Here is a 137,544-nt window from a genome sequence, read left to right as displayed (position 1 = left end):
AATTCCTTAAACTTTTTTAAAAAATCAGAATTTATTTATTTTTTGTTTAGTGCCCCCATCCGAATAAAAGAAGATTATTTTTTTGCGTATTGTCTGTTGGTCGGTCTGTCCGTCACGATTAGATTAACAAATAACACTAGAGGCTATTGTAAATCTGATTTAACCTTTACTTTTTATTTAGAAATATTGCAATAGTTTTAAGTATCTATAATACATTGTTCCTGATGTTTTTTGAAAAACAAATCAATGCCAATGAATATCCTAACTTATATTAGATTTTATTTCCATGCTTAAACGTTGCAAAAAACACATAATCTTTAATATATTGTTCCGTTTTTTTTAATGTAAATAGCATATAAATGCTAAATAAAAATATCTATATTGATTTATATTTCATTAACTATAAAGTTGTTCCGGATATTGTTTTATAAAAATAAATTATGTCAAACGATTGTTTGAAATCGCATAATTGACTAATATTACACTATATTCTTTGACACTACGTCACTATAGTTTATTTATCAATATCAATTGTTCCGAATTTTTAACTTAAAACAAATTTATGTCAAATAATTTTATTTTTTTCAAAAATATCGACAATAGGTTATTCAGGATTTTAAAATAAGAAAGTAATTTACTAGAAACGATTATTGAAAATCAATTTTTAGACTTATTTTACAGTTAATTTTCTTGCCGAAACATAATAAAAGTTGTTTAATCGGTAAAGAATGTACCGGATTTCGTTTCGAAAAAGAAATCGACCTACATTACCTTAATTTTCTTACAAATCGTCGCCAAAAATGATCCGAGTTTTATATGAGAAATCTAATAACGCGAATAAATGTTTGAAATCCCTCTTCTAATAAATAAAACAAATAATTTTCTCATTTACGAAAATTGGTTGTTCCGGATTTTTTATGAAAAATAGTTTAACTCTATTTATGTAAAATCGCACTCCTCTCTTACACTACATTTAACTTTCTAGCTAAAACGTTACAAAATCTAAAATTATCGTTAATATTATGCTCCGATTTTTATATATATATCATGGGCGTAGCCAGGGGGGGGGTTCTTGGGGCTCAAAACCCCCCCCCCCCCCGAAATGAAATCCGAAATCCCCCGCAGGGGGGACCGGAATTTAGTGACTGATTTTTAGCTTTGATTTTGTTTTTCTTAGGTGAGATTTTAATACTAAACCATCACTTGCCCCAGCACAACTAAGGCCTACCAGGGGGTTTTGAGTTTAAAACCCCCTACTGGGAGGGGTCGAGTTTTAAACCTCCTACCAGGGGGTTTGAGTTTAAAACCCCCTACAAAGGGTTTTTTACAATTAAATCCCCCTCTTCTATAAAACAAAACAAAAAAATGCAATCGACAATCCCCAAATTCCAAGAGCACAGTTAAGGAAGATTTTGATTTTAAAACCCCTCCAAAATTTACGATAAACCCCTTCTTCAATATAAAAAAAACAAATTACTCACTCAAAATTCTATGATCGTAGTCAAAAGGGTTTAGAGTTTACCCCCCCCCCCCCTTTTCAGTAGGGTTTGAAGCTAAAAATTACCTCTTCAATATAAAAAAAAGCAAATTACGCACTCAAAATGTTATGAGCGTAGTCACAGGGGTTTTAAGTTTAAACTCCCCTCCAGTGAAGATTGAAGCTAAAAAATACCTCTTCATATAAAAAAACAAGGTTACAAAAGACAGTTTGTGTGGAAACACAAACTCAAAATCGGCCCCCGAAGTAAGTTTTACATAATTCGGATAATCCTTCAGAGTTGAAGATAGTTTACTTCCTAGTCCAAACCTCCCGCAGGACGACGGGGGATGGGAGCAGGCAGGGTTTGAACCTTCGATCGTCGATAAATCCAAAGGACAGTCCAGCGCGCAAACCGCACGACCAGTGGTCCACCCAGGTAGGCTTCAATATTTTCAGAAAGAAAATCCGAATGAAATTATATCAAAGATAAGAGAGATAAGAATGGAGAAAGAAGGTTAACAGATCTTGTGTAGTGCCCCAACCGTCCCGCAGATCAAAGGTTTGTGGTCTATAGGGCAGATGATGTAAAGTTCATCTGTTTTTGTGGCCTACGGTTAACGAGGGTGTCATGTAGCCAGCACAACGACCAACCGCCTTTGCTTTTCCCCAACTAATGTCAGGTACCCATTAGAGCTGGGTAGACTCAGAAGTTGAAAATCCCAGTCTTCACCAGGATTCGAACCCGGGACCCTCGGTTCGAACTAAATAAGTTAATTGTTTTTAAAAGGCTCAATCTCATATTCGAATCCTCAAAAAAAAAAAAAAAAAAAAAAAAATTTCCGCTATATAGAAAAAATGTTCACAAAAATGATGTTTATAAGATTATTATTCGTCTTAAATTAGGTCTAACATATAATGCATACTAATTAGCTTTTTCTTATAAAAAACTGCTTGCATAATTAATTTTAAAAATTAGAATTTTCGCTTTCAGGAAAAAAAAAGTAGCCGTTGCATCAGAACTTTGAATGGTCTAAAATATTGTGAAGTCGGATTTTCAATATCTCTTCTAGTTTACGAGATCTAAACGGGACGGACGGACAGACGGACAGACATTTCGCACAAAACTAATAGCGTCTTTTCCCCTTTCGGGGGCCGCTAAAAAGCAAATTACTCATTCTAAAATCTATGAGCGTAGCGAAAGGGGTTTTGAGTTTAATCCCCCGCCAGCGGGGTTTGAAGCTAAAAAATATATCTTCAGTGTAAGAAAAAAAGCAAATTAGGCACTCAAAATGCGATGAGCGTTGCCAAAAGGGGTTTTCAGTTTAAACCCCCCTACAGAGGGGTTTGATGCTAAAAAATACCTCTTCAATATAAAAAAAGCAAATTACATACTAAAATTATTTGAGCGTAGCCAATCCAATTGGGGGTTTTGAGTTTAAACCCCTCTCCTACAGATGGCTTTCTTTTTAAATTTTAAAATCCCTCCAGATGGTTCTGAGTTTAAGATCCCCCTACAGAGCATTTTGAGGTGGAAAACCTCTATCTTCAATATTATTCTAAAGCAAACTACAGTTACTAAATTATATTATCGTAGCTAAATGGGGTTTTGAATTAAAAAAACAAACAACTCCAGAGATTTTTCAGTTTAAAACCCCCAACAGATGATTTTGACGATAAAAGTTCCCTTTTCGATATAAAATCTAAAGCAAACTACAGTCACTTAGTTCCAAGAGCGTATTCAAGAGAGGTTACACATTTCTACCAGTGGCGGGGCTCCATTGATAAAGTGCAGTGAATAGTCATCTGCCGAAATTTAAAAACACTAAATGTGGCTCAACAAAGATGGCTAAGACATATTTTAGGAGTCAGTTATAGAGATAGGGTCTCAATCAAGGAAATCTTTTGCCGAACTGGGAGTCGACCCCTTAGTAAGATTGTGAAAGAGCGTCGCATGAGGTTTGCGGGACATGTTCTCCGACAAAATGAATTAGGCATAAGAAGAGTTGCAATGACATCCTAGTACAATTTGTCGCCACACATTCATGGAGGTCCTCAGAGCAGGTGGGAAGAGGCTTCAGACAATTGTGACGAGATGTTAATTAGTTGATATTTGGGCTTGTTTGTTTAAGTCTAGGGGAAATTATATTAATTTTATCCCGCTCACATATAAGATTTTGTACAGGCACACCGCAACTAACAGTAAGAACAGACCAATATTATACGTTTATAAATAAATATAATTTAATAAATGAAAGTTTACAAAGGAAAATGATCAAATAAAATTATAATTAAGGAATGAAATGAAGGTGCTAATATCTAATATAACTGCTCATCATGGATTGCTAATTATTGAGTGAGTGGAGGAGAAGAATGTTCCTATATCTGCTACTTATTTTCTTAGCTGCTAGCCCGTGGGTCGTCTTCTGGCGGTCGTAGGACTGGCACTCAGAAGGATGAGTCATCCGGCTCTGTCTTAGGACGTCGGCTCGGGGTAGTCTCTATGCTGTAGGCAAACTGGCAAACTGGTGAGGCCGCTGCCTGTTTAGCAGTAGAGAGGGTTGGTGATGCAGACTAAGTTGTAGTGGGGTGATCTCTCAGCTGTGGTCTCTAGCTCGTAGAGAGCCGTGCTAACTCAACACCAGTTTATCTTCTGCTGCGAAGGTTGCTCTAATCTGTCGGCATTAGGCAATAGCTGTTGGGCAGTGGGCAGTTTGGGCCGGGTACTGGGCAGATGATACTGGGCAGTATAGGGCACTGTGGACACTGGGCAATATGTTAGGGCCAAGGACAGTAGGCAATGCCTTCTTGCTAACAGGTATGTAATTTGGGGGGGGGGGGTATCTGGTGTGGTCTGCTCCGGTTACAGCTTTCTATGGAGATCTGGTAGTTATAGCAGTCGGGTGTAGCAACCAGGGGTAGCAATCAGGGGTAGCAATCAGGGGTAGCAACCAGGGGTAGCAACCAGGCCGTTTGTCCCTAATGAAACCTCACAACTAAACTTCCTAACAGAGGAGACTGTATGAATCCTAGCGGGCCTAACTTAGAATGTTTTGGTCTCTCTATATATATAGTTGGGGCATTTCGCTTAACGGGTGGGGAAGAAAGCTAGCTGATTTTCTCACATGTATCGATGTACCGGAGATGTCAGGCGTCAGGTCAGATAGATGGTCAATATTCGTTGCCTACCGTGAGAGTAAAGTCTTAAGCGAATATGTATCTGTCCAGCCCGAGTGCAATGCTATTCTTAGAGCGATGTGTATCCTGCGGGGGGGGGGATATGTGTGAAAAGTTATTAGGCCGCGGAGCGACTTGTTGTGTGCTGGTCACCTTCCAGCGGTCAATAATTAAAAGTAAGCCCTGGAGAGGCTAGTTAATGTTTTACGTGGAGATTCGTCCCGTGAGAAGCGTGCGAGGGGGGGGGGGATAAGTCCTACAAGAAATTAGCTGTGGGTGGACAAGAAAATAATTGTTTTATGTTAAAAATTAAAGTTTCTCACGGTTTGCTGGGAAAAACTCAAATGAACTTTTGCATGCAAGTTTCGTATCGTCACATACCCACCCACTTAAAAAGTATTCACAGAATACTAATACTGCTTGCATACAAGTTTCATTTGAGCTTTGTTGTTGCCTAATCTAATTGTTTAAATTTACTGAGGGGTGGTACCCATTGAGGCCTGTGGGCTCAAGAACGCAGTGACGACTGAGGAAATCAGGCGCTGCATTTTCATTTCCAGGAACATGTTCAACCTGGAAGGAGTATGGTTGCAATAGCAAAGACCATCTCATAAGTCTGGCATTTAGGTGCTTGCTGGAGGATAAGTAAGATAACGGCTTGTGGTCAGTTTGCAGAGTGAAGTGCTTTCCATATAAGAATGCCTGGAATTTCTCTATCACCCACACCAGTGCCAGGCATTCTAGCTCTATTGTGGCGTAGTTGGATTCTGCCTGGTTCAGCTTACGGCTTGCATAAGCTACTGGGAAAAGTGTGTCACCGGATCCTTCGGCAGTTTGCATCAGAACTGCACCCAGGCCAGAGCCACTGGCGTCTGTCCTGAACACGAAAGTGCGGGACAGGTCAGGTAGCTTGAGCACTGGTGATGAAGTGAAACATTCCTTGAGTCGTTGGAATGCGAGCTCACATTTCTCATTCCATGTCACCTTGTCTGGTCGATCCTTTTTTGTTAGATCTGACAGTGGGGCAGCGATAGAGTTGAAGTGTGGGATGAATTTTTGATAGTAACCACACATCCCGAGGAATGATCTCACTCCAGTTTTTGTGATTGGCTTGGGAGCCTCAAGTAATTGAGCAACCTTTTCTTCGTCTGGCATGAGCTGGTTTTCTTGAATGACATGGCCCAAGAACTTGAGTCTTGTGAAACCGATGAGACATTTGGAGGGCCGAGCAGTCAGACCCGTCTCGCAGAGCCTTAGCAAGAGGGAGGAGATGAGAGCTATGTGTTCGGACCAGGTCTCCGTGGCGATCAGAATATCATCTATGAAATTTTGGATGCCTGGACTTTCGATGGGAGCTAATAGCTTTCTCATCATACGCGTGAACACGCTAGACGAGTTATTCAGACCAAAGGGGACCGTTTGAAATTCATAGTGCCCTTGTGGGGTGCTAAAAGCTAGCAAAGGTCTGCATTCTGGCTCAACTTCTATTTGATAGTACCCTCGGCTTAAGTCAAATTTGCTAAAATATCTAGCGTGACTTAAGTTGGCAAAAATTGTGGCTGGGTCTGGAAGAGGCTCCGCTTGGAATTCAGCCACTGCATTGAGGCGTCGAAAAAAATCAATGCACATGCGATGGCCTCCATCTGGCTTCCGAACTAGCACCACTGGAGCGTTGTATGGAGAGACCGAAGGCGCTATAATTCCAGCTTTTAGAAGCTCTTCCACCTCTTGTTTGATGACCTCAGATTTGGCGTGAGGTAAAGGGTAGGCCTTTACTTTTATGGGCTCATCACTTAACAGCTTCATCGAAAACCGCTCAAGCGATGTTCTGCCAGGCTTATCCGACAAGACGTCATGGAACTCCCCCAGCATAGATTTGACCTCGGCCGTTTGCTCGGCGTCTAGCTGTGGACTAATGGTGACGTTCTCGTGTGTCTCCACTGCATGGAGGGGGTACTCCACTAGGTCTTTGGGTTCTTTCACATCCTCTGCCACCGCTATAGCCATCAAGTCTCGGGGAGGGTCCGTTTGTGAAGGCCTCTCTAAGTACTGCTTGAGGAGGTTCACGTGATAAGACATCTCCTTGCGACCGACTTTAATGACGTAGTTGGTGGGCGATACCTTTTTCATCACCTCGAATGGGCCTTGCCAACAAATCTGTAACTTGTTTGTGTTCTTGGGCAGTAATAAGAGAACCTTATCTCCGACATTGAGTGACCGTTCTTTAGCCCTCCTGTTGTAGTATTTCTCTTGTCTCTTACGTGCCTTGATGAGGTTGCTTCTAGCCAGGGACCGTATGTCTTGAAGCCTTTCTTGGAGGTCCTTCACATATTTGGATACCGTTTTGACTTCATCGTTGAGTTGATCTTTGGTCCAAGTTTGTTTTAGGATTTCTAGTGGGCCACGGGGATGAGATCCAAAGATGATCTGGTATGGCGAATACCCTAGACTGGCGTGAGGTACCTCTCGGTATGCGAATAAAGCAGCAGGTAGGTAAGTGTCCCACTCTTCTGGTTTATCATCGATGAGGCGTTTAAGCATCGTTACCAAAGTGTGATTGAACCGTTCTACAAGACCATTTGCTTGGGGGTGGTATACCGAAGACCGGAGATGTTTTGCATTAAAGAGAGCATACACCTCCTTCATTAACTTCCCTGTGAACTGAGAACCATTGTCTGTTAATATCTCTTCGGGAAAGCCTATCCGAGTGAACATATTGAACAGAGCTTCAGCCACATGTTTAGAGTCTATGCTTGACAAAGGGGCGGCCTCTGGCCATCTTGATGCTTGACATATGACACAAAGAATGTAGGCGTTTCTTTTCTTCGTGCGGGGTAGAGGACCAAGTATGTCCACAGATACTCGTTTAAACGGAAATTCGATCAAAGGGGTTTTTCCCAGAGGAACGGGCGGAATGCGATTCTTTGGTGACAACTTTTGGCACTGTGGACATGAGGCGACATATCGTTTGATGTTTTCGGTCATGCCAGGCCAGAAGTAATGGAATCGGATCCTGTTGAGGGTCGAGCTCTGACCTTGATGGGCACTTAAAGAGGAGGCATGACCTGTTTGCATAACCTGCTCCCTGTATGGTTTGGGCACAACCAGCTGGTTGCAGGCATCTGGTTCTTTACCTCGTCGATATATTAGCCCTGTTTTAAAGAAGAATTGTGCCTTGCCAAGGGCGGGTTCACCTTCTTGGGCGAACCTAAGATATTTTTGAAGCGAGGGGTCTTGCTTCTGAGCTTCCCTAATCTCAGTGGGAATGGTATTGACTTTGAGGGAGTCAGATTCTTCCACTTGTACCTGTGATCTGGTGAGAACAGGTGCAGAGACGCTGGGGTATGGTGGTGTTCCTAGAAACACGTATCGGCAGCCTAATATGAGATCATAAGCTGGTGATTTCATCACAATCGCTTTGATGCGACCGCGGACATATTTTGACTCTACATTTATGAGAGCCATAGGTAGAGTCTTGGGCGGACTCTACAAATCAACTGTTTGGATTTGTGTAGTCTCCTCGATGTAGTCACTTGGGCTTACCAATGACTCCCGAACTACAGCTTCCACCAAGCAACCTGTGTCGTTGAGACAAGTCACAGCTCTCCCGTTGACCAGCGCCTTTTCGACACTTGGGGGATGAGGAGACTCACCTGACTGAGCGCTTACTGCGGCCAAGACGAGGGCTTCAGCATCATTCGGTGCAGGATTGCGTATACTATTTAAAGTATGGGTGGGCTTACCTCTGCTCCGACAGTCTTTAGTGTCGTGCGAGTTAATTTTATGGAAGTTACACCATTGTTTAGGGGGCGGGTGAGAAGATCTATAATTAGCAGGGTTCGGGGTATTGGGGCGAGGATGAACGGCCTGGTTGTTTTTGTGGTTGGGTGGGTTGTTTTTCCCTTGGTGGGAATTAGCTCTATTTGTGCTTGCTTGGGGCTTTGAATCTTCCGTCTTTGTCTTAGTGTCACGTCTGGCAGCTAAATATCGGTCTGCAGCAATTGCAATGTCAGAAGGGTCAATTACCTGTTGCTCATTGACATATATTCGAGTTTCCTGCGTTAAGCAGTCTCGAAGCTGCTCAGCCAGAATAAGGTTTCTAAGACCTTTAAATGTTTCGGGCATTTTGCTTAGGGCTAGCCATTTCCCGAGGTATTTGTCCAGCCTGTCGCAAAGATTGACATAAGTTTCTATGCGCTCAAGGCGGGACCCTCAAAACTTCTTATGGTATGAGTCAGAGGTTAGCTCAAATTGAACCAATAGTGCCTCTTTTAGGGCTTCAAAGTCCTCCCGTTGGTATGAGGGGAGCTTCGTAAGCTTTGCCTCTAAGGCATTGAGCCAGTCTAAAACACCACCTATCCTTGGGCAAGCTATAACAGCGTGCCACCTCTTCGAATCGTGTTAAATAAACTTCAACACTTTCGCTCTTCTCATCGAAGGGCTCAAAAGGGATGTTGGGTGAGCTACTTGAGGACCCTTGGCTGGAAGCTGGGCTAGCAGGCTGAGATTCAGCGACTGTGCGAGCCGTCTCATTCTCTTGAGCTATTTTAGCTCTCTCAGTTGCCTGTCTCTCCCGCTCCATGGCTAACTCGTGCTCATTTTTAAGTCTTTCATGTTCATTTTTGAGTTTCTCGTGTTCGAGTTGTAGTTTTTCTTTTTCTAATGCCAACTCGAATTCTCGTTTCTCCCTTTCAGCTTCCTTTTCCCTTACTAGCTTTTCCCATTCCTCCAGCTTTTGCCGGATGTATTCAGAACGCTCTGACCCTTGCAACTCTAGCAATGCCGCAGTCTCTGTCAAGTCCTGTATTTTTAGTTTTTTGTCTCTATATATATAGTTGGGGCATTTCGCTTAACGGGTGGGGAAGAAAGCTAGCTGATTTTCTCACATGTATCGATGTACCGGAGATGTCAGGCGTCAGGTCAGATAGATGGTCAATATTCGTTGCCTACCGTGAGAGTAAAGTCTTAAGCGAATATGTATCTGTCCAGCCCGAGTGCAATGCTATTCTTAGAGCGATGTGTATCCTGCGGGGGGGGGGATATGTGTGAAAAGTTATTAGGCCGCGGAGCGACTTGTTGTGTGCTGGTCACCTTCCAGCGGTCAATAATTAAAAGTAAGCCCTGGAGAGGCTAGTTAATGTTTTACGTGGAGATTCGTCCCGTGAGAAGCGTGCGAGGGGGGGGGGATAAGTCCTACAAGAAATTAGCTGTGGGTGGACAAGAAAATAATTGTTTTATGTTAAAAATTAAAGTTTCTCACGGTTTGCTGGGAAAAACTCAAATGAACTTTTGCATGCAAGTTTCGTATCGTCACAACAATACCAGTGAGTCAGTGACATATTTTTATGGAACCAGCTTGACGGCAAATGCACCGAACGGCGCGGGAGGGTCAGTAAGAAAAGCACATTAGGTTTTTGAAATAAACTTTTTAATAGCAGGAAAATGCACTGCAGATACGTCAGAATAAGCATTTTGTTGGCTTTCAATACCAGAAATAGTGCTTGGCGGCGGGGCCCGCCCCGCGCTAGGGGAGCTCCTGGCCCCCCCCCCCCCGACCCACATGCTAGTAATGGCAGGGAATCTACACCTTTTCCACTAACTCCAGGAAAACCTATTCTAGGGCACAGTAAACGTCTTCCGAAAGAATGAAGGGTCAGAATGTAATAAAGATTATGTACACACACACACATATAAATACATTTTAAAAAAAAATTCGCCCGGGGGGGGGGGGTCGGGAGGGGGGGAGACAAAAATCCCCCCCCCCAAAACCCTCCCCGAAAAAAATCCTGGCTACGCCCATGATATATATATATATATATATATATTGTCACGTACACTATGACCATATATGGTAACAGTTTCGGGTTGTTTGCCGACATAGCTTGACATAGCTGGGAAAAAAAAACAAGCATGTAATTAAATGAACTCCATTGGTTCCGAAAGTTAATTGTTGTACATTAGACTGCAATGATTGGTTAGTCTGGGAGGGGTAAGTTGTTGATCACGTGATTACGAGCTGAAACCCGGCGAAGATGCAAAATAGCCCCAGTCTTGTCTCGGAAGTTGTAGTATTAACATCTAACTTGTATGTAACGTGAATTTGAGAATATATATTTTATTTGTATCAAGACTCAGATATACTATTGTGTAGATTCAATTGAAGTACATTTTAACCATTGTAACTATTTGTGAATAGTGTTTTCAAGTTATTAATTAAAGTAATTGTTTTGGACGAAGAGAAGTTTCTTCATTGAATTTAGAACGTACTTAGATCATATCTGTCAAGTAGTAACTCTGTGACAAGTCAAAAACTCGCTGTCAGAGTCACTCAAAATTATCACAGCATTAATTATTATTTTTCCCTTATTTATTTATTTTATTTTAATTATTTCCCCATCCTACCCCCAAATTCTTCACCCGCACCACCTTTTCCCCTCCAGGCTAGACTTAGTTGGCCACCTTGGAGATAGCTAAGGCGCGTCCTTTCATTTATCTGCCCTTGATCGGGGAAAGGTAAACACACAATCTCTTTTGTCTTACCCGCCGGATGTCTGACATCCGCAGTTGACACCACCTTGTGTGGAATGCAAGTCACTCTCCCCCCCCCCCTTTCTCCCACGTCTCTCTTTGATCTAGGAGATCACGCGGACCAGCACGCCCATTGACCTTTCAAATGTGCGACTCCCATCTCAAGTCTAATTCACCCACGTGTAAGATAATTCTTAGCCTAGGACATTTCCTGTTTCCGTCCGCCTTTTCCAGGCCTATATAAAGTAGATCCAAATCAAATCAGACCCTCTTATATCTCTATCGCTGAGCAATCGAGTCTGGACTACTTCATACATTTTACTCCTAGAGGAATACCTGGTGGTAAGCCGAACTTAATCACAAGTTCCATCTTAATTACTCTGTGTATATTTCCATTGGATTTTATCATGTGTAGTTTATTATTTCATTTATATTTAATTAGTGCATTGTGTATTTCTCACTGTCGTAAGTAGAAAACATGAACATGGCTAATGTATATTTTATGTATTGCATTAATCTATTAATGCTACGTTGCTCAATTGATCATTGATGCAACCATGTATATATTTGTACACCTTATTTTATTTCCTTTATCTCGGTTGACAGCCTTGATAATTTTACTATCGCACTAATACTGCGCTTAGAAAGGAGATATGAGTTATCTCCCCTGTATTGAATTATCTCCCCTGTAGCCATTTCACTCTAACGAGATTTGCGCCGCTTGAACGGACACCCTCTCCATTCAAGCGCGCTCCATTGTTCTCGATTGACGGTCATATGTAAACATACCGTCAGGGTCGCTGACCACCACCCAATTCAACCCCCCCCCTTTTTCTTTCTCTATCCACCTGTGTTGTTTTTTGAGATTATTATTTCCTCTTCTATGTACATTTTGATATTATTATTTCCCCTTTTATGTACATTTCTATATTGCTACTATCAGCCATCTGTTTTCCAAATCCCATTTGTCATCATCTCCCCATTGTGCTTTAAAGCAATGTTACCAATCTGACGAATGCACCTCAGTCGAGGGCATCGATAAGACGTATGAGAGACATGTCCTAACTTGTCTTTATTTATCCGCAGCCTCCCTCAGGTGTCTGCCTATTTATTTGCTATCGAGAGTCACCTATTGCCTATTTATTTATTGGATCAACGATCTACTTACCCGCCTATTTATGTGCTTAGTGCTATTCAGCACTGCACTTGCCTACTGAGATCTACTCAACTCTACCACTTGGCGCTATCGGCATTGCCCGCCTATTCGACAGCCCACCTGTCAAGCTATTAGGTGCGACGTCCCTTTAGATTCAGATCTGTGTGAGACGTCATAGCTACGCCAACCCTCTGCAACTCACTGGACATATCCTGTCAACTACGCTGCCCACGGTAGATCAGCTCTGCCCGCAGTAACCTTGTGCCCACGGTAGCCGGCCACCCGCCCTACTGTGCCCACTACAGATATCAGAACTTGGGATTGAGACTCCACAAGAACTATATCACCGGCGTCTCTCTATCCGCTAGAGCGCCACCTCCAGCTGCAGAACCTCAAGCCAGGAACACAGCCAGCTGCGACATCAACAGGACAACCAGCTAAGTCAGAGGACAAAGTGACATACTCTCTTATTAGGTGCAAGAGTGATGATTAAATCTAGTATCATTTAGAGATAGAAGCAAACCCTCCCCCTTTTTATTCTTATATGTATATTTATGTAAATAAATATTCTTCATTTTTAACTTTTGCATCTATCTTTCATTGTTTTGTCTCGTTGCGTGTCTGCTCCCGATTCATATGCTGATAGGTTGGGGTGTGATAGCTTTAAAAATAATCATCCCCTAGACATTAAACGCGCCAAACACAAGTCACATTCCCCCACCTGTCACAAACTCCTAGACCTAGATGATCCTCTTATCAATTGGCAACATTCTGTATGATCGTATTATCAACATAGATCTGTCTACTTCTATATGATCATCTTATCGAAAGATCATTTCAAGATCCTCGGCAATCACGATCATTGATGGTACAATATAGTTCAAGTCTGATCCTGACAGTAGCACCATCTTAGATTGTGACATCAACACCATTGATGATCGTGACATATATATATATATATATATATATATATATATATATATATATATATATTGTAATAACTTAAGTGAGGCAACTCAACGAGACATAGATGTTTATTTACACGAGGACATCACAAACACATAGTAACGTCTGCCTTGAGTACAGCATCTCCATATTGGCTCTCCACTTGGGCGGAAATCGTTAGTCCTAATGTCAACATCCGACTTGTTTAGTCACAGATAGTGCGCACCTTCTTTCTGCACTATCTTGGATGACGGTGCGCATGGCAAAGTCATAACATTGCCCCCGTCTTAGCACTTTTCGTCCCGAAAAGAAACAGTGCAGCTGAGGTTTGACAGTTCAGGTGGAGGTCGATCAGTGTAAGCCACAGGCGGCAGGGAGCGTGTTCCCCACGAGGCCATCCGCATTGTTTTCTTCCAGTGCCGCTTTCTCTTTCTCCAGTTGACCAGGCTGTTGTTGCGATAATGACGTGGCCGTTTGCCACACAAAGAGATAGGGTCGAGCACTGTTTTCTTCAGCACAGCCGTTGATCGGACACGCTGTCCCAGCAGACCTTCCCTACAGACGCCTCTCAAGGGAGCTGCAGGTTCGCTTGCAGCCACGTTGCAAACAAAGTCCAATGCACCGCAGTCATCCTCAGACAACAGTTTCACGTCCAGAATACAGGTCTCTTCAGTTTCAAGTGGAAAATGTCTTCCTCTTGACGGCTCAGATTTAGAGTAGTTAGATTGACATTCATCTATGCCAATGTCGATGATGATGGTAGAAGTACATATGCCCTGTTGGTGGTTTTCTTGGCATCTAAATTCTATGTGTGATGCGCCGCACGTACAATTCATGGTAAACTTCTGGATGCAGTTGCCGAGCTTCGAATTTCCTTCGTAGGCACCGGAAGATAGGCAGAGGTCTTTAAAGTCCACAGCAACAGGCTTGAACGCAGACCCAACGTTGTCTTGATCTGTCCGGCTCATTGAGGTACTGGTAACAAGTACAACAGGAACAAACGCTTCAGGCACATAACAGACTTCAGTTTCTTCATTTGTCTCCTTCCGTTCGACTCGGTACATCCCGTTGAGATCATCACAGCAATCGCCATCACGTTTCTCGTCTTGAAAGTCACAACCACAAGACTTGCCCACAACACAGACACAGACGGCGCTCAAATCCCCAGCGTCTCCGTCACCACTGTTTGTGCAACCACAGTCTTGACCACGCAACTTCTTGACCAACGAGTCTACAGGCAACTGCTCCTTTACCAACGAGTCTACTCCTTCTTTCAGCTGAGACACCATTTTATCTATCTTTTTCCCCATACTGCTAATTTGTTCACACATTGCATCAATACCTTCATTTATCTTGCCAATAAGCTCATTAATCTAACAAATGGAACAGTGAGGAAGAGAAAGCCACCGCCCTTGTGTTATCTCTTAGAGGAAAAGCCTCTGAATTGCTTCAGTCTCTACCGAACCAGCAGGATTTCGCCGCTCTTGTCCAAGCTATGGAACTCCGATACGGGGATTAACATTTGCAAGAAGTCTATCGAGTGCAACTGAAGACCCGACAACAGCGCACCGATGAGACACTACAGGAGCTAGAGACAGACATCGAACGCCTCGCACATTTGGCCTACCCAACCGCCGCACAAGATTTCTTGGATGTCATCATCACAGCAATCGCCATCACGTTTCTCGTCTTGAAAGTCACAACCACAAGACTTGCCCACAACACAGACACAGACGGCGCTCAAATCCCCAGCGTCTCCGTCACCACTGTTTGTGCAACCACAGTCTTGACCACGCAACTTCTTGACCAACGAGTCTACAGGCAACTGCTCCTTTACCAACGAGTCTACTCCTTCTTTCAGCTGAGACACCATTTTATCTATCTTTTTCCCCATACTGCTAATTTGTTCACACATTGCATCAATACCTTCATTTATCTTGCCAATAAGCTTATAAATCTCCGGTTCAATTTCAAATAGGTAGGTCTCCGGATCTTCGTCTTCATCAATCAAGGCTTGCCGGAGACTAGCTGTAAGCACCTCCTTGGTACCACCAATTATCTCATATCGGTTATGAAGTTCCTTCCTAAGCTCTCTAACCGAGAGTTGGTCTAATTGTTTCAAAGCTGCCATTGTAAATCCTACCTCCTCTCGTTGAGTTGCCTATAATCCTACTTCTGACACCAATGTAATAACTTAAGTGAGGCAACTCAACGAGACATAGATGTTTATTTACACGAGGACATCACAAACACATAGTAACGTCTGCCTTGAGTACAGCATCTCCATATTGGCTCTCCACTTGGGCGGAAATCGTTAGTCCTAATGTCAACATCCGACTTGTTTAGTCACAGATAGTGCGCGCCTTCTTTCTGCACTATCTTGGATGACGGTGCGCATGGCAAAGTCATAACAATATATATATATATATATATATATATATATATATATATATATATATATATATATATATATATATATATATATATATTATAAGTCTAACTAGCCCATCAAATGAAATGCTAAAAGAACAAACTCGGTGCACCAGTGTCTATGATCCCTCCAGAAGCTTCTCTTATAGATGACATTTTTTAGTCTAACTAGGACGTGTGACGTAATAGAATTTTTTTCCTTTGACGTTATATGGATTTAATTCTTTAAATGAAATGCTAAAAGATCTCACCCGGTGCATCAATGTCTATGAACACTCGACAAGCTGCTCGTATAGATGACATTTTTTAGTATAACTAGGACGTGTGACGTAATGGAATTTTTTTCCTTTGACGTCATATGGAGTTAATTCTTTAAATGAAATGCTAAAAGATTTCACTCGGTGCACCAATGTCTATAAACCCTCAACAAGCTGCTCGTATAGATGATATTTTTTAGTCTAACTAGGCCCTGTGTCGCAGTGGATTTTTTTCCTTTGACGTCATATGGAATAAATTCTTTAAATGAAATGCTAAAACAACTCGGTATAGTAATGTTTATTAAACCTCGTAATGTGACTCGCATTTTAAAGACATAATAGCTAGATTTAGATCTAATCTAGATTTTTTACACCAGATCTAGATTTTTTTTTACACTAGAGCTAGATTTTTCACACTAGATCTAGATTTTTTTCTTACACTAGAGCTAGATTTTTAAAACTAGATTTAGATTTAAGTTCTAATTAAAATCATTATAGAATCTAGATCTAGAATTACTTGGTCTAGTTTAGAATGTTTGTTGTTTTACATGTTTCGGATGTTCCTTCAGAGTTGTAGTCCAAACCTCCCGTAGGACGACTGGGGATGGGAGCGGGCAGGGTTTGAACCTGGGACCATCAATGAATCCAAACGACAGTCCAGCGCGCTAAACCGCACTACCACGGGGGCCGCCTCTGAGTTTGTTTGGCAACACAAACTCTCTTTGTAATCTTGTTTAAAAAATGTTTTAGATTCATTTAGTATTACACTGTAGTCTGTAAAAGATGTTTTTAACATGACGCTCATATAACCCCTTATATATGAGACTATTATAAAACCTTTAACAATTTAATGCGTGACCTAGTGGCATTCATGAGGCCCTTTAGGTAGCCCTACCGGCCCATTTGAGTACCGGCCCACCGGGCATTTGCCCAAATAGTCAGTCCGCCCCTGGGGTCACTAACAACGCGAAAAGCAAGATTACATGACAGTGACGTAATATTCAATTCATTTAAAAACGAATTCGGACACTCATTTGGGGCCCCCCTTCAAGTGGGAGCCCGGGGGGATTTTCAAATTCTCCCCCACCCTAGCTACGCCACTGTAGAATCAATCTACAATCCCATCACTAGCTCCCTGTAGAGTATTTTGTATTTTACAAATATATACTAGACTACAACTAGCTAGATACACACCGGCTACGCCGTTGATTTGTTGTCATGCTTACATTTATATTGTTTAGTATTGCCAGATCACCACCACCATTTTTTTTTTGAATTTTAATAAATGAGCTACATTTTAATGGTCAACATATTTTTTTTTAGCCCGTGAATTAGTGTAGCCTGTTACAATGAAATTTTACAGCCCGCTCTCTTTTCTTCTCTGTATCTCTCTTTCTCTCTTTGGAACCCCTAGTTTGTTTATTTTAACGTGCGCATCAAAATTTTGCAGAATTATTTCTATACCAGACAACACAAGAATAAAAACAACAACAACAACAACAATTAAAACCATCGGTAATTAATTATTTTGGTATCTTGAATAAGGGAAAGAAATCGCACTTGACACGTGTGGTGGTATATGTTGAATTAGTTGAATATTGAGCCCTGAGTGAAATTTTCTTTATGCATTTAAAAAAAAACGATTATCAAAGAGCCCATTTCGATCTTCCCTACTCACCCTTTCACCACTGGACTAGACAATTTAAGGGATAGGACTTTACAAGGGATAGGACTAGACAAGGGATATATATAGGACTATACAATGGATAGGACTAGACAAGGGATATATATAGGACTAGACAATGGATAGGACTAGACAAGGGATATATATAGGACTAGACAAGGGATAGGACTGAGAAAGCTAAAAGCTAAACAAAAACAATTGGTAAAAATATTTCTATCGCACAGATTTATATTTCTAGGTCAATTGTACATCCATTTACATGACTGATCCGAACTAATTGAAACAATTAAAAGTATTTTGTTTTTCCTTCTTTGGTTACTTTTACTTTTTTTTTCTCTTCAGTTTCCGAAGGACCCAAACGAATGCCACATTCCCATTCCCTTTTTCACGTTTATTTTGTATTCTAAATAAAAAGAGATATCAATGTTGATTTAATTGTTTTCATTCTTTTTATTGTTTATTATGGCTGGAACACCTACTTTTTTTTTTTTTTTTGATGTTAATAAATGGTCCTCATCCTAACCTAACCATGACCTAATATACTTTTTTTTTAGACCGTGAATTTGCGTAACCGTTACAATGACATTTCACGTCCTGCTCTCTCTTTCTTTCTCTCTCTCCCTCTCTAGAACCCCCATTTTGTTTTTTACCTGGGCAAAGTAATTTCTCCCACATAAACTTTTGACTTGATTTGGAAAGACCCGCTTTATAATGCTCCCCCGACACATAAACGGTCTAATATTTTGGTTCCATTAATTTTAATAGCATCTTTACTTATACAATTCACCCACCCACCCCCGCAAACAACAAAAAGTGAGTTCTTCGTATGCATTCCCGTTCCCCTTTGTAGGTAGGCTATTTTGTTCTCTAAATAAAAATAAATATCCAGTTAGTTTTATTAATTGTACCTAATCGTTTATTTGAACCCATTTGAATGTAGCGAAATGACATAATAATAAGGCTAGCCTTCAAGTCCGAAGATTAGTGAGGAATGCAGTATTTCCCGTGGCTGCGCAGTCCCAGCTGTGACCTACATATTTTGCCACATCCAGGGCAAACATAACCATTGTCCGCAGGCTGTCGATTTAGATTTTCTTTTAGCCGTCTGCGTTTGTTCTCGGCAGCAGATTTTCTTTTGGTCTCAAATGTGTATCCCGCGGCCTTCGTGAGTGACCTCCAGCTGTCTCGTTCTGAGGCCGCATGCAACCAGGTGCTCTCTTCTATGTCAGCCAAGGAAAGTTGACGCCTGAGCTGGTCTTTGAAGCGTTTCTGTGGGCGCCTCTGTTACGTCGACCACCTTTTAGCTCACTAAAAAAGACTGCCTTTAGCATACGTTCGTCTCCCATACGGGATACGTGCCCTACCCAGCGGACGAATTTTAGTAAAGAAATCACACAATTTGTATACAAATATATTAGTTATGTTAATAATATATACTAATTAATTATATTTCAATCAATCCCAATTTCATGCTGATCCGTAGGCCTACAACGGGTTAAGAGATCTCTTGATCAATGAATGAGTGGTATTTTACAAATATATTGTAGATACGCAATTAATTTCCATTACATCCAGTCACTTCATTTTTTCGGACATCCTTGTACTCTAGAACACTGGCGGATCCAGGGGGGGGGGGCTGTAGGGGCGATAGCTTTCTTAATGCGCAATGAGTGAGGGGGGGGGGTATAAGTGGTTTCTGTGTGAATGTTACCGTGATCGCTTTTTAAAAAAAAAGTTGTTCGACTTGAATTAAATTCGAACTCGGGTCTCAAAATTAAGCCTTCTCAAGGGGACTAGAATTCAACTTATACCACCACATCTGTCAAGTACAATTTCTTTCTGTTGTTCAATAAAACAAATAATTTTCAATTGTTAATTTTTTTTAAATTTGATTCTTGTTTTGTCAGGTACAAGAAATAATTCTGCACAATTTTAACTTGATCCGAGATTGTGTGTGGGAGAAATAACGTGTACAAACTTTTCACCAGACAGACAGAGTGAGTCGATATAATAATAATGCCTATCTTCGAGTCCGAAGATTAATGAGGAATGCAGTATTTCCCGTAAAAATGCTTTTTTTTTTTTTTTTTTAAGGTGTCTACAGTACAATATTCTGTTACTTTTCTATTAAAAAATTCTTGGTCAAATATCAAATCTGCTATTCACTTCTCTATTAATGGAGACCAGTGGATGGTAGAAAATCAAATAAATGTGTGAAATGTTTTATTTAGGGTATGGTTGAACCTCAAATGACTAGTTTGCTTTACTTTTATTTTTTTCTGCAACTGGCAGAAAGAAAAAAAAAACATTGCAAACTATGCTCTTGGAATTTGGTGACTGACATATAGGCTATGTAGTTTGCTTTATTTATTTATTGAAGAGGTTTTTTAAACCTCAAAACCTCCGGGATGGGTGTTTTAAACTCAAAACCTCACTCATATGCGCTTCTGGAATCCTTTGACTTAAGTAGTTTTGTTTTTTTTTAATTGGTGAGGGTTTTGTTTTTTTTTGTTCCCCCCCCCCTCCCACTTTGCTACGCCCATGTGGTCTACGTAGCGTTTGTGGCTCAACAGAAAATTATACTTATTTTACGTTTGTTATACACCTTTAAAGGTCTACACAGACTATCTAGATCTATTTCAAGATCTTGTCAACGTCGAGCTGCATAACAAATTTTATTGACACTGTAACAACTAGAGTCTAGATCTAGAGATTTACCAGTAACAACAGATGTTTTGTTAGGTTTAAAAAAAAAAAAAAAGAGTTCTGCTAAACAAGTTTCCCTTTTCCCATAGTCCTTTGCGCTCTTGGCTGGAAACAACAATAGGGAGAAAGGGAGAAAAAAAAAGTATCACAAAAATGGCACTGGCCAGGAACAGTGTGTCTAGAAGGAGCTCTAAAAATGAATTAGAAAAGGATGACGAGGACGGCGAAAACAATGGATACATCCAAGTATTTGTGAAACCTCTAGAACAAGGCAGCTGCAGCTATTTATTTAAATGGTTGGGTGTAAACAAAGTCAATTTCAGTTCACAGCAAGTTGGAGTGTGTTACGGTGGAACTACATTAGTTGTCAGTGTGTTATTTTATCAGTTACTGCGTTGTGATGTGGGGATTTTATTTCAGCGTTTATGTTCGCTCGTTGTTCCAATGTTTTGCATTATGTGTGCTTTCTATTGGCTATCATTATATTTTCGACGTACATGGAGCAATACAAGTATTTATTTATTATTCTGTTCATGCTACATGGGCGAATTTTTTGCTCAAATCTTTTTTCGTGACTGGGGTGAAAAAATTGAGGAAAACAACAGCTCAACAACTGTATTATCAAACTATACAACACAACCTCTAGTCATTGTCTGTGTTCTATTATTTATAAGTGTAGCTAGTGTATTTTCAAGTTTAGAGACCAGTCACAGTGCTGGTGTAATATTACTGGTGAGCTTTACAAGGTTTTTAGCCTGCTCAGCTTTACAGGATATTCCCATTGGTCTAAGGCCCTTTGTAGCTTACTCATGTGGATTTGCTGGAAATATTGTTGCAAAATATATGGAGGCTCTACTAAAGCCTCAAATTCAAAACTATACAACACAGGATGGAAAAATTCCAGTTATCAAACGTAGGAGATCTAGCTCATCAAGTGCACATGCATTTGCTGCACACAGATCAGCCCGGCGAACATCTCTACCAGCATTGATTCAGAAAAGCCAGGTAAATAAAATAAAGATATACATGTTTGAAAGGCATTTTCGTTGTTGTAGTTTTGTGTGTTGAATTCCAATTAAAAGTTTTAAAAAATTTAAAAGTAATGCTAAAATAGATTATATAATATACCAGTTTATAGAATCTTGCAAAATATATCCACCCTACTTCATTTTAGATTTTATTAGTATATGAAAAGTGATTTTTACTCAGATTACAATAACATTTATATAATTATACAGGGTTATTAAAAAAGAATGCACTAAACCCGTTGCCCTATTAGATGTTAAAAAAAAGATACATTGTTGGACATAAGTGTTGAATATAATTCAAGCTTTTATTTCATGCTTTATAAGTGCTCAATGTGACGACCACCATCGGCATGGACAACATCAAGCTGAAATGAAAATTCTTCCCTAATGAGCTTGAGGATGTTGCAGTCCACTGTGTTGATTGCATCTTCTGTTATTCAATCTTTCATGTCATTGATATTTACAGGCAACAGTGGGACAAAACCTTTTTGTCTTTAACATGTAATACTCCCATTGGAAAAGTCACACACAGTGAGGTCGGAAATCTGGCGGCAAACCGCAGAGAGCAAAATAAAAAAGCCTTCTGCTGAAGAATCATCTTTTTTAGAGTAAACAAGCCATTTTTCTACTAAGACAAATGGATATTGACAACTTGAAAATGACACCCAGTTAAACAAGGATAACTCCTGTATCAAATGGCTACTGATTCAGTCCATCACACTGCTTTCAAAATTAATAAAAGAATGATGGTTTTGGTGCATTCTTTTTTAATTCATCCATAAATCAACTGATCTTTTTAGAAAGTAGAAGTCTATTAAAGAAAGTTTGTGGTCTTTTTTAAACATATCTGCTGGAAATTTCCTCTTTCTTTTCATTTATCTGTTGAAATGAATGATAAAAAATTCATTGGAATTAACACGTTTGGAACTTTTTAACATAAAAAAATATATATATAATTATAATTAATTGTGAAACCACACAAAATAACATGCTTAGAGCTTAGCAAATTCTTAATGTAAAAAAAACATTAAATATATCACAGCCAGGAACACCAATGACTTCTCAGAGTTTAAGGCACTAGCATGCATGACTAGATAACATACATGCAGAACTCTAAAATCTCATCTCTATAAAAACACACTTACAAGTAAGTTTTGTGTGTGTAGACTTCTGCATATATTGTTTTTGGATTGAACTTTGGTGAGGTACAAAAGATCCTATATTTGAATGGAAAGTTATTTGTTTAAGTTTTATTATTATTATTTTTTTTAATTTTAATAGGTAGGAAACTTTTTTGTCTTTTCCATTTTTTTTAATAATTTTTTTTTTGCAAACTTCTGCATTTATTGTGTTTAGACTCTTCTGTACACCAATAGCTTAAAAAGTAAAACGGTTTCTTGTGATTTCCACAATTTAATTTATAGATGAGTTTTTAGAATTTTGTTTTTTTTTATGTTCTAGATCAGTGGTTCCCAAACTTTTTTTTATCTCGTAGACCCCTTGCCATGTTTTCCAGTTTTCGGTAGACCCCCAGTATTTTTTCATCAATTTCATGTGCTTTTTCTCACTGATTTCTAGGCCATATATATTCATTGATGAAATAAAAGTTAAAATGGAGCAAAAACAAATTTAATATTCCTTACATGCATTGACTAAAGTAAACAAAAAATTAACGCCTATGAAACAAGTCTTTTAAATCTAGACTATGTCTGATTTCCGCTTAATTTCTTTGTTTTAAAATTGGATCTTAAGCACCCAAGAATTCAGAAAAATATTGTCAAATATAAGTATTTCGACAACTATCATACTTCAGTGTGAAGGAGCTATTGATCAAAGTTTCAAGTACCGGGCAGTTCTTTATGGATTTCTTAATTCATAACAAAACAAAAATATGAAAAATAACACTAATTATCAGGCATGGTTAACTAGTCAAGCTTTTTTTTTTCTAGAAGTATGTCGTTTGCGAGTAATAACATAAGAACCTTTCAATGTCATTTTACCATCACACATTTGAACAGTATTGTTACCTAAAGGAATTTTTATCATGATTTTTTCTAAATTGGCCTATTCTGAACTTAAAGTGTTTGAATATATTTCAAATCTCAATCTATGATGGCTTCATTGCGATATAGCTTCAAACTTTGTTGCATAAAAAACAAAAATGCGATGGCTTTTTCAACAAGGACAGAATTTAGCCAAATTTCTAATAAGCAGCACTGTCTACTGTTCTTTTTAGACTAGGCCATGTACAAATATTACCTTTCATATAGAAACAATTATGCTATTTAAAATAGTATGTTAAAATTTTAGATACAAAATATTCATTCGACTAACAGGGTTAAAGTTCAAAGGATTAATTAATGTGCAAATCATTAATGGGAAATGAAATTTAAAATCTCTGCATCTTTAAATGAGATCCACTATCATACACCCCCCAGTTTATTTTTTTCACTTTCGTAGATCCCAGGGGGTCTAAATAGACAACTTTGGGAATCACTGTTCTATATTATACTAAGCATTCTTCTTTTTACATTTATCTTATAAATAAATTACAGATTCTATGGTTCTTCAAAAGAAGATATCTATGAAGTATGCATATCTGCATGTTAATCTAGTCATGCATGCTAGTGCCTTAAACTCTGCTTAGTCATTGGTGTTCCTGGCTTATTCAGGCAACTAGTTCCATGCTCTAATGACCAGAGAGACCATATTTGTACAAATCTGTTTATATACAAAAGAGTAATATTTAAAGCAATAGCAAGTTACATGAAGTTTTGCTTTTATTCATTTGTATTACTTAATTATTTTTTTTTTTGCTTTCATTACAAATGTTCATATTCCAAGCTTGCTTATTTAGAATCTTTTTGATGCATTATATAAATTTAAATTTAAAAACCTTTTAATGGTTCTAACCATAAATTTACTCCAGTCTGGTTATTGGAAAACATTAAATAGAATTAGTAAGAAATTCTCTATGAGCTACATTGTCCCTATTATTCTGCTAACCACACTGAAAAATTAATATTTTGTTAACAACATTGAACCTTGGATTTACTGCAAAATAAGTTTCATAATTAAATTATTATTTCTAGTCTACTTTTGTTAAACATGTCTTAGTATATGATTGGGTTAAGTTTTTTTTTGTTCTTCTTTTTTTTTTTTTAATTATGGTTTATATTACTTTCTGTCTTTGATGATCCTTCTTTTTTGAGTATAGATTTCATAGATGCCATTCAGTTCAAATCTTTTTTATTGTGAAACTATGACACTGACATGCATAGGAAGGGATAATGCTGTATAAGGGTTAAAAACAAAACAATAGCTAATCCCATATTATTATTTAACAATAATTTTGGTTTGGTTAGCTTAAAAGAACAGCTACATGTGTCTGCTGGCACTAGTATTTCTGCTACATTGTACAGTTTTTACAAGCAGTGATTTTTTTTATGATCAATCTTATCATACACATTTATTGGTTTCATATAAGCTGTGTATACTACATGATTTATTACAGACCATTTATGTTACCACAATAGGTTTATCTGTTCTGATGATATAGCCCATTCACTCCATTAATACTTGCTACTCTGGCCACAAAAGAAGTTCACTTAGAGATAGTCTACCTGTCTACCTGTTACCTTGTATGCTAACAAATATTTTAAAAGTTAAACAACTCAAACAGTGTTTACTAATGGTGGGTTACAATTTGAAAGTGCAAAGGCTGAAATAAAAAAATAAAAAACCAACAAAATGTAACACAAAATATATGTTTTCAAACTTTTTATGTCCTCAACAAATTTGTTTATTTAAAAAATAAAAGAGTTTGAATGAGATAGTTTTATTTATTTATTTATTTTTTGTTGCTATTTTCTAATTAATTTTCTTCCTTTGTTTTGTTGATGAAGCATATCAGATTAGTTGATTTATAATCTATATGGCGGAAAACAGATTGAGCTCTCAACATTCTACTTTAAGGACCATTTTTTTGACCAATTTCAAAATTACTTTTATTGACATATTATATATCAAATTTATTGCCCAAGAATAGAGGAATTCAAAAAAAATAAAATCAGAAGCAACAGACAATTATTTAACTTGAAAAAATGAGGTCAAACACACTTACCCCTAATAATGAAAAATTCCTCACTCACAGAAGATATGTCCCATAATCCATGAATTTCACAAATTCACAATATTATTTATAGAAAAATATATCCCAAAGTAAAGTATATTTATAGAACATTTGAAAAAAATATAAAAACAAGTTTTTTAAGTCATTTATGCAAATTAATTGAGCCACCCCAGACCCCACCCCCTCCGTAAAAAAAATTAGGTTGCAAATTATACTTTATCATTATCCTAAATAACAAAAACATAATCAGTTTAGACATATTATGTATCAATTTTAATGCCCAAGAAGAGAGGAATCCAAAAAAAGTAAATTCATTATCATCAGACAAGTATTTAACATAAAAAAATGAGGTCAAACACACTTACCCCTAATAATGAAAAATCCATAATTCACAGAAGATATGTCCAATAATCCATGAATTTCACAAATTCACAATATTATTTGCTTAAAACTATGTCACAAAGTAAAGTATATTTATATAACATTTGAAAAAAAAACAACAACCTTAAAAAGTATTTATAATTAATAAATAAGCCCCCTCTTCGGCCCACGCTACCAATAAAAAGTCTTTTTTTTTTCTCTTATCTTCATGTTTTAACATGATACTATTTATATCAATTTTAGATAAAGGTTATAGATATGTATAATTTTAGACTAGAAAAGATCTAATATTAAATGAAATATTAACAAGATTTAGATCTATTCTAGTTCTTGATCACTTTTTAGATCTAGGTCTAGAGTCTAGAGTACTCTACTTAGAGTTAGACCTAATAAAGCTTAACTTGCATGGTGCATGATCTATATCTATTGACTATTCTGTTTACTATCTCAAATAATCTCAATCTTTGTATCTGTAGTAACTGTTGCTGAGAAAAAAATAAAAACAACTTTTATAATTTGGTTAATATGTGTTTGTTGTTATTTTTAACTATGTCACTATGTCTATTGAATCCCTTCTACTCTTGTTTATAATTGACTAGGTCACTAGATCTATCTAGATTTTTTCCACTTTAACTTTAAGTAATTTAAGATGTAGATCTAGAGATCAGATCTAATTTAACCCTACTGAGTTTATAAGATCCTATGATTTAGATTTAGATATATAAAATCTTAGATCTAATCTACATTTAGATTCCTAGATCCACACGTGTACATCGCTAATTGACTATCTACTAGTAGTACTAGTTACTAGATCTAGAAATGACTAGATAGTAGATTTAGATCTCATATTTTTTTCCATTTTAAAATCTAGTCCTAAGTCTTACTATGAATTATATTTAGACGTAGATATAAGGCTATATAAATTATATAGATCTAAGACCTAGAGTCTACATTTAGACTTAGACTAGCTCACTACGGTCTTGATTCTTGATCCACGTGTGTACATCGCTACTTGACTATCTACTAGAAATGACTATATATAATAAATATAGATCTAAATCATCTAGTTCTAGATCTAATCTATCCTGATAAGAGAATTTAGATCTAGATCAGTAAATATTTAAATAATTTCACGCTTATTAACTCTAATGACTAGATCTAGACTAATCTAATCTCAGAATCTAAGTCCAGTGACCTAGATCTAGTCCTAGACCTAGAGATCGATCTATGTCTAACTAATCTAAAAGCATTTCGCTAGATTGATTTTAAAATATGGTTAAGATCTAGTCTTTATAGATCTAGATCTGTAGAAACTATTATAGATCTAGAGATAGATTAATTTAGATCTAAAATCTAAGTTCAAAATGTGCCCCCCCCCCCCCTCGCGCTGAAACATCGCATTGCCGGGCCGATTTTATGACGCATGCAATGCACCAATATTAAAGTAAAATAATTGCCGTAGTAGTCGATATTAATTTAAAAATTATAGGTTTTTAGCTTTTACAGACTAAGATCTCAATTCAGAGGTGCACCTTCAGGTTGACTAAGTCAAAACGCGTGTTTTGTTTTTTTTTCACCGCGCGCGCCTGGCTTAAGATAGATACCCGTGTTCCCGTCCTTGAAGTTAATTATTGAAGATTACGACATCCTATTATTAAAGCAGAATAATTAACTAAGCAGTTGATATTATGAACTGAATTATCTGTAATAGATTCTGTCTATAATTACCTTTGCTAGATGCTATCGCTTCGAATTATTCTGAGCGAATGATTTTTAAAAAAAGCACATTGAAAGGGAGGTCATGAAGTTAGTTCCGGCGACCTCCATTCTCATTGGTTTAAAAAAAAACAAGATTTTATAAATATTTTTTTTTTAAATAACCAAAAATAAAAAAATAATAATAAATTATTATGATGGAAATACAAAAATAAGTGTTTTACAGCGAAAATCTGCAAAATATAAATAATATTTAAAAAAAAATGTACACATTGTTTGGCGACATCACAAATTCAAAAATTGCATCGAGGCTATTTTTTTTCAAATTTAAGACAAAAGAAGCATTTTATTTACTTTTTTTTTTCTTTATGGTGTGCAACAATCATTTTTAAATACTAAGTATGTATTTTATACATGAGTTATATTTCTAAAATATGTTTCTTACCTTTTGAAATGGGATCACATAAATCCAAAAGTAAATGTTGTCTGTCTTTTTGGCAATACTTCATGATATTCACAAACGCACAAATTCAATATAAAAACGAATTTCACAAAAATTTTGCTAATGAAGCTTCCAGAAACATAGATCTATCCATCAGTAAAAGCAAATATACCACAGATGGTCTATATTCAGAGATAATGAATATTGAACTCGAAAAATGCATTTTCAATAGAGAATCTGTTTTCCGCCATATATAATTTGAGGTTTCTTGAATGTTAAGAGCTAGTGGAATGGAGCAGGCTTGCAGAAATCATGCTTTAAGATCTATACTACTATAGCCAAACCAGTGGAGGAGCTTTGCAAATTTTGAACAGAAAAGTACTAGAATAAACATATATTTATTATCTAAAATCATACCAGGATATTAATGGTATCAAAGAAACAAAATCAGCTTTTAAAGGTAAACTCTTCATAAAACAGTAAAATATGGCAAAGTTTCTATGTCTGATGCATCAATTATAATAAACATTCTTAGTTATTACAGTCTATAATTCCAAAGATTAATACATGTAGTTCTAATCTTATCTTTGAATTATAGGCAACAAAAATTGTATGCGATAATTTTAAATAGAAATGAAAGGAAATTAATTTTTATGAAAATTTCAATATTAAAATTTACTGGACAACAACACTCACTATTTTACATTAAAAGCAACTTATTTCTTATAATAATAAGATGTGTGTGTGTAGGAAATAGTGAGTGATAAATAAAACCCAGACGTATATTTCTTGTCTTGAAAGTTATTTTTATAAAATCAATGCTCACTGTTCTTCCAATTGAAACTTTTTATCAGTGGTTTGATTCTTTCACTGTGTATGTAGACATTTATAAAGAGGAGGAGAAAAGTGTAAAGAGCTTAAAATAAAAAAAAAATGTTCTCCCAGAAATATGAAAAGCTGTTGAAAGGGAATGGAGAGCACTTCAATTTTAATTATGAAGAATGGTCCTGGTAATGAATGCAGCCTAGGTGCCAGACATGCTCTAACATTTCAATTCAGACAAAGTCTAGAAAGCAGTAATTGCAAGTAGCCCAGTCTATATTTAGTCTTAAAGTTTCTTTTATAAAGGTGCTTAGGGTTCTTTAAGCATACTTGTTTAGGATTTAGAGGGAGTATTGATTTAAAAAAAAATGATAGATAAGTTATAGAAAGTATTTATTAGCTTAATTTTAGATGTCCTTTTTAAAAAAAAAAAAATTAAATACTTTACTGAAAGGTAAATATGTTTTTCTGAACTGATAGTCTGATTTTAAAATGATCTTTTTGCTTATACTTACCATTTATAAATAAATGTTAATCTATTGATTTTTAAAAAAGAAAAATCTGATTCTGAACATTACAGACCATTATCACTAACCAGTATCACATGTAAAATACTAGAACACATAAAATGTAGCAACATCATAAATTACTTAGAAAAACATAGTTTCCTCACACCATACCAACATGGCCATAGGAAATAAAGGTTATGTGAAATTCATCTAATAGAACTAATTGATGATTTTTCAAAGGAATTAGATAATAATGAGCAAAATGCACTATTTTATGAGTCTTTTCTAGGGTATTTGACAAAGTTCACAACCATAGCTTGCTTAAAAAAATTAAAATATAAAATATGTGGGCATTGCTGGTTCATTACATCAATGGATTTGGGATTTCCTGATAGGGAGAGAAGAAACTATTATAACAAATTGCTCCAAATCAACACCAATAATAGTAAACTTAGGTGTACCTCAAGGATCAGTATTAGGCCCACTACTCTTTCTACTTTACATTAAAGACCTACCAAATAGCATTAGTTCAGGAACAAAAGTCAGATTATTTGCAGATGATTGCATAATATAGAACTCTAAAAACAACACAAGATACTGAAATATACAAAAAGAATTACAGAAATTGGAATCTAATTGAAGCATGTCTTTTCATGCAAAACAAGAAAAAAAGAATTAATATTAAGTGTAATTCTATCAACTAGTTTGGATGTGCCATGTGTAATAGATCTAGATTAGAAATATTTTTACCATTTGTTTTTGTTTAGTGCAATTTCATGCTTTTAGATTTCTCAATGTACTATGATCCTATCACTGATCTTGACTAGTGGTGGTGGGGGGGGGGGGGGGGGAAAGAAGGATGGTAATTATGTGAATGTTACCATGATTGCTTTTTAAATGCATATAAAAAAATTGTATCAATTGAATTAGAACTTGAGGGCTCAAGCTTCCTCAAGGGCACTAATTCAACTTATACCACCACATCTGTTAAGTACATTGTCTTGCCCTTGTTTGATGCAAAAAAACAAAACATTAGTTAATAATTAATTGTTTGTTTAAAAAAAAATCGATACATGTTTTGTTAGGTACAAGAAATAATTGTGAAAACATTTCAACTTGATCCAAGATTGGGTGTGGGAGAAATAATGTTTACAACAGTTTACCAATAGACAGAGAAGTTGATATAAGCTTTGTAAAAAATGTCAGTTATTAAGAGTAACCAAAAAAAAACCAACACCAAAACTATATATATATTTGTGTTAATTACACAGACTAAAAACTCACACATGTAGGTGTAATAATAAATGAAAAAATTATCATAGAATTCCCATATTGAGGATATTATTAAAAAATCAAACAAAGCATCATGGTTTTTTAGAAGAAATTTTTACAAACTTAGTTTAGCCAATATTAGAAATGCATCCTCTGTTTGGGACCCCTCAACTCAAGAAAACATGAAACTAGAAAAAATGCAAAATAGAGCAGTGAGATTTATTAGAAACAAATATTCACATTTGATTAGAGTAACACAATTAGTAAAATAACTAAATTTAGAGACAATTTAGGACAGAAGAATAAAAATAAAGTAGCAATAATACATAAAACACTGAAACATAATTTAACCTTCACCTATCCTCTAGTTTGTTAGACCGTTGGGGCTCCACACAAGATTTGTTGACCATCTTTCATCATTCCTGTCTTTTCCCTTGGATAGAACCTCTTTAAATGGCAGGCCCGTCCATTCTTTTATGTTGTCTTTCCATCACTTTCTCTGTCTGCCTCTTCTTCTTTTTCCTGGTACTATTTCCTGAAGGAAGGTCTTTATGAGCCCCGAAGACCTTGTAATATGGCCATAGAGTTTTAGTTTGTGTGTTTTTTTTTGTTTTTTTTTTACAGCAGGTCTAACACTTTCTCTAATCTCTTCGTTTGTGATGTGGTCTTTAAATATTTTACCTAGGATCCTTCTATAGCATCTCAATTCCATTTGCTAGGATTCTCCTCTCTAGTTTGCAGTTAGCGTCCAAGACTCACAAGCATAAAAGAATTTGGCCATGACCAGGGAGCTCATTAATTTGCCTTTGTCTTTCCATATTGTTTTGAGTTTTATAAGTGCTGCTGTGGACTATGCAATTCGGCCAGTTGTTTAGGTTTGGGACCCTCAACTGAGACGATAGCTCTGAGGTATTTAAAACTACTGACACATCAACTTTTCATCTCCAATGCTGATGCCCCCCCTTTTTTTTTGTTTTGGTCATAATTTGAATTTTTTCAGCATTTATTTGCATGGAACTGTAATTTACAAATAGAAAAACAAAACATAATTAGAAAAACACAAAGTTTAGGCAGATTTCTTATTACACATGCTAGGACAAATTCATACAAGTGCTCCTTCTTCCCAAAGTGCCATTAGATAATTAGAGCCTGAATTAGCCAGGAAAACCAAGCCAATGACTTAGCAGAGTTTAAGTCACAGATTAACATGCATGACTAGATTGACACATGAAATGTGCACGATGTAATTATCCTCTCTTTTGAAGTTACGTCTGTAATCTATAAGATAAGAAAATGTAGTGGATCAGAAATGCAAGGTATTTGAGTAAGCTTAGTTGATGTACTGTTAAATGCCTTCTAAGATGGGAGTCTATTTTTTTTTTGTCTAAATTTGTGAAAAATCAACAACTAAAAATCTCTCAGTTGATTTACTCACATAATCTAACTTTCCCAAAGACATTTTGGTGTGAATTTGGAAATTGTGGAATAGTTTTCTTTCTGTTTTCAACATTTCTTTACTTGGGTATTAAACTAGCATTCATTGATTTGGCTGATGATTGTTTAGTTGGTATATAATTTTCCATAGTATTTTTTGTGGGCTATTTCTGAGGTCATCTACTAGTTGGTTTAATTTGGCTTGGGATAATTTCAGTTACATAGCATTTATTCCATAGAATTATTTTTGTTTTACGTTTTTCTTTGCTTAGTACTTTTATTTGAACTATTTTCATGATTTCACTCTCACCAAACTTTGTGTTTGAACCAATCAAATGAATACAGACAATCCAGTGTCCAGGATAAATAGGAAATATTTCCAAAATATACAGCAAAACTAATTCATTAATTGATGGCAATAACATTTGTAACTTTGTGAGAAATGCTTACATTATGGGAATTAAGTCATTATGCCTTTGTTTAAAGCTTTTCAAGAAAAATCTATATAGTATGTATATGTGTTTGCAAAACATTTGTATTTGATTTTAGACTCAATTATTTTTTTTTGTTCAAAGACTGTGCATAGTGTGGTCTTTATTTTGTGAGTGTGATAAATTCTGCTTTACTCTTTGTTTCTCTGTTTCATACAGTCTTCAACAGCAGGCTATGAATCTGCTATACTTGGTGAAGCTCATGGTCTGATTACAGATATGCTTGCTGATAGTAGCCTTCCACCACACATCATCTCAGGACTAAAGGCAGTCAGTAATCTATTAAAACCTCCTGATGCACAGAGCTCTTTCCACAAGCCCAGAGTCAGTCCCCTTGTGTCACTGACAGAAAGTACTACATATGGTTCTGATAGTGAAGAAAGTCCCTACACTGGGGAGAGACCATCCACACTTCCTAAGGTATGATACATACATTTTTAAGGATTCTCAATTAATTACATTTTTCCCCCTACAAAATACAATACAATATATTTACTTTAGCCAGTTCATCTCTGTTCATTTACATGCTTGTTTCAAGCTGCTAAATAAAGCTCTTCTTTGTGATGGTAGCTGAAATAGAGTGTGCATCCTTTGTAATGTAGGACTGAATGCTTGATTTATCAGGCTAATGAAAGCTTGAATTTAAAAAAAACAACAAAAGCACAGATTTACAAACAGATTTTCCATAGTGAATTTATTAAAATTAATTAAACCTTTATAACATTAAATATTTTCATTTTCTGCCTTAATGTTCATATTAATAGGACAATAAATGGTGCAGTGTTAACATTTCACACAGTATATAAAATGGGAGTTTAGTGCAGTCACTTATCTATAAAAACTAGATTAGTTAGCAATGTTAACTTTTTGTTTTTTAAAGTCTTCTTTGTTCTATAGAGTAAATGATGTTAATTATAACTGTATCTAGGCTAATGGTTGATGGTGGAATCAAACACCTTTATCTTCTCTTGCTTAGACCACATTAACAAATAGAGCTGCATAAACTCAGGACTTGAGTCTTTGAATCACAAATAGAAAAAAAGGTACCTCCACTAGAACTGGTGACAGCTGCGCATTGAACTTGTCAACATATCCCTTTTCAACTAGTTTGTTGGGTTCATGTTGGTTTTTCTTGAATAATTAATTCGGTGGAATAATTAACAACCAATGAATTAAGAGAAAATATGTTATCCTATTAGCTTTATAACACAACTTTTAAACTAAAAAATCTTTTATCATCATCAGATCATAGGCTTCAGATAATGTAGACATAGATTTATTGACAAAACTTATTTTAGTTTAGAAAGGCAGATAGTTTGTAATTTGCCATTACTGCTAATGTTTCAACAGATGTCAACGTTAGCTCCAAATGACTTTAAATGTGCTGAATGCATAATTAGGAATTATAAGGGAAATAAGTAGGTAAAGTTTGAGCAACATATTTGTACACTTCTAAAGATAAGTTTGTAGTATTACAAATTGATCAAAATGGTTGTATTTGTCTGTTTGTTGACAGTAATTTAATTAGTATATTCTAGATATAAACAAAGTCCATACTAACCCCAAATCACTTTACTATTAAAAATAGACAAACACTAATCCAAATCCTTATCAAATGAGTTACCCTAGTAGCTTTTTTTTTGTATAGATTGATTTATCAGATAGTCAGTAACATTTTTACATTTGTACAACCCAGTTTTCTGTTCAATATATATCACTTTTGATATATTCTTTTAAAAAAAGTTAATCCAAATTAACTTTTTTGTGAAATTTTTGTTACTTAAGATACATTTTATTTTTTCAAAAGCGTCTTCGCCGTAGTCTACCACCATCATTAATCAGAAGAATGTCTACCAGCACCTGGACCACCACCACATCAGCCACTGGCATGCCAACTCTTGAACCAGAACCTTGTCGCATGCGTTCATCATCTTTTCGACACTCTAGGGAAGGAACTCCTGGTTCAAGTCCAAATGGAAGCCGGAGCAATAGTCCATCACCAGCTTCTGTTTCTAATAGCACTACAATTTTGACCATACCAAAGTCTAGGTCATTTTCACTTGCTTCTGCCCCAACAGTTCAGTCATCATATTCAAGGCGCTTTCCTAGAAAAAGTGCCACTAGTGAGTCTTCATTGCTATCATTTGGTTCAGCTCCCAGTAGGATGGAAAGCAAGCAAAGTATTAGCCCACTAGCACGTACAGGAGAATCTATAGATGAAAGGGAGGCCAACACTGTCAAAGTTTTATCCAGCGTCTCTAGCTCAGCTATCATCCAGAAAAGAATCATCACGTCTGATTATGAGAGCAGTGATTCACCAAGCAGTAGTGATCATAGTGATAATGTCTATACTTCAGAGGATTTGGGATGTCTTAACAAGAAGGTAATTTATGCACTAACATTTAGAACATTTAGGTTAGATCAAATTGTGACAACTTAGTTGTCCACTAAATGAAATAAGTAATGGTCTCCCTTGACTATGATGTAATGTTATCTATTTTATTTGACCTTGTAGTTGTGCTCATCTAGTATTTATGACAATATTCAAGTCAAAATGAGATTGCAATCCACATAACTTCATTGTTTACTAAAGTAAAAAGTGTAAAAGTTTTTTTTTTTCAAGGTGGCTTTAGGTTAGCTTAAATCTTTATGTGAAAGAAAGTAATCAATAATTTTAATTAAAATAGTCTCTACTCTTTTGTTATTCTGTACAATAAGGCTCGGCTAGCTTTCTAAACCTCTGAGATTAAAAGAAAAAAATTATTATTTAAATCAAATATAAAAAACAACAACATTTGTTTGGAGTATTTTCTTATCTATTTATTGTTTGTTGCAAAAGCTTTACATTTATATACTGCTTTATGGAATATTTATATGTATAAAAATTACATTTACGATTTAAAAAGGATTAACTTTTTAAAATTGTTTATTTTATTTTAGATTTATGAAAATACAGAAGTCAGTTTTTTCCAATTATCAGTTTAATTTTTTAAACACTTATCTATATTATAAAGTAGAATGTGAGGTGTATGTATGTTACTTATAGACATCAAAACCGCTTGACCAATCTTGATAAAACTAGGCAGGAATGTTCCTTGGGTACTAACTTAGACCGTAGTGTATGTATTGTAGCCCTAAAACAAACTTCAGACCCTCAAAAAAAATAAAGTTGTCCGACTCTATTACAGCTATAGTATTTTATGGATCTAGGCCATGGTTAACAATGTTGACATGAGAAAAGATCGAAAGGATTTAGACCTAGATCTAATTTTAAGAAATACACTTTGCGCACATAGTTTTTTACTTTGACACATGAAAATACAAAAGAAGATCCATTGATTTCATTATATAATAAAATTAACCTTCAATTTTGTGTTTCAAAAGCATTTTTTACATAAATTAGTTCCTGATATCTGTGACTACAGATTTCCTGGCGAACATTCTTTCATTAGACATTACCAAGCAAATTGGTTACACATTAACACATCTCTCTACTGAGTCTATTCCTAGGTCTAGGTCTAAAACTCTTATTGAACTCTAAGATGATAAAACTTCTTTTCGCAAAGATAGTTTTGTGCTTTAACACATAAACATACTAATTATTGTCCATTCATTTGATATTTTAATCAATTTAACATTCAAATTTGTTTTTCTAAAGCATTTTTAATACATTCGCTCGCTGTTCACTAAAGTTGCGTAGCCGTGTTGAGATAGGCCTAAATTCATTCATGAAAAAAGGTCACGCATGCGCAACACAGAATGAACTCTATAAAAGCCAAATTTTGTAAACTCTAGATTAGTGTAGATTTAGATCTATGTCTACCTCAAGATCTACTTTATACTTTAACACATGAACATACAAAATTAAGTCTATTCATCTCAAATTTTAATCAAATATATGTAGGCCTAAAAGCAAATGTTTTAATTTGAAAAAATGGATTTAAGCCTATTAGCTATTTTGATTTCATAGCTTCATTCACACTATTTTTACATTGACACATTCGCTTTACTTATTACATTATTATTTCGTTTATTTGTGACTATATCGACAGTAATGCGCAAATAAAGACCTGCGGGTCGCGGGTAACAAATGTCTAGTAATAAAATAATTGAGAGTTTTAGACTTGACAAGGTATAGCTTCATTGGTTTCTCTCATCAGTCTCTGCACAGGGTTTGGGCCTATTTTGTGGTGTTTTTTTTTATAGCTTATGAAGGCATCATGACCCAAACTTTCTTTGTTTTTACTTTGTCTGGCAGGGTCACATTTAGACATGTTTATTGTATTTTCTATACAGTCATTCACCCCTGCAGCAGTCAATCTTTGTTAATCATATCCTTATTTGAATGTTTCACAGTAGGAATCATTTCAGTGTGTGTTTTTTTTTTTAGGAACTGTTGCGACAGTTACCTGGCACAGTGGCCAAATTAAAAGAAAAAGCTCAACCATTGGATGATGGAGAAGACGATAAAGAACGTGAAGGGGATGATGAGGCAGAAGATGATGATGATAAATTGATGATGGAAGAGCAAAAGGATAAGTCGTCAATTGAAAAAACATCAGAAGAGAATATTTTATTGACATGTATCAGTAAAGAACTGAAACTTTTATTTGATCCAGAGAAAGAGATAGAAAAAAATCCATTGTTAAATATCAATCAATTGAATCAGTGGGATTTTCCTATTTTCAAAGTAGCTGACTCTGAAGGAACATATCTACTCACTAAGGTAGCGTAATAGGATTAACTTTTTTAAACATCTTCCTACTTGGCACTAAAGCCTTCAGTTAATATATTTATTGAAAAGACAAGGTGTTTTTTTTTTTTCAAACAGCTAGTAATTAATTTTTTTACTAATGGACTTCTCTGCATGACTATTTTGAAGTAATTTAGGCAGTAGATTATTGTTTTAAGAAATAGGAGTGTATTAGTGTTGTTTTTTTTTTCTAAACATGGTTTCCCTCATTCATCTGAAACTATCCCATGAAGCATGCAAGAGAGTGGTTTAGAGTTATACTTGTGTTTCCCCACTCAACTTATTTGCATCTTACATCACTTTTTTTTTTTACATACTTGATAACATCCAATAATCATTCAGCTTAAACGGATATCGGAAATTTCATGACTAAGTAGTTTGCTGCCTCTGTTTCAAATAAACACTTAAGATTTAAACCTACGTTAAGGCCATTCATGTTTATTTTAAATCAGGTATGAATAATTATAAATTAAATTGCCTGTAAAAATATTGGTAATAAGCAAATATCCGAATGAAAAGTTCATTTAGTCCCGTAGCTTGCATTTGGATCTGTCAAAAAATTGTTTAAACAATTTTTACCATGTTTGGTTTGATAATTTTGATTTATATAAAAAATATGTTTTATGCTTCAAACATTTTTAAAAAGGGATTTTTACAAATTGGTTTGGCCATAAATACATTAAAAAAAAAGAGTCAATCCACCCAATATTTCCTCAAAACGTGTGATGATAGTTAATAGGGTGAATAGTCTAGACAAGCAGTTCCATATCTTATTATTTTTTTTAGCAACTCTCTTTCAGTTTACATCATCCACCCTATAGATGACATGGTCTGAAAGGGAAACTTTACTTTTTTTTTTTAATTTTTAAACACTTTCAGTTGACATTTTTCAAATAAAAGTAGACACCTTTTTATTAAACACTATGTACTTGGTGGCTTTTTAATGGGTTCTCTCTTTCAGGATATTGACACTTTTAGCAAGCTTATATATTCACTACTAATTTTATTGAAAATAAAAATGTTTGAAATAAATATAAACATTTTTTTTTGGTCATTTTTAGATTGCTTATCGGCTGTTCACAGAAGTGGGTTTAATGGAAACATTTCGCATCCCACTGGCAGAGTTCTTAAATTATTTTCATGCATTAGAGTTAGGATACAGAGAGAAGCCATGTAAGCATATAAGTTAAAGTTTTAAACTGTTAGAAATCTAATTAATAAACATGTTTTTATTGATTTGGTTTGATTACTGGATATTTCTTGTTGAATAGAATTGGTATATTTGCTCTACTTGACATCTATTAGTATTTATTTCAGATCACAACCGTGTTCATGCAACTGATGTGCTGCATGGTGTTTACTACTTAACAACACAACCCATACCAGGATTTGCTCAGATCAACACTAGTGATTTGGTCTCACGCAATGGCTCTTCTAGTGAATCAGGTATGTTCCAGTACAAAGTTGTTATTCACAAAAGCGTCTTAATTTAAGAAAAATGATTCTCAGCATTGAAATACTATACATCAACCGAAGTAGTAATGTGTGGTTTTCTGTTGTTCAGATAATGAGAACTCAGATCGCCCCTCCATTAAACACAGGGCCAGTTTTATGGCTGAGGATTCCTATGGTATTATGGGAGGTAACCTACCAGCACTAGAACTTATGGCCCTCTACACTGCAGCAGCCATGCATGACTATGACCATCCTGGTAGAACTAATGCATTTCTTGTAGCTACCACTGCTCCTCAGGTAACTCTCTTGACTTGTATTATGTGCAATAATTTATTAAGAGAAAAAGAAATAAAGAATATTAAGTCATATAATTTTATCTCATGTAAAGATGTTTTCTTCTAAAAAAGATCAAAAGAATATTACTGGAAAAACTGCTAAACAGCAATATGTATAAAATATACATTCTTATAGTTACGTCATAGATTAATGTAATTATCAATTGGTAAATAGAGCTTAATTGAGATTTAAATATATATATATATATATATGACAAAACCAACCAACAGCCCTGTCCTGTAACTGATAGTTCCCTTAAGGTCTAACTTTATATGATGAGCCCTAAGTATATATTATCTATTTAAAATATAATTTTTGTTTTACAATAATAGATCTATTTTCACAACTAATTTCTTTTCTTGTTGAACTGTTTCAAAATTAGGCTGTGCTCTATAATGACAGATCAGTGCTAGAAAATCACCATGCTGCGGCTGCCTGGTCTCTCCTTCTCAACAACTCACAAAACTATTTTATCAGTGGTCTGGAAGCTGCAGAGTTTAAAAGATTTCGTTATCTGGTTATTGAGGCCATCCTTGCCACAGACTTGAAGAGACATTTTGAAATTTTGGCTGAATTCAATGCAAAGGTCTAAGTTCATATCTAAATAAAGCTTTTTTTTTTCCCTATGGGATTGGGGGGAATGTGTGTTTGAATTATGATGCAAATATTTTAAAATATCTATTGCTTGTTGAAATATTTTGTTGTTTAAAATTTTTTTTTTTAAATTCAACTTGCAGGTGAATGATGAAGACTCAGCTGGGCTAGATTGGACGTCAGAAACAGATAGACTCCTGGTGACGCAGATGGTCATTAAATTAGCTGATATCAATGGCCCTGCTAAACGTAAAGATCTCCACCAGCAATGGACTTTCAGGATAGCAGAAGAGTTTTATGAACAGGTAATTTTTTTAGACTATTGTCAGCATTGCATGTAAGTTAGAAAATCTTCTTATAATTAATATTAGATCATGCGCAAGTATGTAAATATTTATTTATAAGACTTTTCTTTAAGTCCAAAGATTAAGGAGGAGTGCAATATTTCTTGTGGATATGCCGTCCCAACTGTGATCTACATATTTTGCTACATCCAGCGCAGACATAACCGTTGTATGCTGGTGGTAGATAAAAGTTTTCTTTCCCATGTCTACATTTGTCCTCTGCTCATGTCCTATTGGTCTCAAATGTGTATCTTGTGGCCTTTGTAATCAATCTCCAGCTGTCTCAATCAAAAGCTGCCTTCTACTAGGTTCTCTTTTCTATGTCAGTTAAAGCACGCTGGCTCCTTAGCTGGTCTTGAAAGCAAATTTATCAGTGTTCATTGCCACCTTGAAAACCTAGAAAAGCTTTGAATTTTGATATTAAATTCAAGGCCTTGAAAAAAGTCTTGAATTTTGCCAAAAGCTCATAAAAAAACCTGTAATTTCAATAATGTACCTTGAATTTTGTTTTTAATTCCTCCATAACTGTTTTTTTTATTTTGCCTAGTTAACTTTAAGGTCAGATTTAGTGAACTTTGTTTATTATTTGGTAATTCTCTTATTCTGGCACTTTTTTTTAATTGTTAAAGAAATCGATTGAGTATAAGTCCACTTCCAGTGAGACATTCTAAGAGATATGTACAACTACTACATGCATTAAGAGTGTACTACAAGGGTGTAATCAAGATCTAAATCTAGTACTAGTATTCTACTAGATTCTAGATGTAGTCCATTATAAAATATGTAAGTCGCTACAGAAATGACTGAATACAAGATACAGCTTTTTAAAAATTGAGACATAGTTTAAAGATTTAGATTCAACTTCCAGTGAAACATTGAAAGAGATGCCTACAACTAGATCTAGATCTTCTCTAGGTCAAATTTAGATATAGACCTAGTCTAGATCTAGTACACAAATTGTTACAGCTATTGCTGTAATACACAAGTATTTTTTAAAAATATTAATAAAAATCTACATTAGATCATATTCGACTAAGTCCACTTCCTGTGAGACTTCAGAGGGATGTCTACAAGGCTGTAATAAGTGTAATATCTAGTGATTTCTAGTATCCCTGCTAGTACCCAAATGCTAATGACTCTTTGTCAACAGTATAACCTTTGTTTTATTAAGTACCAGCTACACACACTAAGTTAGTGTATGGCTAAGTAGTTAGAGAAAAGATGTGAACCTAATATGTTATTTAATTTGACAGGGAGATGAGGAAGCCAGCCTTGGTTTGCCAATATCTCCATATATGGATAGAAGAAGTCCACAGTTGGCCAAACTTCAAGAAACTTTTATAAATCATTTAGTAGCTCCTTTGTGCAATGCTATGGTTACGGGAGGTCTACTTCCTGGGACCTGGGCTGAGGAGGATCCACAGGAAGGTAATGGTCTGAAGTTTCTTTACTTTTTAAGTAGTTTAAAAAAAGACAGTAACAAACTGCTAAGTCAGATGTGTGAGAATTATGAGAGCTGGCCAAATGTGGCCTCCCAGAGCGTTTTATGTGGCCCTTGGTTACCTACTTAAATTAGGTGTGTCCATAGATTCTATCACTAATGCAAATATATTTGTCAAACTAAATTAAAATATCTCTATAACTTTTGAAACTTCTATGTACAGTTCATATCTTTATAATGGTTTTTATAATTGAATCTGATCATGAAGAGGCTAAAGAAATATTCTCTATAATTCTAAAAAGTTGTAAGTAAACACAAATTATTATAATTGGCAATATATCAAAACATTCAGCATTAGATTCGTTAGATTCAAATTGTGTTTTTGCTCAACTGGAAGTTATCTTCTCTTTGTTTATAAAGTTGTGTAAAATAGCGTAATATAAATATTTGAATATTTAAGTAATGTTGGATTGGAGATAAAAGTTTTAAAACAAAACTTTAAAAAAATGAATGGTGCTGGGCCACAAGATTGTCAACTGGAATAAGCCCTTTTAAAAGGTGAATTTATTAAAGAATGGTTGTCAGAATGAAGTAGCCAATATAATATCTCCCTAACAGAAAAAGACATTAGATAGCATTACTCTGTCAAGGAGAACTGTAATTAGGTGTGTTGAAAAGCTGAAAATTTGATGCATCAACTTCATAATACAACAAGGACTTTTTGTGGTGCTCGCTGGCATTGGATGAAAGTACTGATGTACAGGACACAATACAATTACTGATATTCATCCAGGGAGTAGATACTAAGTTTCAGCTCATGGAAAAGTTACTAAGTGTTGAATTACTCAAAGACATAACTTCAGGCCAGGAGCGCTGTGTTGAAATAGCTGGGTTGGCATGGAACAAGTTGGTAAGTGTAACAACTGATGCTTTGAAGTTGATGAGTTAAAAAATGAAAGAACAACATCCTGACCATACACTCTTACCGCTCCTCTGGGTCAATTATCAGAAAAGTTGGTGGAAAACTATTTTGAATATTAAACATTTTATTGACCTAATTGTCACAGTGATCAACCTTATCAGGGTTAGGGGCATTACCCACTAGCAGCTGAGAAAACTGCTTGAAGATTTGAAGAGTAAACATTTAGATGTTCTGTACCACAGCTGTATTTGCTGGCTTAGCAAAGGCAATGTATTGAGAAGAGTGGGATCTCAAGGAAGAAATTATGTTCCTTGAAATGAAGGACATTGACTGTGACTAATAGACAGACTTAATGTTTGCCATTGAATTTATGGGGAAATTGAATGTCAAACTTCAGGGTACTTGCTTGTTTGCACATGAAATGTATGTGCTTGTAAACCTTTTCAAGCAAAGTGTAAGGGAACTCTGGGGTTGAGTTCTTTACTACATACATATGGCTCGATAATCTAGGGTATGATTCTCACATGCAGACCTTAACATGTGTAAATATTACAAAGTATCACTCAACGAAGGAGTATAAAATTAGTCTTTATTTACAGTCAACAGCAAGTACACATATAATATTGAATGCGTAGTCATTAATAACTGAGATACTAAAATGTGCCCAACTGACATACTAAAGGGTGCTTAGGCTAGATTCATTGAACAAAAGGCTATCAATGCCATACATAATATTACCCACAAATAGTCAGTTCTCATACATAACAATGAATAGAAATATAAGTTATAACATCTCCTTACGCTAGGCATAAAACTGGTAAACAAAACACAAGCACCCAATTCAGACCAGGTCAGCTCTCCATCTGCTAGACTGACCGCTAGAAACCTAATTGTCCCCCCTTGAAAATCCCGTGATAAAAACGATTCACACACCAACCAACAAAATAAACAAACACACACACAATCTCACATCTTACACCCCCCTCTCTTGACACAAAGCTTTCCCTTTTCTCCAGGCAAGAAAAGTGAAAACAGTTTTGTCATTTTCCTTTGCTGAAAGGGGAAACCATTTCTAGTGAAATAGCTTAATAATACAAGATTCAGTTGGATTCCTTGATGGTGGCATCGGAAATGAACTTCAAACCAAGTTTCAATATCAGAGTTAACCATTTAAAACCAAACCATCATAAGAACAGGTCATTGCTAACTGACTGAAATTTGAAAGCAGTCATGAGAATAACAAACTAGTACAAGAACATTAGACACAAGTTTCAACAGTTCAATACTTCACATTAAGTACATTGATGGTTAAATAGTTTTATGTAAAAAGACAATAATAAGTTAGAAGTTATTTGAAAAATTAGTTTAAAAAATTGCACACTTTTGTTGTATTGTCTATATTTGGCATGAACAAATGAAATATGTAATACCATAAGGATGTGCACTGACTTGACTTTATGCATTGTTATAAACATTTATATTTTCTGAATTAGTGACACCCTCACACACACATATATATATATATTGCTGTAACTTCAGTGGTGGACTGATAGGGTTAATGTGTGTGTGACTGACCTACACTGACACACGAGACTAAGGCGAATCACATATGTCAACGGCTGTTGAACAAGGGACTTTACTGCTAGTACACACAAAACAGTGTGTAAGAAAGGACTGTAGAGTCCAGGACAGCAAGGCAGTAAGGACTGTGTGGTAGAATGTGAGTCCTTGAAAATGTAGCTGTAAGAGTCCAGGACTAGAGAGAGAGAGACTTGTAGTCTTTAGTTAGGCAGTTCTATTGTGTAGCAAAGCATTTGAAGTTAGTGTAGCCAATTGTGTTGTATTGGCTGTCGATGCATTTAGTCATTAAACTGCCACATTGTTATTTGAAACTCTTGCTGTTAATTTCTTGTGTTAGATGTGCTTTGGTGTGTTTAGCAGTGTTTACAGAAGGCCTGATAGAGAAGATTGTAACAATATATATATACACACGCATATTTATAATTATTATTATAAATATGTGGCCCCTCACACCAAACAAATTTTGTGGCCCTCTCTAGGAAAAGGTTGCCCACCCCTGTGATAAGCTATTGCTGGCTAGTTTATTTAGGCTCTTCACCAAAACATGGTAACCTGCTGTTTATTTTCTATTTTAGCTGCTGCCAGAGAAAGTATGGAACAGATGTGTGGCACAGATACACAAGATGAAGATAATGATACAGATAATGAATCAGGTAATACACCACACACATTGGAACATTTTTTTTAACCATTAAAAAACATCATTGATTTTCTGGTGAAAGAGAACAGCTTGTTGTGGAGAACTTTTAGCTTCACTTCAACTCTTTGTGGCCAGAAGACAGACTTGTGGGTTGGAGCTCTAAACAAATTAGCATTGTAGGCATATTACTTACATTTTTGTTTTCAAACAAAATGAACTTTCCTTTCTTGAACAGAGCTATACACCTTCCACTAGCAATGTAGAAAATTTGAAAATGCACATTAAATGACAGGATGAAAAATGATTGAAACAATAGACTTCACTTCAGAACTAGTGCTTGCATTAATTTGTCTCCCCCTTTTATTCTGTTTACCCACTTTTTATCCACGTCTGCTCCAATCTTCTTACATCAGACACTGAACACTCACCCACTGCAGTTAGTTTATTTTAGTACAAAATATAATCTGATATTGATACAAAAGTAAATTAAAAAATATTCTGAATATTTGAAACATAAAAGACTAGTTGTGAAAACAACATCTTAAAATTACTACTTTTATTTAAATCCTATGATAAATGACTGTCCCTTTTTCACACTAAAACACAAATTAATGTATAAACTAAGATTTTACAATACTAAAATCTATTACCTCCAGCTCAATAGAACACATTGCATGACTTGTTCTTAGAGAGGAAATCCTTTCACTGTCAGATGTTTAATAGCAAGCAGTTTATTGTTCTCTGTATTTAGGTGCTAATGAAGAGAGGCAAGTATTTAAACCATTGAGAAAAGTGAATTGCATGTTGACAAAAAATCTGAAAGAGAATTATGAGTTTTGGTTAGCAATGATCAAGAAAGAAGAAGAAGACCAGAAAAAATCCACTGTTGATTTAGAGACCCCAGCAGTGACTGGAGCTTCAGTTAATATGAAGGTATGTACAAATATAAGTTGAGTTCATAAGTCATTAATAACCAAGCCATAACACAAATTATAAAAGTAAACAGCCACCCTTAGCCATTTTGTATTTCCCAGTTATGTCTTTAAGAAAGTTTTGACCAAAGAGATCTATATCCCCTAAGAATTCTTTCATAACTTTATTGTAGTTATTTTGTTGAGAAAACTCTAAGCATGATCTCCCTCTAATTTCCAGGAGCCAGTCCTAGAGAAAAGTGAAATGGAGCCCATCAAAGAAGAGTCTGAGAGTCCTCCGCTGTCTGCTGTAGCGCCACCCACACCTCCTCATCAACCCAATGTAGTCAAAGCCAGTCAGAATTCAGCCTTCCAGTCCACATCTTCCTCCTCCTGAGTATCTCCACAGAATTTCAACATTTGCTTATTCTGTGACAAGTCTGCTCTAGTGATGGGTTTGTAGGGGAAGCTGCACTAGTATTGACAAGAACCTCTCTTGTGTGTGATTTTAGTTCAGTTTTAACCTTTTACTAAGTAACAATTATTAATACCATAGAAAGTAATGACATGATTGAATAGATTGTGATAGCAAGTGAAACTAACTTTAGCGATGAAACCTACTCAGTTATTTACTACTTTAATAACTGGTACATGCTCTTGTGTATCATGACAATGTACTGATCCATAGTGAGAGAGAGGTAACAGACTTGTTTCTTCTTCTACTGCTAGGACTAGCCAGTACAAAATGTAGACATCTGTATCTAGTGTTTTATATTACTGAAATACTAATGTTTTCAACTAATTGCTTCAGGACAAAATCAAAGTCACATTTATGAAAGCATGATAAAGATTTATTGCCACAAAACCAGAAAACAAACAACTATTAACTCTCAAAGAAACTTTGTGTGACCTGGGAGAAGGGGTAGTTCAGAATTTTGGTGACTTGTGTCATGGAGCACTGAACTAGGGACAAAAATCAGCATTTTTTATTAACAAACACACATTTTTTTTTGGTGCTGATAGTATTGATTCACAAATCGGACATATTTTTTTATTTACAGATTTGATGTATAATGTACAGAAACTATTCCTGAGCTTTCAAGGGCAATGCTCTTATGTTAGTGACTAGTGTTTACATGGTGTAAATATTCCTTTGATTATGAGCACTTTTTTTTTAAGATGTACCTTTCTGTAGAAGTTAGCCTATTGAAAATTTCATGGATAACAACTGGCAAACTATTTCTTTGCAAAATTAAGGACTTTTTTTTTTTAAAGCAGTAATTAAAAAAAATAAAATTGATGTAAAATCAATAAAATAAATATAATTAACACATTTACACAAATGCTGTTCTATCATTTGGAAGTAACAAAAAATAACTATCAAGAAGACCCAAATAAAAATGATTTATTGACATTTTTTAAAATCATTATTGAAAATTAAAGTAAAGTTTAAAGAGACATGGCTAGTGTCTACCTGGCTTGTTGTCAGCGAGGTTATCATTGAAATAGTTACTGTCACCAGTGTGGCTCATTGGGTGATGATGGCTGAGTGAAACTTCTCAGAGAGGACAAGTTGTATCAAGTAAACATGAAGAAGTTTTATATGTAAATCTTGGCATTTTAAGTTATTGTGTGAAAGGTTGGATTAACTCTTCATTACTTGTTGGTGTATGCAACACCTTCATTTTATAATTAGCTGTTTGTTTTGTAGAATCATAGTGCTTATCAAATTGTTTTAAACTATTTGGTAGTTAGACTTATTTCTAATGGTTCAGTTATGCATCAGGGAATAATTGTGTAATGGAAGAGAGATGTTTGCATGTGTCTGCAAATGAGAGGTGAATACATAGGTTCTTTCTCCAAAAAACAAAACAACTGCTAAAGCTACTGAGGACAAATACAGCATAATCCAGATGAGAAGATACAGGCAGCAGTTCATGCTGTTAGTCTTGAAAAGTGGAATGAACTAGTGGGTGCAAGTCTACTAGAACATTGGTCCAAATATGTTGTTTTAAATACCCACATAATATTTGCTAATACTTTTTTATATCAACATTTTATTTTTAACATGAACAAACCATTTTGCTAAATCTTTGTTTTATGTTAGTGAAGTAATTGTTTTGATTTGAAATATTTAAAAGACATAATAATTTTTAATTAATTAAGCCATTTTACTATCACTAGATTTATAAATTTTATTGAGATATTTATTTATTTATTTTTAATTGCTTTAGTTTGCTTCAGGTTAATTTTAAGTTGTAGACAACACTTGACATTAAAGATGACATCAGATAACCTGTTGAGATCTGCTTGGCATAAGTGTTATAACTATTTCATTAGGAAAAAACTTTTATGTCTTTTATAAGCTTCTTTTTAACCGTACACATCTATTTTAATTTGTCTATGACCCTTGTTTCTCAAGATTCAGTTCTTTGAGTTAGTGCTAAGCATTTAAATTTCTTGAAACATATTGTCTTTTATCTGAGTCTCTAATCACTGTTTCCATCTAGACAAGATGACCACCTATTCAACTCTGCATTTCTGCTTATCAATTGATTGAAACATATTGTCTTTTCTCTGAGTCTCTAATCACTGTTTCCATCTAGACAAGATGACCACCTATTCAACTCTGCATTTCTGCTTATCAATTGATTGAAACATATTGTCTTTTATCTGAGTCTCTAATCACCGTTTCCATCTAGACAAGATGACCACCTATTCAACTCTGCATTTCTGCTTATCAATTGATTGAAACATATTGTCTTTTCTCTGAGTCTCTAATCACTGTTTCCATCTAGACAAGATGACCACCTATTCAACTCTGCATTTCTGCTTATCAATTGATTGAAAGGCCTAAACATTTGTAAGCTATTGTAAATGTTAAAATGAAACTAATGAAAAGTAAAAGATTTGTGTGTGTGTATTTTTAAGTGAACTGACTTTGGGACCCACCTTACACTACTGGCTGATGTGTATACATTAGTTTACAGTTGAGGGAGATCAATGTACAACAAAAGGTTTTGTGAGAAGTTAGGAGTCAACCAAATCTTTTGTCTACATTTGTGTATTTCCTTCAAACATCATTGGACTGCTAAATGTGGAGGCACTTTTGAATAGAACAAATCCCATCTCATTGTGTAAATATGTAAAAAAGAATAATTTTTGTTGTTACATCTCAATATTTAAGTAATAAAACATTGAAAATCCTGTTCACACCAGAATAGGCCAGTTTGTGCCAGACCTTATTGGTTGTATACAAGATTATTTATACAATTGAATGAGCATCTTGAACTAGTTGCTAGCTGATTATGACTAGTTTGAAGGTAATGTTTCAAAACAAATCCATTTCTTTTCATCAGTTCTATTCATAGAATCTGTTAGCTAGTAGCACTGTTCTCTAAAGGTTATATCCCAATAGTAGAACATTTAGCTCATTGAGTTGATGAGAAATAGTGTGATATTTGTGTACTACTTACACACACTATTTACCCACCATCATAATAGATCAAGTTGAACAAAACAATTCTTCTTCAATTCTCATTTCCAATGTTATTCTTCATTTGTCAGTTTGTACATGTTTTAATGGGGATTTTTCAAACAAGGAGCATTGGGATGTTATGATTCTATTAACTGATAAATTTAACATGAATTCATGTGCACACACATTACAATGTAAGATTTTTTTTAACAAATATGAAACCAGTTGAATGATGTCTAATTTTTTTTATGAACAACTTTTGTCAACTACCAATCCACTTTGTTAAGTATTAGATGGACAAATAAAGCTACCATGTTTAATGAATAAATATATAATAGAAGACATAATAGACATAATATATCCTTTGTTTTAAATACTGGCATATTATCATTTGTATTTATTGACTATTGACTTTTGTTTTGGTCCAAATAGGGTACTTGTGTCCTTATTTTTATCATTTGTTTTCATTTTTTTGTGATATTTTTATTGAGTGATCTGGGATTGTGATAGCAACCATGTATGTAATATGTACATATGTCATGGATTTGTACATATTCACAAGATGTCCTAACCTCATGTCACTTGTTCATAGCCAGTTTGATTTTGTTCCTGATGTTTTGTGTTCTAGCTAGATAGCTAAGTTACACTTTGAGCTGTGTTTTTGTGTATCTGGACATTGTAAAGCTCTTGACTGTCTCTTTTATCTCTTCTTCACCATTGTAGTTGAACCTTTTGTTTGAGCAGTGTTTGATTTTCTCTGTTTTATTGATATTATTTTGTGTTGAGAAGGTGAAGGCCGTCCATAGCTGGAGTACAATCTGGGGCTGCTTTGAAACATTTTGTTTTTAAATATATATTTCATTGTTACTTTCTAGTTGAGTTTTGTTTTCAAGCTATTTGGTTGGTGATATTCTTTAGTTTACATTTTATTGTAAGCATAACATACATGTATCAGTTGTCAATTGGGCCAATTAAGGTCCTGTGAATATCTGCATAATTTGATCTAAAATGTAGTGAAAAATGTTTTTTGTTTTTAATCTTTTCAACAAACAGCTCAAGTTTCCAACTGCTAGAACTTCACCTTGATTTGAGTTTCTTGAATCACCTTAAACTGTAGTTGCTAGAACATCTTTCTAATTATCCTTATGAGAGTAGGCTGTACAAGACTATTTCTATAACTATTTCTTGTCATTTGTTAGACAGTAATAATAATAGACTATGTTTTTAGATGCTTTCAATAATTCTTTAATATTTCACTTGCATCTAATTGGCTAACAGTGTTGACTGCAGTTACATTGTATGAACTGAATATGATTCTCCAATGACCGCATACAAATTGAAACACTATAAATTAATATTAATTAATTTATTTTGTTGTGGTTCAATTAGTAAAATAGTCTCTATAAAAAGTCAAAGTTATATGATTGAAGAAATACTGTTACCTAGACAAACAAACAATAAAAAGTCAAAGTTGTACCATTTAAAAAATACTGATACATACCCAGACAAACAATAAAAAGTCAAGTTATAGGATTGAAGAAATACTGTTAGCTAGACAAACATTAAAAAGTAAAAATAATGAATACTGTTAGCTAGACAAACATTAAAAAGTAAAAATAATGAATACTGTTAGCTAGACAAACATTAAAAAGTAAAAATAATGAGCAGTTTGTAAAGATTAGCTGAACCAAACTAAAAAAAAATAATTTTTAGAATAAAATATATTGCATAGTGAATTAATAAAGACTGATTTAACTGGAAAATCTATGACAAATTTCTTTATTTATAGTGAGACTTGATTAATTTTTTTTTTTTCGAATGCCTGAAGTAAAAACAATGAATGAAGTTCAGTCCAACGCCTAGCACATTGTCAGATGTTGAATATAAACTTTGCTGTTCTCATAAATCTGTCTTGCCAACTGTTTAGTTCATAGTTGACAATCGCTTTAATGATCTGCTTGCCAAATACTTTGTAATGAGTCACTGACATCCAAAAGTTGAATTAGCTATTCTGTGCATCTTGATAGAATAATTTTACTGTTTAAAAGTTATCTCTTTATTGATTTCAGTGGTGCTACTGCAAGGTTCCTTGTAGGAACTGAAATGAATGTGCTTACAGAAAATGAACTATTTCATACTGAGATATTGGTGTTTCATGTTCATTGAATTCTATTCTGTTAGGAGGAGTTCTGATTTTGGCTTACTTTTCTATATATCTTAAGGAAACATTGAATGAAAACTTTGAGTTCTATCCATAAACTTGAGAACTAAATGCTGGCTTAAATCTGTCTAAAACCTGTGTTTTTAGATTTGTGCGCAGGTTTGAACCAATGACCATCTATGATTGAGATCTCTGCCTGATCTTTATTTGAAATTAATAGTAAGACACCATATAAAAATATTTTTTTTAGTTTCTTGAATTTTTTTTAGGCAACAAAAGATTCTGTTACAATTTAGTTGAAAAGCTTATCAAAATTAAGTTGAATTCTTAATAGACTTTTACATCATCTGCCCTATTGATCACAAGGTCTGAAGAGGGTACTTTTTACTATTACTTGATAGACAAATAAAGGAACATACTTATTATCTGCTGACATTGATTGCTCTTGGACATTGTAGAGCTCAGCTCAAACAATCATTGGTAACAAACTTGATGGTTAGGTTGATTCATATATTGCTGAAATTAAATAGAACTCATTTTCAATTGCTAAAATCTGACAGTAAGTGTCCGAAAAAAGATTTCTTCCTGATATTAGCCGATAAATACCTCGTTGTAGTGGTATGCATTACTGAAGCTTCCATGGATTTGTGCAGATTGAATATTTAGATACTCATGTTTTAGTTCCCTGACTGCTGCTTTTTAAGGCCAGTACTTGAGTGTTTGATTTCTTGTTAGATTGATACCAAGTTCATGCTCCTCAGATCTTGAAATAATTATCTGGAGTTTTGATTTTTGAGCATTGAACAAGATAGACTTTATAACTTGCGGGTGTGTTTCTGTTTCAGGATCATTGTATAAACCATTTGGTTTCATTCAGTTAGTTGGGATCACTTGTCTCATCATCTGCAACCATCATTTCCATAGAGTAGAGACTTTTGCATTAGATCCAATATTGTCTAGACTAAGAGTCTTGTGAGAATGAAGGAATTCCAGCAGAACTACAAGAAAAAAGTTTGAAGTAGGTCTAAATGTTTCTCTTGTGAGTGTTGACATTGTTTGTCTTCTTATACACTGCCATTCTCATGCCCCACTCTTCACTCTCACTTGGTGGTATAAACAACTTTGTTGTCTCCTAGACTGAAGGGTGTACATTTTGTGTGTCCATGTCAGACATTTCAATTGTTTCACATGAGCATTCTGAGCAGTGAAGCTTCATTTCTTTGGGGCAACATTTTCCTATCAGTCAAATGGTTAATGGGAGTGTCAATATACTGTAGAGTAAATAACTGTCTTTACTATCCTCAAACAAATGTTGGGGACTTATTTAATTGGGTGGGCATGGGATGTGCTAAAAATAAAAGTCCCAGGTTTCCTATAAATCTGAACACCTGAGCCCCATAATCTCCACATGGTTTCTTGTTTGCTGATGACAATCAAACTACCATTTCTAGAATTCTTTAGTTTGTTAACTTTGTATAGTTTCATTAGCCATGGCATTCCTAATATCTATACAAGAGCTAGTTATTGGAATGCTAGGCACATTTTTTAGGTCTAATTTCCAAAGGTTCTAGTTAGTTGCTCTCTATTGAAATGATTCTTTATGAAGACACAAACATTGAAGTATTTGACTGAAAGCAGACTCTTGGATTGCAGCAACATTTTGTGGTTTGTTCATTATGATTGTATTGTTTCAAATTCTATTTATTCAAAGTAGATGTGTATATGTATGTATTGTACATAGTGTATTCTAGCTAAAGAGGACATATTCTATGCTCAGTTTATTTCTTATGTGTACTCAATATTCTATTGTAAAATATAAACATTGTTTTCTGTCCTATTTGAACAAATGTTGTTTCAACTGATGAATGTTTGAAGGTAAGAGAGAGATAAAGAGAGATTACTTCTGGCTTACAGTAGTTTGGTTTTTTACAACTCCTCTTATTAGCTATATGGGTGGAACCTAAAACTTGCCTGGACAAGGATCTCAAAAATGGCTCTAATGCTTCTCCTAGAAATTTGACAGTTTATGTTCATCTTTGAAAAAAAAACAATTCCTAGCTAATTGGCCACACAGGGAAAACTCTGGCTTGACCATTATAATTTTTTCAAAATATAATCCTCTTAGAATTAAAGTTGGTCTTGAGATCTATATCTTGCACAGGTCAGTGGAGATTCCCTCTCATATTCACACAAGAGTTTGAAGAAAGAAATAGACTTCTGAAACATTTTGTGTGCTGTCTTGTGTAGAATTCAGTCTAGAGTACTGTCTTTTTATGTTTGTAATATGGATGTATAGCACCAAACTATAATATTCAATTTCACATCTCTAACTAGATCCAGTATTCTAATCTAGATTACTTTCTTTTATGTTCACCATGTCTGGATCTAGAGCACTAGACTAGAACTTTATATAGTCTGAGGATTTCTTTTGTGAAAGGGGGCGGTTAAAAAACAATTTAACATTTTTTTCAATCTCTGATTCATTAGTTTTTAAGAACAAAGTAATTGCTCTTACAAAAAGTCGTCAGCATCATAAAGGAGGAATTGTCTTTTCAAAAAACTTTTTATGTTACTTGTTTTATTAGAACTATTTTGTTTTTAATCTAAACATTAATTTGTTTATAAATTGTATGAAGCATAAAAAAAATGTACATCTAAACTATGTGTTAGTAGTTTCAAATGTTTGTCTTACATCTCCATTCCATAGTTCTTCTCATTGTATAGTTATCAATCATTTTACTATGATATTAAACACAAAGCACAAATTGAATGATTTCTTAGGCCTCAAGTTGAATGAGTTCAAACTAAAAATTTTGAAAAGTTCATTTAGCATTTTATAAATATTTTTTTTGTGTTTAAATAGCCTCAATTTAAAACTAGAGAAAGTTATTAAGTTGTTTCAAAAACATGATTATATAATTTATTTTTAAACAATCTTAATTTTAAAACTGCATTGTCCATGTGTAATGTAAAAAATGATAATGGTCCCCTCCATTTGATAAGATGCCTGAATAAAATGAGTGAAGATTAGTATAGCTTCATCAAATAGGTTTTTTGTTGTGAATGTAGGTGTTAAACCAAGTTTTCTGTACTATTGATACATGCTTCATGCTTACTTATGTACACATCTCTTGATTCTTAGTCTAACATAGCATTCTGTTGGACTTTACCCACTGTTGTTGTCTCCCCTTGTATATACTATAAGACTTTTGCTGGATTACTTGCCCATGTATCCAGTATTTCGATTTCACTTGTTCAGTGTTGTAAGTCTACTAGGAAATTATTTTTTGGTTTAATTTTAAACTTGAAAGTAGTTTCTTTTCATTTTTTTCAATATTAACACAAAAGTATTACAATTATCTACAATTGAACAACTCAAATGTTTCTATAATATTTCTTGGTAGAATATTTTTTTCATTTGTCTTGTTGTTTTCTTGGTGACCCATTTCATGCTTAAGTAATCTCTGTGCTTGATTTGACTTTTGTTTCAGTTGAATATCTAATTGTCTTTTGTGAAGGTCTCATCTCAATTGAGTGTTGTGTCCCTTGAATTGTTTTGACATTTCCCATTTTAACCAACCAACCACAATGTTTCATTCAAATCCCTAATGGTGATTAAAATTATTTTCAAATCAGACATGATTGTTGTTTTTGTTTGCTTTATTTACATTATTGTTGGTATTGAATAACAGTAGAAACATTGCAGCTATTGACTAAACAGAAATATTGTTGCTATTAATGGAAGAAATATTCCTGTTATTGTTATACTTTTTGTGTTAATGCTTAAATAGATGACTCTGGTGTCTATTCTATGTGGACTTTCCACATCTAGGAATGGAATGCCCTTTACTTTGCAGTGGAGAATAGAAATGGACAGGCAAAGGGGGATAGGAAAGTGCCATAACAAGCCCAATGAAGAAATATAGGGAAATGATAAGGCTGTTCAATATCAAGGAAAACCAAGAAAATAATATACAAAAGAATAAGACCAGCAGCAATGTATGCAAGTGAGACCTGGACACTGAAAAAGACAACCAAAAAATCTACTAAATACATGGGAACGAAAAATTCTTAGGAAAATCTATGGTGCTATACAGGGTGGAGGACAGCACTAACCATGAGATATATCAATTGTATGAAGACCCACAGATAGTGACAGAAAAAAAGTATAGTAGAGAAAATATGGAACAGGAGAAAAGTCAAATGATGAGGTGTAAGATCAATCTACAACTGATAAGGGTAATATGTCAAAATGCAATATTTTCATTTACTTACATCTCTCTATTTTTATTGACTAGACTGAGAATACTTGACCTTAATGAAATTAAATCTCAAGTTTGTATTGACTAGTTAGACTTTCTTATTATTATCAAAATAATCTAGAATGAAACAGTCCTTACATTATACAGTCATCTATTTTCATTAGATATTTGTTCAGCTAATGACACAACATATTCCTTTTACATGTTACTAACTCTTAGCTAAAGATGAAAAACAAAATTGATCCCTTTTGAATAAAACTATGTTCATACTGCTGAGGAAAATACTTAGATTACAACCCATAGAGTAACAATGCAGACACATGTAAGAAACCAGAGCTTTGTGTTACAATGGTTGGGGAAGTGAAGCTAGCAGGTGTTGTAAAATAATAGGATCTATAAAAGTGTATTTGTCGTTTTTAGTGCTGTAAAATTATAGAATCTAAAGGTTTAACTGTGGTTGTTATAACTAGATGACACTCATTGGTACGTTTTTGATCATTGTAAAAAGATAGACTTCTGCGCTGTCTAATGCAGATATAGTAAAAGGGGGTAACGTAAGGAAATCCAATAAATCCAGTAAAAGGCTCAACAATCAATGCAAGTTAGTCTATGCTGATACTGAACAAGAAGTTTATTAGCAATGAAGGGAACCGTCGAATGTTAGCTAACTCTAGACGTTCATAAAAGGCTTCCTATATCTAAGGCATCCTGGAAGTAGAGTCTGTTTACTTCGGCTGATATTTCGTCCTATCTAAAATCTATTCTTGTTTTTACCAGTCATGTCATTGTCTCCAAGTCAAAACTATTTCCGAAACAAATAATTCCTAATCGTGCCATAACTTAAAACCATATCTTTGTGAAAAACTTTGAAAGGTAAAAAAAAAAACATTAGAGAAAATGAACCAAAGTTGGGTTTTTTTATTTGCTGATCTAGCTGTGTAGACCAAAACTGTTTCATAGTACCATATAGGTATTCTAACCTAGGATATATGTATTAGTTCAGTATCTGGTATTTTGTCTTGCCATTTGACATTCAGTATTTTTCTTAGACATGTCATGTGGAAGTGATTTAGTTTCTTTGCATGTTTTCTGTACACTGTCCACGTTTCTGAGGCATAGAGCAATGTAGGGAGGATGATGGCTCGATAGATCCCTAGCTTTTTATTTGTAGCGATACCACTTCTGTTCCAGACATTTTTAGACAGTCTGCCATAGGATGCACTGGCTTTGGCGATACGCAGGTCGATTTCATTATCAATCTTTCCGTTTCTGGAGAGTGTGTGTCACAGTCCAGTTTTAGAACCTCTGTGACATGAAGTGACACTCAGTCACCTATTGTAATATTCCGTGCTGAGAACACGAGAATAAGTTAAAGGGACTCTAAAATAAGGGTCAATGTTAGTTAGTTAGTGAAGAACTCCAGCAGAGAGTGGCTGTAATATAATTTTCTCTGTCTGTAACGTGTACTATAACTAATTTGATCTAGTGTTAACTTAAGAGATTTCTTCGGACTTATATTGTGAACATTTCATTGATGTGATTACTTATTCTACATGGCATGAGCAGCCAGTATTTATTGGTTTATATTTTGTGACGGCTGAAGTCGCCAGTATCTTTTGTGAACTATATTTTATGTATAATAAAATTCTCGTCTGCTACAAGAGCGTTTATTAATATTTCGGAACGTATGTGTTTGGAGAGTTCAGTACGCCAGTGTACTCACGCACCTGCAAATCTAGTGCGTATGAGAAAGCATCTAATTAAAGAATATTACAGCAATACCTACAACACTCGGACACACTCGCGTCGTCACGCCTACAACCCAAAACCAGGCAGCGACATTTGGTGGCCAGTATGGGGAACGAACCCACGACATTCGCGTTATCAGCACGAAATATTACAATAGGTGACTGAGTGTCACTTCATGTCACAGAGGTTCTAAAACTGGACTGTGACATACGTTTTTTTTTTTTTTTTTTTAGCAGACGAGAATTTTATTATACATAAAATATAGTTCACAAAAGATACTGGCGACTTCAGCCGTCACAAAATATAAACCAATAAATACTGGCTGCTCATGCCATGTAGAATAAGTAATCACATCAATGAAATGTTCACAATATAAGTCCGAAGAAATCTGCCAAGATATGTGAATCTGTCCACTGCGTTTATATCATGCAAAGCATCCATACAATCCTGATGCAGTCCCAGCTGTGATGGGCAGGACACGTCTGCAGAATAGAAGACCACAGCATCCCTAAATGACTCTTGTATGGCCAACTAAGCGAAGGAAAACGCTCGCAAGGTGGTCAAAGAAAGCGCTTCAAGGACACCCTCAAAGCGTCTCTGAAGGCGTTCAGCATAGACCCAGCCACCTGGGAGACAAGAGGCACATGACAGAGCATCATGGTGTTGTGCTGTGAAAACTGGCGCTCAGGTTGCTGAGGAAAAGAGAACAACGCTGGCAGAAGAAAAACGTCAGAGAAGAAAAGCAAGGCCCATGACACTAGCTCCAGCTGGAATAACCTGCCCAGTGTGCTGCTGAACATTCCCGGCTTACACAGGTCTCACCAGCTACATAAGGAGGCATAGAACCCCAGTGCAAAGCCCTCAGCCCCTGGCTGACAAAGTGGTCATTATCGAACCACGATGGACAAACTATATATATATATATATATATATTAAGTGATGCATTACATCAGAGCATCTATATGACACAAACTAAAAGAAAACTCAGAACAAATTTCTCATTTCTTGATTTTTGTAATTGTAGCTCTACTGTTCACACACAAATAAAATACATTATAAAACAGTGAATACAAAAATAGAACTATCTGGATCAATATAGAATTTCATTGTGTGGATCAATATAGAATTTCATTGTGTGGATCAATATAGAATGTCATTGTGTTCATCTGGATATATCCTAGTGGAGCAATAAATTATTTCATTGTGTGACATAAAGCAACCAAACAAAAAAAAAACATTCTACAAAAGTGCATATGATGAAAGCTGTTCTCAGCCAAATAGAAAATGTCAAACAAGAGCAACATTGATATTCTGTTGATGTGTCAGTAACATTGGTAACAACAAAAGATTAATTACATTTGGAATGTACGCAAAAACACCTTGTCAGAGAATCAATTGTTTTCCCACAATTCTCTTCAGATATTTCTGGGCAGGCTATCATGTTAGACTTGCGTCTTTTCTTAAACAGCAGTTTCCTGATCCTCAGATTGCACTAACTGAAAGTGTTCCTGGTCTGAACCAAATAAAAGTATTAATTATTTTTTCTTCTATGCTAATTCTATTTAAGTTACAAATGTAACAAATATTCCATTAGGCAAAAATAAGCTTACAGTTCAATCTATGACTAAAAAAAAAAAATCTTAATTTGCTTTCTTCTAAAAAGGAAAAATTTTAATTTCTAATTTCTTTTTTCGTGGATGAAAAAGCATCAAACATTAAAATGTATCAATAATGATTTCTTTGTAAAATGCAAATGTATTCCAGACATGCCTACCCCCAAGACCCTGAATGTGGAACACTCAGGCTGAAAATGTGGAACTTTGGACCCCAATGTGGAACAAGCAAGTCATCGGAAAAAAAAGACAATTTAGTGTAATATTATAAATAGTAACTGCGAAAGCATTGTTAAATCAGTTATACTTATTTATATTGTAATTAAAACTACATACCTATAACGATTTATCAATTGGAATATCCATTAAAACATTCTTGAAACATTCAGCTTTCCATTAAGGTGCTTCTACAATATATACACTATTATATACACAGTTATTTACAATATTTACAGTGCTTTGAAATACATTAGTCCTTGCCAGAGTGAGAAGCCTGGAGTGACTTGTAGTAAGCACTCTTCAGGTCTTCCAGTTCACTGTCAGAATACACTCGGTTAATTGCATCTCCAGGCCTGGATTTACAAATAAGGAGAGCCTCGATAGTTTCGTTATTTAGACAACTTCTAAACTCCGTTCTATTTCTGCGTACAAGAGAAAATATTCTCTCACAATGTGCAGAAGAGTGAGGGATTGTCAATAGTGCTAGCATAACCTCAGCCAAATTTTTGAACAAATTTTTACCATTGTCATTCATTTTCCCAATTGCAGCCCATGTGCCATCTAATCTTTCTTTCATACAAGACTGTATATCGGTGGCTTGGTAGAGTGAAAACTCAAGCTTTAAATCAGATGCACTCACATTTTTTGGCAACAGTACTGGATATCTTTTTAAAAAATAATCCAGTGATGCAGATGAAGAAGAGGTTTGTTTAAAGACATCAACAACTTCCATATGTCTAAGCAGCTCTTCATTCAGGGGAAGCTTAACTTTGAGATATTGCACAGCAGCATTAAAAAATGCTTTGACACCATCATAGAAGAGGTTTATTTTTTCTTCTCTGAGATGTACTTCATTTTTCCTCTCAATGAAATCTGAAGCAGCTTGCCCTAAATGTAGCTCTGGATTGTCTTTAAAGTTGGACTTGTTAAGGTTGTCAACTTCAGTGACTCTCACCCCAAGCAATGCAGATGGCTTGATATATCTGATCAACAAAGATTTCACAAGTATTTGTAGCTTGCTTTGCAACAAGTGAATCTTTGGTTCCTCACTTTGAAAATAAGTGTTGAACTCATCAAACGGTTGCAGGGCATCATTCAAAAAAAGGCAAATTAACCTATTAGTGGGAGAAGAAAATATTTTTCTTAGGTTTGAAGCTCGTTCCTTTGATGCAGAGGTAGATAATTTTTCTTCATTCTTGAAGAATGCCAGAAGAGGCTCCCAATTATCCAGAACTCGTGGCAAGCATTTTTTTATGCTTAACCACCTTGTACACACATGCTTCAATATCTTGTTTTGCTTTACTTCATGCAAAAGTTGCATGTCTTTAAAAGCTCCTTGTCTTTTGCTACTTTTGTCAAGGTAGTAATAGACATCTATCAGCAGCTGGTCTATACTGAGAGGAAGACAAGAGGCAGCCTTTTCAGCAGCTATGTGTACAAGATGGCACGCACATCCTGACATAAAAATATTGGAGTGTTGCTTTGCTATATACCCAAGTACACCTTTGTCTTTGCCAACCATCACTGGTGCATTATCTGCGCCAAATGATAGACAATTTGTCCATGGAATATTATGTGCTGAAATTTCAGCATGTAATAAATTAAAAATGTTCTCACCAGTTGCAGAGCCCTCGCAAACAGGTATTGACAGCAAATCAGAATTAACTAGCTTGGTGTTTGGATCAACTGTTCGAACAACAATGGGGAATAATTTGCAGCTGCCACAATCATTGCTTCCATCAGTAGATATTGTAAATGGATACATTTTCATACGTTCAGCCAAGGAAAGTGTTGTTTTGGCTGCTATTTCTTTAACTATTGCTGTACCTTTGGAGCGTCCACATTGAAAATCCTTAGCAATATCATCTTTAAACATAAGTTTGAATGCCTTTGTGAATTTGTCTAAAGTAGCCAAAGGTAGATTCAACTCGGTCACAAGATCTACCAACATTACCTCTGCCTTTATGACATCAGTGTTTTTTTTTGCTTTGGATGTCGGAAAAAAGGTTTCAATGCTCTTTGAAACTTTGACTTGTTTAGCCAAAGAAGTATGAGTAGCACTAGCAATATGACGAGTAATGTCATATTTTCCAGCATATTTAACCGTGAATTGCGAGCAACATATTTCACAAAAAGCACTATACTCACAATGTCTTGCGGGCAAAATAAAGGGAAATTCGTCACTATATTCCTTACGAAACTTCTGAATCCTTTTTTTTGAAGGTGGAGCAGAAGCAGCACCATCGGGCATGGATCGTTTAGACATTATTAGATTTTAGATCTAATCTAGACTAGAAAATCACAAATAAAATCGTAGAAGATCAATCAAATTCACTGATTCAGATTGAACTAACTAGATCTAGGCGCGCTAATGAGCGTTATTTATACGTAAAGGTAGGAAATAGAACTGCGCATGCCCAAGCCGGAAGGAAACGGAAAACGTAGATCTAAATATATTTTTGGCGCTGTTCTCATTTCGCATTTTACAAAAAAAAGAAAATAATAATGGTCGACGGCAATTTTTTTTTGTCGGAATACGGACTTCGCGGAACAGAAGACTGTCAATGTGGAACGGCGGGACATGGGAGCTTTTTAGGTGATTTTGCGGGACGGTTCCGCATAATGCGGGACGGTAGGCATGTCTGGTATTCATATGTATTTATCCTACACATTTCTCTAAAGAAGCATGATGAGAAAAGAAATACAAACTTTCTAAATACGCTGCAAGTTCTTTGTCCTCAGCTTTCAGTGCTTGCTGTCTAGGAGAGTTACCCTGGAAATCAGTCCGGGTCAAAGATGCTCCAGCTGCCACTAGCATGTGACAAATTGTACGTCTTTGATACCAGGCTGCCTTGTGGAGAGCAGTTTGACCTCTATACCAAGAAAATAGAACAACAAATGTACATTCTGAAAGTACTTTACATAAGTTTCTTAGTAGGGCAATAGTTCAATTTCTTTTTTATTGAATACTTTTAAAATTGATTTCTTTTTTTAGTAAGCAACATTAAATTGTGAAATTAACTTACTTGGAATCTTTTGAATAGTTTACATTCAGAGGGAAAATAAACGTATTTTCAATTTTTATTTTGATGCTGGAAATATTCCTATTTAATGACTTAGAGGTGGAATCCATAGAATAAAAAAATACAACACAATTATAGATCTGATTTAAGTTATAACCAGGCATTCTTATCATTTCTAGAAGATGATCCAAAGTCCCTTCACCAAAGAAGGAAGTCATAGATTCTCCTTAAGATGAATTCCTACTATAAAGAAGAATTCTTAATCTAACAGCAAGTCTATTATGTACTTTTTCTTCAGATTTGGACACGAAGATTAAAGAAAAGTAAAAGTACACCTAGAAATTGATCTTATTGCTATCAGGCACAAACTGGGTGAAAGGTTGAATGCGGAAAACAAGGACAGCAATTGTTTTGATTTTTTTTATTACACTTACATGAACTAAAAAATATTTCCAATGAAAAAATACTTCCAAAAATTATTCTAAAGATATTAGTCTCACTTTAAGTAAAATCAAATTCTTTGTAGGTGTTGAGCTGTCACTTACTTTTCATGTTCTGCCATGTCTAATAGAACAGGTGGAGCTGTGAGGAAAAATAATATTTAATTTTTTATTGACCTCATGATAAATTGTACATTTTTCTTTAAATATTGACATCTTTGTCTTTTTTGTTATTTATTTCAAGGTAGATCTTTAAAACTATTTTCTCAAGATATTTTAAATGTACCTCCTGAATACTATCTGACTATATGGTCAACTAGAAATAAGGATGTTTTAAGGTCTGCACAATGAGCAACAAACTAATTAGCCATAAGTTTTAGATGGAAGATATTTTTTTTTTCTTCCCATACAAAAATGAGGTCTCCACCAGGGCCACTCATGTCAGTTAGCTAAATCTCTCAACTGAGCCACCAAACTCAATATTGAAATTCTAACTTTACAAACACAAGGAAAAAAAAAAGCTCCATTTTTACATCACCAGGAAATACACGCTAAGGACTCTTATGAAGGGACATAACTAGTGACAAAATGACTTAAAACTAACTATTTATATTGGACTATCACATAACTCTATTAAACTAACTATTTATATTGGACTATCACATAACTCTATTAAACTAACTATTTATATTGGACTATCACATAACTCTATTAAACTAACTATTTATATTGGACTACCACATAACTCTATTAAACTAACTATTTATATTGGACTACCACATTGCTCTATTAAACTAACTATTTATATTGGACTACCACATAACTCTATTAAACTAACTATTTATATTGGACTACCACATTGCTCTATTAAACTAACTATTTATATTGGACTACCACATTGCTCTATTAAACTAACTATTTATATTGGACTACCACATTGCTCTATTAAACTAACTATTTATATTGGACTATCACATTGCTCTATTAAACTAACTATTTATATTGGACTACCACATTGCTCTATTAAACTAACTATTTATATTGGACTACCACATAACTCTATTAAACTAACTATTTATATTGGACTATCACATTGCTCTATTAAACTAACTATTTATATTGGACTATCACATTGCTCTATTAAACTAACTATTTATATTGGACTACCACATTGCTCTATTAAACTAACTATTTATATTGGACTACCACATTGCTCTATTAAACTAACTATTTATATTGGACTATCACATTGCTCTATTAAACTAACTATTTATATTGGACTATCACATTGCTCTATTAAACTAACTATTTATATTGGACTACCACATTGCTCTATTAAACTAACTATTTATATTGGACTATCACATAACTCTATTAAACTAACTATTTATATTGGACTATCACATTGCTCTATTAAACTAACTATTTATATTGGACTATCACATAACTCTATTAAACTAACTATTTATATTGGACTATCACATTGCTCTATTAAACTAACTATTTATATTGGACTATCACATAACTCTATTAAACTAACTATTTATATTGGACTATCACATTGCTCTATTAAACTAACTATTTATATTGGACTATCACATAACTCTATTAAACTAACTATTTATATTGGACTATCACATTGCTCTATTAAACTAACTATTTATATTGGACTATCACATAACTCTATTAAACTAACTATTTATATTGGACTATCACATTGCTCTATTAAACTAACTATTTATATTGGACTATCACATAACTCTATTAAACTAACTATTTATATTGGACTATCACATTGCTCTATTAAACTAACTATTTATATTGGACTACCACATTGCTCTATTAAACTAACTATTTATATTGGACTACCACATAACTCTATTAAACTAACTATTTATATTGGACTACCACATTGCTCTATTAAACTAACTATTTATATTGGACTATCACATTGCTCTATTAAACTAACTATTTATATTGGACTATCACATAACTCTATTAAACTAACTATTTATATTGGACTATCACATTGCTCTATTAAACTAACTATTTATATTGGACTATCACATAACTCTATTAAACTAACTATTTATATTGGACTATCACATTGCTCTATTAAACTAACTATTTATATTGGACTATCACATAACTCTATTAAACTAACTATTTATATTGGACTATCACATTGCTCTATTAAACTAACTATTTATATTGGACTATCACATAACTCTATTAAACTAACTATTTATATTGGACTATCACATTGCTCTATTAAACTAACTATTTATATTGGACTATCACATAACTCTATTAAACTAACTATTTATATTGGACTATCACATTGCTCTATTAAACTAACTATTTATATTGGACTACCACATTGCTCTATTAAACTAACTATTTATATTGGACTACCACATAACTCTATTAAACTAACTATTTATATTGGACTACCACATTGCTCTATTAAACTAACTATTTATATTGGACTATCACATTGCTCTATTAAACTAACTATTTATATTGGACTATCACATTGCTCTATTAAACTAACTATTTATATTGGACTACCACATAACTCTATTAAACTAACTATTTATATTGGACTATCACATAACTCTATTAAACTAACTATTTATATTGGACTATCACATTGCTCTATTAAACTAACTATTTATATTGGACTACCACATTGCTCTATTAAACTAACTATTTATATTGGACTACCACATTGCACTATATGAAGAGCCTCAAGCAAGGGACTCTTATGAAGGGACATAACTAGTGATAAATTGGCTTATAACTGTTATTTTAGACTATCACATAACAATAATGTATAATTTTAATCCTAAGAAACACTAGTAGTACTCTTTTGGTTAATGAAAATCATACCATTATCAATTAGAAATTTAACAACTCCTTTATGTCCAAATCTAGCAGCATGATGAAGGGCTGTCATTCCATACTGATCTGTTGCTAATAAATTAGCTCCCTTGTGATAGAGTTCAGCTATCTGAAGTTAAAAATAGTTTTACTTAATTAAGTCTATTGCAACTGGAAACCATTATTGATAGAAAAAAGGCTTCTTTAAAATGTTATTAAAATAAGTGAGCCAATAAATCACCTTGTGAATATCCCCTCTTTTAGAAGCATCCATAAACTCTGTAGATGAAACAAACAAGTTGTCAAAAACAAAAATATTGACAAAAGAAAACCATGAAACCTTCATTTAACAAATACATCTTGATGATTTAATAAACAATCAGCAAGATCATGTTTCTTGATTCATATACAAAGTACTTCAGCTTCAGTGTGTTCACTTAGCATTTTAATAATAAGCTTGTAGACTAATTGCATTTAAACTCTTTAAGACTGATGTGTTTCAAAGGAACTGAGCTTATTGTAACAAGGGTATGTATGTGTGTCTTAGGCACTGAACTTATTGTAACAAGGGTATATATGTGTGTCTTAGGCAATGAACTTATTGTAACAAGGGTATGTATGTGTGTCTTAGGCACTGAACTTATTGTAACAAGGGTATGTATGTGTGTCTTAGGCACTGAACTTATTGTAACAAGAGTATGTATGTGTGTCTTAGGCACTGAACTTATTGTAACAAGGGTATATATGTGTGTCTTAGGCAATGAACTTATTGTAACAAGGGTATGTATGTGTGTCTTAGGCACTGAACTTATTGTAACAAGGGTATGTATGTGTGTCTTAGGCACTGAACTTATTGTAACAAGGGTATGTATGTGTGTCTTAGGCAATGAACTTATTGTAATCAGGAAAGTCTATAACGAGCTTTAACAATGCTGCAAATTTTGTCACTGAAGGGTCAATACTTACTGTAATATATCAATGCCCTCCATACTTACTGTAATATATCAATGCCTTCCATACTTACTGTAATATATCAATGTCCTCCATACTTACTGTAATATATCAATGCCTTCCATACTTACTGTAATATATCAATGCCCTCCATACTTACTGTAATATATCAATGCCCTCCATACTTACTGTAATATATCAATGTCCTCCATACTTACTGTAATATATCAATGTCCTCCATACTTACTGTAATATATCAATGCCCTCCATACTTACTGTAATATATCAATGCCTTCCATACTTACTGTAATATATCAATGCCCTCCATACTTACTGTAATATATCAATGCCCTCCATACTTACTGTAATATATCAATGTCCTCCATACTTACTGTAATATATCAATGCCCTCCATACTTACTGTAATATATCAATGCCTTCCATACTTACTGTAATATATCAATGCCTTCCATACTTACTGTAATATATCAATGCCTTCCATACTTACTGTAATATATCAATGCCTTCCATACTTACTGTAATATATCAATGTCTTCCATACTTACTGTAATATATCAATGTCTTCCATACTTACTGTAATATATCAATGTCCTCCATACTTACTGTAATATATCAATGCCTTCAGTAATCTGCATCACTGATGCTACATATCATGTGACTAGGAAATTGTACTTATTGTGATATGGCAATGCCATCAGTAATCTGTCACAGTAATACAAGTCTTGTGACTCAAAGGACTTCTACAATGTAACTAAAGTTATATCTGCATGATTTGAAATGGAGTCAAACCAGAATCTGGACTCTAGAGTGTTACGATCAAGGCCTACCTTGATCTAAGAATCTAGATATAGTCTATATAGATCTAGCTCTAGACATTATCGATCTAGATATAGATAATACTATATAGATCTAGAATGTAGAGAATCGTAATGTAATGTCTAGCTAGACTCTAGTAGATCTAAAGGGTTGTAGTCTAGACTCTAGATCTACAATGTGTTTTGAATCGATAGCGCTTCGATATTTTAAAAAATTAAAATGAATACGGAAATCAGGGATTCTTTTTTTCCATTTGACTTTTTTAGATCTCCAAAATAATTAATTTCTACTAATGATCTTAAAAAAATAAATAAAGAGACGCGTTGGTGTAATAGCTAGATCTAACTGAACGGTACCAACCGATACCAACCCGCCACTCCACCACACGCGTTCTTCATTTCTAGACTAAATCTAATTTCTATCAATTTTGCATAACGAATATGCATTTTGCGTAAGAGTAGGCAGGTCTATAACTCTGCAGTGACTGCTTGCTAAATTTTAATAGATAGGCAAAAACAACATACAGAAAATGTACAATGTTTGATTACAATAAATCAGGAACTGGGCTTAAATGGCTTCAAATTAATCTGTTTACTAAGAACAAAGAAGAGAAAAAAAGAAATTTTGAATTAAGGAGAAATTATATGAGATCAAATTTATGGACTGTATTGCTTTCAGTCCCTTCAACATTATCATACAAAGGGCCAGTACTCACGTTTATCTAAATGAGAAAGACTTGGTGGTTTTCTATCTGTTGTAACATTTGTGGAGCTGGTAAAATTATAACTTTTATCTTGGCTCAGAACATTTGGACTGACTGGTTCAGACACACTGATGATAAGAAAATGAAATGATAAGCTGACTGGTTCAGACATACTGATGATAAAAAAAAATGAAATGATAAGCTGACTGGTTCAGACACTGATGATAAGAAAATAAAATGATAAGCTGACTGGTTCAGACATACTGATGATAAAAAAATGAAATGATAAGCTGACTGGTTCAGACATACTGATGATAAAAAATGAAATGATAAGCTGACTGGTTCAGACACACTGATGATAAGAAAATGAAATGATAAGCTGACTTGTTCAGTCAAACTGATGATAAGAAAATGAAATAATAAGCTGACTGGTTCAGACATACTGATGATAAAAAAATGAAATGATAACCTGACAGGTTCAGATACACTGATGATAAGAATGAAAAGATAACCTGACTGGTTCAGACACACTGATGATAAAAGAATGAAAAGATAACCTGACTGGTTCAGACACACTGATGATAAAAGAATGAAAAGATAAGCTGAATGGTTCAGACACACTGATGAGGGGAAAATGATAAGCTGACTGTATGCATAGGACATAATTATCTTCTCTCTGGAAGGAATGTCTACAATTTATAAGATAAGATTATTGACGAGAAAATATTGTAATAATAAGGTACAAGATTCAACAAAAGTAGGTCAATATGTAGAGGTGATAGGTAAAATTTGTCCTTTGAATAACTAACTACATTATAAAGAGATATACATAAAGAATAATATAGAGAAGAATACATTAATACAGACAAAAACATTTTTTAGTTTCTCCTAAAAAAGCTTGATGTAAAAACGATCTAAAACATTTTTTTAAACTGTTATGAGATTAATTTTGGTAGTTTAAAAAAATTGAACTTTATATAACAGAAAATATTAGAAATAGTTGTGGACTACACAAAAAACAACATGTCAGCAAGACTAACCTCAATAGCTTTGGTGATTTTGGTGGGGAAACAGGAAATGGAAAACTTAAAGTCAGAGCTCCATCTTCTCTTCCAATGATTGAACCATTCATTTCTTTATGACCATTCGTATTAGGTATGCATAACTGGAAACTGGCTTGTAAATAAGGAGAAGAAGGCGGGGCTTCGGGATCAAGTATGTACAGATCTTCTGAAGAGATATCTGTGATGTAATGAAGTGCCTCCTGGGACTTGTCAATGCGAAAAAATCGTTCTGTCGTTGTAGCTGTGTACATTATTAATGATTTTTTTAAAGAAGTTGAAAAAAAAAGGAATTTGCACAACCAGACGTAATAAAAAAACAAATGACAATACTCAGGCAATAATATTTCAATTCTGTTTTCTCTCCTCAGTTTATATTAACCAAGCCCATAAGTTTCAATTAAAAACATTATTTACAAAAAATTTTTCCCTAACAATTTATTTAAGTCAAACATAGCCTTGGTGAACTTCAAGTCCTACCAGCTCGAATGTTTTGGAAATTAATAGCCATTGGTCATTATTGCTGGCCACATGACAGCCTTGTTGATTAATTTGATTTTTGATTTTAGGCACATCGGCACAATTTAGGCCATGTCATGCCTGCAGTCCCTTAAGGACTACTCTCTCTCTAAACAACAAGGGCCAGATTCCATACAGTCATATCATTAAAATCAAGGTCTATTCACAGTTAAAATAGTAAAGGCAGTAAAAATTTAAATATTTGGTAAAAATCTAATGTAAATAGTGCATGTTCACAAATTCATAAATCAGATCTTCGTAGACAGCCCCACTTCCCGGACAAAGCCCAGTATCCTCCCAGGGTCGACATTATCAAATAGTGTTTTTAAATTAGTGGCTCCAAAATATTTCTCCCTGACATCCCGGTATCTGGGGCAATCAACGAGGATATGTTCCACGGTGAGGCCAGAGTCACAGTTCTCACAAAGTGGGGGCTCCTCTCTCTTCAGTACAAAAGAGTGCGTGATTGTTACGTGCGCATCTTAGTGTGAATGTGAAATGGTGCGATTGCGTGTTGAAAGGAAAGAAGAACCGAAATGGAGGACTATGAACAAGAAAGTGTTTTCAGTGTTAATAAAGATTAAAGTATTTATAAACTGTGATTTTGTCGTTTACATGTCTAAAGAGTCTCATCCAATATGAAAACGTAACAAGTGGCGCCCAACGCAAAGGTAAAACCCACGTATCCCTCTATACACAGGGGATCTCCTGTCAGCAGACAGTAGAGATAGTAAAGTCTAGATCTAGAGACAGGAGAACATTCGATTCGATATTATTAGTAATCGACTATGGCGGACAAGGCTGAGATAACAGCGTTGAAGGAAGAGGGAAGGTTGTTGGAGCTGGAAGGGGCAGAACTAAGAAAATACGTACAAGAAAGGTTGATGGAGAGGGAGAGATTAGCGATGGAAAGAGACAAAGTAAAGGAGAGATAAGCGATGGAAAGAGACAAAGAAAAGGAGAGATTAGCGATGGAAAGAGACAAAGAAAAGGAGAGATTAGATAAGGAGGACAAAAGAGAAAGGGAAAAAGAAAAGGAGAGATTAGCGATGGAAAGAGACAAAGAAAAGGAGAGATTAGCGATGGAAAGAGACAAAGAAAAGGAGAGATTAGATAAGGAGGACAAAAGAGAAAGAGAAAAGGATAAGGAGATAGTAGCAATTGAAAGGGAAAAGAAAAATGAATTGGTCGCCATTGAAAGAGAAAAATTAGCATTTGAAAAAGAGACAGCAGAGAAAAAGTTAAAAACAGACCAAGGAAAAGAGAATGATAAAAGAAAGAGTGAATCTACAGGGAATAAACTGGCAAAATATAAAGGTTTGATATTCAACGAAGACAAAATGGACATAGACATTTTTTTGAAGAAGTTCGAAATAGAAATGAGAGAACTGGAGTACCCTGAAGACAAATGGACATTCTTATTGTCAAGATCATTTACAGCGGAGGTGCCTTCAAAAATATGTATGAATCAGAGTAACTACAGTATTGTGAAAGAACAACTACTTCGAACTTTCGGGAAAACAGAAGCTTTCTATCGCCAACAGTTTGTTAATTGTGAGATAGAACCAGAGGATGACCCGCAGACCTTCTTGGACAAAATGAGCAGCCATTTCGATAACTGGATAGAAACCGCTGAGGTAGAAAAAACCTTTGACAGTCTTAAGACATTTCTCATGCTGGACAAAGTGATGTACGAGTGTCAGGAGGAATTAAAAATATTTCTGTTGGAGAGGAAACCGAAATCCATAGAAGACATAGTAAGACTGATAAGGGCTTATAAAGTGGCACATCCCGAGAAGAAATTATCTAGAGGCAGTGATATAGAAGAAATAGTTGCCTTTAACAGAACATGTGAGACACAGAATAACTCTCACAGAACAAGGGAGACACAGGAGAGACAGTATAGAAGTGGTACATATGAAAGACAAAATGATAGCCGCAACGGAAGATATCAAGGAAACAGACAGGAAAGAAAGGACTGGGAGAAAGGTAGAATAGAGCAAGGCTTATCATTGTCATCTGATACTGGAACATTGGAGATTTTTCATACATTCGTAGGGAACAAGGCAGCCAAGACCATCAGGGATACTGGGAGCACTATTATTGGAGTGAATAAGAATTTAGTGGAAGACCATGAATATACAGGCGAATCTAGGAAGTGTGTTATGTTTAATGGGAATATTGTACAATTACCGATTGCTAAAGTTAGTATAGACACACCGTATGTTAAGGGGACAGTGGAAGCTTGTGTTGTAGATCAGGGTGAGATAGATTTAATTATTGGGAATATCCATGGGGTGAAAATATGTTCAGTAAGGGAGATTGAGAATTGGAAGAAATATTATGGGATAAAGTCTACGCGAGGTAGAAATGGGGATGTGGAAGAAGACATAAGATCTCATACATCAGATGACATGAGTAGCAGAGAGCACGAGAAGAAAGAATTAACAGATAAGGTAGAAAGCAATGCAATAGGAATGGGTCCAAATCAAAGTAAAGTAAGGCAATCAGTGGTACAGGGAAAGCGATTTAAACCCACATATAGACGTACAAGTTCATACATCTTATGCTTTAATTGTGGGAGAAGGGGGCATATTAGAAGACAGTGTCAACAATTAATTAGAATTAAGGATTCAAGGTACAATAGTGAAGAGGCGTATACGAGAAAAGAGAGGGATATTAGCAGCCTAGAAAACAGTACAGCTAGATCATTAGGTAGTAGGATCACAATGGGACATCATTGCAAAGGAGGGAAGCGGAAAGGATGGCATGTCAATAATGTTAGAATTATATAGATAGGATTAGAAAAGGTGGGAATGATGGACATTAATTATTGTTCTATTCTACAATGAATAAATATATGTGTAATGAATTGAATATTGTTGTTACAATATGCATGGAGCAAGATAGACTTTGTTTGTTAACTATTTGATTGCGACTGGAATGATGGTGTTTTGTACAGGCATACGATTATGAGTGGGGAGTTGTATTAATAGAAATATGATTACTTATAGATATATGTTAACAGAAGTGGTTTCAATTGCTCATAATAACAGTTATTATTGTGATGAATATAATTGTTATTCCATGTTGGAATTGTATTGGTATTAACATGACATTGTGTTTGATTTTGTGTAGTTATTACATTATGGTTTTATATGTTACCGATTTGTTTTAACTTGGAATAGTCTGATAATATATTCAGTGATTTGTATTTTGGACGTTCGATGTGCATCGAACTTGTTAAACAGGGGGGGTGTTACGTGCGCATCTTAGTGTGAATGTGAAATGGTGCGATTGCGTGTTGAAAGGAAAGAAGAACCGAAATGGAGGACTATGAACAAGAAAGTGTTTTCAGTGTTAATAAAGATTAAAGTATTTATAAACTGTGATTTTGTCGTTTACATGTCTAAAGAGTCTCATCCAATATGAAAACGTAACAGTGATGTAGGTGCATTGCATTGCAAGCTTTTTCATTCTTATATCCATGGGGAGTTCTCCAGCCTCCACATGGAGACTTGGGATAGGTGATGTACGAAACGCGCTGAGACAGAGACGCAGGGCAGCATTTTGTATTGGTTCCAGTATTTTTAGGTACGACTTCCTTGCTGCTCCATATATTATGGATCCGTAGTCTAGCTTGGATCGAATTAGACTCCGATAAAGCAGCAGCAAGGTATCTCTGTCAGCTCCCCAGTCTGTATGGCTGGGTACTCTAAGTATGTTTAATGACTTTTGGCATTTCTTCCTAAGTTCCTTAATGTGGGGGAGAAAATTAAATTTGGAATCTAAGGTGAGGCCTAAAAATTTTGTAGTTTTCACGACAGGGATCTTCTTTTTGTGTATAAATAGTTCAGGGTCTGGGTGGAGTCCCCTTAGATTACAAAAATGCATACTAACTGTTTTGGAGTCTGAAAATTTGAAACCATTATCGTTTGCCCAACCCTGAATTTTGTTTAAACATAACTGTAATTTTCTTTCTAAGGTGTTCATGTTTTTCCCATAAGTAAAAATGACAAAGTCATCAACATACAAAGAGCACTCTATGCCAGGGGACAGCGCATTTATGATGCTATTTATTTTAATGTTGAACAGGGTGACTGACAGAATGCTGCCCTGGGGTACACCCATTTCCTAGTCATGAGTGTCAGAAGCGGAGTTGCCCACTCGAACCTGAAATTTTCGATCTTTCAGGAATTCACCCACAAAATGGGGGAGGTGTCCCTTAAGCCCCATAAGCTCTAGGTCACGTAGAATGCCATGTTTCCAGGTTGTGTCATAGGCCTTTTAAATATAGAAGAATACAGCTACTAGATGTTCTCTTCTGAGTAATGCATTTCTTATATAAGCTTCCAGCCTTACCAGGTGGTCAGTTGTTGTCCACCCCTGTCGGAATCCGCACTGGTAGTTGGAGATCACTTTATTCCTCTCCAGGTACCAGACCAGCCTAATGTTAATCATTCTTTCCATGGTTTTGCAGATGTAGCTTGTTAGTGCTATTGGTTGATAGTTAGCTGGGTCAGAGCCGTCTCTTCCCGGTTTATGTATCGGTATAACTGTGGCTTTCCTCCAGCTGTTTGGGAAAGCGCCTGTTTGCCACACACAGTTATAGACCCCTAGCAGGACTGCCAATGAGGGTTCGGGAAGGTGCTTGAGGAACTGGTAATGGATTTCATCTTCTCCAGGCGCTGTGTCATGTGACTTGTCCAGCGATTCCCTCAGTTCCTCAAGCGAGAACGGTTTGTTGTAGTCTTCATTGTTCTCTGACCTGAAATCAATGGGGTGTCTTTCCTCCCTGGTTTTGACTTTTTGGAAATCTGGCGTGTAATGTGCAGTGGATGATTTTTCTGCTATTGAGGATGCAAGGCAGTCAGCTATTTCTCTGGGTGACGTGACAGTTCGTCCTTGGTTTTTCAAATGCCCTATTGCATTTGATTCTTTCCCTTTGATTCGCCTTACTGCCTTCCAAACCGCTCTAGCAGAGGTTTTGGCATCCAGACTGCCGACAAAACTTCTCCAGGCTGGCTGACCGTATGGTTTGTCTAGCCTTTGCTCTAGCTATCCTGAATAGCTTTAGGTTTTCCTGGGAAGGATTCTTTATAAATGCAGCCAGTCGTTTTTTCCTATCGCCAATAGCACTTTTGCAAGCTGTATCAAACCATGGTTTGCTAGGCCTTTTTGGATTTGCAGAGGTTAGGGGTACAACTTTCCTGGCTATGCTTAGTAGCTTGCTGGCAAAGGTATCAGCTGGGTTCTGTTCATCGAGGATATTTTCTGTGATATCCTCGGAGCATCTTTTTCGGAATTGTTCCCAATCGGCTTTATTCAGTTTCCACCGCTGAGGTCGTCCCAATGAAGGGAAATTGTTAGTAATGATGATTGGGAAGTGATCACTTCCCCGTAGATCATTGCTAACTGACCATTTAAAGTCGTCCAGAAGTCCGGGGACGCATACGGTGAGGTCAATGCATGTGAGTGATCCAGTTCCTGGGTGCAAGTAGGTCGGTGATGCATCATTAAGTATGCATAAATCATGTTGGAGGAAGATATCCTCCAGCATACGACCTCTTGTGTCGGTATTGTTGGATCCCCACATGTTGTTATGGGCATTGAAATCCCCAAGGATTAAATAAGGCCGGGGGAGTTGTTTCAATAGGTCCTTCATGTCTGTTGGGTTTAATGGAGCGCCTGGTGGTAGATACAGGCTGCAGCAAGTGATAACCTTGTGAAGGGTTATCCTAGCTGCTACGGCCTGTAATGTGGTCTGTAGTTCTACCCTCTCATGGGGGATGCTGTCCTTCACAAGGATACAGACTCCACCTGATGCTCTCTCTGCATCCTTAACATTCTTGCTGTAAGCACTGTAGCTTCGGAAACTGATGCTATCTTTCAGAAATGTTTCCTGTAAGCAGACAGCTACAGGAGTCTCAGAGTCCATCAGTAGCTGCATTTCCTCGTAATTGGTCTTGAGGCCTCTACAATTCCACTGTACAATTCTGGAATCCATGGCTTATTCTAAATGAACTACTTGGAGCTATTTGGCCTTGGGAGGCCCCCGGAGGGGTTTCCCTTTATTCCAGTGACCATGGTATTTTTATTCTTGGGTTTGGATGGAGAGGAGGACAACCCCCTTTTGGGGGAAGTCTTTCTCTCTGGAGAGGGGAGATCCCTCTGGTTAGAGCGGAGGTTATTTCCTCCTCTCTCACCTCGGGCATCCTCTCCGCTTTGATTTCTCCCCTTAGGGAGTTGGTCAACCTCTAATTCGGTAGAGGTTGGGGTGTCTGGCTGGGTTCTCTGAGGAGAACCTGTGTCAGACATGATGTCTTTGGGTTCTCCCGGAGTGTTGGTTTTGACATGCTGCTCAGTCTCCATGCTCTCATCAGCGAGCACAGAGAACCTGTTCTTTAGCATGACAACAGGGCTTTCCTTTTTCTTCGGAGGTGTGTTCTTTGGCTGTGTTTTCTTCTGAGTTGGAGGAGGAGGAGGGGGTGGTGGGGTCAATGTGTCAGTCTGTGTGGCTATGGATCTTCCTATCTTAGCAACAGCCTTGGCGTAGGTCTTTGTCAAGCCGAATTGGCCCTTGGGTAGGGCCAATACAGCCGATTTCGCCTGGCTGAAGGTACATCCATTTCTTGCCTTGTACTCCTGCACGGCAACCTCCTGTTTCCACACAGGGCAGTCCTTGGAGTAGGCTGAGTGGCCAGCGTGACAGTTTGGGCATTTGAACTGGGCTGTGCAGCCCTTGTCCTCATGACCCTCTCCAGCACATCTGGCACACACAGTGTTCCTCTTGCAGACTGCCTCGCCGTGTCCATAACCCTGGCACTTGAAGCACCTCATGGGGTTAGGTATGTAGGGCCTCACTGGAACTCGTAGGTATCCTGCCTTCACATACTCTGGCGGTGTCCTAGTTCCAATGTGAGGATAATAGTGGCAGTTTTGACCTCTTCACCATCCCTGCGCCTGTTAATGCGCCGGGCATGGGTGACTCCTTCAATGCCCTCCACTATTTCCTGCTCGGAACATTCCAGTAGGTCCCTAGAGCTGATTACACCTCTGCTGGTGTTCAGACTCTTGTGTGGCATGACCTCCACTTGGAGATCACAGACTCTCCTGCATTGTAAAAGCCCATCAGAGTGTATCTTGCTATCAACTTCTACTAGAAGTTCCAAAGTCTTGTGTTGCTTAGACACACTCTTGGGCTCTCCCACTACTGACTTAAGTCCCTTGTAGATGACAAAAGGGCTCATCTTTGTCAGACTTTTCCCCTCCTCTGTGCACTTAACCACCAGAAATGATGGCCAGGTAGCACAGCTTTTTGTGGCCTCCTCCTTTTTTGCATCAATACAGCGTCCCTTGCCCAGACACAAGTCTGGGGCAAGTAGTTTATTTGGGTTTTTTTTGTCCATATATATTCTTGTTAGTTCGGCACCTGTGCTCCCCACCTGCCACCAAGTCCAACAAGGGGATGGGCCGTTTGGAAGTCCAGAATGAGCCCGCCAGGGCTACACAGGTGCTATACTCAGTCAGCTGCTCCATCGGACATGTGTCCGATACAGCAGCTCCCTGACTGACCCTCCAGCCACCGCCCTCCAGCATAGGTCGAAGACTTTTGAGCTCCAAAAGTGCTAAGGAAAGAGGAGCGCAGTTTAACGTCATGTCTCGGGACGGTACAGCCTTGTTGACTGTAGGCCATATAAACAAATATAACCTGCCCCATGGACAGCCAAATTTGAAAAGGGAACTTTTAAACATGACGCTGATAAAACATCCTAATTAAAATAAATGAGAAAGAGAGAGAATGAATTTCTATTCTCAGGTTTAATGGTTAGTCTTAAATGGTTGGAGTGATTGTCTTGAATTGACATATCTGGGGGTTGAAGGTCATCAAACTTGTTATTTAAATAATACCATAATCATATCAATAATGCTCCAATGGAATTAAAAAAAAGATTCACACATCAAAATCTCTTATAAAACCTCAGCTCACTTACTTAGACTTACACTTAGATCCTCCAGCGCCATTTGGTGCATTGCACTGCAAGCTGTCTCCATAGAAATCTTTCTCCAGCTGATGTCCACTGACCTCCATAATGTGCAGTACCAAGTTATATTAGGACATCCCTGTTTGCATTTTATTTGTATTGGCCTCCATGGGACACATGATTCAGACTGTTAGAGGACATATCCTGCAAACCTCATGTTATGCTCAGACACAACCTTATTAAGTAGGATTTCACTGTGACTCCCTAGATCCATTTCTGCTGAGACACCTTCTCTTGATGTCTGCCAATGACTTCAAAGTCTTGCATGCACACGTCAACACTGGGATGAGGATTGTGTTAATAGTTGGATTTTTGTCTTAAGACCAATAACTGCATTTCCCAAATAGGCTACAAACATTTGGATAAATGGCCCCTGCCTTTCCTATTTGGCATGCAACATCATGATGGGCATCTCCATTGCTTGTAAGAATACTGCAAGAAAACTCTTCAAGTTCTGACTGACCTCGTTTGACCTGTTTCTTTATATCCAACTTGTGTAAGTTTTGTTTTGCTTTGGGTGAAGTGTAATCCATCAACCAGTTTACACCATGGAATATCCAAAGTTCATTGTTGATGGCTAGGTGGAAGATGTCTTGATGTTAAAGAACTCTTTTTTTTTCTCCTTCTTATGTTTAAATGTAGCTACTGGACTGGCTGTAAAGATGTTGGAAGATATGGACACATTTTTCAGGAATGCCATTTTCTCTCTAAAGTTATTCTCAATGGACACTATCAAATGCAAAAGTCTATGAAATTGATCATTACTCATTGCTGGCATTTCAGATTTTGTTCGATATTATGTTTCACAGAATAAAGCTCTGCCTCTTCAGAAACCAGCTTGATCTTCACACTATAAACTTTTTATTTGTTTTTCTTCAGTGTTCTCATCAATATTGAAAACTTCAGAGAAACAAGTCCTATGAGATGATGGTCTCCAGCGAAGGAAGCTCAACATAAAATTTTGTCTTTTTAAACTCAGTTCAAATCTTAGAACTTAGGATTGTTTTATCCAGTGTTCACACTTTAAACAAATATTTTAATCATATACTATAAAATCGACATAATCAACATTTTAAATTCTTGAGAAATCACTGGTCTAGAGAGTCATGCTGTTACTCACAGTCAAGAAAGCACCAATTAGATGATAACTTCACAAAACTGACTGTATCACTTGAATTAGTCTGAAAATTCTGATGAGAGAAGAAAACATAAGCATACATCATTAACTTTTACAAGACATACAAATTATATCAAGACTAATCTAACAGACCAGTACATATCTTATTCTAGGACTTTCAACAAATGCCTAGCCCTCAGCATTTAAAATCAGACTGGTAATATACTTGCAAATCTTGGACCTAACTGCAGACCTAGCAGCCTAGCCATAAAATCAAGATGATATAAAAGGATGCTAGGTATCACCTTTAAAGACCGCATCACAAATGAGGAACTTTGAAACAGGATCACAATGGCAATTGGTCCCATGATGACCTGCTGACTACAGTCAGAAAATGCAAACTAAAACTATATGGCCATATCATAAGGTCCTTGGGTCTCACAAAGACCTTCCTAACTAACCACTCTGCTAGTGAGGAGCTTATGAAAGTAAAAGATTGTATAGTTATCTATTGGTTGTTTCAAACTAACTTTAAAGCGTCGACCTATAAAGAAAATTAGTTCAGCTTATACCAACACTTCAGTCAAGTACAATTTCTTTCCCTTTATGGAGATACCAAAAAAAATAAATAATAATTACCAATAGTTAATTAATTGGTTAATCTTTTTTTTTTTTTTTTTTTAAAGATTCTTGTGTTTTCAGGTAAAAGAAATGATTGTGCAAAAATTTCAGCCTAATCAGCGATTTGGTGTCGGGAAAAATAATCTATGCAAATTTCTTACTAGACAGACAGAGTGAGTTGATATAAGCTTTGTAAAAAAAATGTTTAGACAAAGCCATAAGTATGTGAATGTCAGCTAGAAATCAATATTTTTCATAAATGCTTGGTGCTATAATCATAAGCTAATCTACTATTTTCTGAGCTGAATCATTGAATGTATTGAGTAGTTCAAGTAGAAGTCTTGTACCAACTTACTGCCAACATTTTGTTGATTTCTTCACGCACTTGTTCAAGGTCTGAGTTATTGTCAACTACAATAATCCCTAATGGTACAGCTGTAATGAAAGAAACAGATTGTCATTTAGGATTCCCTAGGATGATATCTAATAATATCAAAAACACACAATACAATTTTCAAAGCAATCAATGAAACTATTTGACATTACTGACTTTCTACTAACTTACAAGCTTGTCGCAGTTTATCTTTCTCAAAATGAAACATTTCATAATCAGTGACACCAATACGACTCACTTGGAGACGTAACCGTTCAGGCACAGAAGATGGGGGACTGAAAAAAGCAAAATCAGGACTATGATTTTTTTTTTAAACATCTGCCCAAAGTGAGTAAAATGTTTGTACAACATCAAACTAAATTAATTAATCTTATGATTCTAATTTGTTTTAGAACATTTTTTACAACTTTATTACCACTACTTCCATTTTGGCAGCAATTTTATAAGCAAAGAAAGAAGTAATCATTATCAAATAACAATCAGCACGAAGTTTGTTAGATTGTCTGTTACATTGTTAAATAAACTAAGTCTCTTGTTGGCACTATATTACATTGTTAGATAGTCTCTTGTTGGCACTATGTTACATAGTTAGATAGTCTCTTGTTGGCACTATGTTACATAGTTAGATAGTCTCTTGTTGGCACTATGTTACATAGTTAGATAGTCTCTTGTTGGCACTATGTTACATAGTTAGATAGTCTCTTGTTGGCACTATGTTACATAGTTAGATAGTCTCTTGTTGGCACTATATTACATAGTTAGATAGTCTCTTGTTGGCACTATGTTACATAGTTAGATAGTCTCTTGTTGGCACTATGTTACATTGTTAGCTAGACTAAGTCTCTTGTTGGCACTGTTACATTGTTAGATAGTCTCTTGTTGGCACTATGTTACATTGTTAGTTAGACTAAGTCTCTTGTTGGCACTATGTTACATTGTTAGATAGACTAAGCAGGTTTCTATGAAAACTTTATTCTACAAGTGTGTGTAGTAATCTATCTATCTAGCAAAGCCATGGTTTGTTTGTTTAAGTTTGTTCAGAAATATTTTTGTGAGTAACAGAAAAACAAAACAAAGAAGACACTTACTCATTGGCTATAGGTATGGAACCACGTCTCTTAGGTTTGGTTACCATGTAGGCCTGGTTCCTGAAAGTGATATTAATGTGAGAGGGTCGAAGTCTACAAGGCTCTCCATCTACTTGCATTGGCATAGATTTAAAGGTGGTAAGTCTAACCTCACGACACTGCATCAGGCGTTCACCATGTCCTCCAACATACAATGTAGCCTATTAGATAAATATTTTCATAATTTATAGAGTTCTACACTGATCTGAGAACATATTTAAATTAAACTATACATAATGATTATACACAAAGATAGTATTTATATTAAAACGTGTGACAGAGATAAAGAGACAGCAAGGTCCAAGTCATGATCACAACTTGCTATAACATTTCTACAAAGCACAAAGAAGAAAGTAAAAGATACATTGAGATAACATAAAGGACAGGTTTCTGAAACTCTAATGATAGCAGAGTCAAGAAAAAAACTGGCCAAAAGCACACTTAGAGCACAAAAATAGATCAGTGATTATTTCTCTCAATAATGGTAGGCTACTACGTATAATGCTTTGTTCCCCTGTATATTTTACTTGAATTTTATGTTTAAGTACAGCATGGTAGCCCCATATGAATTTTCTAAACATTGTTAGAGATATGGAGCATTCATAATATTCCACATTTGTTCATTCAGATGATTGATTATCCGGACAAATGCCATTTCCAATTTATCTGGATAATTGTTGTTCTACTGTATTAAAAGTAACAAGTACAGAAATAAAGTTCTTCCTAAAAAGTTTGCTAAAGAAAAAACAACTTGAAACAACTTGTAAACTACTAAACAACTAAAGTGTATGTTGTCAATTAAGTGTATGTTGTCAATGTGTGTTGTAAATGTGAGAGGCTAATATTGATTACAGCCACTTTCATAGAAAAGAAAAGAAGAGAATTCATTCAACTCAAAACTGTCTTGTTAAAAAAATCAATAGACTACTAAAGAAAAATAATTTCAGTACCAAGGAGGAGTAGGTGAATCCAATGACTTCCAAGTATCCATCATCATGTGTTTGTGGTTCAAAACCTACAGCATTGGGATTCCCCCATGGTAATGTACCACTAGCATATCTAAGGAAATGAGATCATAGTTAATGAGAAAACAACAAATATAACAACAAAGTCACTCTTTTCCAAACTATGTCACTAACCTATAGAAATATCAAGTTCAGATTTAGTTTTTAAGGCTCTCCGTACCTAGGAATGTTGAGTATTAAAAGACAATGTAGTTTCATATCTTGAATTTTTTGTGTTAAATCAACACCATCACACTGAGAGACAAGAGAATAAGTTTGATAAGAACAGCACAAATATTTACATTAAATGATATTCCAATGTACAAACCAAATGTATCCTAATACAAGGTTTAAATATAAACATGCTATGTAAATATTACCTCAAGTCTTATGTGTTCAGCAAAACCTTTCCAACTCCTTTTTAGAAGATCTCTTCCTCCCGCCTGGAATATATCAAATTAAGTTTTTAAAATCTGATTTTTCATATACTAATCTAATATTTATAATGTACATACAACTTAATGCAAACCATGACAACAACAACAACAAAAGTAGACAAGTGCTGAGAATTAAACTAAATAATAGCTACACATGAAAAGCTAGAAAATTTGTATCTAATAAATCATGAAATAATGGAGCAAAAAAAAAAGGTTGCCTATTGAATTTTACAGATATTTTCTCTAAAACACACACACATAAAATGATTTATTTTAAAGCATTTTCAGCATTATGCTCCTCTACACCCTAAGATATTATAAGAAGGTATGCCAGGCGTTTATTTTCACAGCTAATATTGTTAGTTGCTATTTGAAGTATCTAGCTTCATAGCAAATAAAAGTAAACAAGAAGGGATAGATATCAAGCTTATCACAAATAACAATATGTTATATAATTTTGAAATAACAATAGACCTGGTGTGAGACAGCAATGCTCAGAGTTGTTTAAATAGTAAATAGTAAATTGTTTAAATAGTAGAACAATTTCTTAAAGTATTATTTTATTATACAAACATTAGAGAAAGACTGGGGATGAGAAATATAACAAAAATAAAAACACAAGCCAACAAGTAAAGCCCAAAACAAACCAGCAACACATTTAACAACAGGACAAAATAAATAAATATAAAACAAGAGAGAACAAGACAAAAGCAAAATGCATTGAGGAAACAAAAACATCACTGAGAAAACCAGCAAAGAACTAACTAGCTATATTTCAATGTTGATTCATTTGTTTTATTGACAGTCTAGTTAAAGATTTCTCTAACTAACTAGCTTCATTTCAATATTGATACATTTGTTTTATTGTCATAGTCTAGTTAAAGATTTCTCTAACTAACTAGCTTCATTTCGATGTTGATACATTTTTTTATTGTCATAGTCTAGTTAAAGATTTCTCTAACTAGCTAGCTTCATTTCGATGTTGATACATTTTTTTATTGTCATAGTCTAGTTAAAGATTTCTCTAACTAACTAGCTTCATTTCGATGTTGATACATTTTTTTATTGTCATAGTCTAGTTAAAGATTTCTCTAACCAGCTATATTTAAATGTTGCTACATTTGTTTTATTGTCATAGTCTAGATAAAGATTTCTCTAACTAGGTATATTTAAATGTTGATACATTTGTTTTATTGTCATAGTCTAGTTAAAGATTTCTCTATCTAGCTATATTTAAATGTTGATACATTTGTTTTATTGTCATAGTCTAGATAAAGATTTCTCTAACTAGCTATATTTAAATGTTGATACATTTGTTTTATTGTCATAGTCTAGTTAAAGATTTCTCTAACTAGCTATATTTAAATGTTGATAAATTTGTTTTATTGTCATAGTCTAGTTAAAGATTTCTCTAACTAGCTATATTTAAATGTTGATAAATTTGTTTTATTGTCATAGTTTAGTTTAAGATTTCTCTAACTAGCTATATTTAAATGTTGATACATTTGTTTTATTATCATAGTCTAGTTTAAGATGTCTCTAACTAGCTATATTTGAATGTTGATACATTTGTTTTATTGTCATAGTCTAGTTTAAGATTTCTCTAACTAGCTATATTTGAATGTTGATACATTTGTTTTATTGTCAGAGTCTAGTTTAAGATTTCTCTAACTAGCTATATTTAAATGTTGATACATTTGTTTTATTATCATAGTCTAGTTTAAGATTTCTCTAACTAGCTATATTTGAATGTTGATACATTGTATATTGACAGTCTAGTTAAAGTTTTTTTTTCTTTCTAAGTTTTTGTCATTAAGCAAATACTAAGAGACTAAGACTTGAAAGCACTACAGCCACACAATAAGATGGGATAATAGCCATATCTTTGAAGCAGTAGTAGTTTACTGGCAAATAAAAAAAATAAAGAAAAAACTTAAAGTGAACAAAAATTGTTAGAAACTTACACCTGCATAGAACATTTTGTTTCGGAATCTACTGTTAAACTTTTCCGGGTTAGCCTCTGAAATAATGTAGGAAATAATTCATGCTACATCATTCATGCACATTCACTACTAGATCTAGGAGTTTATCAACATTAAAACGAAACGAAAAAACCAAATTGAATAACTATCTAGGTTCTAGCTTATACTACAGTATGACCCGATGAAATCAACGAAAATATATTGACAAGGTTGTTACCTCGAGATTCATGAAACTCTAAAGCCACATGAGCATCAGCTCCCAAGCTGAAATAATTGTTGAAGACCTCTAAAGGAAGAGTATCAGTGGTCATATCTTCAGTTATCTCCCCTTCTGTGCTCTCGTTGGTTGTTACTTCGATGTTCCACCTGAGACAAGAGTAGACAATGCATTTAGTCCCATATAATAAAAGATGTTCAACATTTGTACATAGTCAACAATTCTGTGGCAAAACACATAATTGCTATTTTCTTTACAACAAACACACAAAAAGTTGTCTCAAGTAATTAAACTAAGTTTACATCACAGAAATAACTTTACTGACCTGTCCAGCTGAACAACTTGACCATCTTCAATGTTGCATAATATTTTAGAAATTGGTTCATCTGTATAACCCTGTGGCAATAATTACAGTATTGTATAATTAAACAAATGTTGGTTTCTTTTGTAGAGATATTCATGTCATCTAAATAGTAAATTTTTTTTTAGGGGAGAAGGGAATGGAGGGTAAAATTATATTTTAATGTATAGAAACATTTTATCCTAAAGACCTATTTCAATGTATAGAAACATTTTATCCTAAAGACCTATTTCAATGTATAGAAACATTTTATCCTAAAGACCTATTTCAATGTATAGAAATATTTTATCCTAAAGACCTATTTCAATGTATAGAAAAATTTTATCCTAAAGACCTATTTCAATGTATAGAAATATTTTATCCTAAAGACCTATTTCAATATTTAGAAACATTTATCCTAAAGACCTATTTCAATGTACAGAAACATTTTATCCTAAAGACCTATTTCAATGTACAGAAACATTTTATCCTAAAGACCTATTTCAATGTATAGAAACATTTTATTCTAAAGACCTATTTCAATGTATAGAAACATTGTATCCTAAAGATCTATTTCAATGTTTAGAAACATTTATCCTAAAGACCTATTTCAATGTATAGAAACATTTTATCCTGAAGACCTATTTCAATGTTTAGAAACATTTATCCTAAAGACCTATTTCAATGTATAGAAACATTTTATCCTGAGACCTATTTCAATGTATAGAAACATTGTATCCTGAAGACCTATTAAACACAAACAATTACAGTTAACCAACTTCAAACCAAAAGTATTATATTATTTCCATTCACTTTATAATTAAGAGTCTGTGCATGAAAGAGAAATGGTCATGGCATAACAGAATGCATAGAACTACAAAGTTAGGTAACAGCTATAAATAACTTACTCCACCCCAATTGAGGGTCCTGGCCAAGTCATTGCCAGTTCCAATAGGAAGTATACCAACAGGAGGTGGGGGAGATAACCCAAGTGCATCAATGGTTGATAATATCCAGCCCACAGTGCCATCACCACCAGCAGCTAGAATTCTTAAATTAGGAACTTTTTTGTACAACTCCAACCTATAAGAAAAAGAACAAACATACTAACTGTAATCTTTAAGAAATAGAACAGCCATACAAACTTAAACTAATCAGAGACATGTACATCAGAACAGAAATGAAAAATGAGAACAAAAAAAGTTGACTTTTTTGTTTTGTTGTAATTTTGATGAAACATTTGAGATGCAAAGTAAGTGTTGACAGTTCAAGTTTTGGATTTGAGATTTCATACTCAAAAAGTAATTATTTACTAACTTATGTTATCCCAACAGTAACTTTTTAATAAATTATATTACAAATAACTCATATTTCTTTTACCAGGTGACAATTTTAAATCAAATTTTTCTTAAAGATAAACTTGTACAATTTTCCTCTTGGTAAACAATTATCATTGGGTTTTTTTTCTAAGTAAATAATCAAATATACATAGAAATACATTTAAATGTGTTTCAGATATTCAGAAAGAAACAGACAAAAATGTGCTAAGCACACTCCTGCTCTATTTTGGTGAACAAAACACATACCCCAATCTGGGGCCGCCTTGTGAGAGATCAAACACTTGTCGAGGATTGAGCATCCAGCAAAACTTGTGGTAGAGTTTTGAGCCTTGGTTGCCACCACTTTTTGGGTTGATAAAAACTAAGACAGGTTTGATGAGAGGCGATGGGATTGGTTTCAAGAGAAATGGTCGGAAGTCTTCTTTGCTCTTTCTTTTCTTCACTGACACTTTCCTTTTCTTACTGGTTCTTAAGGAAGTTTTAAATGAACCCTGCAAACAGTCATTTTCAAATACAAAATGTCAAAGAAAAGTGAGCACATTTTGAAGAAAGTTGCAACTATCATGGATATCTGCCTTTCACAAAGCAAATGTTTTTAAAAAATCAGCACAGATGTCCTTTTAATTAATAACCATAATATGGGCAGAAATAATCAATGTCATTGACTTTTAACTCCAACATGGATAAAGTGCCTTGTGGCATTGAAAAGAAATAATATTATAGAGATATTTCAACAGAAATGTAAAAGGATAATTTAATTTCATCAAGGTGTTGCAGTCTAGCAAACCTGATCATTTTTTCTGAATCTCAAACATTAAATATAATTTAACAGTGTACTGAATGTCTCAATGTCGAGTCATGGTTTGTGATAGTGATCCTAAGTTTCAAAATGTCTTCAAAAAAGTTAATTTTTTATTTCATTATATAACATTTCTATATAGCATTTAGTTTTAAATCACAACCAAGTATCTCAAATTGATTTTATTTTGTTCTTGTGTATAATTTCAACTTTTTAAAAACTCATAAATTTAACCTTAAAAATTAAATTTAAAAAGAAAAATTACAATTTACAATTAAAAAAAAAAGGAATCAAAACAAGACATTCTCTAATTGAGTAAAAATCCAAGTACTATAAACACATGCAATATAAATGTTAACATTTCATAAGTAAATGAGCACAAATAAACACACTAGTTCAGATAAGTTGCTTGTCAACAAAAAGAGTTAAGATATGAAGTTAGAAAATGAATGATTGAAGATTATCTGACAAAGCTATCTGGAAGACTCCTAAAATTGACTTATTTATTTATTATACTTATTGATCTTATTGGTTTGACATCTAGTCTCTCATTTCTAATTCTACACTATATACTTACTATACAACAAGAAGAGATTCATGTCACGCTTTTACCAGAAGTACAAAGTAATCCATATCCCAACATCCATATCTAGCTATTAATACTAAGACAAATGTTCAACCCAATGAACATGCCAACAAATAAAAATTTAACAATGTTGAAATGAACTTGAAAAGAAAAACAAAGTGACAACATACACTTGTCTTAGTGAAATTTTAGACTAGACAGTTTTAAACTAAAGTTGCTCTATGTCCTGCTATTTATTTCAATTGATTTTTTAAAGAATCTAACATATTTTAATTTATTGCTACTTAAACAAACAACACACAATGTAAAACTGACTACAAACACACAAGTTAAAATGCAAATACCAAAAATAGACCAAGGTAAATACAATAAAACAGTAATTAGAACTAGGACCTTATGAGCTACATTCTTCCATATAGTTTGTCTCACCAAGTCACTTGCTCAGATCTGTCTAGTAACAAAACACATTTATAAGGCTAATGGAACATTCAAACAACAAAACTGTCATATTCTAATGGAAGAAGAAAAGAACAAAGTTGTCAGTATTTTAAATCTATAGGAACCATCTTGTGCACACCAGAGTGGACCAGAGTTTGAGTTGAAAACTAAATTGCACTGAATAAACAAATGTGCTGGGTTGTTTCTTTTAACATTCTATTTTAAACAAAAGTATTTTTTTTAAACTTAAAATTGTTTTGGCTTTTGAGGAATACATATAAAATACATGGACTTGTGCAAGGGGTAATGCTTATCAAGAAAGCCTAGACAATATGTTTAGCTAGTAGTAGTCAGCTTTTTTGTGCTAGAACAACACATTCTTACATTATCTAAATCTAGAAAAGTATTCCCAAATTCACCTCCTTCCCCCCCATCTACTAGACAAAAAACAACAAAAACATAAGATATTAGTCTCTGGAGGTAGGTCAGATTCTTCTCTCCCTTAGGTTGTAACAGGTCAGATTCTTCTCTCCCTTAGGTTGTAACATGTCAGATTCTTCTCTCCCTTAGGTTGTAACAGGTCAGATTCTTCTCTCCCTTAGGTTGTAACAGGTCAGATTCTTCTCTCCCTTAGGTTGTAACAGATCAGATTCTTCTCTCCCTTAGGTTGTAACAGGTCAGATTCTTCTCTCCCTTAGGTTGTAACAGGTCAGATTCTTCTCTCCCTTAGGTTGTAACAAAGTTGACTGCTTGTCTCAGAACCATGAAGGAGTTCCAAAGTGTCCAAGGAGATTTGATGATTTCGTAGATTCTCAGGAGAGAATGTCTGTGTATCTTGAGGTTATCAGAGCCTTCCAACAGAACAAGACTTTTCTCTATTTCTTCCTTTCTGCAACATGGGTGTTGACATTGACAGTTTCATAAGTATCTGCTTTCTGGAGGAAACTGTATTATTTTTATCTTCACTGAAAAATTATTGTTCATCATTTGTTGTTTTGGGAAAGGGGGGGGGGGGGTAGTATGTCTTTGAATGACTCTCTCTTCTTTTTTCATAGGGCAACCACACTATCTCATAATGAGTCACATATTAAGAGTAGCTTCACTTCTGTCTACAGATCTAGGAGAACAGTTTCTTCTTTTCAGCAATATGATAGCCAAGTGGGGTGGTGGTGGGGGGGGGGGGATATTCCAATAGATGATTAACTTATGAATCTGAACACTTTTTCCTGTAGAATTTCATTTGTTGCTGTGCAAAGTAAAAATCTGAGAGTGTAAAGCAAATGGAAATCATGAGTACTCATCCACCATTGTCAATAAGTATTTGTTTTGAGAAGCTGAGGGGAGTTACTCCTTGATATCAATACTTACTCTTTGAAAGAGTTGGGTAGCCTTGAAAAGAGTACTTGTAGACTATTTAAAGTTGCTTCAGTTCATTTCATTAAAAACCTAGCAGACATCATCACATAATAACCTAATAGTGCTCCTTGGATAAACTTTTCAGGTCACAAAATGATTGTTTCTTGAAAAAGTGTTCACCACAGCATTAAGTTTCCCAAGTCTATCTACAACAACATACTAAAAATTGTTATGTTCCAGTCTCTATCTTTGTATGTTTTCATTTTCTCTTTTTTAGTCTGTAAAACATAAAGGAGACTGAACGTTGATCAGTGTGGTGAAATGATAACAAAATAACAATGCAAACTTCAACAATGGCAGTTTTTTTTTCACCTGCTGAGTATCCAAGTTCACTGTTATAGGTTGTTTTATTTTTTTAATGCAACAGGATGGACATCTTGGTTTAGGAAATTGGCAATTGCAATATCAGAAGCATCTGTTTTTATGATCTATTGCAAATTTATCAATGACACCACAGCATTTTCAAGTTCTTATATTCAGTTACTGCAAAACTTCCTTCATTTGCTTAAAGGGAAGAAAGGATTAGTTATTCACTACCAAATGGATACTATTGGAAAAGCAACATTTCACAGTTTATTATTAGATAACTTATAGACTAAGATAAAAAAATCAATTCTATTGCAGAAAAAACAAGAATCAATTTCTAATGAAATGTAACCCTTGAATCAATTGCAATGCTAACATCCAGCACAATAAATTGCAATAAGAATTAGAAGATAAAGAATAACACCAAATCAGATTGACTTCATTATAGGTTGTATTGTGCACAACATAGAGTGACACTTTTATTAAGACAACACACTACATCAATATTGTGAACACAATCTCATGACATAATACAAACATAGATAAAGTAGAACAAATTCAGCACATAATGAAATGAATTTAAATTAGAATGGCCAGTTCTCTCTCTCTCTCTCTCTCAATGAAACAGTCTGGCAAGAAAACTTTTTGTTGTTTTTTTTTGGCTATTTGTTTTTTTGTTGTTTTTCTTTAAGTTAAAAAGAATATTTACAAAAAGGAGAAATAGAAGTAATAAGTGTTGAGACTAAGTATAAAAAAACCACAACATTTTTTAATTGTGCACTAATCAGTGTAAACAGTTGTGTTAAACCATATTAGTGTAGAAACATTAAATAGTACAATAGGAACAAAATCACAAATAGGAAATTTGAGAAAAAGAGATACAAATGAATGCCTGTTATTCCACTAACCTTGCGAGGGAGCTTAATGATCCATGATGGGGGTACAATGATGCTTGCATGAATACCCAGAGTGCACTGTTCTTCTATTTGTTGCATCATAAAACATGTGGTTTTATTGTGGTAGGCAGCTTTGCACCATGAACAGCTGATTGCAATGATATCCTGAAACAAGTTGTACATTATTTTATAGGTTCATCTCTAGCAATAATAAGGTTGAGACATTTTCAGAATGAAATAATCAATCTAAGAATATTTAGAAAAAAAAATTTATTTAAAAAATAAATTCATCTATAAGTTGAAACACATTATAGTTTTTATTCTGCAACTATCAGTAGAAATGATTTATGTACTAAGATGCAGAAGACACTTTGATTGCTGGCAGAACATTAAGGGTTTCCATGGTCCAAGACAAGAGTGTCAGGCTCAGATGGTGAGTATACTCTCATGAATCAAATCAAACCTCTGAAAACAACTTACCTTATTTTGAAATGAAAATCGTTGTTGAAAAGACTGCGAAGACAGAAATATAAAATAGATATATTTTATAACATTGAGATAATACATAATAATTAACATAAAGAAAACAAAGGTAGTAATGAATTGAAAATAGTTATTACTTTAAATATTAGAAACATGTTTCCTTCATCATGTCTAAAATGCAGTAAAGTTTTTAAAACTATACTTTAGAACTGAACAGTGTTTTTTTCAAAAATGATTATCAAATAACTTTAGACAACTATCAGCAGCATTATAAACAGTGTTATATAGATCTATAAATGTTAAATCAAACTGGAGATAGGTCAAGTACTAAATCTTAAGTTCCTAATATATGTCAATATGTCAAAAACAAAAAAAAACAGTAGCATGAACATTTCAACATATGGAAGGGGATAAAAGTAAGTTTATATAAATAATATAAGAATATGTATAAATATATAAAAAGACAGAAAAAGGGTAAACAAAAATAAATACATTTTGCTTAACTCATTCAATACGTATCTTCGCACAGTGCGCCAAGGCGATTTCGCTAGACTATGTATCGCCACAGGCTGCGCCAAACATATATTGTTTCTTTTAATGAGTATTTCTACTTTTTAAAGCACTTTTATTTTTAATACTTTTCATTACTTCTATTCAGAAGAGGTTCAACTTCCTTTATGTTATTTTGGTTTGATTATAGTGCAATTTTTTTTTTGTTTTTTTTTAATAGAAGACATTTTACCACGCTGTGTTACAGTTTTTGACTCAATGGCTTCTTCCAGTGATAGCTCTAGACGTAAGGATAATAAATACAGATGTATAACGGCTGAGGAAGCCAGTAAGATGATTCTATTCTATTTGATTCTGAATCGGATGATGATAGATCTAGTGATAGTAATAGTGATATTCTAGATCTAGATCTAGAACTTGACAGTCTTCAAGACTGTGCCTCTCAGTCTAAGTCTAGCAAAAAAAGGAAGGAACCTGCTTTAGATTTAGATCAGAATCCAGGGAAAAGCATGCAACTTAGCAGAAGTATTTCTGGTAGACCTAGGCCTAGACCTATTTTTGATGAAGATTCTGGACCCACAACTTATATTTGATGACACTGACACAGTGATGAAGACATGAAGATTATGATCCACCAACCAGACCTCGCCCTCAGACTCCACTTGTGAAAAAAACTGCTTCATGTTAATCAACTAAAGGGAAAGGGAAATGTTCTAGATCTACTAGTCTTCATTCTGTTGATACCAGCACTACAACTAGGTCTAGTACATCTAGTTCTTATGTCACTTCTGACTCTGCAGATTCTGAATGGGACCATGTTACAACTGGAAGTACTAAAAATAATTTCAGATTTCACCCTCTGATAATGCCTGGAGTTTGCACTGATCTACTTTTAACTGATCAATCTTATCCGCTTGATTTTTTTCATGCAATCTGTGATGACAAAATAAAAGAAAATTTGATAAATTCTATCAATTCATTCACAAGGACAAAATGCCAACTCAACAACCCACCACGAAAGCGATCTGTGTTCGGACGATGGACTGATGTCACTGGAAGTGAGTTAGACAAGTTTATGGCGGTGCTGATAAAAATTGGAATTGAAAAAAGACTGGCTATTTCAGACTACTAGACAACTGCAGAATTTTATGCTCCTTGGATTCACCATGTGTTCAACAGAGAACGCTTTCAAGATATTTACCACACCATGCTTCACTTTGGCGATGAAGCATCAGAAGGAAAAGAAAAAATAGAGCCATTCATGAATTTATTGACAGATAAATTTAGAAAATGTTTCTATCCCTTCCAGGAGCTCAGCATTGGTGAGAAGGCTATTGGGTTTAGAGGTAGGTGGCAATACAAGATGTTTAAGGCCACTAAACCTAGCAAATATCACATCAAAACCTTTGGCCTGTGTGATTTGGCAACCGGCTATGTTGTCGATATTTTGACATATTTGGGGCAAATACCTCTTACAATCCTGATGCAGATAAGGATGGCGGACAAGCTGTACAGGTTTTTGACACCCTTCTTAAACATGTGGGAACAGGGCAAAAAATGTTTGCTGACCGTTTTTATACCACCTGGAAACTCATCAACTATTTGCTGCAAAAAAAAACAACAGTTCTACACAGTTCAACATCAACAGACTTGGTTTTCCAAAAGCAGTCAAGAGTTTGGTTTTGCAACACAGGGAAATGAAAAGGTTCCTCCACAAAGAAAAAACAATGCTCTGTGTTGCTTACAAAAACAAAAAAAGCAACAAAAAAATGTCATTATGATTTCTACAGATGCTGAAATGGGCACAGCAAAAGTGAATGACATTAGCAAGCCTTCAATGGATGACACATACAACAGAAACATGAATGGGTGTGACAAGTTAGACCAGAAAGTGACCTACTACTGTGTTTTTGAATTGTTTGAAATATGTCAAGCCAACTCCTACATTTTATTTTGCCTCATCCAGAAACCTGGTGTGAGAAAACTGTCTCTGAAAGACTACAAGCATGTTCTGATTCGACAGCTAACACAGAATGTTGTTTTAAATGAACATATCAGAGCTCCTGGTAGACAACAAGAGACAAGTTGCCTGGAAAAGTCTAGTCAGCATATAGTGGACTACAGAGACAGAGACTGTATTTTTTGTTTGACAAGCACTAAACGGGCCAGAATCCATTTTTTTTTGCTCTGGATGTGAAGCAAAGCCTCATTTACATCCTATGGGATGCTTCAAATCCTTTCATGAAGCGCAATAACTTTGTTGGCCGTTGGACAATGTTTTTTCTTTCATTTTGTGTATATAGTGTAAAAAGTTCAGTTTTCCATAGAAAATGAGTAAAAAAAAAATTCATAACTTTTTTATTTCTTGTGCTATTTCAATAAAACTTTCCTACTTTCTTACAAACATATTTTGATATACATTGTGTAAAAAGCAGCTTCTTTGGATTAATATTTATGGATTTCTATAACCGTAAGTTGAGTTTTAAAGTTTTTTTAAATATTTTTTTCAACAGTGTCATACTTAAAGTTTAATCATTCTCTTATTAATGTTTACAGTATAACATTCCTCATTCAATGACAAAAACATTGATATGCTATGTGCCATAGAAACTAAAAAAAATGATTGTATATAAGAACATACAATACTATTACTAGAAAATTTTTTTTAGCCAATTCTTTTTTTTTGCTCTATTGCATTGACAAAAACTACCATATGGAATGAGTTAATGTGAATAGTTTGAACCATGCATATCTCCAAACAGAATTGTGGTGACTCTCAAAACTATAATAAGAAAGGAACATAAAAATTAAGAAACACTTATTATTACACTGGAATGTAAAAAGAACTTACAATCTGACACAGAAAGCCAATGGTCAAGATGGAAAGAATTATTAGTGGAAGTATTATTCAATGACCACTGAAGCTGCTGACACTTTTCCACATCAAAAATATCAAGTTTTAAATACAGTGGACTGACAGACTAACAAGAGAATTACATACACAATTTTATTTGACAAGTTCATGTACTGTTTAGAATTCAACAAATATTTGCTTCAATTATTCAACTACTAAAAACTATTATTTTAAACTTAAAGTCAAGTACCTAGATCAAAACAATTACTTCATAATTTTGACTATGTCAAATCCAATATCTTATTTATGGTAATTTGGGTTCTAGAATGTTAGCTTTTTTATTTTATTATAATGAGTGATCTTAATAGAAAACAGTGATTTATTCTTTTTTTTAGCTTAATAAGAATGATAAATCTGAAAGATCACTACTAAAACAAAGCTTGATAAGATACAATTAAAATAGTCCTAAAAAAAAGAGTTATCATACATCACTTATATAATATGCATGAAGTTAAATAGTTACAAAGCTTATATCAACTCACTCTGTCTGTCAGTCTGGTAAAAAGTGTGTACACATTATTTCTTGAACCCCTTTCTTCGATCAAGCTGAAACTTCGCACAATTATATATTGACATAGACAAGACATTAATCAATAAAAAAAATTTTTTTAAAATTAGACAATTATTACTGGTAATTCATTATTTTGTTTACTAGTAACAAGGGAAACTAATACTTCAGTATTCACAGATATGGCTAAATTTGTTGGGTTTAGTCCTCTTAAATAATTTGTTAATGCTATTTCTCCCTCACAAGCATTCTGCGATCAAGTTGATGGTTTAAACAATTATTTAATGTACCTAACAAAACATGAATCAATAAACAAAAATACACAATAAGTCAATTGATTATTAGTAATTAAATATTTTGTTTGATATTAAATAAGGGAAATAGCTTGTACATTTTTGGTAGATTTTTCTTTAAGGACAGAGTTCTTTCCCTTAAGATAAGTTTTTTTTTAAAGATTTTTTTCTATTTTGCTTGTTTTAATTTCTCTAAAAAATGAGTGACAGTGACAATGATTGAGAGTACACAAACAAAAACAACAATGTCCAAAGAGTAAGAATTACTCCCACCAATAGAAACAATAGATTACAAACTCATGAACTAGAGCTGGAAATACAAACTATTAGTCAAGAAATTAGTAGGGGAACTGTGGTGACAAAATCAGTCGGGGGAACTGTGGTGAAAGAAACATAATGAATGACAGAGCACAGAATATAAGTGAACAACAATGAATCAAAACAGTTGAAATGTACATGGTGTAGAGAAGTGTATTACACAACAGGGATGACACTTCTGATCTAAAACTTACATCCATGTAAGGACAGACAAAAGAGACATCTTACCTTGTTACATTGTTTACATTTTCCTTCCTGTCGCCTCCGATGAACCCAATGATGTCTCATAAATGTTTGCTGCAAACACACAAAGTCTAATAAACATTGGACAATAAATTTATCAATAAATCTTCCCCAACTTGAAAAGAAAGCTTTGACAATATCCAGACACAAAAACATTGACATGTGTTTTCAGATGTGATAAAGAGCTTAGAATGATGCCCTGAAATAAGGAAACTATTTTTATAAGCATATGCAGGCATTATCTAAAGTACCAGCTAGCTAAGAGGATCGGGAGTGCAATGGTAGGTCACGCTGGATAATATTGACCATCTAAAGGTAAAAAAGAAAGGTAGACTCCAGATTGCATTTTCAAAGATGTATTGAAATTAATAATTAATGATTTACTCTATAAAATATAAACAGTAATGTCCTTTTTTTTGTATACTTGTAGTGTAACTGAGTTGATTTTCTGCGTGCGTCCAGCGTGTCTGAAGGTCATGGCCATTGTTGTGTTTCATGTCCAGTGTGTGTGTGTGTATAGACTGCATCAGTGGTATGCTAGACGTGCTGGTTTCATTCACTGTTTACTGTAGTCTAATTTTGTCGAATAAAGCCATGTTATTGGTATTCTAGTCGTTATCATTTCATTACAATTAATTCGACAAAATTATGTATCTGGATTAGTGTTGGATTCCTTAATCTACAATGGATAAATTACTCAGACCGAAAGAGTTGGACATTGATCCTAATGCTCCTCTGGCCTCAGAAAAATGGACTCACTGGTATGACACATTTCAGAATTTTCTTTCGTCCATCAAGGATATTAACGAAGACTTTAAACTAAAGTTGTTGAAGAATCACGTATCTGCTATGGTTTATATGCTCATCAGTGATGTATCGTCCTATTCGATGGCCATAGACACACTCAAGACTACTTATATTAAGGTAAAGAATGACATTTTTGCTAGACATTTGGTTGCTACATGTAAACAGCAGCCGGGCCAAACGGTAGAGTCCTTTATGCTAAAGTTGCGAAGCCTTGCCCGGGACTGTGACTTTAAAGAAGTAACTGCTGAACAGCACAGAGACATTTGCATTAGAGACGCCTTCATAACGGGTCTGGCATCCAACACTATTAGACAGCGGTTACTGGAAAAGACATCTCTTACTCTACAAAGCGCTTTTGACGAAGCTAGAGTGTTAGAAACAGCGACAAAGCATGCTCAGGCTTACAATTCAACGAACGAAATCTCCTGTGGGGCAATGAAAACACCAACAAGCTCCCATCTAGAAACATACATTTCTAATGAAGACCAGGAATTAAATGCCATTAAGTCGCTATGCTACTTTTGTGGTAGGAGGAGACACTCTAGAACTGAATGCCCTGCTCGAAATGCATTATGTCATCAGTGCGGTAAAAAGGGACACTTCCAAACTGTTTGTAAATCAAGTAAAACAACAGCCAACAAAGCTGACAGCAAAATATCACTGACCAGTGTGATAACTCCATGTACCTTGTCATCAACGCATTTCTCTGGGCTTACACAGTCTACGGCACAAGTGAACGTCAACGGGTTGCTGTTGCAAGCTCTCATAGACACTGGCAGCTGTGAAAGCTACATATCAGAAGCCATCGTCAAGAGAAATAAATGGCCAGTACGTCCGTCTACAAACAGAATATTCATGGCCACTACACATCTTTCTGAAAAGACATTAGGACATACATTTGCCGATGTCCAGTACAAGGGAGAACACTACAAAAAGGTCAAACTTTCTCTACTTGCTGGATTGTGCTCGGATGTCATCCTTGGTGTAGACTTTATAAGTCTTCATAAGGAATTGACCATACCGTACGGAGGAAAACGCAATCCTCTACACATCTGTGGTCTTAAAGCAGCACGAGTCGAAACACCGAGCCTATTCAGTAATCTAACTTCTGACTGCAGACCAGTGGCTACTAAGTCCCGAAAGCACTCAATAGGTGATAACAAATTTATTGAGTCTGAAGTTAGAAAACTCCTCTCGGACAAAATCATTGAACCTTCAAAGTCTCCCTGGAGAGCACAGGTGCTTGTGACAACAAACGAGAGACATAAAAGAAGGATGGTCATTGATTACAGTCAAACAATAAATCGCTTCACCTTACTGGATGCATACCCAATGCCCCGAGTCGATGAACTGGTAGAACGGATATCCAACTATTCCGTTTTTAGTACTCTAGACCTCAAAAGTGCCTACCATCAAATACCAATCAAGACTGAGGAAAGACCGTTTACTGCATTTGAGGCATGTGGCAAACTCTACCAGTTCTGTCGCATCCCTTTCGGTGTTACCAACGGAGTTGCATGCTTCCAGAGAACAATAAATCAAATTATTGAGAATGAAAAGTTGCAGGACACCTTTGCATACGTGGACAATGTAACGGTATGTGGTCATGATCAAGAGTCGCACGATGAGAATATGCAAAGATTTCTAGATGCTTCTAGAAAGTATGAGATCACATTTAATGAAGACAAAAGTACGATAGCCACTGACAAAGTTTGCCTATTGGGATACGAAATTTCTAAAGGCCTTCTCAAGCCAGACCCTGAAAGATTCCAGGCTTTAAGAAACCTTCCTCCCCCTCATGATATGCGCTCACAAAAACGGATCGTGGGCATGTTGGCGTACTACTCACAGTGGATCCCAAATTTTTCTAACAAAATAAATGTTTTGGCAAATAACACGTCGTTCCCTCTTTCAGAAACAGTAAAGACAGCCCTTAACGAATTAAAGCAGGAGCTGGAGAAAGCTGCCATCTTCACCATCGACTATACTCGACCTCTGACGGTTGAAACAGACGCTTCGGATGTTGCAATAGCTGCCACCCTCAACCAGGATGGCCGCCCCGTGGCGTTCTTTTCAAGAACACTCTCTAAAAGTGAAAGGCGGCACTCAGCTATAGAAAAAGAAGCCTACGCCATTGTAGAATCTTTAAGGAAATGGCACCACTACTTAGTAGGAAATCGCTTTACCCTTGTCACGGATCAACGCTCTGTGGCCTTCATGTATGACAAACAGAGCAAAGGGAAAATAAAGAATGAGAAAATTCAAAGGTGGAGACTGGAACTGAGCTGTTTCCACTACGATGTCTTGTATAGACCAGGCAAACACAATGTAACGGCTGATACGTTTTCTAGAAACGGGTGTGTGTCAGCTATGAGTCGAAATGAATTGAAACTGCTCCATGACTCTGTGTGTCATCCGGGAGTAACAAGACTATGGCATTTAGTGCGAGCGAAAAACTTACCTTTCTCTTGTGAAGATGTTAGGCTGGTTGTCAACCAGTGCAGAATCTGTGCCGAAGTAAAACCCAGATATTTCAGTAATTCTAATGGAACTCTAATTAAGGCGATGCAACCTTTCCAGAGACTAAGTATGGACTTCAAAGGACCGCTCCATTCTACATCTCGGAACACATACCTGCTAACTATAGTTGACGAATTTTCAAGATTCCCGTTTGCATACGCCTGTTCTGATATGTCGGCTTCAACAGTAATCAGATGTCTAGATAATTTATTTGGACTATTCGGAATGCCTGACTATGTACACTCTGATAGAGGTACCTCATTCATGTCAAGAGAGGTGCAGGAATTTTTACACGAGAGAGGGGTGGCCACAAGCAGGACGACCCCTTATAATCCCAGAGGGAACTCTCAAGTAGAAAGGCTAAACGGGTCATTATGGAAAGCTATAACTCTGGCCTTAAAAACTCAAGGACTCCCGGTTTCCAAATGGGAGCAGGCGTTAAACCAAGCCCTGCACTCTCTTCGTTCTCTGCTCTGTACCGCTACAAACGAGACACCTCACGAGAGAATATTCAAGTTCTATCGCAGGTCCACCTTCGGCAAATCACTCCCGACATGGTTAGCTCAACCAGGAAAAGTGTTGTTAAAAAAGGGAGTCCGTGCATCAAAATATGACGATGGTACAATAGCTGTGGACTTAATTACATGCAACCCACAGTATGCCATTGTAAGACTTCCTGATGGAAGAGAAGAAACAGTGTCATTACGACATTTGGCCCCCGTTCCAAGAGAGGGAGAATCAGAGGTGTATCAACATATGGAACATGAAGACTTTGAGCCGGAGACAAACCCTATAACACAGATGCAGGTGCCTACTGACCATGTGACTATAGAACCAATGGCTGCTCCTAACACATATGTACAACAAGGGGAAAATGGACATCAAGAAGAAGTAAATGCAGGGGCTGAGTCTCCTGTTAGAGAGCCGCTGATGTCACCAACTCCAAGCGACGGCAGTATTGGTCCTGGTAGATATAACCTAAGACCAAGAACAAGCAGACCTAATTATAAGGTCTAACATTTATTTAATTATTTTTCCATATCACAAGTTCTAACTCAGTATCTGTAGGCTTAATATGACACACTTTGAACTGATAATTTTATAGTGTATAACGTGTTTGTTTATAGTTATACAATGCTTTTCAATAGAGTAAATCTGTAAGTATTCTGTAGGGATACTAAGGCCTCTTATATCGCTGTCCTTCACTATTATTTACATGTTTATGTTCCTATAACTTTTAGGCGGGGTGATTGTAGTGTAACTGAGTTGATTTTCTGCGTGCGTCCAGCGTGTCTGAAGGTCATGGCCATTGTTGTGTTTCATGTCCAGTGTGTGTGTGTGTATAGACTGCATCAGTGGTATGCTAGACGTGCTGGTTTCATTCACTGTTTACTGTAGTCTAATTTTGTCGAATAAAGCCATGTTATTGGTATTCTAGTCGTTATCATTTCATTACAATACTGAAATATGGATCTATAAATACAATCCAAATAAAAAGATTTTTTTTTCCCTGAAAGAAATAAAAGATGCTCAACAGTTTGAGTAACACTGAATTAAAAAAAAAAGAAAGAAAATGCTCTTTTCCTCTATCTTACTTAGAGCCAATGGTTTTACATTGAAAGGGCTCAAAATTTCAGTTTATTTGAAAGAGATAACAACTAAAATAAGTCTTTCATTGCAAATATGCTTTCTTCAAAAGATTTCAACCATCTTTACAACAGATGTAAACAAAATGTAAAAAAAAAAAATTAAGAAATTATACTAGTGTTAGTTTGAATTAAAAACAGTTACCCCCCCCCCCCCCCCCCTTAAAAAAAAATAGCCAGGGAGTTTCATGGAAGAAAAGTTTTGCTAACAACCATCTTCACATAGCAGACAAGAAGAATGTTTTCATTTAAAAAAAGGAACACAGAAAAAGAAGTAGTCAAAGTTATTTAGTATAGATGTCATTTCTTTTAAAATACATTTTAGATTACATAATGTTTTATTTGCTCATATTTTTTCTTAAGCTTTGTATGTAAATATATGAGCCTCAAAATGATGTCACAACAGATAGTTATAAGAACACAATGTTGTAAATCAATTTTAGGACAACTGATGATTAATACTTTTACATTTACAATGTGTATAAAAAATGTAGTAAATTAAATGAAATAAAATGGAAAAAATATAACTGCATTCAACTTACATCTCTAAAGGTTTTTAATCCTGCTTCTCTAAATGTAGGTTTACACTTCAAGTTTTTCTAAGACAAATCAACATAATATTACATTAAACATTTTAAAAGTATTTGCTTGAAACTAATGGAATATACTATTAGTAAATAAATATGCATGAATGTTCCTTTCTGAACTACAAGTGAATTGGAGCTGTAATTTAGGCCTAATCCAACTGAATGCTTAAAAAAAAAGAAATCTAAAGACATAAACATAGTAATATTCATTTATTTGGACTAGAATTCAGTTTCATTGCTCTATATATTAAATAGTTTTGTGAAACTATCATATACATATATATATATATAAAGCATAAAAAAAAACCTGAAGACTTCTTTATTGAGCAAGGTTGGTTAATTGGAGTCATGGAAATTTTGCTAACCTCACTGTCAATAGTCAGTGCTGTGCAACTGCATCTTAACCCTAAACAAACTACTTTAAGCCATTGCACATTGTAAATATATATATATATAAGCAAAGTAAATTTTAGAACTCATTCCTCACCTACTAAACAATGTGACCAAATTGGATAAAAGACTGTTCAATAACCAACTAACAACAAAGAATGTGTAACAGACTGAACTAGTCAATACCTGTTCTAATATTCCTATACAAGCATTGTGACTCACTATTTTACAAGCAATACATTTTTTTCTTTGACCCATTTTCTGTGGAAGACATTTTAAAGTATAGACTGATGTTAGTTCACTTTCTGTGAGCCAAAATATAACAACAAAATTAACAAAAAACTTCACAATGCAAGCAAATGAATGAGTTTCTATGCTTTACCAGGCAATCAGGATCCATTGCATAGCAGTAATCTCCTGAGGAATTGGTCTCCACCCACAAGTGTTCACTGTTCTGAGCATTCTCCTAATGGGAAGAGTAAAACAGTTTCAGTAAGATCAAACTAATGCTTATCAAAAGAAAGTTCAGTTTTTAATTAATTATTTGATTTTGCAGCTATAGAGCAAACAAAAATTGAAGAATTAGCTTAGTTTAAATAGGTGGCTAGATCCTTACAGTCCAATCTACTGATGAGCGTAGTTCTTTCTTCTTATATCCAATCTCAGCATGTCTTGGGTGTAAGTAGTCTGTGTAATTTTTGTTGCTCTTTGCTATAGCTTTCCTGGACACAAAGAGAATAGTAGTCAGTAGATTTCTAGGACAGTACATAGCTAATATTCAGTACAAAAAAAAAACAAACAAAAAAAATAATAACTATTTAAAAAAATAATTTTTGTAATATTTTTTAATATTAAAAAAAAATTACACTCAATTACTTTTTACAGAGTGTTTGGTGCATATGCTGTGAATATTCAAGTTCATTTAGAATTAAAGGTAAGTGTCACGTACACTGTATCTATATTTAGCCGCCCAAGGTTACCAGCCAGAACTTGTTAGCTCGGGAAATTCCATCACGCGGCAGGGCTATGTGTCAGAATAAATGTGATTGGTTTTGAAATATTAATTATTGTACATTGAGCTGCATTTATTGGTTGGCATTGCAACGAGGGGATGTTAGACACATGACAACGCTATACCCGGGGAAAGATTCTAGATTTTTAGTCAGTGTCGTGCGGAACGTGTTAGGATTCAGATGTATATTATTGTGTAGATCATTTATTCAGCAGAATTATATTTATTCTGTTCTATTCAAGTACATTTAACCATTGTAATTATTTGTGAATAGCTTTTCCAAGTTTTGAATTAAAGCATTTGTTTTAGACGAAGAGAAGTTTCTTCATTGAATATAGTAACATACTTAGATCGACTTAGCAATTGGCAACTTCTAGATGATCATATTATCAACTGGCAACATTCTGAATGATCGTATTATCAACTAGATTTAGCTACTTCTATACGAAAATCTTATTAAAGACGATTTCGACATCCTCGGCAATCACGATCATTGATGGTGTGATATAGATCAGGATAATCTTCAACGTGACATCTATCATAGCATCCATTTTATATCTTGACATCTAGCATCCATTGCTAGATCGTAACATCTGACAACATTGCTAGATTGTGATAGTAAGTTTATAAGATTTCACTGGCTTCTGTAGCCAACAGAAAATAAGAGTAACATAAAGCCAATAATACATTGAGAAAGTCTCTTTACTTTCCACAAATTACATGAAAGAATTTTTACTCGATCAAATATATTCTTAATATCTTAAAATGATAGTTTAAAACTTGGACAAACCGGGGTAGGGCTGCAAGTCTCTCTCGACTTAGCCATCATTTACATTATTATTGTTAGGAAGTTATTTCACTTCTCTGAAGGTGAAAATTACAAAACTGACTTTTTTTTCCTCTCTCTCTCTCTGTATATATATGTATATGTAAAATATACTTTAATATTAATGTTAGATGTAGCACAAAAGAGTAAAAGTACAGTAAATTTGAACAAGCATCCAGGGCAACATAAGTTCATTGTTATGCTGGGTCATGACCTACCTATATGATGTCTGCTTCCTGATTGTAAAAGTGGAAAGTCTGTCTGGAAGAGTCTCCTCAAAGTCTGAGGAATCACTATGACCACCGGGTAAGACATTTTTAGTGACAACATTGAATCCTTGAGCCATCTACAGCTTCCCAGTTAGTCTTAAAGGTTTGAATGTGGGAAGTTCAAGTACTAGTATATGGCAAACAGAGCCCTTGTCTTTATCTTGGTCATAAAAACATGCTAATGGAAGAAAAGAATTTAAACATTAACTAATTTCACTTGTACTTATAATTAGGTACATACATTTTGGTGCATATATACTTGGGTACATACATATTTAGACACATACAATCACATACTACTCACATGCAAACACACACACTCACTCCAAGAAGTCTTGTGTTAAAGTTTCACCCAAACATACCCATCCCATTCTTTCTCACCCCTATAACAATCAACCAAAATAAACAAGATCTTTTCATCCCTATAAATGTCTATACAAATGAACAAAATTTCCTTGCCATTGTATGCACATCATGCTGAGGAATAAGGATGATTTGACCAGTAAAGAAAAATATAATATAACCGATAAAGTGAACATGAAGCTACAAACTTATCATGTTGCTGAGTTCATTTTCAAAACAAAACAAATCAAATAAATATAAAGAGTATGCAAATACATTGGAAAGGGGGGGGGGAGCCAATATATGCTGATGGAAGTTCATACAATTCAAAGTTGTAAATGAATGTAAACTATTCTCTAGTGAAAACTTGCTCTACACTGTGAAACACTGACAAATGAACAATTGTGTGATCCTAGCCAGAGAAAGCTGAAAATGAGATTTCCTTTTAAGTACAAGTTTACCACAGATAAAAATAGACACATATATTTCAACAAAGACATTCTGATTCCAATTGTAAAGATTCTTTATTGTTTCCAACATATTACCTTAATATAGTTAGTTAAGTTAATAAGCAATAAGGGAATATTAAAAATAGATCCTTTTTTTAATAATTAAGAAGTTCATAGGTCAGATGAAAGTTCACAGCAACTGGCCATTGATTAACAAGGATGTCATGAGGCCAGCACAACAACTATATGGAGGCATTGAAAACTAAAATTCACAAAATTTACTCATTTTAAAATCATTTTACAAATATGTAGAGAAAAAAAAAAGGTTTAAATATTTTGAAAAAAAAAACAACAGCCAATACATAAACCTGTACTACATTTAATTATGCTGACTAAACCTAGACAAAAAAGCTGAAGTAGAAAGACAACATGCAAAACAGTGTACGACCCAATGTCAGAACAAGTTAATAATAGAAGGAAATTTACAAGGACAAGTATATTACTTATGTTGAAGTATTTCAAAAAGAAAGCTTGGTTTAGGGTGGAAATAAAAAGAACTTATCAAACATGACATTGCAATAACCTAAATCTAAGGAAAATCTCTTTATTTCATCCACTGCATATAGCTTCAAGTGATTTAAAGAGTTTCAAAGAAATAACAACCGAAGACTTAAGATGATATACAAACAGCATGCAGAGCCTTTAAATGAGGTCCTTACCAGCTAGGTAATAGACTCTATAGCTCATAGCTAAGCAATAAATTAATTAGCATATTGCAAAGCAATTGTTTTATTAGAATATTGCAAAGTAATAGATTTATTAGCACACTGCAAAGTAATAGATTCACTTGCACATAGCAAAGTAATAGATTCATTAGCACATAGCAAAGTAATAGATTCACTTGCACATAGCAAAGTAATAGATTCACTTGCACATTACTAAGTAATAGATTCACTTGAACATAGCAAAGTAATAGATTCACTTGCACATAGCAAAGTAATAATTCACTTGAGAATAGCTAAGTAATAGATTCATTAAGACAGCAGAACTTACTTGTATTTCTGATTGTAGAGGAGCAGTCTTCCTAAGGTGAAATACGATTATCCAAGAGCACGTAACCCAGACACATCATGTCAGTAGGTAATGCTATGTCTACCAGTTTCTGAACAAAGTTTCACTCTTATGTCTCAACAATTGACTTTTTGTTGATCTGGAACATTCAACAAAATAGAACAGACAATGGCTAACTTACTTTCAAGATCAAAAATATCTGTCAGGGCCAGTGAAAAGTTTGTAACCAATGAAGAAAGGTTCTCTTTCTCTATGACTGAGTATTTCTCCTGATTACCCACACACATCCAAAAGTACCCCCTTTTTGTGCAGACTTTTACTTCCAGGTACACACTTTCAATATAGTAATTAATTTCCTGAATTCAGTGTTTCTAAAACATTATCTTTAAAAAAAAAACTTTGTTTCCATTCACATCATTACAGTATAGAACAGATTGCCTGAATTAGCCAGGAAAACCATGACTTAGCAGAGTTCAAGTCTCTATTCAACACGCATAACTCTTTTGAAGGAACATCTGTAATTTATAAGATCAGATAATGAAAGCTCAAAATAGGTCAATGAATCTTTGAAACTTTAAGTAATAAAGCTATTTTTTAACTATGCTGGGAGGAATGATTTCTCAGCTTGTAGCATAGTCATGTTTAGTTGCGAATTGTGATACGTTTAGAGAATGTTTAGTCACAATGAGTGAAAAAGTTTAATTTTATAATGACACATCACCTATCATAGAGACTTGTTTAGTTTTATAATGAATAATTACAAATTTTAGTTTAGAATACATGCAGTTTACTACACTTAAAGAGACAAATAAAAATGCAGTTTTTTGGATTATGGGTGATTTCAACCTACCTGATATAAATTGGAAAACACTAACCATAGATAAACACCAAAACCTTAAGGACATAAATGAGCTTTTCATAGAAACTTTACACAACCTAAGTTTAGATCAAATAATTAAAAAGCCAACTAGATTAAACAACACATTAGATCTCTTCTTAACCAACAGACCTGGATTAGTAGTTGATTATGATATTATCCCTGGTCTATCAGACCATGAGATCATAAAAATACACAGTCAGATAAAAGCAGTAGCCAATACAAAACCCAAAAGAAAAATCTTACTCTGGAATAAATGTAACCTAACACAACTACACCAAGCTGCATTAAACTTTCAACAAACATTCTTATTAGAAAAAGACATTAACCAACCAGTCGATGACCTCTGGAATTTCATTAAAAACCATCTTAAAAGCATTATAGAAAATCATATACCAACTAAATACACATTAAAATAAATAAATGCTGGTTTAATAATAGACTAAAGAAGCTTTGTAAACAGAAGGAAAACCTATATAGAAAATTTAAAGAAACTAAGGCAGAAAGAGTTTACAAAAAGTATATAAAAATTAAACACCTAACCCAAAAAGTAAGCAGACAGCTGCAGAGTGAATACATAAACAATGTAATATCTAAAGATAACAACAAAAACCTATAGTCATACATTAAGTCTAAGAAAATGGAAACAACAGGCATAGCGCCATTAAAAGATGAACATAACATAATACATAATGATAATGAAACTAAAGCAAACATCCTTCAGGACAGAAGACTCAAAAGTAAAGTAGCAATTATACATAAAACACTGAACCATAATCTTCAAATACAAAAACAAAATTTAATAAAATACTCTGAAAGACACAAAGATAAAGGCACATTCCTCGTCCCATATGCTAGGACAAATTTGTACAAATACTCCTTCTTCCCTAGTGCTATTAGAGCATGGAATGGGTTGCCTGAGCTAGCCAGGAAAACCAGTGACTTGGCAGAATTTAAGTCAATGGTTAATATGCATGACTAAATGCATGACGCGTAGGACGTAATCATCTTCTTTTTTTAAGTAACGTCTGTATTATATAAGATAAGATATCATTAAGATTTGTTTAAGTTTAGTTTTATATTGATTAGTGACAAAGCATGAAGATTTTTTAAAACACTTTTTTCTTATGACTGTTCACTGTGGAGCTGCAATCTGGATCTAAATACTGTATCATTTAAATCATAAAAATATTACATATCTATTTTTTTTAAATAATCATCAATTATCCTAATTAAAAGTTCAGACACTTAAATGGCGATTACTAGATTCTAGATCAAGACTCGTATCACTAGGTAATGGTTTCTACCCATTTCCACTTGAACAAATCCAATCATACAATGACACAAAACAAACATTTCAATTATTCAAATGCTCCCCCCCCCAACCCAAAAAAAGAAAGGTTGCCTTATAATACTTGCCTATGTGTGTGAAATGAACAGAAATGTGTCGATTCTACACACACACAGAAATCGATTCTAAAACTTAGATCTAATTGGTGGTCGAAAAAAAGGTTACGGTTAAGGGTGGGGGTATGATTTTAGTGTTAGGCTAGAGTAGGGACAAATTTTACTGCTTTACTGGATGCTAAATGTGTGATCTGAGTTATCGTTATTAGCACGCGCGCACACGATGTGACGTCACGCAAACGCCTAATGCTCTGCTCAGAGCAATCATTAATAGGCTATCCAGTGAAACGATTTTTTTAATACGTAGAATCTAAATCTAGACTTGCTCAAGAATATATTCTGGCGAGAAACTTAAATGCTTTGGATGATGTAAGCGGAAAATTAGTTGCAAACTAAGTCAACAGTGTAAGCCTAAATGTACATTCTTTATGGGAGAACAAAACGTATTTGGACTTCACTTAGTTACGTAGTACAAGAAGCCGTGAGATGATCAAAAGTCAAAAACTTAACAAATGATAATGGTGTTGCAATGCAAATAACATCAAATCGATTACCTGATTCGAAACAATAGTTTGGCCGATTTGCTTAAAAAGAGTATGCAGTACTTGTATGAAACGCTAAACTCTATTCTCCACTGACCTAAAGCTATAGTCACTTGATCAGGCCAGAGAAAGCATGAACACAACAGATGTAGCAGACGACATGACTTCCATGCCAACAAGACAATGTATTCAAGCTCCGTCACAAAGTGAACACAAAATGATCTCTCTCACACACACGCACGCACAGATACGCAGAAGATGTGGCAATGAGGAACTATTCTTCTTGTGTCAACACGAGATCCTGCTCAACAAATCTGAAACTCCAAGACCGTCTCCCGAGCCTGCAGGGGAGGGTGGGCGAGAGTAAAGAGCTCTAAGTCAATACCTCAATGTATATCGAGTGGATAATAGCAGTCAAACTTGCATGTATTTCTCTCTCAGGCCGTCTTGTCGATAAGACTACAGGCTAGGCAAACCCTTACTAATCAATACAAATACAGCTACTTCAACACAAACACACACATACCTCATCATGGACAGAATTGAAAAAGCAATGTTAATAGAAATAGTAGAAGTACAATTAGAAATAGTGGAACACATTTTGAAGACAACACGCGCGAATTGGGATATTTAGAAGAACAAAAAAAGGATAGTACATCCATATGTGATTTAAATACTATTAATTTTTTTTTAAATTAAATAAAAAAAGGTTACATTTGCCCTCTTTCACCAATATTTTAATATATGAATTGTAATAGTCCACCTCTTCCCACATCCCGCGATCCAAAGTTTCACGTCTGAAGATGTACATTGAAATGAATTGTGAATACCGAATATTACCGAAATAAAACCGACAAAGTGGGCAATAATAAATACTTTAAAGACAGTAAAACTCTGAGCTGTAGACCTATAAAGATCAGTCTATTCTGGAGCAGTAGGTCAATACAAAATAGCCTATTCTGGAGCAGTAGGCACATAAAGACTGACAAACTCTGAGCAGTGATTCTATAAAACCAGACAGCATATCATAAAGACTGACAAACCCTGAGCAGTGATTCTATAAAACCAGACAGCATATCATAAAGACTGACAAACCCTGAACAGTGATTCTATAAAACCAGACAGCATATTATAAAGACTGACAAACTCTGTGAGCAATGATTCTATAAAACCAGACAGCATATAATAAAGACTGACAAACTCTGTGAGCAATGATTCTATAAAACCAGACAGCATATTATAAAGACTGACAAACTCTGTGAGCAATGATTCTATAAAACCAGACAGCATATCATAAAGACTGACAAACCCTGAACAGTGATTCTATAAAACCAGACAGCATATCATAAAGACTTACAAACCCTGAGCAGCGATTCTATAAAACCAGACAGCATATCATAAAGACTGACAAACCCTGAGCAGTGATTGTATAAAACCAGACAGCATATTATAAAGACTGACAAACTCTGTGAGCAATGATTCTATAAAACCAGACAGCATATCATAAAGACTGACAAACCCTGAACAGTGATTCTATAAAACCAGACAGCATATCATAAAGACTGACAAACCCTGAACAGTGATTCTATAAAACCAGACAGCATATCATAAAGACTGACAAACCCTGAACAGTGATTCTATAAAACCAGACAGCATATCGTAAAGACAAACAGCAAGCCTACTGTGACTACAAAGACGTAACTATGAGCAGTAGGCATAGAGCCTAGATCTAAAGACAGTATAATTTTTCAAGGAGGAGTAAAGAAACATGAACGTAAAGCTTCCTAAAAAGAACAACTTGGCAGATTGCAACAACTGGAGGGGCATTACCCCAGGAAAAGTTTTCAGCATTGTTCTGAGACGGCTTCAACAGTCTGTAGATGAGAGGCTCAGAGAAGAGCAAGAAGGCTTTCATACAGTCAGATCATGTGCGGAGCAGATCGCCGTTCTACGAAATATAGAACCAAGTCTCGAATACAAAGAACGGCTAACAATCAGTTTTGTAGACTTTAGGAACGCATTTGATAATGTCCATCGAGAACCGCTATGGAGAATAGAGAATATCCTCTAGGGCATCCCTGAGAAATTCGTCCAGATCCTACGACACCTATACAGTGAAACTGTACAGAAAAGGAACAACCGATTTCTTTAGCGTCGAGACAGGAGTACAACTTATCTCCCTTTCTCTTCCTCCATCGACTACATAATGAGGACAGCAATGAATCAGACTGCCTTCGGTTTTCCATGGTGGGAACAGAATCGAATGACTTCGATGACGACTGTTGCACTACTAGGTTCTACAAATAAATGCACACAAGAAATGACGGAGAGCCTAGAAAGAGAGACACCCTTGATTGGCATCCACATACACTTGGATAAAACTACAAATTGTGCGAGCGGGATGTATGGCAAAGGATACCCCCGTCAGCTGTGGCGAGTCAGAGATAGAAGAGTTGGATAAGTTCACATACCTAGGCAGCATCATAGCAAACGATGGGGATGCCTAGCATGACGTAGCGTGCCAAATGGGAAAGGCAGGGAGCATTTTCCATTTTCTATTAGGACAAGCCAAGCTATTTGACAAAAATACATCTTACAAAATTGAGAAAAGACTAAATGTGGCACAACAAAAATAGCTAAGACGGATTTTAAGAGCCAGTTACAGAGATCGGGTCTCAAACAAAGAAATCATATGCTGAACTGGGACTCGACCACTTAATGAGATTGTGAACGATCGTCGCATGACGTTTGTCCTCCCACAGAATGAAATACGCATACAAAGAGTTGCAATGACATGGAGGCCAGTACGAGGAAAGCGCAAACAAAGCTTCCGCCCAATGCGCCGAACGGTGCGGGAGGATTTAGGCCTAAGTAAAAAAAAAAGTAACAACGTAGATCTCACATTGACTCATCCACATTTGAAGCAACAATATGACTTTCAGTGTCACTTGTTACCAACAAGAATGCATCAGAGCAATGACCGTAGACAAACGTATGCCAAGGCAGTCTTTTTTGAGAGCTAAAAGGCTGTCGACATAACAGAGGTACCCCACGGAAACGCTTCAAAGACCAGCTTAGGTGCCAACTTGCCTTAGCTGAAATAGAAGAGAGCACCTGGCTGCATGCTGCCTCAGAACGAGAAAGCTGGAGGTCACTCACTAAGGCCGCGGGATACACATTTGAGACCAAAAGAAAATCCGCTGCCGAGGACAGACGCAGACGGCGAAAAGAAAATCTAAAAATCGACCACATCGGAGAATGGTTAAGCTTGCCCTGGATGTGGCAAAATATGTAGGTCACAGCTGGGGCTGCGCAGCCACGGGAAATGCTGCATTCCTTCAAAGAGTGGGTCTGCAAAGCATCCATACAATCCTGATGCAGTCCCAGCTGCGATGGGCAGGACACGTCTGCAGAATGGAAGACCACCGCATCCCTAAACGACTAAGCGAAGGAAAACGCTCGCAAGGTGGTCAGGGAAAGAAAGTGCTTCAGGGACACCCTCAAAGCTTCTCTGAAGGCGTTCAGCATAGACTCAGCCACCTGGGAGACAGAGGCAAATGACAGAGCATCATGGCGTCGCGCTGTGAAAACTGGCGCACAGGTTGCTGAGGAAAAGAGAACAACGCTGGCAGAAGAAAAACGCCAAAGAAAAGTAAGGCCCAAGACACTAGCTACAGCTGGAATAACCTGCCCAGTGTGCGGCCGAACATTCCGGGCTCACACAGGTCTCACCAGCCACATGAGGAGGCATAGAACCCAAGCGCAAAGCCCTCAGCCCCCTGGATGACAAAGTGGTCATCATCGAACCACGATGGACGAACTATATATATATATATATATATATATATATATATATATATATATATATATATATATATATATATATATATATATATATATATATATATATATATATATATATATATATATATATATATAAATATATAGTGCTTTTTGTGAAAAAAAAAATGCCGGCACTCAGTGATAGATTACCTAACTTTTAACTACTAATAAATTAATAATAAACGTTAAATACAAGTAATTATATATATATATAAGATAATTTTTATTGATCCAATCAAATGGAAATTTAGTTTGACTACAATTGACAACCTCAGCATATATATAGGCCTATATATTGCTTGATATTCGTTTTTTTTTTTTTTGACTACACTAAATTCACTTTGAATGTTTGATTCAATCAAACGAAGATATAGAATGTGGTATTGTTCTCACTATGTTTTTCTTTGGAATTGTTGCCACTCCGCTGGAATGAAAAATGGTACCTCAGGCCATATTTGGATCGATAAAAGATGACATTATAATAATCATTTTTGACTTGCAAAGAAAAAAAAACCGAGCATTTTGAGCTGCAGGAGTGTGTTGATGTTTAGGGGGGGGGGGGGGGGGGTTAAATCCAAAAGACAATATTAATAGAAAAATATTGTGTCGTATTAGAAGCTGCAAATAATTTCTATTCAGTTATCTCCCCTGGTCTATTTCGCACACCTCCTTTGTTCATGGCTCTCTTAATAATACACGATAATGAATCAATACAATTATTGTGAGTTAGGCCTAAAACCACACATTCAAACACACGCTCTAGACTTCTGACCGCCCCCGTCAAGGGAAGGTAACTCTTGGAAACGACATTGTGGTGTTTTCAATTAAGACGAAAAAAAAATGCAAAGAATCGAGTAAATATAAATAATAAATTAAAACTGCCGGTAATTAGAAATAATCCAAGAGCGTTTTCTTTTGAAATTGAGGTATGCTTTTTAGATGATTCAATATTTAACATGCGCATATGTTTTCAATTATCTATTACACATCCACTTTTTAAAAGCCCTTTAGAACATGTGGCTTATAAGTTTAACATACAAACTCAAGTGAAGATTAAATCTACAAAGAAATATAAAGCTTGCCCTAACCATGCACAAAGTAGTTAAAGATCTTTAAAAAATCTGTCCCATTTTGATCACACACTATACAGTGATTCGTGCTTGGTACACTGTAACAAAGACAGTTACAAATAATACAAATATATCTCACTAATAAATATCTACGTTCACAAGATTTAACCTCTGGACTGCACATCACTCACTAAAAAATATCCACGTTCACAAGATTTAACCTCTGGACAGCACATCACTCACTAATAAATATCTAAGTTCACAACATTTAACCTCTGGACAGCACATCACTCACTAATAAATATAAATTCACAAGATTTAACCTCTGGACAGCACATCACTCACTAATAAATATCTAAGTTCACAGCATTTAACCTCTGGACAGCACATCACTCACTAATAAATATAAATTCACAACATTTAACATCTGAACAGCACATAACTCACTAATAAATATAAATTCACAAGATTTAACCTCTGGACAGCACATCACTCACTAATAAATATCTAAGTTCACAGCATTTAACCTCTGGACAGCACATCACTCACTAATAAATATAAGTTCACAAGATTTAACCTCTGGACAGCACATCACTCACTAATAAATATCTAAGTTCACAGCATTTAACCTCTGGACAGCACATCACTCACTAATAAATATAAATTCACAACATTTAACATCTGAACAGCACATAACTCACTAATAAATATCTAAGTTCACAAGATTTAACCTCTGGACAGCACATCACTCACTAATAAATATAAGTTCACAAGATTTAACCTCTGGACAGCACATAACTCACTAATAAATATAAATTCACAAGATTTAACCTCTGGACAGCACATAACTCACTAATAAATATAAGTTCACAAGATTTAACATCTGGACAGCACATAACTCACTAATAAATATAAGTTCACAAGATTTAACCTCTGGACAGCACATCACTCACTAATAAATATAAGTTCACAAGATTTAACATCTGGACAGCACATCACTCACTAATAAATATAAGTTCACAAGATTTAACCTCTGGACAGCACATCACTCACTAATAAATATAAGTTCTCAAGATTTAACCTCTGGACAGCACATCACTCACTAATAAATATCTAAGTTCACAACATTTAACCTCTGGACTGCACATCACTTACTAATAAATATAAATTCACAAGATTTAACCTCTGGACAGCACATCACTCACTAATAAATATCAAAGTTCACAACATTTAACCTCTGGACTGCACATCACTTACTAATAAATATAAATTCACAAGATTTAACCTCTGGACAGCACATCACTCACTAATAAATATCACAAATGTTTAAAAAGTTAGGTAGGCGGCATTTGCTGCCAAGACTTAATTACGAGCCAACACAACAAATCATAGAAAAAATGCAACTCTGGCTCTAAGTGACGTGGTTTATGAGATTACCTACGAGACACAGTGATGCTGGTATGAGGCTCCGTGATGAAAGTTTGAGACTACACGATACAGGTATGTGGTTATATGATGAAAGTTGAGACTACGTGATACATGTATGCAGTCATATGACAAAAGTTTGAGACTACGTGATACAGGTATGTGGTTATATGATGAAAGTTTGAGACTATGTGATACAGGTATGCTGTTATATAACGAAAGTTGAGACTACGTGATACAGGTATAAGACTACATGATAAATGTTTGAAACTACCTTTTCCTTTTGGGGATATAAAATTTCGTGATGTAAGTTTGATACTATTTTATGCAGGTATAAGACTACATGATAAAAGTTTTCAGACTACGTGTTATAGGTATAAGACTACACAATAAAAGTTTTCAGACTACGTGTTATAGGTATAAGACTACACGATAAAAGTTTTCAGACTACAGTGTTATAGGTATAAGACTACACGATAAAAGTTTTCAGACTACGTGTTATAGGTATAAGACTACACGATAAAAGTTTTCAGACTACGTGTTATAGGTATAAGACTACACGATAAAAGTTTTCAGACTACGTGTTATAGGTATAAGACTTAGTGCTGAAAGTATGCTACGCAGGTAAAGGTTTTCAGACTAGGTGCTACTGATATGAGACTACGTGATGAAAGTTTGAGACTACGAGAGAAACACCATCGAGCCTGATGAAAAACAATACATGCTATGTAGGCTAAGTTTATTTTTATCCCTGCATTGATCTCTGACGTAGTAGGCTTTAAACCATTGGCTTGATAGTTTGTTCTTTTCAAGATTACACTGGCACCCGAGATGGAGGGAGGGAGAGAAAAGTTGGGAAGGGCTATCAGCCACGTAGAGCAGTGTTTCTCAATTTATTTTCTTCAAAGCACCCTTGTGTAAACATTGCATTTGTAAGTAACCCCCCCCCCCCCCCCCCGCTTTTTTTGTTTCGTACCTTCTCTAAAGGAAACACAAACAAATGTTATGCCACATAACACACACACACACACACGTACTCCGGGTTCGCCAAGTGACATCAAGGAGTGCATACACCCAAGTTTAGAGACGCCGACATCATAAAAATTGATGTGCAAGCTTGTAACGAACGTGGGAAACAAAGGGGAGATAATTATTGAAAACTGGATTATTTTCTTTCCAAACACCAGACACTTAAATGAGAAACCCTTGATGATTGCATACTGTTTTGACGGCTAATTTAATAAAAACAAATAAATAACTTCTTATAAAACTCGCGATTCACAAACAGCCTACTCTCTACTCGATCTAACATATTGATTATGATTAATAAGTATAAATTACAATTTTTAAAAATACCAAACAAAAAACAGATTATATTAGGTGTAATTGTAACAAACGGTTTGGATCAGTCATGTTATGTGCGTAGCTGGGGAGGGAGGGGGTTCACCCTCCCCCGAAATGAAATCCCCCCCCCCCACAGGGAAGGGAATGGAACTTTGTGACTGATTTTTTGCTTTCATTTTGTTTACTTTAGGCGAGATTTTAATGTTAAACCATCACTTGCCCCAGCGCAACCGGGGGACGGGTTGAGTTTAAAATCCCCTTCCAGGGGATGTTGCGGTTAAAAAAAACCTCTTCAATAAAACAAAACAAAAAATAATGCAAACGACAATCCCCAAATTCCAAGAGCCTAGCCAAGGGGGATTGTGAGTTTAAAACCCCCCTCGGGCAGGGGTGGAAACTAGAAACCACCTCTTCAATATAAAAAAAGCAAACTACACACTCAAAATTCTATGAGTGTAGCCATGTGAGGTTTTGAGTTTAAACCCCCCTTCTCCAAAGGGCTTTAAGTTTACCCCCCCCCCCAGATGGTTTTGAGTTAAAAATCTCCCTACTGATAGTTTTGATGTTGAAAACCACCTCATCAATATTATTCTAAAGCAAACTACAGTACTCAATTCTATGAGCGTAGCCAAGGGGGTTTTGAGTTGGTAAAAAAAAAAAACTCCAGAGATGCTTTATTTTAAAACCCCCCAAGAGATGGTTTTGACGATAAAACTTCACCTTTCGATATAAAATCGAAATCAAACTAGTCACCAAATTCCAAGAGCGTAGCCAAGAGAGGTTACAAATTTCTACCAGTCGATGGGATCCATTAATAAAGTGCAGTGAATAGTTATTTGCCGAAATTAAAAAGGACTAAATGTGGCTCAACAAAGATGGCTTAGGAGTCAGTTATAGAGATCGGGTCTCAATCAAGGAAATCCTATGCCGAACTGGGAGTCGACCACTTTGTGAGGTTGTGACAGTGCCGCGTGAGGTTTGCGGGACATGTTCTTTGACAAAATTAATTAGGCATACCAAGAGTTGCGATGACATGGAGGCAATTACGAGGAAAGCGCAAACAGGGACGTCCTCGTATAACTTCGCGCCACACTTTTATGGAGGACCAGAGCAGTGGACACCAGAGGCTACAGACATATCCAGTGACAGATTTCTGTGGAGACAGCTTGCTGCCCAATGCGCTGAACGGCACGGGAGGATCTAAGTCCTAAGTAAGTAAGAAAAGCAGATATGGCTTTTGGACTAATTTTTTTTATTGCATCATAATGCATTCTAGATACCTCAGAATATGCATTTTTGTTTAAAAAACCGGAAATAGTGCCTGGCGGCTCACGGCGCTCCCACAGACCCCTTGCTGGCAAGGGCGGGGTGTCTACAGGAAGAACCTATTCTAGGGTGCAATAGACCAATTCCGGAAAAATGGTCAAAATGTAATAAAGATTAATTATGTACACACACACACACATCCCCCCCCCCCCAAAAAAAAAATAATCCTGACTCCCACGAGTCATGTAATTATAAATACCGGTACTATAGACCTAGACATGGTAAATTAGAAATATTTTCACCAATTGTTTTTTTTTAGCTTTTAGCTTTCTCAATGCGCTATGATCATATCACTTGTCTGGACCAATTGTGAAAGGAGGGAAGAAGGGGGTATCTTGGTGAATGTTTACATGATCGCTTTTTTTAAATGCGTAAAAAAAAATTTCACTCAGGGCTCAAGTGGACTAATTCAACTTATACCACCACATCTGTAAAGTAAGATTTCTTTCCTTTTTTCAAGATGCCAAACAAAATAATAAATTACCAATAGTTAATTAACTAATTTTTTTTTAATTGATTCTTGTGTTGTCAGGTAAAAGAAATAATTGTGCAAAATTTCAGCTTAATCAGAGATTGGTTGTGGGAGAAATAACGTGTACAAACTTTTTACCATACAGACATAGTGAGTTGATAGAAGCTTTATAAAAAAAAATAGTAATAATTATATTTTAAAGCGACTATTTCTTCTGCTAAAGGTTCCGATTTTGCTTTTAATGGAAAAAGCAGTCAGTCAGAGCCAGTGCTCTGAATTTATACTGACCTAACTGTGTAGTGAAGATGCATCGACATTAGTGTATTAAGTACAACCTAGCCAACTTCATTAATTCAGTTACATTCGGAGTAAGTTTCCTACTTTTGTACTACATGATATATGTGGTAATGAGGGGGGGGGGGGGGGTAATATATATGTTCTAATGCGAAATGTTTGTTGTATGTGTCTATTGGTTCTAAAATAGATCTAAAATGAAACAAATACAAAGACAGTAATTATAGAGTAATAGCTTTGAAAAGCAGAAGAAAAGATAGGTGGAATATTTCCAGGAATTATTGAATAGACCAGCATCCTCAAATCCCCCTGACATAGGGACAACCATTTGTGATCTCCGGTTCCAAGACTAATCGTTCACAGACAATTCGTTTGCCTGGAGAGTGGTACATTGAGACATACCCTATTATTGTGAATATTTTCGTCGCGTGTGTAATTTGTTGACGGTACATTTTAGAAAGGAGATTGATCACTTTGTTTATTTCCAAACCTTTTGATCTGCGAGAGCAACACAAGATTGGACTAGAGAGAACAACACAAGATTGGACTAGTGAGAGCAACACAAGATTGGACTAGTGAGAGCAACACAAGATTGGACTAGAGAGAGCAACACAAGATTGGACTAGAGAGAACAACACAAGATTGGACTAGTGAGAGCAACACAAGATTGGACTAGTGAGAGCAACACAAGATTGGACTAGTGAGAACAACACAAGATTGGACTAGTGAGAGCAACACAAGATTGGACTAGTGAGAGCAACACAAGATTGGACTAGAGAGAGCAACACAAGATTGGACTAGTGAGAGCAACACAAGATTGGACTAGTGAGAGCAACACAAGATTGGACTAGAGAGAGCAACACAAGATTGGACTAGAGAGAACAACACAAGATTGGACTAGTGAGAGCAACACAAGATTGGACTAGAGAGAACAACACAAGATTGGACTAGAGAGAACAACACAAGATTGGACTAGTGAGAGCAACACAAGATTGGACTAGTGAGAACAACACAAGATTGGACTAGTGAGAGCAACACAAGATTGGACTAGAGAGAGCAACACAAGATTGGACTAGAGAGAGCAACACAAGATTGGACTAGAGAGAGCAACACAAGATTGGACTAGAGAGAACAACACAAGATTGGACTAGAGAGAACAACACAAGATTGGACTAGAGAGAGCAACACAAGATTGGACTAGAGAGAGCAACACAAGATTGGACTAGTGAGAGCAACACAAGATTGGACTAGAGAGAGCAACACAAGATTGGACCTAATCCTGCGAGTTTCTTTGGTCATTTTCTAAACCACGAGGACAGTGGGTGATAGAAGATTTCAAACAAAAAAAAAAACCCTGCAATCTTACAATAAGCTAGCTGAACAGTTGAAATGGACTCTCAATTATAGTCAAACTTTTTACTTTCACCAAGTACTTTACACTCATGTAGTCTGAACCTTATTCGTATGTTTTTTTGTTTTTTTTTTAAGTGGTCCAGATGTTACCTACTCCATCATGTCATTATGGTCAATCTTCTTTAGGGCCTTCGTCTAGCTTTACTCCATTTGGTCTCTACCAATTCAGCTAGATACCTGAGTTAACACCTAGTTGAGTGGTAGACAATGGGGGCTTTGGAAGTAATACAACTTTACAAGGGTTTTATCTGTTAACATTAAAAATACCTACTGTACACAAGTATTATACTTTTCAAAGTTTTAAAATTTAGTTGAATACAAAAATAGATCTGCAAATTATTGTTTTATTTGTTCATGTTTTGTCGTTGTTGTTTGGTTCCGTTATATAATGTTTTCATTGGTATCTGGACCTATTGGGAAAATGGGGATGAGGGGGTGGGGAGGGAAGACAGAAAGAGAGATCTAAGGGAGGGAAGAAAGAAAGAGAGATCTAAGGGAGGGAAGAAAGAAAGAGATATCTAAATCAATTTTACCCTAATCACTTTTTTAAAGCATTTATAAAAAAAAAAAAATATATAAAATTTAAAAAAAAGGGGGACAACCTTAAGTCGAACTCATTACTCACGCCTTCTCAAGCCGACATGGATGGTTGCCTGGTCGTGCGGTTTGCGCGCCGGACTGTAGTTTGGATTTATCGATGGTCCCGGGTTCAAATCCTGCCCGCTCCCATCCCCCGTCGTCCTGCGGGAGGTTTGGACTAGGAAGTAAACTATCTTCAACTCTGAAGGAACATCCGAAACATGTAAAACAAACAAACATACTAACTACTATGCTAGCGAGGTGAATATGAAAATAGAAGTTCGAATAGTTAACCACTATGCTAGTGAGGTGAAGATGAAAATAGAAGTTCGTATAGTTAACTACTATGCTAGCGAGGTGAATATGAAAATAGAAGTTCGAATAGTTAACCACTATGATAGTGAAGTGAATATGAAAATAGAAGTTCGTATAGTTAACCACTATGCTAGCGAGGTGAATATGAAAATAGAAGTTCATATAGTTAACTACTTAATAGCGAGGTGAATATGAAAATAGAAGTTCGTATAGTTAACCACTATGTTAGTGAAGTGAATATGAAAATTGAAGCTCGTATAGTTAACCACTATGCTAGTGAGGTGAATATGAAAATAGAAGTTCGTATAGTTAACCACTATGCTAGCGAGGTGAATATGAAAATAGAAGTTCGTATTGTGTGTTTCAAACTTACTCTAAAACGGCGACCTATAAAGGGAACTAATTCAGCTTATACCACTAATTCAGTCTAGTATAATTTCTTTCCCTTATTCGAGATACCAAATAAAATAATTAATTACCAATAGTTAACAAATTGGTTAATTTTTTTTTTTATTGATTCCTGTGTTGTCAGTTAAAAGAAATAATTGTGCAAAACCGAGATTGGGTGTCAGAGAAATAACGTTTACAATCATTTTACAAGATAGAGTGAGTGGATATTAGCTTTGTACAGATGGAAAGGCAACAGGACCGAGAAGCCTTGAACTCAGACCTTTAATTTCAGAAGAAATGGTTTATCAGTTTTCTTACAGGCTATGGAAGGGAGAAGCCTTGAACTCAGACCTTAATTTCAGTAGAAATGCTTTAACAATTTTCTTACAGGCTATGGAAGGAGAAGCCTTGAACTCAGACCTTTAATTTCAGTAGAAATGCTTTATCAGCTTTCTTACAGGCTATGGAAGGAGAAGCCTTGAACTGAGACATTTAATTTAATTAGAAATGGTTTATCAGCTTTCTTACAGGCCATGGAAGAGAGAAGGACGTACCAGCAGACTGGAAAGGAAGCTCTCCCCAAAAAGGTTGATCCAAGCAAGGGTCTTCATACAGCTCCAGAAAACCTGGACAGTATAATAGATATCCTTGGCTACAAAGAGTCGTCTCTTTAACTCTAATGTTACTGCCGTTTTGCTTTATGGAGAAGAGACCTGGAGAACAACTAAAACTTCTATTAGAAAAGTGCAAACTTTCATTAACAGCTGCCTACGTAGAATCCTTCACATACGTTGGCCAGACACTATCAGCAACAGTGATCTCCTGCAAAGAACCAACCAAGCTCCTCTAGATGAAGCAATCAGAAAGAGAAGATCGGGCTGGATTGGGCACACTCCGCGCAAAGCACCAACTAGCATCACAAGGCAGGCATTAAGGTAGAACCCATAAGGCAAAATAAATTTGATATGATATTTTGGGTTTTGGCACAATTTAGGCCATGTCGTGCCCATAATCCCTCAATGGTTACTTCCCCTTTATAGCTCAAGAGCTAAATGTTCTACAGCTAAGTTATTAAAAATAAGGTCTATTCATAGCTCAAATGGTAAAAATTTATATAATTTAATAAAAATCTGTTGTAAATATGTAAATATTTACAATTACTTTGCCCTATCTCAAATAAAATTTTCTTAATCAACCCCAGCTCCAGGATAAAGCCCAGGGTCGACATAACTAAACAGTGTTTTTAAGTTGTCTGATATTAAATACTTCCTTCTAATATCATGGTATCTGGGGCAATCAAGGAGGATATGTTCCACGGTGAGATGAGTCACAGTTCTCACACAGTGGGGCTCTTCTCTCTTTAGCACAAAGGAGTGTGTGATGTAAGTGTGGCCAATCCTTAGTCTGGACATGGGTGGTCGTGCTTCCACGTCAGACCTTTAGATGTGGACCGCCACCTAACATCCGCCACAACATGTTGTGGGTCTCAGCCTCCCACCGATCCTGCCACTCTCGGTAGGTGGCAGAGGCTATACTCTGTCTCAGGTCGAGCAGGGAATTGGGGTTCCTGACACCACTTGATTTAGGGCTCTCTTTGCTTCTCTGTCTGCCGTTTCATTTCCCTCTAGAAAGAGAAATAGAGGGCACCTTAGAACCACCTGGCGAAGCGAAATTTAAAATTTGGTTACACCTGGAACAAGATGGAAAGGATGGCCCAGGACAGGGAACTATGGAGATCTGGTGTTGGAGGTCCGTGAGGGTGAAGTAAGTTAGTACACTCATTGACTGATGCAGTAGCGACCTTAGGGGGTGGCAAGTGGAGCAACCGCCCGCGCCTGAGGGGTGCCCCGCGATCGGAGATTTTATTGTCATCAACTTCGAAAACCAAATCAGTTGTCATAAAGTAGGACTTGTTACTCAATATTTTCCCAGTATCTTTATGATACCGATTACCATGTAAGCTCTTAACATTACATTTTTGGTTTCGAAATACCGTTCAGTTTCGGTAAAGACAGTATCTAATGACCTGTCGATACTACGAGGCTATCATCGTTTAACAGTTCACAATAAAAACATATAGGTAGAAGCAACCAATACGAATCGTATATTTCGTATTTAAACATTGACGTTCAAACGGATTTTATTAGGAAAATTCGTAGAGTTAAAGTTTGAACTACTCTTTCAATTTTGAAAATTGTATATGAAAGAGTCATTTATAACATTTGTAGTAACATACAATTCAAATAAAAAAAACTAGATTTTCTTAAAAATGAAAATTAATAAACAAATATGCAGTGTTTTCTTGACTTTCGCTATTGATACGTTCTAAGACCGCACGCGAAGGTCAGATTTTCGTGGTATTTAATTTCATATAGGCTACGTATAATAATCCGGATATAAACAGTATCACAGGACATCCCCAAATATTTAAAATCTCTAGATAACCATTTCCTATTTCATTAATAACTTTTACACGCTGTTCCTTTTAAAAACTCATTAAATGTTCAGTAATTTTTAAAAGTGTCATACAGCATTGTAATGTCGCATTACAGTATAAAAAGAATTGGTACGTATACATTAAATATAGGCATACTGTTAATTTAGTCTGCAATGGAAAAAAAGGTTGAGGGTGTATGAGAAGGATTCCTTATTTGGTACTTTAACCTAGCCTGTAGTGAACCAGTTGATGTGCTTGTACAGCTAGTTCGGCCAATCAGCTTCCAGAAAATTTGGCGATGAAGTATTAAGTTGTTTCTTCCAATAGGCTACTGTGCATAGACATCGTGCGGCCGTGGGAAAATCCGTGTCACCATATTTTAAAAAAAAAAAACGGAGTATTTTTTTTTTTCAATTAATTTGTGAAAATCCGTGGTATAGCCCCTCTGCAAAAGTCGGGTCTGCGAAAGTGTATGGACCACTGTAGCTCTTTTAGCACATTTTATTCTTATAGAACGTCCAATTGGCTTCAATTTGCAGAGTGGGAGAGGAGACATAATAGTAGTAGTGCGCGAGTGTTTTCCTTTTTTATTGGCTTCTGTTAATGGAGAATAATTACAATACAGTATATAATGTAGGCCTACTTACGAAATGAAGCTACGCAATTTTCTATGTTTTGTAGCAAAAATAAGGCCACACAGCTTAGAGGCGGACATACTCATGATACTGTACTGTTATTGTTACAGTGTAAGAGACGGATTAGCCCGTTAAATTAGCGTGATGAGTTTATGGTATATGTCTACCCTAACGGCTAAAGGCCCCGCACATGACGCTCGCCCAGGCCCCCGCGCACTGCTAAGGCCGCCCCTGGACTGATGTGAAGGAAGACAAGCTTAGGAATAATGAAGATAGGGAATTTGAAAGATTTTAAGATTTCAGTAATTTTTTAAAGATTGATATATTCTCAGTAAGCATTTTAATGTCAAGTAATTATCTCTAAACGTTCCGAAATTCTGCAGGGGCTTGTCAAAATCCAGTTTTCAAAATTTGATATCTCATGAAAAGATATTTTGTGCAATGTTTGCATTTTCATATATATGTGTGCACTTTTTGTTTTTCAAAATGAAAATTACAAAAAAAAAATATGTAGGTCCAATTTGCACTACATTATCATTGTAACAAATTATTACCAAAAAACAAAGCTTTGTAGATCTATAGGCCCTACAGCATTCGATTAATTGTTATACCATTGAATCTAATGCTAATTCTATTCATTTAAATTAAAAATATTATGTCCACCAAAATTTGTCCTTTTAAGTTTTTGACCCTCTTCTAAAAAAATAGCTCATAACTGGTCTAAAATGTCTAGATGTAATGTAAGATCTAGACTCACTTTTTACAATGCTTTAAAATTATATCAACTCTGTTTGTTTGGTACCAATTTTGAAGCTATTTTTATCACTTCCCATTCTCAGATAAACTTTGCACAATTATTCTTTGTTCCTATAAAAAATAATGTGAACCAATTATTTAATTAAATAGAAAGAGTAAAGTTTCCCTTTCAGACTTTGCGATCTGTTGGAGCAGATGATGTTAAAGTCATCTATTTTTATGGCCAATGGTTAACAAGCAGGGTGTTATGTGGCTAGCACAACGACCAACAGCCTTTACTTTCCCCAACTTTAGTCAGGTACCCATTAGAGCTGGGTGGACTCAGGGGCGCCCTAAAAATCCCAAAATTCAAAATCCCAGTTTTCACTGTGCTTCGAACCCAGGACCCCAGGTTCAGAAGCCGTGTGCTTAACCACACAAATGCCCCACAGTGGGAAGCGTGGTCGAGAGGCTAAGTGCGAGCTTGGCTTGGCTTGGCTATCTAGAAGGGGGCTCGAAATAGTGGTAATTAATTAATTTCATTTTAAATCAAAAAATCAAAAAGGGGGAGTACATCTTACAGTATTGAGATATGCTGTTGTAAATGTGGAGTTCTTCCCTCGGATAAACCCTTCTCCTTTTTTTTTTTAAGTATTTATCAAATTCAAAAAAATATTGAGTCAACATTTTACATAATTAGCACCACCTCAACATCCCTAATCAAATATAGTATCTGCAGACCACCACATTTTAGTTTAGAGTAAATGCCAGAGCTAAGTAAAAAGTTATCTATATTTAAAGGAAAACAAAAATGCATTATTGGGGGGATGGTGGGTGACTTCAATCTCCGTGATATTAATTGGAAAACATTAACATTTTTTTTTAATTAATTAAAACAACCAGATTAAACAACACATTGGATCTCTTCAAACCTGGATTAGTGGTAGATTATGACATTATCCCTGTACGATCTGACCATTACAAGACTAATCAACATAAAATCAAAAATCTCACTCTGGGATAAATGTAACCAAATCCAATTACAACATTATTACATCAAGCTGCATTAAACTTTCAACCATAATTTCTTTTAGAAAAAGACACATAGATAAAAGGTATCAAAAAATTAAACACCTAACCTAAAAAGTTAGACAATTGAAAAGTGAAAACTTAAAAAGATGCCTAAGAATGACAAAAACATGCAAAACATTTGTAAAAATACTTTTAAAAAAAAAAAAAAAAAAGCTTATCTAAGAAGAAAAACTCTACATTTACAGCCATATAGATCAATACTGTAATATTAACTTGCCTTTTTCAATATTAAACAAAATTAATTACCCCTGTTTAACTAATTAGTCAATTTTTTTTTAATGATTCATGGTAGGAACAATGAATAATTGTGCAAAGTTTCAACTTGATCCAAGAATAGGAAGTGGGAGAAATATTGTGTTCAAAATTTGTACCAGGCAGAGTGAGTTGTACCAGACAATAAAAATCTACTGTCATACATTAAATCTAATAAAATGAAAACAACAGGAGTAGCCCCATTAAAAGGTGAAGACAACTAAACACATAATGATAAAAAAATTTAAAGCTAACTTTCTAAATGAATACTTTGCATCAGCATTCTCAGAGCCAGGAGACAAAAACATGTTGCTTGGTTTAAACCAAGTTGAAAAAGCGATTGAAAAACTATAAGCTAGCATAAAATCAAATAAACATGGTATCTATGTGACACGCCAAAATGAAAATTTTGTCTATATTTTTTAGGAGATTTTTATGAGTTTTCTGTAGATTTTAGGAGATTTTTATGAGTTTTCTGTAGATTTCCAGGAGAACATGGAAAATCAAGAGGCCGCAGGAACCCTTTTATAACTTTCCAACAATTTTCTACTAACTCCAACAATTGTGTTTCTGGTATCTCTTATAGTTTTAGCTGGTTTATTCCTGACAAATGTCTGAAAATAGTCTAGTCTTGATAAAAATGACAATGATGACAAACTTTGATCATTTCCTTGGTTCTTGGCCCCTGTAACTAATACCGTGCTTGTCTATTATTAGCTCTATCCCAACCTCCTTAATTGATCATATGCGTTATATTAAGGAATTCTGTTTTTATAACTAAATATCTCCTGTCTCTTTAGCCTTAGTAAAAGCACTATTCAATGTCACTACCTCTGTTTATTATTTATCAGGGTGTGCCACTTGATAAGCCCTTATTAATTTTACTATGTCGTATACAGATTTTGGTTTTATTAATATTGTCAGGCATGAAAATGTCTTTAGTCCATCAAAGTCTTTCCAATTGTCAAAGTAGCTGTTCATTCTGTCTACAAATGTCTGCGGGTCATCATTGGTTTCTATGGTAAAATTAACATATTGTTGGAAATAAAAAAACTCTTTGTCTTTCCAAATGTCTGCAGTAAATGTTCCTTTACTGCTTGGTAATTTCTCTGACATTAAAATTTTTCATGGGACCTCCGCTGAAAATGTCTAAGTTAACAAAAAGGTCCATTTATCTTTAGGATAGTCCAGTTCCCTCATTTCAATTTCAAACTTAGTTAGAAAATTATAGAATCTATACCTATTTTACACCTTTAATTTTGCCAATCTATTTCCAGACAAGTCAAATGTCTTGCCCATACCCATTTCTTTTTCTATTGATAACTTTTCTCTTAAGCTATATATCTAACTTTTCTTCATGAAATTCCTTATCCATAACTAACTTCTCTTTCTCTATACAGTACAAAGTCATTTATTTGGAAGTCAGTTATCTGGAATGTCAAATATCCAAACTACCTTTTTTTTTCAGTATGGTAGTCTAACTGCAGCAAGAGATGACCTTTTATTTCTATCAATAATTGGAGGCTACTACATATAACGCTTTGTTCCCCTCTATACTTTACTTGGAATTTTATGTTTATACCCCCAAATGAATTTTTTTTTATATTGTTATTAAAATGGACTGTTTACAATATTCCTCGTTTGATTATCCGGAAAGACTTCATTCCCAATTAATCTGAATAGTCAATGTTCCAGTAAAGATACAACTGTGAGATTGTATTTTATTTATAACCACTTTAGTCTTGTTATAACAATTGTTAGCATAATCTTATTACAGATTGTCATGCCAATACATTTTCCGGCTAAATTATATAGCTTTTATATAGCACTACTTTCATGCTTACAGCATGCTTAGAGTGCTATGGTCCAATATTGTTTGTGGACCAGTTGGGAGAGGGTATCTGGGAGAAGGTTTTCTGTGCTGCCTTTAATCAACTATAATCTAGATCTAGATGATGATACTAAATGATACTAGATCAAATAATAATAAATAATAATTTTATTTATAAAGTGCTGTTAACAAACAAAATGTAGGCTCAAGGCACTGTGATAACATTACAAACATAAATACAAGAGCTAAAAAAAGTTTTAAACAGGTAGGTCTTAATGTTCTTCTTGAATGTAGTGTAGCATGTTGTCTGAGGTCTATGGAGCGAGTGACATCCAAACCTTTGGTCCGTGCACGGAAAAAGCCAGCAGGCCATAGCTTTTGAGGGAGAAACGTGGCACCACTAGAGTCCATTGAGTGCAGGACTCTTTGAGGGACATATGGAGTGATCAGTTCGCTAAGGTAAGGTAATTGATTTAATATCATTTTTACCTAATTTATATTATTTATTATCTAGATCTAAATCTAATGTCAATCTGTCTAAATTCTGAACAGACCAAGATCTAGATCTTATCCTACATTATAATATATAATATCTATAATAATAATATCTATAATCTAATCTATATATTCTGGAGTAGGAGTCTAGACTAGAGACAAGAGAGTAGACTTAATTTTATGACTTATTTTACTTACAGTCACATAATATGTCTTAGATTTAAACTTAGACATATACTAGAATAACTAGATTCTAGATCTATAACTTATAAATTTATAATATAACTTAAATTACCTTTGACTTTGAGTCCTGTTGGGTCCTAGCCTATAGAGTAGACCAAAAAGCTGCAATGGATCTTTTAGCTACAGCTATAGTAGCTACTAACTTTTACTAATAATAATATATTAGTAATATAGTTAGTCAGTATAAGTATAGTCTATATATTGACAATATAGTCAATCTAGTCTAGTTAGTATGTATAGTTACAGTTACAATCTAGTCAAATTCTAGTACGTCATAAGTGACATAACTAAGCATAATTATACTATAGTATAAGACACTATAAGTAGCCTATAAGTTTAAGGAAGGCTACACAAAGTAGAGTAGACATGTAGTCATGTAGATCTAGCTAGATTGTACTGTCCATGTTAACATTAATCATTATGACATGATCTCATCGAGTCATTATCTTAAGATATTTTATCAGTATCAGACTTATCTTATAAAAATATTAAAATACAAATATAGATCTAGAGATATTATTTTCTAAATCTAGACTAGTCATGACCATGACATTTTATCATTATCTATTAAATTATAATTATATTATAGTCATACTCATAGTCCACATGGTTCACATAGTAAAGACATAGACATAGTATCATAGTCATAGATCTAGTAGATCTAGAGACATCTGGAAATATAGATTTAACCTTCGTGTCTTTAGAACTTAAATGTCTTAAATTTAAACAGTAAACAGAGAAGTAAAATAAATTAGGCCTAATCATAATTGTAATAAATTAAGGCAATTAAGCTATTATTATCAATTAGATCTATCATACTACTAATACTAATAGTACTAGATCTATAATCTATATAAAACTATTACTCAGTATATTAAAATTAAGAGTATTTAGACTAATTTAGAGACTATATTATTAACTATATAATACTATATATAGAGAGTATTTATAGAGTAATAGTAATATAGACAGTCACTATGAGTATAATTTAATCACTATAATACATGAGTCAATATACTTTAACTTTATATACTATATAATATATTATAGATCTACTCGACATCTAGTATGATCTAGTCTAGAATGACTAGAATCTATACTATAGAGTATAATAGAGATCTAGACTCAGACACTCTAGTTACTCTAGTTAAGTCTAAGTCCTAAGTCGACTAAGTCTAAGACTAAGTCAGTGAGTCTAGATTGCTAGATAAGGCAAGACAAGTAGAGCGGAAAATAAAACGTCCGTGTTTTCCGTGTTTATAATTTATACGTTTATAGAAGTCATCTTATCTAGAGTAGATTTATAACTAGATATAGATATAGAGTCTAGTCTAGATCTAGATTGATCTAAAAATAATACTAACAGATCCAGCAGTGCTAAAATCACAATACAGTTGGTATTGAGTATTGAAGAAAAAAAAACAGATGTGTTTCCTAACCTAAGTTGTTTGTTTTTTTAATACACATATATTGTATTTATGGAGGTGTTATGCCACCTAAAAATACCCAGAAACCACCCGAACTCAACAGTTCACATAGAATATTGGTTTATTTTAACATATTATAAGTCTTTCCGATCCATGTTGGAGAAGGGACTGAAATGGCTCGCACAGATCACCTTTCGCATAGATATAGATCATGTCTACGACTATATCTACAGGTAGATCTTGAGAAATTTAGGAATAATTTTCCTGGGTAGGCCTATTTCAACGTGGCACACTGGTGGAAATGTCCACGGTGTGGAAATGTGTAAGCTAAGGCCCCTTTCACTTGCACATTACACGGTTAAAAAAAAAGTACGACCGAAGCTGTGAAGAAGGGCATAGAAGATGTGACAGTAAATGGGGTTCCACGACAAATTTTATGGCTCACCAAGCCAAGCCAAGTTCAAGCATTGTGCTAATATTAGGCCTATAGTATATTACGTCATTGTTTGTTGTTTATGTTTTGTGCGAAAGCAAAGGATTAGAACGGAAATAAAAAGATAGTCTTCTATACTTTGATAAACACAGTCTCCGTTGTTATTAATATTGGTTTCATTAATTAATGTCTACAGTATGTTAATGTTATATATATTTATCTGTGACAACAGAACAAGCATACTTAGCCACTCGATCACGCTTCCCACCTAATGTTGCATGCATTTCACACATTAGACATATTTATTAGGTCGAATGTCAAAATGCAGGGACCCCTACGGAGACCAAGCACCAAATCCCTTGCTAGCAACATGACCTCTAGCCCCTTAATAGTACGAGAAAAGGTGCACAGATATACAAACCAGTAGCACTACCAACTGGCCTGAGCTGGCTACTTAATTCTCGTTATCCCAGGCCCTAAATTGGCCCTCCAACAATAAGCTTGTATTTTTGTAACATTTAGGACACCACCCCCATACAATGGCCTGGCGATAGGACCGAAGACCCACCCCAGTCGACTGAAATTTTTATAGAGAAATTACACAATTTGTGTACAACATAATTTTCTAATTATTTATATTTTAACCAATTTTTATATTATGCATCTACCGGGTGGAAGAGGGCTGTTTAATTTTTGTGCAGAAATCATAGTTTTTGAAGAAAATTAGTCAAACATCTACATAATATATGCTATTTTAACTCCGTTTAGGCCTATATATTATGTCGCAACGCATTCTAATGACAAATTTAATCCTAGGTAAATCATGGGTAAATATAAAACGAAAGAGGGTTATGTAGATACCAGGCGGGAGAGGCGTAGCTAGGAATTTTCCTTCGTTTGGGGGCCCCTGCATTTCGCGTAATCTTAAATTTTAATGTAAAAAACACTCATTTGGGCCCCCCTAATGTAGGGTCCCGGGGGATTTTCAAATTCTCCCCCTCCTCCCCCCACCCTATATAGCTACGCCACTGGGCAGTAGATGCAATCGCTCCCCCCACCCGGACAGGTCTTTTCCTTGGGGGGGGGGGGGGTATTTATTTTAGTGAAAAAAACTTTTTTTTTTTAATGTCACTAATGTAAGTTATATATGCGTGCAAGGCCGAATACAGGTGGCCAAATAATTACTCCAAGGTTATACTTTTTAAAAAAATGTAGTTTAGTAAAAACAAAATTAGGCCTGCTTAAATATTTTCAGGTTTAATTTAAATTCTAATTATTCCATTATTTTTTGAAAAAAAAATATTCGTTATTTTGGGAACTTTATGATATAAAATAGAGAGGTGCGCGAGGGATTCCCTTAAGCGCCAACTCATTTCTAGCCTTGAAATTTCATGATTGTTTGTAATATTGGTTTTAATATTATAAAGTTGAGCGTAGAATATTTTTGGGTGATTACGAAGTATATATGTAGATCTACATTAAGTTCTTTTGTGCCCTAGTTTAAAATACATTTTGTTGGACTAATGCGTTTCGTTTCTTTGATTTCAAAGTAGAATCACAAATTGGGCCGAAAGTGCCCTTTTCCTTATATATCTTATGCATTTTTCAGTTGTCTTTTTAAATTTAACTGACATTATTATGCTAAAATTTTAAGTGTGCCTGATAGAAAAAAAAATCTGCACAAAAATACGGGATCAAACCCGATAGAGGCTAAAAAGAAAAGACCTGAAACAAGCGCGTGAAACTACACATTTACAGTACTTTATTTGACGAGTCTTTATCCAAGATCTGTGTTGTTTTTTTAGGACTAGCTTATTATGGTAGAGTAGGCCTATAGCTGTTGTATAAATATGTAATCTTAGATCTAGACTTCTTAATATTTTAGTTTATTCAAATATTCAAACTTGATTTTAGTGACGACTTTTGTGTGAACAAAAAGTCTTACTTAACACGATAATGACCTTTATAAAGATCACGCCCACTACAGACGTCCGTGCGCTATATGTGCCTAGAATTTCTTTCGCATAATAAGCTACTATTGACCAGGGCTGCCTCTTTATTATTAGACCCTCAACTTTTTTTTTACTACGATGAATAGTGCGCTCTGAAAGAAAACACATCTATGTTGACCTTTTTTATATTCTCTCTTCTGACTACGAGAAAATGCGTTGTAGACACTAGGAGAAAGAATTTCTGACGCTGAAAATGCCGGAATACGCTCAGCGACGCGGCCCCTCTCGGAATCAGACCCCTTACCGACTTGAGCGGAAATCGGCCGCATCTTCAATTCTATCTCCACGAAGAACTTTTTAGGACGCTTAAAAATTTTGCAGCCAACACTAATACCGAAAAAGACAAATAACGGACTCGTTTTAGTGAAATTCCATTACGTTAATTTGGATTATATACATATTAGCCTAATTAATATACACGAAAAATAACAACTAAAAATGACTAATTATGACTAATTTTCTTTTTTCACTACTGTAGGCTAATTATATTCTTTAAAAAAAAACTCACGAATCCCACTGTGGGAACCTACATCACACCTTTAGGTCCACAGTTTCTACGGGGTGCTCGAACGAAAATTTTGTCATCTTGGGGCTCGCCACCCGGAAATGTTTGAGAAACATTGCGTTACTGTGCTTTATTTTAAGTCATTGCATAAGTGATTATTTATTTTGTATAAAAAATCAAGAAAAATAGTCACCGCTGAGTTGCTTCATTTTGTCCAAGTTTTTAATTTGCTTATAACAAATGATTGTGGAGACAATGCACATCTCCAAAATATAATCGTGATAATCATTATCATAGTTTACGAACGTTGAATAAGTTTCAACGTCAATTGCTTATAGAACGAATTATTATCGGCAATGTCTCGCTTTTAGAGGAAACACGATATTATTATTATTATTATTATTATAGCTTTTATATAGCGCTACTTTCATGCTTATAGCATGCTCAGAGCGCTTTTGGTCCAATCTCATTTGTGGACCAGGGGAGGGGGGTATCTAGGAGTTGGTTTTCCGTGCTGCCTTTAGGCAGCTCAGTAAACACAACTCTGCCCGAGTCGGGTGTCGAACCTCGAGCCCCCTTCTAGGTAGCCAAGCCTCTCGACCACGCTTCCCCTATCCTTTGAAGCTTATCTTTCGAGAGAAGTAGATAACCATCTGGATAAGGTTAGTAGTGCTTCTGAGCGCCTTCACAGTGGTTTTGTCAACCTGTACCCTTTTGTATGGAACTGAGACCTGGTTGTTACACAGAAAGCAACTAAGACTTCTCGAAAGTTCTGGATATGCCTCATAAGAGAGAATTAACAAATTAACAACAGGTCTAGGCTACAAAATTAAAAAAAAAAGAAATGCGATATCAATACTGTTTTGAAATAGTTACTATTTGTTTATGTTTGTGTAATGTCGTGAGAATGTGTACACAACATGATTTAGTGTGTTACTGTCCAAGTCTCTTTCGTCAGTTCCTGTGTCGTTCTAGTTTAATAAAGCCTTGTTTTAGGTTACTCTTCAGTATTTCTTTATTTCTTATTACAAATACTATCTGACATCAAGGGCGGACTGGGCAAATGGTCGGTGGGCCGGCATCAAATGGGCCGGTCTGGTCGCAACCAAGAATTTTTTTTTGCAATGCAAACAACTTTAAAAAAAAAAATGGCAGCAGCAAGACACAGATGCCCGAACACGTCTTTTTGTGTTGTTGTTTTTTTTTTATTAATTGTATTTAAAATTAAACAAGAATATAAAATAAATGTACACTGTATGTATTATCATTATCATTTGCAAAACGTTAGACTGTACTTTTTGCTATGCACGATCGGCATAGACTTCAATCAACACTGCTCTGGTGTCTTCGAGGCTGTGTTTGGCCTAACCATTTTTCTGGTCGGCATGGACGTTTGATGGCACTTCCTTTTGTTTTTGCTCCTTTCCTCTCCCATCTTTTCACAGTTAACGAAAAAGAAGGATGAGAGAGGTTAAGTTAGAAAGCATTGATATAACTCAGCCAAGAAAAAAAAAGGGACGACAATTAGATCATTAACAAAACTTAATAGATTATTAAATTTAACACACACACAGCCGCGAAATTGCAAACCACCCAACTTATTCACAGCTCAATATGGGTATAGAGTTCTACCTTCTGCGATTCGTAAAGAAAAGGTAAGTTTTCTTTTTACTTTTAATAGCATAGATCTGAAAATACTACACTTTAAATACTTAAATATTATTTAATAAAAAAATAATAATCTAGATCTAAATCGAAATTTCATTATTACAACACGTAATGGCAAACCTATGCTTAGAATGAAGTCATTAATGACGAAAATTCTTATAATAATATATATAGCGAAGTCACATCTGATATTTAATGAAAGTATATTTATATTTTTAAATAATGGTCATGATATATTCATATACTATTCGCATTTTTGAGAACGTAGGCTACTAAGACAAAGCAAGAGCGTTTCACATTAAGTAAGTGCCTCTCTAACCTTCTGCATTCTCTAATCTTTTAATGGAATGGGTTGCCTGAGTCAGCCAGCAAAACCAATGAATTAGCAGATCAACGTGCATGGCTAGATTGACATGAAATGAGTAGGACGTAACTATCTTATTTTTAAAAAAAAAACGTCTGTAATCTATAAGTTATACCAAATGTTTCAAACTCATTAAGGCTGCTATTGTAGCCTATTATTTATAGTTTTCAGACTACATACATGTATAAATAAAATACATTATGTAATCCTACGCAAGCATACAAACAGTTTTCGATGCGTTATCAAACTTTATATATCTTGAAGAGAAATTGGCTTACACCTATAATATGACAATTGGGCGTAGCAGGGAAAAGGGGGGGGGGGGAGGGTTCAAACCATCATTTTCTTCAGACCTCATTGTCTGAAAGGGAAACTTTACTTACTTCCCCGGTGCAGCCAACTTAAGCAAACCACAGTCGGCAAATTTTATTAGCATAGCCAAAAGGGGCTTAGTGGTTACCCTCCCCCTCTATTACAAAAACTAAAGCCAAACTATAGTTACCATCTTCAACCAGTCATTGCACTCCATTAATTAAGTGCAGTGAATAGCAGATTTGGTTTTTTGAATTTTTTAGCGGAAGAGTAACAGGCTAATTGCACTGTAGATACCTCAGAATCCCCAGACTCCCTATAGCCTATAGGCTGTTAATGGTGGTGTGTACTGTCTTTCCACTAATTATAGGTAGAAAGTATTCTAGTGAAGCAAAAAAAAAAAACGTTTCAAAGAATGAAAGATCAGAATGTAATGAAGGTACACACACAAACTTTATATATATATATATATATATATATATTGCGGAGGGTGGTAAAAACAATCTCCTCTCCCCACCGAAAAAAAATCATGGCTACATGATATGACTTGCCATTTGTGGGCCGGTTTTTATGGTAATGCCCGGGCCGATTTTGATACTCAGTCCGCCCCTGTCTGACATCACCGATTAGGTCAAGTGGACTCCATGCTGTCATTCGTAGATGAAAGCATCTACAAGAACAAGACTTAAAAATTGTTTCATTTGTTCACATCTGCTAGGCGAACCATAAAAACATGACGCAATGATTGTGGTCTAAGAAAAGAAAATGCATAATTTTGTAGGAAGTCATTTTAACAGTTGATCGTACCTATTTTAATTAAAGGCTCATTAGTTTTGGTTGGCTACCAAACTAGAAGGAGAAATCTGTATCCAAACCTCTCCTGCATGCCTTAATTGCTTCTATACCCAAACATGAAAAAGGTTTCCATTTAAGTCAACCCTGAAGAAAAAAACAGGAGCAGCTGACCCTTAAATTAGGCAGCTTGCTAGTTCAACGCACTGGGTTATAGGCCTACTTTGACAGAACCGTGTGATTGCCAAAAGAGTTGAGCGAATATGCTCTTCGAACTCTAGGCGTGTAAGCCTGCTTAAACAAACCGTTCTGTCTGGAAGAGGTCAAAATCAAGTCAATGCCTATGTAAGATATTGCTATTTCCGATATATCTGGCACTCCGGGCGCATGGACTAAAATACATGCCGAGCACACCGGGAACCCCCGCCATTTTCCAATGTTGTACCAAGCTAACCGTGCGAGTCATAATATGTAACGGTCCCTTGAGGAACGGCGCATGGGTTATCGACAGGGACGTGGAAGCTCTCTTTCAACTCCGCACCGTGCAATGGGAATTAAAGCTCTCGCATTCCCTTGGACACTCTCACAGGAGTTTTGTTTTGCTATTCATTTAGCCTAATCACTTCTTCAAATAATCGTTTCCACCAGGGTGCCACGTTGAGGCAAAATAGCATACCCAGGCTTTGACAGAACCTGCGACACCGTTGATCTCAAACTGTATCGGTACCAGCCGATCCTTTGGACATAAATCTCTACCAGCTGCATGGAGAGAGGCAATTCTGTGTTTGGTGACATCTTTCCCACCATAGCTAATGCCATTAAGGCTTTTATCTCATTTCTATGAGATGATCCACGGACGCTTCTTGCCTGAAAGAGACAATGGATTTAAAATAAATCCAGATCTAATGTAAAATACACAGCAACACACAGTTGGTATTATACTAGGACGTTTGTTTTACCGCCAGTCCATTAAAATGCAAGTATATATAGGTATGTGCGTATTTTCGTGACATTTTTCTGCATAATAATCGATTTTTAAAATAATTTTATATCTATAATAGATCTAAATATTTAAATTTCATAACAAGATCTAGATTATCTAGATCTTACTAAAATATAAAAGAACCCAAAAAAGTCTCTAACATATTGTTTTTAAGCTAAACTGCTCAATATATCTAGAAATCTAGATTCTAAATTAAATTATAGCAAACATAAAAGTATCGAATCTAGATCTAGTTTGGTAATGTGTTGTTTTTTTTTTACTGCTAGATTTATAATTTATTTTTTTTTTAGATTTA

General features: G+C 35.2%; 4 protein-coding genes across 13 annotated transcripts in view; 2 read left to right on the top strand and 2 right to left on the bottom strand.

Annotated features, from left to right (window-relative positions):
• Nucleotides 1–5,113: 5,113 nt before the first annotated feature.
• Nucleotides 5,114–8,119, bottom strand: LOC129926840 (uncharacterized). Its single transcript, XM_056033298.1, has one exon. The coding sequence runs from the start codon at nucleotides 8,117–8,119 to the stop codon at nucleotides 5,114–5,116; it is 3,006 nt and encodes a 1,001-aa protein (XP_055889273.1).
• A 12,325-nt stretch (nucleotides 8,120–20,444) lies between these two features.
• LOC106066324 (cGMP-inhibited 3',5'-cyclic phosphodiesterase 3A-like) lies at nucleotides 20,445–54,840 on the top strand. 2 transcript variants are annotated; one of them, XM_056032038.1, is made up of 13 exons: nucleotides 20,445–21,365; nucleotides 32,747–33,007; nucleotides 34,395–34,970; nucleotides 36,978–37,313; nucleotides 38,402–38,513; nucleotides 38,658–38,786; nucleotides 38,905–39,092; nucleotides 39,514–39,717; nucleotides 39,869–40,030; nucleotides 41,323–41,497; nucleotides 44,589–44,666; nucleotides 45,384–45,586; nucleotides 45,806–54,840. In XM_056032038.1, the coding sequence occupies exons 1-13, from the start codon at nucleotides 20,514–20,516 to the stop codon at nucleotides 45,959–45,961; spliced, it is 3,432 nt and encodes a 1,143-aa protein (XP_055888013.1). In that variant the 5' UTR covers nucleotides 20,445–20,513; the 3' UTR covers nucleotides 45,962–54,840. The 2 variants fall into 2 exon arrangements, with proteins under 2 accessions (XP_055888013.1, XP_013080768.1); XM_013225314.2 differs by having other exon boundaries at nucleotides 20,446–21,365; nucleotides 45,405–45,586.
• Nucleotides 54,841–58,208: 3,368 nt separating this feature from the next.
• LOC106066333 (diacylglycerol kinase zeta-like) lies at nucleotides 58,209–130,237 on the bottom strand. 9 transcript variants are annotated; one of them, XM_056031809.1, is made up of 30 exons: nucleotides 130,098–130,235; nucleotides 128,786–128,881; nucleotides 105,699–105,855; nucleotides 103,804–104,032; nucleotides 102,364–102,469; nucleotides 102,130–102,213; nucleotides 101,934–102,008; nucleotides 101,313–101,369; nucleotides 95,783–95,851; nucleotides 91,009–91,041; nucleotides 90,541–90,693; nucleotides 86,334–86,578; nucleotides 85,656–85,830; nucleotides 84,733–84,803; nucleotides 84,408–84,556; nucleotides 84,173–84,228; nucleotides 82,152–82,214; nucleotides 81,953–82,026; nucleotides 81,718–81,826; nucleotides 80,729–80,928; nucleotides 79,812–79,936; nucleotides 79,602–79,681; nucleotides 78,629–78,698; nucleotides 68,924–69,188; nucleotides 67,896–68,011; nucleotides 65,634–65,671; nucleotides 65,402–65,522; nucleotides 62,615–62,651; nucleotides 61,756–61,919; nucleotides 58,209–58,727 (listed from the first exon to the last, which is right to left on the bottom strand). In XM_056031809.1, the coding sequence occupies exons 4-30, from the start codon at nucleotides 103,929–103,931 to the stop codon at nucleotides 58,675–58,677; spliced, it is 2,916 nt and encodes a 971-aa protein (XP_055887784.1). In that variant the 5' UTR covers nucleotides 103,932–104,032; nucleotides 105,699–105,855; nucleotides 128,786–128,881; nucleotides 130,098–130,235; the 3' UTR covers nucleotides 58,209–58,674. The 9 variants fall into 9 exon arrangements, with proteins under 9 accessions (XP_055887784.1, XP_055887792.1, XP_055887787.1 ...); XM_056031817.1 differs by having other exon boundaries at nucleotides 79,812–79,915; nucleotides 130,098–130,234; XM_056031812.1 differs by having other exon boundaries at nucleotides 128,786–128,815; nucleotides 130,098–130,203.
• Nucleotides 130,238–137,541: 7,304 nt separating this feature from the next.
• LOC106066334 (serine-rich adhesin for platelets-like) overlaps nucleotides 137,542–137,544 on the top strand; it is a 21,840-nt gene continuing 21,837 nt past the window's right edge. Inside the window, exon 1 of the mRNA XM_056032538.1 lies at nucleotides 137,542–137,544. This exon is cut by the window's right edge and continues 50 nt beyond it. The gene's annotated coding sequence lies outside the window, so the exon portion shown is untranslated.

Source organism: Biomphalaria glabrata, chromosome 6 (assembly GCF_947242115.1).
Source record: "Biomphalaria glabrata chromosome 6, xgBioGlab47.1, whole genome shotgun sequence".
NCBI lineage: Eukaryota > Metazoa > Mollusca > Gastropoda > Planorbidae > Biomphalaria > Biomphalaria glabrata.
The sequence above is the reverse complement of the archived record's forward strand: the minus strand, read 5'-3'. Positions and strand labels throughout refer to the sequence as shown.

Excerpts from the sequence above, each read along its gene's own strand:
- LOC129926840 (XM_056033298.1), bottom strand. The coding sequence starts at position 8,119 with ATGGCTCTCATAAATGTAGAGTCAAAATATGTCCGCGGTCGCATCAAA.
- LOC106066324 (XM_056032038.1), top strand. The coding sequence starts at position 20,514 with ATGGCACTGGCCAGGAACAGTGTGTCTAGAAGGAGCTCTAAAAATGAA. Across the intron at positions 37,314-38,401 it reads GAACATATCTACTCACTAAG|ATTGCTTATCGGCTGTTCAC; the intron begins GTAGCGTAATAG and ends GGTCATTTTTAG. Across the intron at positions 45,587-45,805 it reads GAGCTTCAGTTAATATGAAG|GAGCCAGTCCTAGAGAAAAG; the intron begins GTATGTACAAAT and ends TCTAATTTCCAG.
- LOC106066333 (XM_056031809.1), bottom strand. The coding sequence starts at position 103,931 with ATGGCTCAAGGATTCAATGTTGTCACTAAAAATGTCTTACCCGGTGGT. Across the intron at positions 79,682-79,811 it reads AGATAAACTGCGACAAGCTT|CTGTACCATTAGGGATTATT; the intron begins GTAAGTTAGTAG and ends CTTTCATTACAG. Across the intron at positions 65,672-67,895 it reads TCTTTCTCATTTAGATAAAC|AGTTTATGGATGCTTCTAAA; the intron begins GTGAGTACTGGC and ends TTTCATCTACAG.